Genomic DNA, 114,848 nt, shown 5'->3' with positions numbered 1-114,848 from the left:
ATCCGTCCAAAGATTTTTGGATATCTTGCTCGCTGATGGCTGAAAACGTAACCGACGTCCACCTTTGGTGGCAGAGGTAACTCAGGAGTTCATAGAACACCTTACCCCATACAATCTTGAGAAAAAGGATATTGGAAGGATCTTTTAAATATCTTCCAAGCACGATCTACATTTGTTTTGTTCATGAACATTGCATAACAGGCGTGATGGTAACCACATTGCGCTATACACCACCATATTTGTCAGAATGCAGGATCTCAAAACAGTTACTCTGCCCTCAGGAAATAAATGGTTTTTTTTTCCAACAAGCTGAATGAAAGCTTTTTGAAAGTGATACGGTGGCGATTTGTGTTCTGCAATGTTCAAGTATATACCGTAATTCAACTGAAGAAAAAGTAAAGATTTTAAAGGTTGTAGAAAATTGGAAGGTTACTGCCGTTGATGCAGCATCTTTTACACCACCTTATTTAACTAAACATGACTAAGCCTGGTGTTGGCGCAGTGGTTAGGGCAGCGGCTTAGGATCCAAAAGGTCCTGAGTTCAAGCCCCGTTAGGCCACTGAATTAATACACCAGGGGGTTGACTCAGCCTGTCATCCTTCCGAGGTCGGCGAAATGAGTACCAGCATACTGGGCCGGTGTATACCCCGGTTAAAATAGGTGTACCATATCCCTGCATCGTAAGAGGCGACCAGGGTTGCGTTAGGAAGGGCATCCGACGTAAAAAACGTGTGCCAAATCATTATGCGGATCATACGGATGATCCGCTGTGGCGACCCCTCACGGGAGCAGCCGAAAGAAGAAGAAGAAGAAGAATATTTAACTTAACATGACTGTACATTAGTTATTTGTGCCTGTTGTTTGCATCCCTTATGACATCCTTCAAAACACGAAGTTTGGAATAATTTTTTTAATTTTGTTTGACTGGCATACAGGCACACGGAGTAAAAATATTGCATCCATGTCCGAAGGAAGCAGTTTAGTTTGGCACCTTTTATATGAAATTGGCAAAGCCTCGAAACGAATGAAACCCTTAAGAATTACCCCTTAGAAAGTCAGGGAAGGTTAGGCAGGGGAGCATGCACCAGAGCAGCGTGTTGCTGCGTCCACTTTCCACCAGTACTCCAGGGGCCTTCACCTGGACACTCACCAATGCAGATGCCTGGCCCATCCCCATCTCCTTGAGATGCTGATCAACCGACTGCAAACATGAGGAACGTGGACAGCCCGTTGACCTCCTCCACTTTCGAGGCTCCCTTGCTGAGAGAATCTAGTGAGCAGGATCAGCATCTGGAAAACGAGCCACATGTCCATACAGCCACAACTGATGCTCACAGACTATACAGGAAACAAATCTCATCTGAGTCTCTTAGCAACTGCTCGTTGGACACAGTCTGAACAGCGATTGCCAAGGATTCTCCGAAGAGATCTGGTTAAGGAGTTAAGACTCCATCTCAGATCCCTAGTCAAAGTCCAAGTCTCACATCTGTAGAGCAAGACTGGAAGCACCAAGGACTTTCAGACTCAGACTTTCGCCCTCCTGCACAGGTACTGACAGCACCACATCCTATGATCCAGTGAATCCATGACTCCCCAGGCCCAACCCAGACGTCTATTGACCTCTGGGTCACAACATGCAGAGATATGAATATCACTGCCAAGGTAAGCGAATCTCTCCGTGACCTCAATATCCTCACCACAAACTGGTACAGACAGGATAGGAGCATCCAAGATATCATTGAAAGCTTAGATCTTAGTTTTGACCCAAGAGACCCGTAATCCAAGTGGCTCCGACTCCTCATTCCAGCACCTCAAATTCAGCACCAGCACCAGAATATCCAGTGTCTCTGCAAAGATGACTGAATCATCTGCCAAATCAAGGTCAGAGATCTTTAGAAATGTCCTTTGGAATGACCTTTTAGAACCCATTAGAATTACCCTTTACCATTACACTTTAGAACCCTTTATAATTAAATATGGTGGTTTAGAAAGGTTCTTCGTTTTTAATGGATGGATGGAAGGAAGGACCACAAAATCATGTGATCCACTCGGTGACTCGGCTGTCATAAATATCTAGTGCCCGTGAGAATAAGCTGCTCACTAAAAGGGGTTTGATAGTAGTGCCACAGTTGAAAGGGGAAAAAACCCACTGAAGATAGAACCGCGATGCGGCATATGGTACGAATCCGTGGGTGCAGAGACCTATGTTGCCAGGCAAGGAAGCATTGTCACACTTGGTTAAAGCCTTCCTCTCCGCTCATCCCTCAGGAGGGAGGTCCAAGAGCCCGATAGTTGTGTGGGGGCAAAATTATTGGTTTGAAACCAGATTAAAAATAAAAAACACCACACTGACAATACCGTACTGACATTGGTTGGACAAGTAAATAAAACAAAGTTCATGATGTAAAATTACTAACAAGTTGGCACCGATGAAAAGTACACGACAGAACTAAGAATAGGGGTGTTTGTGTTTGTTGAGTCAGTCACTTCTGTGAAATGACAAGAATGACCACACCGTGGTCAAACCCTGTGACAAAATCCGGTAACGGGCTGATTTGGAAACATGCATTCGAAGCACTCTTTAAGATGAACAGTGCCATTGGGAAACACACATATAATGTGCTATTTAAAGATTAACTCGCCACCTCTCATCCACGTCAGCCTCCGCCACGGCGACGTCAGAACGAGCTGATTCGCCACACGGCTACGGATTGTTTAACCCCAATATGGGGCCGTTCAAAAACTACTTAACACCATTTTTTTTTGTCTAACGCAACAAACCCAGGCAGACTGTATAATCAGAAGAGGGCAACAGGCATGATGTCTTTGGCCCACGAGAAAAACAAGATGGCAGCCATATTATTTTGTCTCGTGTCATGGTGTGTGGAGTCCAGAAACAAATGTGGGTGAGGTCCGACCAATGGCTGCACATTTCAAAAATCTATCCCCGACAAGAACCACAACAACAAAAGTAACAACAACCAGGTGGGGTTCTTAGTGGGGCAACTTAGCATAACAATTGTGCATTTTGTGAGGAAAGCACCAAATTTGGCACACGAGTAGCCTATCATATTATGAACAGATTTGGATATTGGGCCATCTCAAAATTTTTGATGGCAGTGGAAAATGGTTGCCACAGCCATCAGCGGCTGAAATTGAGATGGCCCAATATCCAAATCTGTTTATAATATGTTAGGCTACTCGTGTGCCAAATTTGGTGCTTTCCTCACAAAATGCATAATTGTTATGCTATATTTAGCTAAGTTGCCCCACTATCTTGTTTACCTGCGGTGTCGCAGGTAAAAAAAAAAAAAGGGTTCGGATTTATTATTGGACTGATAGAAACTGATTATCCCCAGCCAGGCCCTGGTACCCATCCCACATTAATAAAATCGCTCTCGTTCTTCCATCTCATATAAGGTGGTACAAATTGAGAGGATTGTCCGTATCACACGCCAGCAATTTTCCTGGGTCTAAACAATTTCTTAACATTCTCTTCACAAATTTCCAAATATGCAGTGAACTGCAAAAGTATTCACCCCCTCCCCCCCCCCACCAATAATTTACAAGGAATTAAGGCACAGGAGGAGGCCATTCGGTCGATCATGCCTGCGCTACACCAATACCAGGTTTAATCAATCCGTCGATACCCCTTCCCTTCATGTGCAGCCTTTTGGCTGCGACACTGGAACTCATTTCGCCCACCTCGGAAGGATGACAGGCTGAGTCAACCTCCTGGTGTTCATTCAGCAGCCAACAGAGCTTGAACTCAGGACCCGAGGACCTCAAGCCCCCACCCTCACCACTAAGTCAACACCAGGTTAAAATGCCACATTCAGATGAATTACTAATTGTAATTGTAATGTTTTTTTGTTCATAAAGGCCCAGTCACACCTTGACGTTTTAGCCAGGAATGGCAACGTATAAAAATGCACGTAAAACGTTGGCGTACGCTGAAGTTTTGAGGTTTTTTTTTTTAAGTTTTGGTCGTATTCATAACGTGTTGGTCGTATGCATAACGTATTAGTAACGGGCACAGAACGTTTCGTTGTGTTAAAGATAACTTATACCAACGAATGCTTAGTCTGTTGTCGGCGTTCACAACCTATGCCCAACGATAGTTTAACTTAGGCATAGCGCGCTGCACGTATCGCCGACGAACTCGTGGCGTTCTCTGTTAAAAAACCTGCCACACGCCGATTTAAATCATAACCGCCTGAAAATTGGAAGTGTCAACATTGCAGTCACACCTTGACGATTTAGCCAGCGTATGCCGACCAACAGTATGAAAAATGTGTCTAAAACGCTGGGAAACGTCGAATACGGTATGGGTAAGTTGTGTATACGTTAGGAGCACGATGAAAAACAATGAAGTACGCTGGCATATTCCGCAGTACGTCGTGAAATTTCAAGCATGCTGAAAATTTTTCGACGTACTCGACGTATAGCTCACAAGTTCCGCATACGCTGGCATAAGTTCTTGGCACGCTCCGCGATCGTTTACACCCGTCGGCCATACGTTACTTGTAAGTTACTCATAAGTCGAAACACGTCTAGGTAATGTTTAGCATTCCCAAAACTTAATTTTTAACCTACGAGTAGCGTGCTTTGAACCTATGAGTAGTGTGCTTTGAACCTATGTGTAACGTATCTCAAACGTACATTGGCGTATGTAGACGAATTTGATTGACGTCTTTCGGACGACCACAGAACTTACTGAACGTGTTTCTAACTCACATTTACTGTATAATGGCGTATTGGCAGCGTTTAGGGGAATTGGTATATACAAATGGGCTTCACAAGAAGAACCCGTCAGTGTTCCAGACTCCATGTTGAGTAGATGTCAATGTCAGTAGCAGTAGTAGTAGTAGTAGTTCGAGAGAATTTAGTGATGTCGATGTTGGTAGTAGTAGTATTAGTAGTAGCAGTAGTAGTAGCAGTAGTAGTTTGAGAGAATTTAGTGATGTCGATGTTATTAGTAGTAGTAGTAGTAGTAGTAGTAGTAGTTCGAGAGAATTTAGTGATGTCGATGTTAGTAGTAGTAGTAGTAGTAGTAGTAGTAGTAGTTGTAGTATCAGTAGTCGTAGTTCGAGAGAATTTACTGATGTCGATGTTGGTAGTAGTAGTAGTAGTAGTAGTACTTTCAAGTAACGTGTTGTAAAGTGTGAACAACGTTCGTGTAGCGTGCTTACAAAACGTTACTCATAGGTTAGAAATAAGTTTCGGGTACGCTAAACATTACCTCGACGTGTTTCGACTAATGAGTAACTTACAAGTAACATGTTTCAACGTGTGTCAACGATCACATAACGTGCCTACAACTTATGGCCAGCGTAGCGGAACGTGTGAGTCATACGCCGGCATACGTCGTAAAATTTCAAGCATGAAAAAATTCGAGGAAAACCCAAAAGTTCAACGTTTAAAGCCAGCGTACTACGACTTATGGCAGTGTTTTTCAGCGTGGTCTTAACATAAACAAAACAGACCCATAATGTATTCGACGTGTACCAGCGTTTTACACAAATTTTCCAAAAATCGGCAGAAGCTGGCTAAATCGTCAAGGTGTGACTGGGCCTCAACTGAAGAGATCAAACTAAACACTGTTAGAGTTGAAGGAAGTGACATGTCAGGAATACCTGCAGAAAACATGCACAAATCAAAATTCACTGGTTGCTAAATTTAAGTCATTGCTTGGTGGAAGAACCTTTTGCAGCAATGACTGCAATGAGTCTTTCTAAGTCGATCTCTACCAGTTTTGCACAGTGAGATGGTGAAATATTTTCCCATTCTTCATGTGAAAATTGCTCTAGTTCTTCCATGTTTGATGGGGATCTTGCAATCTTCAAGTCTGGCTCTAGATATTCAATTTGATTCAAGTCAGAACTTTGGGCCACTCAATAAGATTTATTTTCTTCTTATTCAGCCACTCCATTGTGGCTTTGTCTTTGTGCTTCGGATCATTGTCCTGCTGAAATGTGAATCTCCAACACAGGTTCAGATTCATGGCTGATTCAAACAGGTTTTCATCGAGGATTCTCCTGTACTTTACACCGTCCATTGTCCCTACTATCCTGACAAGCTTGCCAGTCCTTGCTGATGAAAAGCAGCCCCATAACAATCATGATGCTGTCCCCACCATGCTTAGTTGGATGGTGTTGACTGGGTGATGGGTGGTGTTAAGCTTGCACCAGGCATAACACTTTGAATTTTGACCATAAAGTTCAATTCTTGTTTCATCTGATCACAAAATTTTTCTCCGTAGTGTCATTCAGACGCTTTTTAATTTTCTCCATACGAGCTTTAATAAGCTTTGGTGGCATGAAAAAGTGAAATAACTTGGATGGAGGGGGGTGAATATTTTTGCAGGCCACTGCATATAAATTGAAAATTAGAATGCTTGGAATCGAGGATTGATAGAAAACCAAAATGTTACTATTGACATGAAACTCTTTCAAATTCCTGAAAAAGTACAAGCTTTGGTTCACTTTACCGGCTAACACTTGGGAATTCTTGCTCTGTCTAAATTTGTAATCGAACACTGTGCCCCAATACTTATGCTCACAAACTTGTTCTATACTATGGTCGTGAATATTTAATCAAAGGGTTATGGCCACCTGCTAAGCAGTGAAAATCCAAAAGAATTTCCTTTATTTTGTTGACATTAAAAACTAAAACCAGTAATGATGGTCACACCAGTCGACAAACATGGTTCAGTAAGAATCCACTAATTACTGTATCATTAGCATATTTTAGTATCATAAACGGGGCAAAGCTCCAGGGATCTGTGGCATCCATGCTGAACTTCTCAAGGCTGGTGGAAATGCTGCACTCGTGTCAGTGCATGCAGTTTTGTGCTCTGCCTGGAACACAGGCATCATCCCAACTGATTGGCAGAGGGGCCTTGTTGTCCCTCTCTGGAAAGGGAAGGGTGATCGCCAAAGGTGACGCTGCTCTCAGTGCCGGGCAAGGTCTTTGCTCGGATAATTCTTGATAGGGTTCGCCACCATCTGCTTGAGCACCAGCGTCCAGAGCAGTCAGGCTTTACACCAAAGAGATCAACGATTGACCGTATCCTTGCCCTTCGTGTCCTCACCGAACGCAGACGAGAGTTTCGGCAGGGGCTGCTTGCAGCCTATGTTGATCTCTGTAAAGCGTTCGATTCAGTGAATCGGGATGTCCTCTGGAGGATTCTTGGTCTTCGTGGGGTGCCACCAAAACTGATCGATCTGATGTCTGAACTCTACTCTGGTACTGAGAGTGCTGTGAAGTGTGGTGGTACCATCTCTGACTTATTTCCAGTTGTTACTGGAGTTCGTCAGGGGTGTGTACTGGCCCCCACACTTTTCAGCACTTGTATGGACTGGATTTTAGGGAGGATGTCGGAGAGATCTAGCTGCGGTGCATCGTTTGGGAATGTCAAGATCTCGGACCTTGACTTTGCAGATGATGCAGTCATCTTTGCGGAGACTTTAGACATCCTCTTGGGGGCCCTCGAGGTGCTGAATGAGGAGTCGGAGCCGCTGGGATTACGGGTTTCTTGGGTCAAAACTAAGATCCAGGCTTTCGGTGACATCTTGGATGCTGCTGTCCTGTCTGTGTCTGTTTGTGGTGAGGATGTTGAGGTCGTGGAGAGATTCACTTACCTTGGCAGTGATATTCATGTCTCTGCTGGCTGTGAGTCAGAGGTCAATAGACGTCTGGGTCGGGCCTGGGGAGTCATGGATTCACTGGATCATGGGGTGTGGCGCTGCCGGTACCTGTGCGGGAGGACGAAAGTCCGAGTCTTCAGGTCCTTGGTACTTCCATTCTTGTTATATGGATGCGAGACTTGGACTCTGACCAAGGATCTGAGACGGAGACTTAATTCCTTTGGTACCAGGTCTCTTCGGAGAATCCTTGGCTATCGCTGGTCGGATTTTGTGTCCAACGATTGGTTGCTGAGAGAGACTCGGATGAGATTTGTTACCTGCATAGTCCGTGAGCGTCAGTTGCGGCTGTATGGACATGTGGCTCGTTTTCCTGACGCTGATCCTGCTCACCAGATTCTCTCAGCGAGGGAGTCTCATGAGTGGAGGAGGCCAGTGGGCCGACCACATGCCTCGTGGTTACAGCAGGTTGACCATCATCTCAAGGAGATGGGGATGGGCCCGGCATCTGCCTGGGGGATGGCCAGATGGAGGCCCCTGGAGTACCTGCGGAAAGTGGACGCAGCGACGCGCTGTTCTGGCACATGCTCCCATACCTGACCTGACCTAGCATATTTGATAACACTACAATTGGCACTTGAACTGTAGCAGTCACTTGTATACAAAGAAAACAAAATGGGGCAATAATTGGTCAGAATTGGGGATGACAAAAGATGGTGGTGCACTGCTTGCTTGGAGTCCTGGAGGTAAGGGTGAAATAAGGAGGTAAGGAGGTAAGGAGGTAAGGTAAGGGTAAGGAGGTACCCTTACCTGGAGGTAAGGGTAAGGGTAAGCCACTGGAAGGTGGTTCCAGAGTCTGGAAAAGCAAGGAATAAAAGAGTTGAGGTGTGCAGTCAGCCTGGATTTTGGAATCTAACGAGGAGGGAGAACGGAAGAACGCGTACATTCTGGAGTGGCTGCTTAAAGCAAATTATTAATTTCTACTCAAGTTGGTGTTACTTATTTCCTTTTGTGGTGAAATTGGGCTCTAAATGGAACCATTTGGGAGTTCTAGAGAATTAGTGTCTCCTCAACCACACCAGCTGTCGTCCAAACTTGCAATTATTGGAGCTCCAGCTTCAGGGGGTTGCAAACTGTCACCGTGGGGTGCAAGACAAAACGTATTAGAGACTACAGCTTACTAAAGATGACTTTTAATGAGTTGAAGTCTTGGTGAAGGTCTTCATTTCTCTGAACTAAAGTTCAAAATGTTCATGAATAATACTGTTGCATTTATGGTCCCCACAGATGCTCAGCTGATGGTGGTTCTCAAATTTGTTCCTCATCGTTGTCCTGCATATATCGACTTTCCTGGAGCCACAGGAGAGGCTCCTGGACCACATGCCTTGGCAGTCACCTCAGGCCCTCGCTGGTCCTCGGTGATTCCACCACAAAGGCACAGCTCAGGCAAACCTCCACTTCGTGGCCTCCCATACCAGTCACACCTTTCACAGATGACCAGGAGCACTCCCCCCTCCACCTCCACCATAGTCTGGTGACTCCATGAGACCATGGCTATGAGGAATGACTCTGGAAGGGGAATGGCTCGAGATTCTGACATACCACCAACCTGAAGGCCAGATGTAAAAGTCGGATTGAACAGTTTTTTGTTTTTGTTTTGTATACATTGTTGAGGCTCATATATATATATATATATATATATATATATATATATATATATATATATATATATATATATATATATATATATATATATATATATATATATAAGAGCAATCACCCAACGCACAACAAGGGGGGCAGGAGACAAGATGGGTGGGAGAGGGAAGGACAAAACAGTGGGGAACAGAGACATTAGGAGATATGTGGAAGGGAGAGGGATGGGGCGGGGAATACGGGGTACACAAGACAGACACCACAGCGACTTTCAGGACCTTACACGACAGGGAACTTTTGGGAAGGAAAGCAGTGAATTTGAAGGAGATGGGTTTGGGGTGGATTAACAGGGGTAGAAAAGATCGTGGATTAGGATGGGGGAAAATAAGAGGTGGTGGTGAACAGCTGTTTTGAAGACCTGGAGGGATGAATGGGATTGAAGAGAGTGTGTGAGTTTATTCCAAATGTGGGAAAAAATAGGAATAAAAGAGTAATCCGTGATTTTGGTACTTTTACAAGAAGGGGGCTTGAGCGCCCTGCAGAAATATGGGGGAGGGAGGGGGAGCATATCGCAGTCAGAGCGGGGGAGGCGCGAGACTGGAGAGGAGATGGTAGAAGACAGAAAGACCACCGACAAGCCTGCAGTGAGAGAGTGAGAGGCCGAAGAACTCAGCCTCACTGCGGGAGATACCAATGATCCTAAATGCCTTGGTTTCCACGGCATGAAGCCGAGAAAGGTTAGAGGCAGGAGCACCAGCCCAAAGTGGAGAGCAGTACTCCATGAGGTTGCAGACGAAAACTTTGTTTGTGGTCAGGAGCTCAGGTGGGCTGAGGAAGGACTTTGCACAATGGAGGATTCCCGGTCGGTGACTGGCTTTGGAGGCGAGGTTTGAAATGTGGCTTTCCCAGGAAAGATCATGGCAGATAGTGAGACCCAGAAGCTTGAATGAAAGGACTTCTTCCAGAGGATTGTTGAGAAAGTAGAGTGGGGTGGGGGGTTCCAAATGGTCCTTGCAGAGAGACATCGTGAGAGTGTGAGATTTGTCCGGATTGAAAGACATGTTCCACGTGTTGGACCAGTTTGTGATTTTTATCCAGATCTGCAGTGAGCGAAGAAGCTGCTGCTTGCCAGTCTGAGGGAGGACCGATGGTACGGCAGAGGGTGGAGTCATCAGCAAAGAGATAAAGAGGATTTTCCAGAGAGTCAGAGAGATCATTGATGAAAACCAGAAAAAGAACAGTGCCCAGAACACTACCTTGAGGAACTCCAGCCTGGACAGGAAGGGGGGATGAAAGAACTCCATTTAGGGCCACACGTTGACTGCGACAGGAGAGGAAATCTGTGAGCCATGAGTGGAGATGGCCTTGGATACCAGAGGAAGAGAGTTTGGTGAGTAGGGTGGGGTACCAGACCGTGTCAAAATCACGTGATATGTCCAGGGATACGGCTCGGATTTCCTGTCTGGCATTGAGGACCTCCATCCATTGTTGGGAGAGCAGAAGCAGCATATCCAGGGTAGAGTGGGCGAGTGATCTCACCGTGAAGGACACATTCTACGCCACACTCGAGTCTGTGGTTGATCAGTGCCCCAGACGAGATACACTTCTAGTCTTGGGGGATTTCAATGCATCGACTGGAACTGATAGGGACGGTTATAAGGTGTGTGTTGGTCCCCATGGGTCAGGAACTATGAACCAGAATAGCACTAAGTTCCTTGACTTTGCAAGAAGTCATGGACTTAGGGTGGCTGGTTCATGGTTTCAGCGCCCGCAAGCTCATCGCTGGACTTGGTATTCCAATGCTGGTGGTGTGGAAAAGGAGATTGACCATGTCCTCATTGACGGTCGTTGGAGGATGATCCAGAACTGCAGGGTCTACCGGAGTGCTCAGTTCCTCAATACTGACCACAGGCTTGTTGTAGCAACTCTAAAGCTGCACATTAAATCCTGGAGAATGGTACCATCCCAGCCTAGGGTGGATGTTGCCAAGCTCAGGGATGAGAGAGTAGCTGAGGAGTTTGCGAACAGGCTGAGTGGACACTTGGGGGGTCTGGGTGCTTTGGGGGGTCCTGAAGAGTTGTGGAGCACCTTCAAGACCACCGTCCTTGATGTTGCCGGTGGATGCATTGGAGTTCACCGCAGGGCAAAGAAGAATTTTGTCTCTCAAGGGACACTGGATACCATTGGCCAGAGTCGAAGGGCCAGGCTGAATGGCAGAGCTGAGCTGTTCAGGGAGCTGAGGCGTAAAACTGTACGTGCACTGAGGGTGGACAAGGAGGCCTATGTGCGAGGAATCTGTGAGGGGGTAGAGCATCACCTGTAGACAGGTGATTCTCGTCCCGCTTACAGGGGAATTCGCGCATTACGTTCATCCAAGCCCATCCCTCGGAGCACTGCAGTTCGAGTAGAGAGTGGTAGGCTCTTGACAGAGGAGTCTGAAGTGAAGGCCCGCTGGGCCGGTTACTTTGAGCGGTTGTACCAGGCTGAACCCCAGCTGTCGAGTTGGACGTCAAGGGTGTTACAATCCCTGTTGCTGACCCTCGAATCAACTGTGGTCCACCTTCGCTTGTGGAAACACGGGCTGCGGTGAACCAGTTGAAACGGGGCAAAGCTCCAGGGATCTGTGGCATCCATGCCGAACTTCTCAAGGCTGGTGGAAATGCTGCACTCGTGTCGTTGCATGCAGTTTTGTGCTCTGCCTGGAACACAGGCATCATCCCAACTGATTGGAAGAGGGGCCTTGTTATCCCTCTCTGGAAAGGGAAGGGTGATCGCCAAGACTGCAACAACTACCGAGGGGTGACGCTGCTCTCAGTGCCGGGCAAGGTCTTTGCTCGGATAATTCTTGATAGGGTTCGCCACCATCTGCTTGAGCACCAGCGTCCAGAGCAGTCAGGCTTTACACCAAAGAGGTCAACGATTGACCGTATCCTTGCACTTCCTGTCCTCACCGAACGCAGACGAGAGTTTCGGCAGGGGCTGCTTGCAGCCTATGTTGATCTCTGTAAAGCGTTCGATTCAATGAATCGGGATGTCCTCTGGAGGATTCTTGGTCTTCGTGGGGTGCCACCGAAACTGATCGATCTGATGTCTGAACTCTACTCTGGTACTGAGAGTGCTGTGAAGTGTGGTGGTACCATCTCTGACTTATTTCCAGTTGTTACTGGAGTTCGTCAGGGATGTGTACTGGCCCCCACACTTTTCAGCACTTGTATGGACTGGATTTTTGGGAGGATGTCGGAGAGATCAAGTTGCGGTGCATCGTTTGGCAATGTCAAGATCTCGGACCTTGATTTTGCAGATGATGCAGTCATCTTTGCGGAGACTTTAGACATCCTCTTGGGGGCCCTCGAGGTGCTGAATGAGGAGTCGGAGCCGTTGGGATTACGGGTTTCTTGGGTCAAAACTAAGATCCAGGCTTTCGGTGACATCTTGGATGCTGCTGTCCTGTCTGTGTCTGTTTGTGGTGAGGATGTTGAGGTCGTGGATAGATTCACTTACCTTGGCAGTGATATTCATGTCTCCGCAGGTTGTGAGCCGGAGGTCAATAGACGTCTGGGTCGGGCCTGGGGAGTCATGGATTCACTGGATCATGGGGTGTGGCGCTGCCGGTACCTGTGCGGGAGGACGAAAGTCCGAGTCTTCAGGTCCTTGGTACTTCCAGTCTTGCTCTATGGGTGCGAGACTTGGACTTTGACCAAGGATCTGAGACGGAGACTTAATTCCTTTGGTACCAGGTCTCTTCGGAGAATCCTTGGCTATCGCTGGTCGGATTTTGTGTCCAACGAGCGGTTGCTGAGAGAGACTCGGATGAGATTTGTTACCTGCATAGTCCGTGAGCGTCAGCTGCGGCTGTATGGACATGTGGCTCGTTTTCCTGACGCTGATCCTGCTCACCAGATTATCTCAGCGAGGGAGTCTCATGAGTGGAGGAGGCCAGTGGGCCGACCACGTGCCTCATGGTTGCAGCAGGTTGACCATCATCTCAAGGAGATGGGGATGGGCCTGGCATCTGCCTGGGGGATGGCCAGACGGAGGCCCCTGGAGTACCGGCGGAAAGTGGACGCAGCGACGCGCTGTTCTGGCACATGCTCCCATACCTGACCTGACCTGAGTGACCTGGTCTGAAACCAAATTGATGATCGGAAATCAAACCATTGGATAAGAGGATGGATTTAATGTCTGAAGCGATGATGGATTCCATCACCTTGCTGATGAATGGGAGAAGGCTGATTGGTCTGTAGTTACAGGGATCTGTTTTTGCACCTTTTTTATGCAGAGCAGTGATGTTTGCTGATTTACAAGCAGATGGCAGATGACCTTGAGCAAATGAGAGGGTGAATAGAACAGAGAGAGGGTGAGCAAGAGCAGAGGAGCAGGTTTTTAGGACACGTGGGCTGATGCCATCTGGACCGGTTGCTGAATCTGAGTCGAGGTTTGACAGCAAGCTCTCTACTTTATTAGAAGAAAAGGACACAGAGTCCAGGGACAGCTGGGTGCGACTGGGTAAGGTGAGTTTCAGGAAGATTATTCCATAAACAGGAGAAAAGAGGAACAACAGAGTTGAGGTTGGCAGTAAGCCTGGATTTTGTGAGTTTAACCAGGAATTGCCATGCGTATATCCTGGACTTGTTCGGGAGGGTAATGGGGCTGATAGAGAAGACGGAGAGAAATGTGACGAGATGCAGTTAAGAAAGAGAAGCCACAACCCTGTCTGCGATGATAGCAACAGGCCTTATAGTTCTGCCTCATTCCAGGAGATTTCACAATGTTGAGACCTTAGATGTAACAGAATCCTGGAAAGATAGATGTGAATGTGATGCTGGGGTTCCAGCCCATAGGGGAAAGCAGTACTACATTGAGCTGCAGACAAAGGCCTTCTGGACTGAGTCACTGATTTTCCAAGGAGGGAGTTGGATCTATGGAGGACGTCCAATCTGCGGCTGGCTTTTGAGGCCAATTAGACTTTTATGAAGTTATTCCCAAGGAGGAATCTACCTCAGATGCTGTGGATATGATGCCAAATCCTTTAGTCGGGAGCAGATTGCAGTCCCTGCCACTCGGCCTGTTCGAACAAATGATTAGCAATCATCATCCTTGCCAGAGTAGAGGGTATTGCATTTGGGTCCATTTGTCTGTCTGTCTGTTTGTTTGTCCACACAGGACATGAGTGTTTTCTTCTGCAAGGAACAAAATGTTCACACCTCTGACGTCATAAGTCACAGTTGGCAGCCATATTGGATTTACCCAAAAACCTATTTAAAAAATCTTCTCCAGAACGGCTGGACAGATCAAGGGGAAACTTCACACAAATGTTCTGCAAGCCTTGGGGATACCAGGGTGTTCACAAATAATAATTGATAGGTCACATGGTCTGGCAGCCATATTGGATTGAGTGAAAATCTGTAAAAACATATTTTCTGTTGAACCGCTTCATCGATCGACATGGAATGTCAAAGTTATGATCTAGTAGTGATGGGGAATACATGTTTTAAATTTCAACTTGATCGAACACATGGTCTAGCAGCTAGAATTATTTAATATTTTTATCTGGGTTATTTTTTTTATATTATTTCGTAACTCATCACTCCCGTGTTGTATCAAAGCGGGGTTGCATTAAAGCGGGACGTCATGGTACCCGGTCATCACTGCCAGCAGTTGTAAAGTGGTAGTTCTTCTTATGTCTATTAATTATGTAACACACCAGTACACAAGTGCCACACCAAGCTCCACAAACACCACACAGAAGCAGTCCTGGCAAGGGTCTGCAATCTCTGATTGCTATTTTTCTTGTTCTACTTACTTGCTTTACAATCATTGCTCATGAAAATCAATTATTTATTATTACCTCCGCCACCGAAGGTGAAGGAGGTGATGTTTTCACCCCCTTTTTGTCTGTTTATCTGTTTGTCTGTGTACAGGATATCTCAAAAAGTTGTGGACGGATCAGGATGAAATTTTGTGGACAGGTTGGGCGTGTGACAAGGTCCAACTGATTAGATTTTGGCGAAGATCCGGATTCGGATCTGATAATTTTTTCAGTGATTCTTCACCATTGAGAGATAGGGCTAAACCGATATATAGCACGATATCTCAAAAACTTGTGGACGGATTCTGATGAAACTTGGTGGACAGGTTTGGTGTGTGGCCATGCCGAATTGATTCGATTTTGGTGAAGATCCAAATCCGACCACTAGAATTTCTAAAGTGATTCTTCACCATTGAGAGAGAGGGCTCAAAAACGATATATAGCATAATATTTCAAAAATGTACTGGGCCTGATATGTTCTCATGGATCAGGCATTGCATGTCGGGGGTATGCGCTCTACCGAGTGCCCTTGTAGTTTAACAATGTCAGCACGTCGATTGATGTCTAAATTATGGTTTCATCATCAATGAGAAAATTTACAGGTATCTTATTTTATACCAGGAGTGTTTTGCTTTACTCTCGACTTGTTGGGGGGGAATAATGATGGTCCGGCACAGTATTAAATGAAAATATCTGAAAATCAAAAGAATGGAAAATTAATTGATAATGGAAATTTATCACAACTGCATTTTAAGCTTGAATCCAAAAACAATGGAGCCGTGTCATTAAGAACTGACATTTTCAGAAACTTGACGGATGATACGAATAGCAAGTTTCAAAGTCGATTTGATTTACCGCAAATATCGAGCACACCCAAACCACTGATCTCCACACCTTGTCGCCTCGCACGGTGGGCGGAGTCATCACGAAGGGGCGGACACTTTCAGCGCGTCACGTCGCCTCGCACGGTGGGCGGAGTCATCACGAAGGGGCGGACACTTTCGGCGCGTCACGTCGCCTCGCACGGTGGGCGGAGTCATCACGAAGGGGGCGGACACTTTCGGCGCGTCACGTGATCACATGCCGACAGTGAGCCTGTTTGCTGTGACGTCGACGGTGAACGTCGCTGACAGGAGCGGGTCGATCGCCTTCACCTTCTCTCGGCGATTTTGAGCATCCCACTTGTTGCTCACCAGTCACCATGGCCTTTCAGCCGCTGTACGGGTATGTACAAACATGTACTCCGAGAACGTGAATTTTGTTATTTGGTTCCGGCTTCCGACAGAATGAAAAATGTAATGATTTGTTATGAAAATGTAATATACATAATACGTACGCATGGGACACGAAAGCGAGACAGACAGACAGACAGAGACGGAGAGAGATGAATGGAACGTGCTGTGGTGCGAGGTTGGCTTGGGCTGGGTTTGGGTGGTTAATGGGGTTTACATAACATGTCCCCAAATAACCCTTTTCCACGTCATTGTTATTCTCCCTCTGTCCTTCACCTATTTTTGTTTTTTAGTTGTTGGTTTATTTTTCTTTTCTGTTTCATCCCCGCCTTCCCCTCTTCAGCACCATGATGATTCCTTCTTCCCTTCCCTTTGATGTCACTCTCACTTCCACTCTGCTGTTGGTGTTTCCCCCTTTCCATCCTTGTTCCCTTCCATTCTACTTTAGCTGTTGCATGAGCCTCGATCATGTACAAACACAAACAACAACGACCGCACTCTGGTCACAACAACCTGCAACACAAAAATATATATTTTCGCCTCCTCTGTCCACTCAACTCCCTGATGGCCTCAACTTTCACTCTCTAATATGTCTGATTAACCTTGTGCCGTGTTCATCCCGTGTTCCCATGTGAATGAATAAGATCAGTTCGAGCCGTGTCTGTCCTGTGTTCCCATGTGAATGAATAAGATTAGTGAGAGCCGTATCTATCCCGTGTTCCCATGTGAATGAATAAGATTAGATAGAGCCGTGTCTGTCCTGTGTTCCCATGTGAATGAATAAGATCAGTTAGAGCCTGTCTATCCCGTGTTCCCATGTGAATGAATAAGAGAAGATAGAGCCGTGTCTGTCCTGTGTTCCCATGTGAATGAATAAGAGTAGATAGAGCCGTGTCTGTCCTGTGTTCCCATGTGAATGAATAAGATTAGTGAGAGCCGTATCTATCCCGTGTTCCCATGTGAATGAATAAGATCAGTTAGAGCCTGTCTATCCCGTGTTCCCATGTGAATGAATAAGAGAAGATAGAGCCGTGTCTGTCCTGTGTTCCCATGTGAATGAATAAGATTAGTGAGAGCCGTGTCTATCCCGTGTTCCCATGTGAATGAATAAGAGAAGATAGAGCCGTGTCTGTCCTGTGTTCCCATGTGAATGAATAAGAGTAGATAGAGCCGTGTCTAGCCCGTGTTCCCATGTGAATGAATAAGATCAGTTAGAGCCGTGTCTATCCCGTGTTCCCATGTGAATGAATAAGAGAAGATAGAGCCGTGTCTGTCCTGTGTTCCCATGTGAATGAATAAGAGTAGATAGAGCCGTGTCTGTCCTGTGTTCCCATGTGAATGAATAAGATTAGTGAGAGCCGTGTCTATCCCGTGTTCCCATGTGAATGAATAAGAGAAGATAGAGCCGTGTCTGTCCTGTGTTCCCATGTGAATGAATAAGAGTAGATAGAGCCGTGTCTATCCCGTGTTCCCATGTGAATGAATAAGATCAGTTAGAGCCATGTCTATCCCGTGTTCCCATGTGAATGAATAAGAGAAGATAGAGCCGTGTCTGTCCTGTGTTCCCATGTGAATGAATAAGAGTAGATAGAGCCGTGTCTGTCCTGTGTTCCCATGTGAATGAATAAGATTAGTGAGAGCCGTGTCTATCCCATGTTCCCATGTGAATGAATAAGATTAGATAGAGCCGTGTCTGTCCCGTGTTCCAATGTGAATTAATAAGATTAGTTTGAGCTGTGTCTGTCCCGTGTTCCAATGTGAATGAATAAGATTAGACAGAGCCGTGTCTATCCCGTGTTCCCATGTGAATGAATAAGATTAGATAGAGCCGTATCTGTCCTGTATTACCATTTGAATGAATAAGATGAGAGAGAGCCGTGTCTGTCCCGTGTTCCAATGTGAATGAATAAGATTAGATAGAGCCATGTCTATCCTGTGTTCCAATGTGAATGAATAAGATTAGACAGAGCCGTGTCTATCCCGTGTTCCCATGTGAATGAATAAGATTAGATAGAGCCGTATCTGTCCTGTATTACCATTTGAATGAATAAGATGAGAGAGAGCCGTGTCTGTCCCGTGTTCCAATGTGAATGAATAAGATTAGATAGAGCCATGTCTATCCCGTGTTCCCATGTGAATGAATAAGATAAGATAGAGCCGTATCTGTCCCGTATTCCCATTTGAATGAATAAGATGAGAGAGAGCCGTGTCTGTCCCGTATTCCCATTTGAATGAATAAAATTAGATAGAGCCATGTCTGTCATGTGTTCCCACGTGGATGAATAAGATGAGATAGAGCCGTGTCTGTCCCGTATTCCCATTTGAATGAATAAGATTAGATTGAGCCGTGTCTGTCCTGTGTTCCCATGTGGATGAATAAGATTAGATAGAGCCGTGTCTGTCCCGTGTTCCCATGTGAATAAATAAGATCAGTTCGAGCCGTGTCTGTCCTGTGTTCCCATGTGAATGAATAAGATTAGATAGAGCCGTATCTGTCCTGTATTACCATTTGAATGAATAAGATGAGAGAGAGCTGTGTCTGTCCCGTGTTCCAATGTGAATGAATAAGATTAGATAGAGCTATGTCTATCCCGTGTTCCCATGTGAATGAATAAGATTAGATAGAGCCGTATCTGTCCTGTATTACCATTTGAATGAATAAGATGAGAGAGAGCCGTGTCTGTCCCGTGTTCCAATGTGAATTAATAAGATTAGTTTGAGCTGTGTCTGTCCCGTGTTCCAATGTGAATGAATAAGATTAGACAGAGCCGTGTCTGTCCCGTATTCCCATTTGAATGAATAAGATGAGATAGAGCCGTGTCTCTCCTGTATTCCCATTTGAATGAATAAGATTACATTGAGCCGTGTCTGTCCTGTGTTCCCATGTGGATGAATAAGATTAGATAGAGCCATGTCTGTCCCGTGTTCCCATGTGAATTAATAAGATCAGTTCGAGCCGTGTCTGTCCTGTGTTCCCATGTGAATGAATAAGATGAGATAGAGCCGTGTCTATCCCGTGTTCCCATGTGAATGAATAAGATTAGTGAGAGCCATATCTATCCCGTGTTCCCATGTGAATGAATAAGATTAGTGAGAGCCATATCTATCCCGTGTTCCCATGTGAATGAATAAGATTAGATAGAGCCGTGTCTGTCCCATGTTCCCATGTGAATGAATAAGATCAGTTAGAGTCGTGTCTATCCCGTGTTCCCATGTGAATGAATAAGAGTAGATAGAGCCGTGTCTGTCCTGTGTTCCCATGTGAATGAATAAGAGTAGATAGAGCCATGTCTGTCCTGTGTTCCCATGTGAATGAATAAGATTAGTGAGAGCCGTATCTATCCCGTGTTCCCATGTGAATGAATAAGATTAGTTAGAGCCGTGTCTATCCCATGTTCCCATGTGAATGAATAAGATTAGATAGAGCCGTGTCTGTCCCATGTTCCATTGTGAATTAATAAGATTAGTTTGAGCTGTGTCTGTCCCGTGTTCCAATGTGAATGAATAAGATTAGATAGAGCCGTGTCTATCCCGTGTTCCCATGTGATGAGTAAGATTAGATAGAGCCGTATCTGTCCCGTATTCCCATTTGAATGAATAAGATGAGAGAGAGCCGTGTCTGTCCCGTATTCCCATTTGAATGAGTAAGATTAGATTGAGCCGTGTCTGTCCCGTGTTCCCATGTGAATTAAGAAGATCAGTTTGAGCCGTGTCTGTCCTGTGTTCCCATGTGAATGAATAAGATTAGTGAGAGCCGTATCTATCCCGTGTTCCCATGTGAATGAATAAGATTAGAGAGAGCCGTGTCTGTCCTGCGTTCCCATGTGAATGAATAAGATCAGTTGGAGCCGAGTCTATCCCGTGTTCCCATGTAAATGAATAAGAGTCGATAGAGCCGTGTCTGTCCTGTGTTCCCATGTGAATGAATAAGATTAGTGAGAGCCGTATCTATCCCGTGTTCCCATGTGAATGAATAAGATTAGTTAGAGCCGTGTCTATCCCATGTTCCCATGTGAATGAATAAAATTAGATAGAGCCGTATCTGTCCTGTATTACCATTTGAATGAATAAGATGAGAGAGAGCCGTGTCTGTCCCGTGTTCCAATGTGAATTAATAAGATTAGTTTGAGCTGTGCCTGTCCCGTGTTCCAATGTGAATGAATAAGATTAGATAGAGCTATGTCTATCCCGTGTTCCCATGTGAATGAATAAGATTAGATAGAGCCGTATCTGTCCTGTATTACCATTTGAATGAATAAGATTAGATTGAGCCGTGTCTGTCCTGTGTCCTGTGTTCCCATGTGGATGAATAAGATTAGATAGAGCCGTGTCTGTCCCGTGTTCCCATGTGAATGAATAAGATTAGATAGAGCCGTATCTGTCCCGTATTCCCATTTGAATGAATAAGATGAGAGAGAGCCGTGTCTCTCCTGTATTCCCATTTGAATGAATAAGATTAGATAGAGCCGTGTCTGTCATGTGTTCCCACGTGGATGAATAAGATGAGATAGAGCCGTGTCTGTCCCGTATTCCCATTTGAATGAATAAGATTACATTGAGCCGTGTCTGTCCTGTGTTCCCATGTGGATGAATAAGATGAGATAGAGCCGTGTCTGTCCCGTATTCCCATGTGAATGAATAAGATTAGATAGAGCCGTGTCTGTCCCGTGTTCCCATGTGAATGAATAAGATCAGTTAGAGCCGTGTCTATCCCGTGTTCCCATGTGAATGAATAAGAGTAGATGGAGCCGTGTCTGTCCTGTGTTCCCATGTGAATGAATAAGATTAGTGAGAGCCGTATCTATCCCGTGTTCCCATGTGAATGAATAAGATTAGTTAGAGCCATGTATGTCCCGTGTTCCCATGTGAATGAATAAGTTTAGTTAGAGCCGTGTCTGTCCCGTGTTCCAATGTGAATTAATAAGATTAGTTTGAGCTGTGTCTGTCCCGTGTTCCAATGTGAATGAATAAGATTAGATAGAGCCATGTCTATCCCGTGTTCCCATGTGAATGAATAAGATTAGATAGAGCCATCTCTATCCCGTGTTCCCATGTGAATGAATAAGATTAGATAGAGCCGTATCTGTCCCGTATTCCCATTTGAATGAATAAGATTAGATAGAGCCATGTCTGTCATGTGTTCCCACGTGGATGAATAAGATGAGATAGAGCCGTGTCTGTCCCGTATTCCCATGTGAATGAATAAGAGTAGATAGAGCCGTGTCTGTCCTGTGTTCCCATGTGAATGAATAAGATTAGATAGAGCCGTGTCTCTCCCGTGTTCCCATGTGAATGAATAAGTTTAGTTCGAGCCGTGTCTGTCCTGTGTTCCCATGTGAATGAGTAAGATTAGTGAGAGCCATATCTATCCCGTGTTCCCATGTGAATGAATAAGATTAGTGAGAGCCGTATCTATCCCGTGTTCCCATGTGAATGAATAAGATTAGATAGAGCCGTGTCTGTCCCATGTTCCTATGTGAATGAATAAGATCAGTTAGAGTCGTGTCTATCCCGTGTTCCCATGTGAATTAATAAGATTAGATAGAGCCGTATCTATCCCGTGTTCCCATGTGAATGAATAAGATTAGATAGAGCCGTGTCTGTCCCGTATTCCCATTTGAATGAATAAGATTAGATTGAGCCGTGTCTGTCCTGTGTTCCCATGTGGATGAATAAGATTAGATAGAGCCTTGTCTATCCCGTGTTCCCATGTGAATGAATAAGATTAGATAGGGCCGTGTCTATCCTGTGTTCTCATGTGAATGAATAAGATTAGATAGAGCCGTGTCTGTCCTGTGTTCCCACGTGGATGAATAAGATTAGATTGAGCCGTGTTCATCCCGTGTTCCCATGTGAATGAACAAGATTAGATAGAGCCGTATCTGTCCCGTATTCCCATTTGAATGAATAAGATGAGAGACAGCCGTGTCTGTCCCGTATTCCCATTTGAATGAATAAGATTAGATAGAGCCGTGTCTGTCATGTGTTCCCACGTGGATGAATAAGATGAGATAGAGCCGTGTCTGTCCCGTGTACCCATTTGAATGAATAAGATTAGATTGAGCCGTGTCTGTCCTGTGTTCCCATGTGGATGAATAAGATTAGATAGAGCCGTGTCTATCCCATGTTCTCATGTGAATGAATAAGATTCGATAGAGCCGTGTCTATCCCGTGTTCCCATGTGAATGAATAAGATTAGATAGAGCCATATCTGTCCCGTATTCCCATTTGAATGAATAAGATGAGAGCGAGCCGTGTCTATCCCGTGTTCCCATGTGAATTAATAAGATTAGATAGAGTCGTGTCTGTCCCGTGTCCCCATGTGAATGAATAAGATTATACAGAGCCGTGTCTGTCCCGTGTTCCCATTTGAATGAATAAGATTAGATAGAGCCGTGTCTGTCCCGTGTTCCCATTTGAATGAATAAGATTAGATAGAGCCGTGTCTGTCCCCTATTCCCATTTGAATGAATAAGATGAGATTGAGCCGTGCCTGTCCCGTGTTCCCATGTGAATGAATAAGATTAGATAGAGCCATGTCTGTCCCGTGTTCCCATTTGAGTGAATAAGATTAGATAGAGCCGTGTCTGTCCCGTGTTCCCATGTGAATGAATAAGATTAGATAGAGCCGTGTCTATCCCGTGTTCCCATGTGAATGAATAAGATTAGATAGAGCCGTGTCTGTCCCGTGTTCCCATGTGAATGAATAAGATCAGTTAGAGCCGTGTCTATCCCGTGTTCCCATGTGAATGAATAAGAGTAGATGGAGCCGTGTCTGTCCTGTGTTCCCATGTGAATGAATAAGATTAGTGAGAGCCGTATCTATCCCGTGTTCCCATGTGAATGAATAAGATTAGTTAGAGCCATGTATGTCCCGTGTTCCCATGTGAATGAATAAGTTTAGTTAGAGCCGTGTCTGTCCCGTGTTCCAATGTGAATTAATAAGATTAGTTTGAGCTGTGTCTGTCCCGTGTTCCAATGTGAATGAATAAGATTAGATAGAGCCATGTCTATCCCGTGTTCCCATGTGAATGAATAAGATTAGATAGAGCCATCTCTATCCCGTGTTCCCATGTGAATGAATAAGATTAGATAGAGCCGTATCTGTCCCGTATTCCCATTTGAATGAATAAGATTAGATAGAGCCATGTCTGTCATGTGTTCCCACGTGGATGAATAAGATGAGATAGAGCCGTGTCTGTCCCGTATTCCCATGTGAATGAATAAGAGTAGATAGAGCCGTGTCTGTCCTGTGTTCCCATGTGAATGAATAAGATTAGATAGAGCCGTGTCTCTCCCGTGTTCCCATGTGAATGAATAAGTTTAGTTCGAGCCGTGTCTGTCCTGTGTTCCCATGTGAATGAGTAAGATTAGTGAGAGCCATATCTATCCCGTGTTCCCATGTGAATGAATAAGATTAGTGAGAGCCGTATCTATCCCGTGTTCCCATGTGAATGAATAAGATTAGATAGAGCCGTGTCTGTCCCATGTTCCTATGTGAATGAATAAGATCAGTTAGAGTCGTGTCTATCCCGTGTTCCCATGTGAATTAATAAGATTAGATAGAGCCGTATCTATCCCGTGTTCCCATGTGAATGAATAAGATTAGATAGAGCCGTGTCTGTCCCGTATTCCCATTTGAATGAATAAGATTAGATTGAGCCGTGTCTGTCCTGTGTTCCCATGTGGATGAATAAGATTAGATAGAGCCTTGTCTATCCCGTGTTCCCATGTGAATGAATAAGATTAGATAGGGCCGTGTCTATCCTGTGTTCTCATGTGAATGAATAAGATTAGATAGAGCCGTGTCTGTCCTGTGTTCCCACGTGGATGAATAAGATTAGATTGAGCCGTGTTCATCCCGTGTTCCCATGTGAATGAACAAGATTAGATAGAGCCGTATCTGTCCCGTATTCCCATTTGAATGAATAAGATGAGAGACAGCCGTGTCTGTCCCGTATTCCCATTTGAATGAATAAGATTAGATAGAGCCGTGTCTGTCATGTGTTCCCACGTGGATGAATAAGATGAGATAGAGCCGTGTCTGTCCCGTGTACCCATTTGAATGAATAAGATTAGATTGAGCCGTGTCTGTCCTGTGTTCCCATGTGGATGAATAAGATTAGATAGAGCCGTGTCTATCCCATGTTCTCATGTGAATGAATAAGATTCGATAGAGCCGTGTCTATCCCGTGTTCCCATGTGAATGAATAAGATTAGATAGAGCCATATCTGTCCCGTATTCCCATTTGAATGAATAAGATGAGAGCGAGCCGTGTCTATCCCGTGTTCCCATGTGAATTAATAAGATTAGATAGAGTCGTGTCTGTCCCGTGTCCCCATGTGAATGAATAAGATTATACAGAGCCGTGTCTGTCCCGTGTTCCCATTTGAATGAATAAGATTAGATAGAGCCGTGTCTGTCCCGTGTTCCCATTTGAATGAATAAGATTAGATAGAGCCGTGTCTGTCCCCTATTCCCATTTGAATGAATAAGATGAGATTGAGCCGTGCCTGTCCCGTGTTCCCATGTGAATGAATAAGATTAGATAGAGCCATGTCTGTCCCGTGTTCCCATTTGAGTGAATAAGATTAGATAGAGCCGTGTCTGTCCCGTGTTCCCATGTGAATGAATAAGATTAGATAGAGCCGTGTCTATCCCGTGTTCCCATGTGAATGAATAAGATTAGATAGAGCCGTGTCTGTCCCGTGTTCCCATGTGAATGAATAAGATCAGTTAGAGCCGTGTCTATCCCGTGTTCCCATGTGAATGAATAAGAGTAGATGGAGCCGTGTCTGTCCTGTGTTCCCATGTGAATGAATAAGATTAGTGAGAGCCGTATCTATCCCGTGTTCCCATGTGAATGAATAAGATTAGTTAGAGCCATGTATGTCCCGTGTTCCCATGTGAATGAATAAGTTTAGTTAGAGCCGTGTCTGTCCCGTGTTCCAATGTGAATTAATAAGATTAGTTTGAGCTGTGTCTGTCCCGTGTTCCAATGTGAATGAATAAGATTAGATAGAGCCATGTCTATCCCGTGTTCCCATGTGAATGAATAAGATTAGATAGAGCCATCTCTATCCCGTGTTCCCATGTGAATGAATAAGATTAGATAGAGCCGTATCTGTCCCGTATTCCCATTTGAATGAATAAGATTAGATAGAGCCATGTCTGTCATGTGTTCCCACGTGGATGAATAAGATGAGATAGAGCCGTGTCTGTCCCGTATTCCCATGTGAATGAATAAGAGTAGATAGAGCCGTGTCTGTCCTGTGTTCCCATGTGAATGAATAAGATTAGATAGAGCCGTGTCTCTCCCGTGTTCCCATGTGAATGAATAAGTTTAGTTCGAGCCGTGTCTGTCCTGTGTTCCCATGTGAATGAGTAAGATTAGTGAGAGCCATATCTATCCCGTGTTCCCATGTGAATGAATAAGATTAGTGAGAGCCGTATCTATCCCGTGTTCCCATGTGAATGAATAAGATTAGATAGAGCCGTGTCTGTCCCATGTTCCTATGTGAATGAATAAGATCAGTTAGAGTCGTGTCTATCCCGTGTTCCCATGTGAATTAATAAGATTAGATAGAGCCGTATCTATCCCGTGTTCCCATGTGAATGAATAAGATTAGATAGAGCCGTGTCTGTCCCGTATTCCCATTTGAATGAATAAGATTAGATTGAGCCGTGTCTGTCCTGTGTTCCCATGTGGATGAATAAGATTAGATAGAGCCTTGTCTATCCCGTGTTCCCATGTGAATGAATAAGATTAGATAGGGCCGTGTCTATCCTGTGTTCTCATGTGAATGAATAAGATTAGATAGAGCCGTGTCTGTCCTGTGTTCCCACGTGGATGAATAAGATTAGATTGAGCCGTGTTCATCCCGTGTTCCCATGTGAATGAACAAGATTAGATAGAGCCGTATCTGTCCCGTATTCCCATTTGAATGAATAAGATGAGAGACAGCCGTGTCTGTCCCGTATTCCCATTTGAATGAATAAGATTAGATAGAGCCGTGTCTGTCATGTGTTCCCACGTGGATGAATAAGATGAGATAGAGCCGTGTCTGTCCCGTGTACCCATTTGAATGAATAAGATTAGATTGAGCCGTGTCTGTCCTGTGTTCCCATGTGGATGAATAAGATTAGATAGAGCCGTGTCTATCCCATGTTCTCATGTGAATGAATAAGATTCGATAGAGCCGTGTCTATCCCGTGTTCCCATGTGAATGAATAAGATTAGATAGAGCCATATCTGTCCCGTATTCCCATTTGAATGAATAAGATGAGAGCGAGCCGTGTCTATCCCGTGTTCCCATGTGAATTAATAAGATTAGATAGAGTCGTGTCTGTCCCGTGTCCCCATGTGAATGAATAAGATTATACAGAGCCGTGTCTGTCCCGTGTTCCCATTTGAATGAATAAGATTAGATAGAGCCGTGTCTGTCCCGTGTTCCCATTTGAATGAATAAGATTAGATAGAGCCGTGTCTGTCCCCTATTCCCATTTGAATGAATAAGATGAGATTGAGCCGTGCCTGTCCCGTGTTCCCATGTGAATGAATAAGATTAGATAGAGCCATGTCTGTCCCGTGTTCCCATTTGAGTGAATAAGATTAGATAGAGCCGTGTCTGTCCCGTGTTCCCATGTGAATGAATAAGATTAGATAGAGCCGTGTCTATCCCGTGTTCCCATGTGAATGAATAAGATTAGATAGAGCCGTGTCTGTCCCATGTTCCCATGTGAATGAATAAGATCAGTTAGAGTCGTGTCTATCCCGTGTTCCCATGTGAATGAATAAGAGTAGATAGAGCCGTGTCTGTCCTGTGTTCCCATGTGAATGAATAAGAGTAGATAGAGCCGTGTCTGTCCTGTGTTCCCATGTGAATGAATAAGATTAGTGAGAGCCGTATCTATCCCGTGTTCCCATGTGAATGAATAAGATTAGTTAGAGCCGTGTCTATCCCATGTTCCCATGTGAATGAATAAGATTAGATAGAGCCGTGTCTGTCCCGTGTTCCCATGTGAATGAATAAGTTTAGTTAGAGCCGTGTCTGTCCCGTGTTCCAATGTGAATTAATAAGATTAGTTTGAGCTGTGTCTGTTCCGTGTTCCAATGTGAATGAATAAGATTAGATAGAGCCATGTCTATCCCGTGTTCCCATGTGAATGAATAAGATTAGATAGAGCCGTATCTGTCCCTTATTCCCATTTGAATGAATAAGATGAGAGAGAGCCGTGTCTGTCCCGTATTCCCATTTGAATGAGTAAGATTAGATTGAGCTGTGTCTGTCCCGTGTTCCAATGTGAATGAATAAGATTAGATAGAGCTATGTCTATCCCGTGTTCCCATGTGAATGAATAAGATTAGATAGAGCCGTATCTGTCCTGTATTACCATTTGAATGAATAAGATTAGATAGAGCCGTGTCTGTCCTGTGTTCCCATGTGGATGAATAAGATTAGATCGAGCCGTGTCTGTCCCGTGTTCCCATGTGAATAAATAAGATAAGTTCGAGCCGTGTCTGTCCTGTGTTCCCATGTGAATGAATAAGATTAGTGAGAGCCGTATCTCTCCCGTGTTCCCATGTGAATGAATAAGATGAGATAGAGCCGTGTCTGTCCCGTGTTCCCATGTGAATGAATAAGATCAGTTAGAGCCGTGTCTATCCCATGTTCCCATGTGAATGAATAAGATTAGATAGAGCCATGTCTGTCCCATGTTCCCATGTGAATGAATAAGTTTAGTTAGAGCCGTGTCTGTCCCGTGTTCCAATGTGAAATAGCTGTGTCTGTCCCGTGTTCCCATGTGAATGAATAAGATTAGACAGAGCCATGTCTATCCCGTGTTCCCATGTGAATGAATAAGATTAGATAGAGCCGTATCTGTCCCGTATTCCCATTTGAATGAATAAGATGAGAGAGAGCCGTGTCTCTCCTGTATTCCCATTTGAATGAATAAGATTAGATAGAGCCGTGTCTGTCATGTGTTCCCACGTGGATGAATAAGATGAGATAGAGCCGTGTCTGTCCCGTATTCCCATTTGAATGAATAAGATTACATTGAGCCGTGTCTGTCCTGTGTTCCCATGTGGATGAATAAGATTAGATAGAGCCGTGTCTGTCCCGTGTTCCCATGTGAATTAATAAGATCAGTTCGAGCCGTGTCTGTCCTGTGTTCCCATGTGAATGAATAAGATGAGATAGAGCCGTGTCTATCCCGTGTTCCCATGTGAATGAATAAGATTAGTGAGAGCCATATCTATCCCGTGTTCCCATGTGAATGAATAAGATTAGTGAGAGCCATATCCATCCCGTGTTCCCATGTGAATGAATAAGAGTAGATAGAGCCGTGTCTGTCCTGTGTTCCCATGTGAATGAATAAGAGTAGATAGAGCCGTGTCTGTCCTGTGTTCCCATGTGAATGAATAAGATTAGTGAGAGCCGTATCTATCCCGTGTTCCCATGTGAATGAATAAGATTAGTTAGAGCCGTGTCTATCCCATGTTCCCATGTGAATGAATAAGATTAGATAGAGCCGTGTCTGTCCCGTGTTCCAATGTGAATTAATAAGATTAGTTTGAGCTGTGTCTGTCCCGTGTTCCAATGTGAATGAATAAGATTATATAGAGCCGTGTCTATCCCGTGTTCCCATGTGAATGAGTAAGATTAGACAGAGCCGTATCTGTCCCGTATTCCCATTTGAATGAATAAGATGAGAGAGAGCCGTGTCTGTCCCGTATTCCCATTTGAATGAGTAAGATTAGATTGAGCCGTGTCTGTCCCGTGTTCCCATGTGAATTAAGAAGATCAGTTCGAGCCGTGTCTGTCCTGTGTTCACATGTGAATGAATAAGATTAGTGAGAGCCGTATCTATCCCGTGTTCCCATGTGAATGAATAAGATTAGAGAGAGCCGTGTCTGTCCTGCGTTCCCATGTGAATGAATAAGATCAGTTAGAGCCGAGTCTATCCTGTGTTCCCATGTGGATGAATAAGATTAGATAGAGCCATGTCTGTCCCGTGTTCCCATGTGAATTAAGAAGATCAGTTCGAGCCGTGTCTGTCCTGTGTTCCCATGTGAATGAATAAGATTAGTGAGAGCCGTATCTATCCCGTGTTCCCATGTGAATGAATAAGATTAGAGAGAGCCGTGTCTGTCCTGCGTTCCCATGTGAATGAATAAGATCAGTTAGAGCCGAGTCTATCCCGTGTTCCCATGTAAATGAATAAGAGTCGATAGAGCCGTGTCTGTCCTGTGTTCCCATGTGAATGAATAAGATTAGTGAGAGCCGTATCTATCCCGTGTTCCCATGTGAATGAATAAGATTAGTTAGAGCCATGTCTATCCCATGTTCCCATGTGAATGAATAAGATTAGATAGAGCCGTATCTGTCCTGTATTACCATTTGAATGAATAAGATGAGAGAGAGCCGTGTCTGTCCCGTGTTCCAATGTGAATTAATAAGATTAGTTTGAGCTGTGTCTGTCCCGTGTTCCAATGTGAATGAATAAGTTTAGATAGAGCCGTATCTGTCCCGTATTCCCATTTGAATGAATAAGATGAGAGAGAGCCGTGTCTCTCCTGTATTCCCATTTGAATGAATAAGATTAGATAGAGCCGTGTCTGTCATGTGTTCCCACGTGGATGAATAAGATGAGATAGAGCCGTATCTGTCCTGTATTACCATTTGAATGAATAAGATGAGAGAGAGCCGTGTCTGTCCCGTGTTCCAATGTGAATTAATAAGATTAGTTTGAGCTGTGTCTGTCCCGTGTTCCAATGTGAATGAATAAGATTGGATAGAGCCGTATCTGTCCCGTATTCCCATTTGAATGAATAAGATGAGAGAGAGCCGTGTCTCTCCTGTATTCCCATTTGAATGAATAAGATTAGATAGAGCCGTGTCTGTCATGTGTTCCCACGTGGATGAATAAGATGAGATAGAGCCGTGTCTGTCCCGTATTCCCATTTGAATGAATAAGATTACATTGAGCCGTGTCTGTCCTGTGTTCCCATGTGGATGAATAAGATTAGATAGAGCCGTGTCTATCCCGTGTTCCCATGTGAATGAATAAGATTAGATAGAGCCGTGTCTGTCCCGTGTTCCCATGTGAATGAATAAGATTAGATAGAGCCATGTCTGTCCCGTGTTCCCATTTGAGTGAATAAGATTAGATAGAGCCGTGTCTGTCCCGTGTTCCCATGTGAATGAATAAGATTAGATAGAGCCGTGTCTATCCCGTGTTCCCATGTGAATGAATAAGATTAGATAGAGCCGTGTCTGTCCCATGTTCCCATGTGAATGAATAAGATCAGTTAGAGTCGTGTCTATCCCGTGTTCCCATGTGAATGAATAAGAGTAGATAGAGCCGTGTCTGTCCTGTGTTCCCATGTGAATGAATAAGAGTAGATAGAGCCGTGTCTGTCCTGTGTTCCCATGTGAATGAATAAGATTAGTGAGAGCCGTATCTATCCCGTGTTCCCATGTGAATGAATAAGATTAGTTAGAGCCGTGTCTATCCCATGTTCCCATGTGAATGAATAAGATTAGATAGAGCCGTGTCTGTCCCGTGTTCCCATGTGAATGAATAAGTTTAGTTAGAGCCGTGTCTGTCCCGTGTTCCAATGTGAATTAATAAGATTAGTTTGAGCTGTGTCTGTTCCGTGTTCCAATGTGAATGAATAAGATTAGATAGAGCCATGTCTATCCCGTGTTCCCATGTGAATGAATAAGATTAGATAGAGCCGTATCTGTCCCTTATTCCCATTTGAATGAATAAGATGAGAGAGAGCCGTGTCTGTCCCGTATTCCCATTTGAATGAGTAAGATTAGATTGAGCTGTGTCTGTCCCGTGTTCCAATGTGAATGAATAAGATTAGATAGAGCTATGTCTATCCCGTGTTCCCATGTGAATGAATAAGATTAGATAGAGCCGTATCTGTCCTGTATTACCATTTGAATGAATAAGATTAGATAGAGCCGTGTCTGTCCTGTGTTCCCATGTGGATGAATAAGATTAGATCGAGCCGTGTCTGTCCCGTGTTCCCATGTGAATAAATAAGATAAGTTCGAGCCGTGTCTGTCCTGTGTTCCCATGTGAATGAATAAGATTAGTGAGAGCCGTATCTCTCCCGTGTTCCCATGTGAATGAATAAGATGAGATAGAGCCGTGTCTGTCCCGTGTTCCCATGTGAATGAATAAGATCAGTTAGAGCCGTGTCTATCCCATGTTCCCATGTGAATGAATAAGATTAGATAGAGCCATGTCTGTCCCATGTTCCCATGTGAATGAATAAGTTTAGTTAGAGCCGTGTCTGTCCCGTGTTCCAATGTGAAATAGCTGTGTCTGTCCCGTGTTCCCATGTGAATGAATAAGATTAGACAGAGCCATGTCTATCCCGTGTTCCCATGTGAATGAATAAGATTAGATAGAGCCGTATCTGTCCCGTATTCCCATTTGAATGAATAAGATGAGAGAGAGCCGTGTCTGTCCCGTATTCCCATTTGAATGAGTAAGATTAGATAGAGCCGTGTCTGTCATGTGTTCCCACGTGGATGAATAAGATGAGATAGAGCCGTGTCTGTCCCGTATTCCCATTTGAATGAATAAGATTACATTGAGCCGTGTCTGTCCTGTGTTCCCATGTGGATGAATAAGATTAGATAGAGCCGTGTCTGTCCCGTGTTCCCATGTGAATTAATAAGATCAGTTCGAGCCGTGTCTGTCCTGTGTTCCCATGTGAATGAATAAGATGAGATAGAGCCGTGTCTATCCCGTGTTCCCATGTGAATGAATAAGATTAGTGAGAGCCATATCTATCCCGTGTTCCCATGTGAATGAATAAGATTAGTGAGAGCCATATCCATCCCGTGTTCCCATGTGAATGAATAAGATTAGATAGAGCCGTGTCTGTCCCATGTTCCCATGTGAATGAATAAGATCAGTTAGAGTCGTGTCTATCCCGTGTTCCCATGTGAATGAATAAGAGTAGATAGAGCCGTGTCTGTCCTGTGTTCCCATGTGAATGAATAAGAGTAGATAGAGCCGTGTCTGTCCTGTGTTCCCATGTGAATGAATAAGATTAGTGAGAGCCGTATCTATCCCGTGTTCCCATGTGAATGAATAAGATTAGTTAGAGCCGTGTCTATCCCATGTTCCCATGTGAATGAATAAGATTAGATAGAGCCGTGTCTGTCCCGTGTTCCAATGTGAATTAATAAGATTAGTTTGAGCTGTGTCTGTCCCGTGTTCCAATGTGAATGAATAAGATTAGATAGAGCCGTGTCTATCCCGTGTTCCCATGTGAATGAGTAAGATTAGACAGAGCCGTATCTGTCCCGTATTCCCATTTGAATGAATAAGATGAGAGAGAGCCGTGTCTGTCCCGTATTCCCATTTGAATGAGTAAGATTAGATTGAGCCGTGTCTGTCCCGTGTTCCCATGTGAATTAAGAAGATCAGTTCGAGCCGTGTCTGTCCTGTGTTCCCATGTGAATGAATAAGATTAGTGAGAGCCGTATCTATCCCGTGTTCCCATGTGAATGAATAAGATTAGAGAGAGCCGTGTCTGTCCTGCGTTCCCATGTGAATGAATAAGATCAGTTAGAGCCGAGTCTATCCTGTGTTCCCATGTGGATGAATAAGATTAGATAGAGCCATGTCTGTCCCGTGTTCCCATGTGAATTAAGAAGATCAGTTCGAGCCGTGTCTGTCCTGTGTTCCCATGTGAATGAATAAGATTAGTGAGAGCCGTATCTATCCCGTGTTCCCATGTGAATGAATAAGATTAGAGAGAGCCGTGTCTGTCCTGCGTTCCCATGTGAATGAATAAGAGCAGTTAGAGCCGAGTCTATCCCGTGTTCCCATGTAAATGAATAAGAGTCGATAGAGCCGTGTCTGTCCTGTGTTCCCATGTGAATGAATAAGATTAGTGAGAGCCGTATCTATCCCGTGTTCCCATGTGAATGAATAAGATTAGTTAGAGCCATGTCTATCCCATGTTCCCATGTGAATGAATAAGATTAGATAGAGCCGTATCTCTCCTGTATTACCATTTGAATGAATAAGATGAGAGAGAGCCGTGTCTGTCCCGTGTTCCAATGTGAATTAATAAGATTAGTTTGAGCTGTGTCTGTCCCGTGTTCCAATGTGAATGAATAAGATTAGATAGAGCCGTATCTGTCCCGTATTCCCATTTGAATGAATAAGATGAGAGAGAGCCGTGTCTCTCCTGTATTCCCATTTGAATGAATAAGATTAGATAGAGCCGTGTCTGTCATGTGTTCCCACGTGGATGAATAAGATGAGATAGAGCCGTGTCTGTCCCGTATTCCCATTTGAATGAATAAGATTACATTGAGCCGTGTCTGTCCTGTGTTCCCATGTGGATGAATAAGATGAGATAGAGCCGTGTCTGTCCCGTATTCCCATTTGAATGAATAAGATTACATTGAGCCGTGTCTGTCCTGTGTTCCCATGTGGATGAATAAGATTAGATAGAGCCGTGTCTATCCCGTGTTCCCATGTGAATGAATAAGATCAGTTAGAGCCGTGTCTATCCCGTGTTCCCATGTGAATGAATAAGAGTAGATGGAGCCGTGTCTGTCCTGTGTTCCCATGTGAATGAATAAGAGTAGATAGAGCCGTGTCTGTCCTGTGTTCCCATGTGAATGAATAAGATTAGTGAGAGCCGTATCTATCCCGTGTTCCCATGTGAATGAATAAGATTAGTTAGAGCCATGTGTATCCCATGTTCCCATGTGAATGAATAAGATTAGATAGAGCCGTGTATGTCCCGTGTTCCCATGTGAATGAATAAGTTTAGTTAGAGCCGTGTCTGTCCCGTGTTCCAATGTGAATTAATAAGATTAGTTTGAGCTGTGTCTGTCCCGTGTTCCAATGTGAATGAATAAGATTAGATAGAGCCATGTCTATCCCGTGTTCCCATGTGAATGAATAAGATTAGATAGAGCCGTATCTGTCCCGTATTCCCATTTGAATGAATAAGATTAGATAGAGCCGTGTCTGTCATGTGTTCCCACGTGGATGAATAAGATGAGATAGAGCCGTGTCTGTCCTGTGTTCCCATGTGAATGAGTAAGATTAGTGAGAGCCATATCTATCCCGTGTTCCCATGTGAATGAATAAGATTAGTGAGAGCCGTATCTATCCCGTGTTCCCATGTGAATGAATAAGATTAGATAGAGCCGTGTCTGTCCCATGTTCCCATGTGAATGAATAAGATCAGTTAGAGCCGTGTCTGTCCTGTGTTCCCATGTGAATGAATAAGAGTAGATAGAGCCGTGTCTGTCCTGTGTTCCCATGTGAATGAATAAGATTAGTGAGAGCCGTATCTATCCTGTGTTCCCATGTGAATGAATAAGATTAGTTAGAGCCGTGTCTATCCCATGTTCCCATGTGAATGAATAAGATTAGATAGAGCCGTGTCTGTCCCGTGTTCCCATGTGAATGAATAAGTTTAGTTAGAGCCATGTCTGTCCCGTGTTCCAATGTGAATTAATAAGATTAGTTTGAGCTGTGTCTGTCCCGTGTTCCAATGTGAATGAATAAGATTAGATAGAGCCGTGTCTATCCCGTGTTCCCATGTGAATGAGTTAGATTAGATAGAGCCGTGTCTGTCCCGTATTCCCATTTGAATGAGTAAGATTAGATTGAGCCGTGTCTGTCCTGTGTTCCCATGTGGATGAATAAGATTAGATAGAGCCATGTCTGTCCCGTGTTCCCATGTGAATTAAGAAGATCAGTTCGAGCCGTGTCTGTCCTGTGTTCCCCTGTGAATGAATAAGATAAGTGAGAGCCGTATCTATCCCGTGTTCCCATGTGAATGAATAAGATTAGAGAGAGCCGTGTCTGTCCCGCGTTCCCATGTGAATGAATAAGATCAGTTAGAGCCGAGTCTATCCCGTGTTCCCATGTAAATGAATAAGAGTCGATAGAGCCGTGTCTTTGCTGTGTTCCCATGTGAATGAATAAGAGTAGATAGAGCCGTGTCTGTCCTGTGTTCCCATGTGAATGAATAAGATTAGTTAGAGCCATGTCTATCCCATGTTCCCATGTGAATGAATAAAATTAGATAGAGCCGTGTCTGTCCCGTGTTCCCATGTGAATGAATAAGTTCAGTTAGATCCGTGTCTGTCCCGTGTTCCAATGTGAACTAATAAGATTAGTTTGAGCTGTGTCTGTCCGGTGTTCCAATGTGAATGAATAAGATTAGATAGAGCTATGTCTATCCCGTGTTCGCATGTGAATGAATAAGATTAGATAGAGCCGTATCTGTCCTGTATTACCATTTGAATGAATAAGATTAGATAGAGTCGTGTCTGTCCCGTGTTCCCATGTGAATGAATAAGATTAGTTTGAGCCGTGTCTGTCCAGTGTTCTCATGTGAATGAATAAGATTAGATAGAGCCGTGTCTCTCCCGTGTTCCCATGTGAATGAATAAGATTAGATAGGGCCATGTCTATCCCGTGTTCTCATGTGAATGAATAAGATTAGATAGAGCCGTGTCTGTCCTGTGTTCCCATGTGAATGAATAAGATTAGATAGAGCCGTATCTGTCCCGTTTTCCCATTTGAATGAATAAGATGAGAGAGAGCCGTGTCTGTCCCGTATTCCCATTTGAATGAATAAGATTAGATAGAGCCGTGTCTGTCATGTGTTCCCACGTGGATGAATAAGATTAGATAGAGCCGTGTCTGTCCCGTGTTCCCATTTGAATGAATAAGATTAGATAGAGCCGTGTCTGTCCTGTGTTCCCATGTGGATGAATAAGATGAGAGAGAGCCGTGTCTGTCCCGTATTCCCATTTGAATGAATAAGATTAGATAGAGCCGTGTCTGTCATGTGTTCCCACGTGGATGAATAAGATGAGATAGAGCCGTGTCTGTCCCCTATTCCCATTTGAATGAATAAGATTAGATTGAGCCGTGCCTGTCCCGTGTTCCCATGTGAATGAATAAGATTAGATAGAGCCATGTCTGTCCCGTGTTCCCATGTGAATGAATAAGATTAGATAGAGCCGTGTCTATCCCGTGTTCCCATGTGAATGAATAAGATTAGATAGAGCCGTGTCTGTCCCATGTTCCCATGTGAATGAATAAGATCAGTTAGAGTCGTGTCTATCCCGTGTTCCCATGTGAATGAATAAGAGTAGATAGAGCCGTGTCTGTCCTGTGTTCCCATGTGAATGAATAAGAGTAGATAGAGCTGTGTCTGTCCTGTGTTCCCATGTGAATGAATAAGATTAGTGAGAGCCGTATCTATCCCGTGTTCCTATGTGAATGAATAAGATTAGTTAGAGCCGTGTCTATCCCATGTTCCCATGTGAATGAATAAGATTAGATAGAGCCGTGTCTGTCCCGTGTTCCCATGTGAATGAATACGTTTAGTTAGAGCCGTGTCTGTCCCGTGTTCCAATGTGAATTAATAAGATTAGTTTGAGCTGTGTCTGTTCCGCGTTCCAATGTGAATGAATAAGATTAGATAGAGCCGTATCTGTCCTGTATTACCATTTGAATGAATAAGGTGAGAGAGAGCTGTGTCTGTCCCGTGTTCCAATGTGAATTAATAAGATTAGTTTGAGCTGTGTCTGTCCCGTGTTCCTATGTGAATGAATAAGATTAGATAGAGCCGTATCTGTCCCTTATTCCCATTTGAATGAATAAGATGAGAGAGAGCCGTGTCTGTCCCGTATTCCCATTTGAATGAGTAAGATTAGATTGAGCCGTGTCTGTCCTGTGTTCCCATGTGGATGAATAAGATTAGATAGAGCCATGTCTGTCCCGTGTTCCCATGTGAATTAATAAGATCAGTTCGAGCCGTGTCTGTCCTGTGTTCCCATGTGAATGAATAAGATTAGATAGAGCCGTGTCTGTCCCGCGTTCCCATGTGAATGAATAAGATCAGTTGGAGCCGTGTCTATCCCGTGTTCCCATGTGAATGAATAAGAGTAGATAGAGCCGTGTCTGTCCTGTGTTCCCATGTGAATGAATAGGATTAGTGAGAGCCGTGTCTATCCCGTGTTCCCATGTGAATGAATAAGAGTAGATAGAGCCGTGTCTGTCCTGTGTTCCCATGTGAATGAATAGGATTAGTGAGAGCCGTATCTATCCCGTGTTCCCATGTGAATGAATAAGAGTAGATAGAGCCGTATCTATCCCGTGTTCCCATGTGAATGAATAAGATTAGTTTGAGCCGTGTCTATCCCATGTTCCCTTGTGAATGAATAAAATTAGATAGAGCCGTGTCTGTCCCGTGTTCCCATGTGAATTAATAAGATTAGTTTGAGCCATGTCTGTCCAGTGTTCCCATGTGAATGAATAAGATTAGATAGAGCCGTGTCTCTCCCGTGTTCCCATGTGAATGAATAAGATTAGTTAGGGCCGTGTCTATCCCGTGCTCTCATGTGAATGAATAAGATTAGATAGAGCCGTGTCTGTCCTGTGTTCCCTCGTGGATGAATAAGATTAGATTGAGCCGTGTTCATCCCGTGTTCCCATGTGAATGAATAAGATTAGTTAGAGCCGTATCTGTCCCGTATTCCCATTGGAATGAATAAGATGAGAGAGAGCCGTGTCTGTCCCGTATTCCCATTTGAATGAATAAGATTAGATTGAGCCGTGTCTGTCCTGTGTTCCCATGTGGATGAATACGATTAGATAGAGCCGTGTCTATCCCGTGTTCTCATGTGAATGAATAAGATTCGATAGAGCCGTGTCTATCCCGTGTTCCCATGTGAATGAATAAGATTAGATAGAGCCATATCTGTCCCGTATTCCCATTTGAATGAATAAGATTAGATAGAGCCGTGTCTGTCATGTGTTCCCACATGGATGAATAAGATGAGATAGAGCCGTGTCTGTCCCGTATTCCCATTTGAATGAATAAGATTAGATTGAGCCGTGTCTGTCCTGTGTTCCCACATGGATGAATAAGATTAGATAGAGCCGTGTCTGTCCCGTGTTCCCATGTGAATGAATAAGATTAGATAGAGCCGTGTCTATCCTGTGTTCCAATGTGAATGAATAAGTTTAGTTAGAGCCGTGTCTCTCCCGTGTTCCCATGTGAATGAATAAGATTAGTTTGAGCCGTGTCTGTCTCGTGTTCCCATGTGAATGAATAAGATTAGTTAGAGCCGTGTCTATCCCGTGTTCCCATGTGAGTGAATAAGTTTAGTTAGAGCCGTGTCTGTCCCGTGTTTCAATGTGAATTAATAAGATTAGTTTGAGCCGTGTCTGTCCAATGTTCCCATGTGAATGAATAAGATTAGATAGAGCCGTGTCTCTCCCGTGTTCCCATGTGAATGAATAAGATTAGATAGAGCCGTGTCTGTCCTGTGTTCCCACGTGGATGAATAAGATTAGATTGACCCTTGTTCCTCCCGTGTTCCCATGTGAATGAATATGATTAGATAGAGCCGTGTTCATCCTGTGTTCCCATGTGAATGAAAAAGATTACATTGAGCTGTGTCCTTCCTGTTTTCCCATGTGAATGAATATGATGAGATAGAGCTGTCTCTGTCCCGTATTCCCATGTGAATGAACATGATTAGATAGAGCCGTGTTCATCCCGTGTTCCGATGTGAATGAATAAGATTAGATAGAGCCGTGTCTGTCCCGTGTTCTCTTGGGAATGAATAAGATTAGATAGAGCCGTGTTCATCCCGTGTTCCCATGTGAATGAATATGATTAGATAGAGCCGTGTTCATCCCGTGTTCCCATGTGAATGAATAAGATAAGATAGAGCCGTGACTGTCCTGTGTGCCCATGTGAATGAAAAAGATTACATTGAGCTGTGTCCTTCCTGTGTTCCCATGTGAATGAATATGATTAGATAGAGCCGTGTTCATCCCGTGTTCCCATGTGAATGAATAAGATTAGATAGAACCGTGTTCATCCCGTGTTCCCATGTGAATGAATAAGATTAGTTAGAGCCGTGTCTATCCCGTGTTCCCATATGCATGAATAAGATTAGATCGAGCTGTGTCTATTCCGTGTTCCCATGTGAATGAATAAGATCAGTTAGAGCCGTGTCTGTCCTGTGTTCCCATGTGAATGAATAACTTTAGATAGAGCCGTGTCTATCCCGTGTTCCGATGTGAATGAATAAGATTAGTTCGAGCCGTGTCTATCCCGTGTTCCCATGTGAATGAATAAGTTTAGACAGAGCCGTGTCTATCCCGTGTTCCGATGTGAATGAATAAGATTAGTTAGAGCTGTGTTTTGTCCTGTGTTCCCATGTGAATGAATAAGATTAGTTAGAGCCGTGTCTGTCCTGTGTTCCCATGTGAATGAATAAGATTAGGTAGAGCCGTGTCTGTCCTGTGTTCCCATGTGAATGAATAAGATTAGATAGAGATGTGTCTGTCCCGTGTTCCTATGTGAATGAATAAGATGAGTTTGAGCCATGTCTATCCCGTGTTCCCATGTGAATGACTAAGATTAGATAGAGCCTTGTCCATCCCATGTTCCCATGTGAAGGAATAAGATCAGATAGAGCCGTGTCAGTCCCGTCTTCCCATGTGAATGAATAATAGTAGATAAAGCCGTGTCTGTCCTGTGTTCCCACGTGGATGAATAAGATTAGATAGAGCCGTGTCTGTCCCGTGTTCCCATGTGAATGAATAAGATTAGTTAGAGCCGTGTCTGACCCATGTTCCCATGTGAATGAATAAGATTGGTTAGAGCCGTGTCTGTCCTGTGTTCCCATGTGAATGAATAAGATTAGTTCGGCCGTGTCTATCCCGTGTTCCCATGTGAATGAATAAGATTAGTTAGAGCCGTGTCTGTCCCATGTTCCTATGTGAATGAATAAGATTAGTTCGGCCGTGTCTATCCGGTGTTCCCATGTGAATGAATAAGTTAGTTAGAGCCGTGTTCTGTCCTGTGTTCCGTCCTGTGTTCCCATGTGAATGAATAAGATTAGTTAGAGCCGTGCCTATCCCGTGTTCCCATGTGAATGAATAAGATCAGTTAGAGCCGTATCTATCCCGTGTTCCCATGTGAATGAATAAGATTAGTTCGAGCCGTGTCTGTCCCGTGTTCCCATGTGAATGAATAAGATTAGATCGAGATGTGTCAGTCCCGTGTTCCCATGTGAATGAATAAGATTAGTTAGAGCCGTGTCTATCCCGTGTTACCATGTGAATGAATAAGATTTGATAGAGCCGTGTCTTTCCCATGTTCCAATGTGAATGAATAAGATTAGATAGAGCCGTGTCTGTCCCATGTTCCAATGTGAATGAATAAGATTAGATAGAGCCATGTCTATCCCGTGTTCCCATGTGAATGAATAAGATTAGATAGAGCCGTGTCTGTCCCGTATTTCCATTTGAATGAATAAGATTAGATAGAGCCGTGTCTGTCCCGTATTCCCATTTGAATGAATAAGATTAGATGGAGCCGTGTCTGTCCCATATTCCCATGTGAATAAATAAGATTAGATAGAGCCGTGTCTCTCCTGGGTTCCCATCTGAATGAATAAGAGTAGATAGGGCCGTGTCTGTCCCGTATTCCCATGTGAATGAATAAGATTAGTTTGAGCCGTGTCTGTCCCGTGTTCCAATGTGAATGAATAAGATTAGATAGAGCCATGTCTATCCCATGTTCCCATGTGAATGATTAAGATTAGATAGAGCCCTGTCTGTCCCGTATTCCCATTTGAATAAATAAGATTAGATAGAGCCGTGTCTGTCCCGTATTCCCATTTGAAAGAATAAGATTAGATAGAGCAATGTCTATCCCGTGTTCCCATGTGAATGAATAAGATTCGATAGAGCCGTGTCTGTCCCGTGTTCCCATCTGAATGAATAAGAGTAGATAGAGCTGTGTCTGTCCTGTGTTCCCACGTGGATGAATAAGATTAGATTGAGCCGTGTTTGTCCCGTATTCATATGTGAATGAATAAGATTAGATAGAGCCGTGTCTCTCCTGTGTTCCCACGTGAATGAATAAGATTCGATAGAGCAGTGTCTATCCCGTGTTCCCATGTGAATGAATAAGTTTAGTTCAAGCCGTGTCTGTCCCGTGTTCCCATGTGAATGAATAAGATTAGTAAGAGCCGTTTCTGTCCCGTGTTCCCATGTGAATGAATAAGATTAGTTCGAGCCGTGTCTGTCCCATGTTCCCATGTGAATGAATAAGATTAGTTAGAGCCGTGTCTATCCCGTGTTCCCATGTGAATGAATAAGATTAGATAGAGCCATGTCTGTCCCGTGTTCCCATGTGAATGAATAAGATTATTTTGAGCCGTGTCTGTCCCGTGTTCCAATGTGAATGAATAAGATTAGATAGAGCCGTGTCTATCCCATGTTCCCATGTGAATGAATAAGATTAGATGGAGCCATGTCTGTCCCGTGTTCCAATGTGAATGAATAAGATTAGATAGAGCCATGTCTATCCCATGTTCCCATGTGAATGAATAAGATTAGATAGAGCCTTGTCTGTCCCATATTCCCATTTGAATGAATGAGATTAGATAGAGCCGTGTCTGTCCCGTATTCCCATTTGAATGGATAAGATTAGATAGAGCCGTGTCTATCCCGTGTTCCCATGTGAATGAATAAGATTAGATAGAGCCGTGTCTGTCCCGTGTTCCCATGTGAATGAATAAGATTAGATAGAGCCATGTCTATCCCATGTTCCCATGTGAATGAATAAGATTAGATAGAGCCGTGTCTGTCCCGTATTCCCACTTGAATAAATAAGATTAGATAGAGCCGTGTCTGTCCCGTATTCCCATTTGAATGAATAAGATTAGATAGAGCCGTGTCTATCCCGTGTTCCCATGTGAATGAATAAATTTCGTTCGAGCCGTGTCTGTCCCGTGTTCCCATGTGAATGAATAAGATTAGATAGAGCCGTGTCTGTCCCGTGTTCCCATGGGAATATGATTGAATAGACAAGATTAATGGTTATTCTGAACAGGGGATTTATCTTTATATCTCCTACCTCAGGTGTATGTGTGTGTGTGTGTGTGTGTGTGTGTGTGTGTTTGCGCGCGTGCATGTGTTGTTGGTTGTAATCTCCATTTGCGGGTTTCAGAAAGTGGAAAGGAGTCCTCCCAGGTCTCAAATTATCCACCTCCATTTCGGTAAGGGGCGTGGGGGGATGGGCGTCACAATTAATGGACCAAGCTGTGAGGTTGTTTTGTTCTCAAAGTTTTGTTCCGAGGGCTCTTTTCACACTCCTCACTGAGCCTCGGACAGCTTCCAACTGCAGTTCGTTTGTATGAATATTCCCAGCGATGATTGTTAATACCTCTCTAAGGTTCTTTTTCCTCATTCCTGTTGCTTCGTCTATCTCTGGTACAATTCATCACCCAGTATGTACCAAAGTTTGTTCACGGCATTAAAAAATAAATAATAATGAAAAAAAAAAAAATATATATATATATATATATATATATATATATATATATATATATATATATATATATATATATTATATGCATCAGTCTTGGAGGGTGTACCGGGGGGGGGGGGGTTATCGCACCCCCCCCAAATTGGTATTTCCTTTCTTCTCCGAAACTACACACACAATTCTGATGGAACTTGACCACAACATTAATCACCTGTGATGTACCAAAGTTTGTTCATGCCATTAAAAATAATAAAAAATCAAGATCAAAAGAGGTCTGCAACAGAGCCCTCCCAGGCCTTAAAGTATGTCCCTCCGTGTGTGTGTGTGTGTGTGTGTGTGTGTGTGTGTGTGTGTGTGTGTGTGTGTGTGTGTGTGTGTGTGTGTGTGTGTGTGTGTGTGTGTACGCTTGCAAGGTGCTGTTGTTGGCTGCTATGTCCACACTTGAGTGGGTCTCAAGAGGTGGAACAGACACCTACCAGGCCTCAAAGTGACCACCTTCATTTTGATGAAAGATCATGATTCATGGCCTGAGTTGTGAAGTTTGTTGTTCTCAGAGTTTTGGTCCGAGGGCTCTTTTCAGGATCTTCACTGAGACTCGGACAGCCTCCACTGTAGTTCGTTTGTGGTATTGTTCCCAGGGATGGTTTGTAGGATCTTTGTAAGGTTCTTCTTTATCATTCCCGTTGCTCCAATTATTACCGACACAATTTTGTCACTCTTCATCTTCCAGGATCTTTTCACTTCATCTTTGAGGTCTTGATATTTGGTCATTTTCTTGATTTCTGCATTATTTAGTCCAAAATCACTGGGAACTGACACCTCAATTAGCAATGCCTTTTTTTTAAATACCTAAGTACTATATTTAATCAATGCTTTGTCTTCTGTGTTCATGCACGATGGGATCATCAGGTTGTATGTTAACATTACTTCCTTGTTCTCAATTATCGCGTTTGGTTCATGTTTGCAAGAGTTTTCTGGGACTAAGATATTGAAGTTTTTGCCAATGTGTCCGTGGATTACTCTATATGCAGTAGCTTGTTGTGCCTCTGTGTGTACAGTTGTTCTGACATGAGCTTTTTACATCCCGATAGGATGAGCCTGTTTCTACCTTGCAGAACCTATACTTGTCCGATTGACTCAGTCCCACCATTTTGTTCAAGCCATTTATGTAGTGTCCCTGGTCTTGGACATTAATAAGGATTCATTCTCCATCCCAGTTGAGCTGACTTCTCTTAGCCATTCCAAAGTCTTGTTTGTCTATGCCCAATCTGTCCAACTTTTTTTAAATTTAATTACATTAATTAAATTATTTATTTTTATATCTTCCTACTCTTTTGTTCTCCCAGTAGTCGGTGTATATCTGTTGATATTTTTCCTGTATATTTTTTTCTTCTTTTTTGCTATCTTTAGAGCTGTATTCATTGCTCTTTCGGTTGCATGCGTGACATCTTCCATTTGCGCCTGTCTTTGGAATTTTTTTGCGAGGTGGTTTAGGGATACCTTTTCAGGTTTTCTGTCTTCGTGTTTGCATACAAATTGGATTCTGTAGTCTGTTGAACTTTTGTAATAGTCATTCTGTGCACTTGGTTGAGTTCCATCAGGCCATTACATCCTTCTCGTCTTGGCAGGCACAATCTCGGAATGCACTGATTTTCGTCGAACATTTTGTGGATTGTTAGGAGTTTCCGTATTTTGATATGTCGTTTGATGATTTCCGTTTGTGGCCAGTTTACTATTCTGCAGCTGTATTGGAATACTGTAATTGCTGATTAGTTGATGGCTTTGATTTTGTTTTTCGGGGTGATGTATGTTTTCAGGATCAGCCTCGTTCTACACAAGTATTCTTTGCAAATGTTTTGCGCATTTGTTTGTGACCCTCTTCTACTCTGAGGTATTTGTATGATGTTTCATTTTCTACTTCCTGGATTTTTGTACATAGGTTGATTTTTCTTTTTATTATTATTTTTATTTTTTATTTTTATGTTGTCCGTTTTTGTTGGGCTCCCTTGTATGAATGTGCACTTGTCACACTTATCTAGACCAAATTTTATTTGAATGTCGTCGGAGTACCGTTTCAGTTGTTCTACCAATGTTTTGTCATTTTGTGCAGAGTTTTAGATCATCCATGTACAGTATCTACTGTCACCTTTCCGATCTCTTTGGAAGTTCTCTTATTGGACATTAGGGTGTATCCATGTCATTGCTCATTAATGAGGTTGCTCAGTGGGTCCAGGGCCAGGCAAAACAGGAGGGGTGAAAAGCTATCACCATGGAAGATCCAGTGACATATCTTCACTTCTGGTATTTCGATCTTTCCTTCCGAGTGTTGCAGTATCAATGTTATATTCCTTAACTCCATTGCTTTCTCACTCAGTTTGATTATTTGGCGGTTGATCATGTACACACACATGCATTTTATCATCCATGAATGTGGGACACTATCAAAAGATTTTTTGTCTATGCAGGCTGTGGACAATTTGGGTCTTCTTGTTTAACGGTTTTTGAGTTATGGTCATGTTTAATAGTTTGTGGTCTATTGTTCCATAGCATCCTCTTTTGCATCCCTTCTGTTCTGCAGCGAGACCTACTTTTTGCGTTAGGTGGTGGTGCATCATTTCTGTAATGATTCCCATCAGAAGTTTGTATGTTGTTGGTAGACAGGTTATTCGTCTATACTTGTGAGGTCGTTTGGTTTCTTGAGATTTTAAGATGAGGAAGGTGTTACCTTTTGTGAGCCATTCATCCATTACCTCCTCACCTTGGATAAGCTCATTGAATGCTCGAGCATAGTGATTGTGGAGAGTATCTGGTTGCTTTAGCCAGAAATTTGGAATTCCATCTGGGCCTGGGCTTTTAAAGTTTGGTATTTTTGCAAGTTTAAAAAAAAAAAATTTTCTTCATCAATTATCGCTGGGGACATTTCTTTTGGTTGTTGCTTTTTCTTTTCCAATTTTTGGATCCAATTTTCCTCCTTATTATGTTCTTTTGGGTCTTCATAGATTCCTTTCCAAAAGTTTTCAAGTCGGTCCTTTTCAGGGGGAATTATTATTACATCTTGCTCTTGTATCCTTAGTTCATGGTAGAATTTCTTTGGGTTGTTTTCAAACAACTATTTTTATTTTCAGCCTTTGTTAACTTCGTCATAGGTTGTTTTTTTTAAATCTTCCTTGCTATCATTTCTATTTTGAGTTTGAGTTTGTTTTCAGCAACCTTTGCCCCTTGGTCTTTGTCCTCAGCTTTATATATATTTTTTATTTTTTGGATCTCTTTAATCGCTTTGGGCTTCTGTTTCCAAGTATAAACTGCTGCATTTATCCCGTTTCCTTTCTCAGCTGTTCTCTCTGTTTCATCCATCTCCGTTTCCATGATGATGCCTGCTTTATTTTTCTTGCGGCGATGTTTGTCAGTCCCCTTTTCCTGAATGAGCAATGCTGCTGCAAAGCTCACGGTGTTGATTTCATTCAATCCGGCTGACCTTCGTATGATTTTCCTGAGTGTTGTGTTGGTTCTCCTCATCAGTAATTTTGGTGTGTGTGTACCCCTCTCTTCCGCAATTACACTGTCTGTTGTAATTAACTTTATGTTCATAAAAACCTGTACATGGTCATTCGATGTATGGGACTTCGCCATTAAGCCCGAGTGAATTGGTTTTAAAAATGCGTTAACAGGCCGATTGGGAAATGTGCATTTAAAGCACTCTTAAATGATGAAAGCACGATTGGGAAACACATTTAATGCGCTATTAAAAAATTAACTCGATACCTCTCATCCATGTCAGCCTCTGCCATGTTTATATCAGAACAGTTGCATCAGACTGAGCATTATCCGTCACACGGTCATGGATGTTTAACCCCAATATGAGGCTGTTCAAAAATTACATAACACTATTTTTTTAGGGAGGCACATACGGGCTTGAGTAAACCTTACTAATAATTTTTATTCGAAATATGATTAAATTTTTTGGGGTCCCTCATCATGGGTAACACTCCACCTAAACAAAGCTAAAGGAAATCTGTTGCAACAAAGCCAGACAGTGTATAATCAATCAGCAGAGGCCTCCAGGCCTAATGTGTTAGGCCCACTGAAAAACAAAGATGGCGGCTATGTCATTTCATTTGGGTGTCATGGTGGGTGGAGTGAAGCGACCAATGTGGGGGTGGTTCAGCAGCTGTCTGACCAATGAGTGCACATTTCAAAAATAGAACCCCAATGACAACAACAACAACCACAACAACAACGTCGAGCTCTTGTAGATCTGTGACATGTCACAGATAAAAAGTCTCGTATTTCTTGCATAACATGAGCACGTCAAGATGACGCCCCTCCCCTTAAATGGAATTGTAAATCATTAATCGGATGACAACGGCATCTGATAGAGATGTTTAAGATAATGAAGAGTACAGAGTGCAAAATAGATCATGACAGGACTAGGGGCCACAGCTTGAGAGTAAAAAAAGTGGAGAGTTAGGACGACGTTATGGCAGGGCTCTTAATTCACTCAGAGAATAGTTGGGAAAAGATTGGCAGATATGCAGTTTAACATAAAGAAATGTAAAGTGCTGGAGATGGGTTAAATAATGATGAAAATACAAAACAGCCATTATATGATGCGAGGGGCAGTCTTGAATGCCCTCCCTGCATGCTATGTTGATCTCCTTGGAAATGTGGTGACAGCAGAAATGGTGGATGCTTTTTAGCTGGAATTGAATCATGACCTAGAAGCAGTGGGGATAGGGGGTACATGAATATTGGTTAGATTTCCCAGGCCAAATGGTTGAAGTTCCTTGTGAGACTTGATGCTTTGTCCTCCTGTAGTGTTTTGTTTATAGGAATGTAGATTTACACCTGCTGTTTCTAGATTTTGATTGGTGCTTGCCAGATTTATTCTTTTACACGATTTACAAGGACATTAGTAGATAACAAATGCATATGATATAGTGGATGTGAACTGGGGTTCTTCGCATCAGGAACCCGAGTTAAAATTGTGGAAAGCTTTTTCATAAAGTTTCCTGGTTAGCTTCAGCATAATGTTAAACTTTTTTCTCTTTTTTTTTTAATGATTTTTGGGGTGTGTGTAGTTTAAATGTCATTAACTTTTGTCCTTTTAACCTTCCTCCAGATCAAATGGAGCTGTTGGATATGGTGCGACAGTTTGTAACGCCTCCCCAGGTAATGGTTGATTTCCGATCACATGTCTGTTACTTTACTGACAAGTTGTATTTGCACTTATTCATCTCAAACCTTTTGTCAGTTTGAGCCGATAACTGGTTTTATTTATCTATTTTGGATAGTGGTAGAGAAGTGCCATCTGATGAAATTGGAGTATTTCAATTTGACTCGTTTATTGTGAAATGAATAGTTACTGCAGAAAGGCCTTTTGAGAAAGCAGTCGGAAGAATTCGGGTGGTACTTAATCAGAATCTAATTCCAAGAAGGAACTTGAGGATACTTAAAATATTACATCAGTTTTTCAATTTTAAAATTATTATTACATGAAATTGAGGCTAATGATAGAGCACACATCAGGCCAAAAACGATATATATATCACTACGTTACAAAACGTTGTGGGCGGATTCGGTTGAAGCTTGGTCGACATGTTGGATGTCACAAGGATGAATTGATTATTTTTGGTGAAAGTCTGGATCCAGATCTGGCCCATCAGTGAGCTACATAACGTGAATTGTTCAGCCTGGGGAGGTTTGCACTCTTCCGAGTGTGTTGTTCTAGTTCCCTCTGCGATTAGCATACTTAATTGTTTGCCATTGTCCTTTCTGAACTCCCCCACATAATTTGAGGAACATAGTGTTCCATGGAATATGTTGTTCTATGTGTATGACCTCCCACATACGTTCTGGTAAAATGGTGACATTGGGGGGGGGGGGGGGAAGGGAGGGTGCAGTTGACTCCATCATGGAGGTTGGGGGGGGCTTTGTACATACTTGGATACAGCAGCAGTGGAGCAATAGAGAGTTGGTGTCATCAGCAGCGGTGAAGAGGTGTAAACTGAGGGCCATGGTCATGACTGAGTTGCTATAGTCGTCAGATTCCGTCTGCCTAGCAAAGGACTGAGAGGAGTTCGAGAGTTGGGTGGAGTAAGGGTGAGTTAGTGCAGGGACTGCATATTGACACAGGGTCGAGTCAGCACCTGGAGCATCCAGCACGAACATAAGAGTCTTTCCTGCATGACTACATTTTGCCTCCCGATGTCCCAGCAAAAGGTAAGACCAAAAACATACCTCTATCACTTCCATCCTCTCTATTCTTTCATTGCTTTGTATTCCCGAACTAGTCCGCCAGTGATAAGTTTAGTTTAAGGCTTTTGCGAGCAAACCATTACAGTCAACTCGATGCATGTGTACTCATCAGGTTTTTCTCTTCTCTCTTCATTCATTGTTTCTTGGTCTGTCCCCATCTTCATTAGAGACAGACGGTGGGGCCAGGGTCCAATAGCAATGGGCTCATTGCCCACCATGTGGGGTTTTTTTTGTATACCATGTCAAGGCTCGTGTAAGAGCTAGCACACAGAAAATACAACAAGGCCGGAGACAAGAGGGGTGGGAGAGAGAAGCATAAGCAGTGGGGAACAGACAATAGATCTGTGAAAGGGAGAGGGGTGTGGTGGTGTACATGGGGTAAACAAGGTAGTGTTGTGGGGCCAGGTCTCAGTGGCGAGCACGACCGCTAGATGGAGCAGTAGAGTCGGCTCCACCGAACACCTGGAATTTAGGTCGTACCTTTCAGATAAATCCGAAAGTACGGGTCCCTTACAGGATCATGAATCGTCAATAATTTAACCGCGTGGAGTAGGGTTAATTGCCAACTTAAATATACCTTAGTATCCATGCGGCAAAGCTACCGGGGAATTCACACCCTCAGCAGGCCTCGAGCGGAACGAGCCGTTACCGTACTCGAACCATGCGTAACCCGAGCGGATGGTTACCGAGGCCCATCGGTCCAAATGTACAACTACGGCAACAGCCTTCCTAATTCCCGTTCGCAGCGCTGCAAACCAATGGTAGAAAAGACAAGGACGAGCTGGGACATTCAACAGGAGGGGAATTTATTTACAATAATCAAGGAAACGAGGGGAGCACGTAAGGGCAGAGTTATAACTGAATAAAAGCAAGGCAAATAATGTACAACAAAAAGCACTTAACAATTCTACTTAGACAAGACAGGCCCACACAGACACGCACACCCAAAAAGAAAATGGACCTGCCGGGTCTTTATTTGGCTCTCCAGCCGAGGAGGATAGTTCGGCTGGGAGCCAGAGCGGCTGGCTACCTGTCCCTGAGCGCACGGCTGGTCGTCCACCCCTTCCTGGAGCTTCGGTTGCCAAAAGCACGGACCAGGGGAGCCACACCCAGAGGAGGTGAGACGAGGTGATCTCCACCGATGAAAGGGTTGACCGCTTGCTGAAACGCGCCAGACGAGACACCTCTGATGCGTGGGATGCAGTCCGCCGCAGACCCAGACAGACGCGCTTCGAGACACCCGGGACGCAAACTCTTTATGCTCATCCCGACAACCACACTCTTCCTCTCCAGGAGGGAGGGGCTTCTTCTCCTGGCCACTCGCCTCCTGATTGGTCAGACCCATCACACGATTCCCTGGCCCTCTTCCATTGGACAGGCCCACGGTAGGCAGGGCAACTCCCACCCTTCTGGGTGGAGTCCCGATCGGAGGCGTTTGTAGCTCCGCCTACCTCCTCACCTCCGGCCACATGGTCTTGAGTGGGGGACGGGGCGGGTGAGACACCCGCTCCTTGCCAATTAGCCAAAGAGGGACGCCATGCCCATGTTAGACTCCGCCCACACACACGCTCGCTCGCCGGCGAGCAAAGAGTGCGGACACTGCCGAAAGCAGAGAGTTGTTGTTGTGAAAGCGAAGATGGGCATTGTTGTCATTGTTGTAAGTGATGTAAAAGAAAACCCTGACTATCAAAATAACTTGGCAGCGCACGAACATTTAATTCCCATTCGACTCGGGATGGGACCCTAATTAGAAACATGTACTTACCGATATAACTGATCTATATGACCTGGCTGTTGTGTGCTCATGGCTTCCAGATTCGCAACAATAGTACTACAGGGGCCTTAAAAGTGACAGTTCTAATAACTTACTTTAAAAGTGTATTTGCTCTGGATTTACTTTTTACCATTTAAGTGTTTCGGGATAGGGCTTGGATTATGGTTTAATTGCTGTTTTTTTGTTTTTTTTAAAACTCTAACCCTAACCCTGACTCAAACATTTCATGGATGTTATAGCGACACCATCCAGCCTCCAGCATCACTAAATTCCTCTTAAAACCATATGCGCAGGCTGAAACCACTGCATGGCCAAATTGATTAATCCCAACTCTACCGCACTGTGGAATTGCTGTGTGTGCGGAACGTCTTCGCTCAGCGTCTTGGGAGTTCATCTCCAGCGGTCTTGTGTTACTCATTAGGGAGACCAAGTCCATCACAAATTGGTGCCTTTGGAGTGGGATTTTGGAACCCATTTAAATTTCAACAAAAACTGGTTGATAAAAGTGCAGTTTTGGACCAAGGTTTGAATCCTGCTGCAAATTAGTAGTCAGTGAGTGGTATTTTCAAATCCTCTTCAATATTTCAATTTGTTGGTCTCAGGAATAAGTTTAATTCAGATTCTAAATTGAGCATGATTCAGCACAAAATTTATTGAATAAATCTGCCATTTTTGGGGTTACCTGTGTTCATTTTAACATCACACTACCCAAAGCAGAATGGGCATTTTGTAGATGTCACAGCGGCATCAATGGAGATGGAGATAGAGGGGCCACTTGAGGGCAAAGTATAAGTACCCCCCCCCCCTGGTGACCTAGTCCTGAGCACCATTGCTGGAGTGATGTCCCAAGGTGGTGACCTCCTGGCCATACTAGAGGTTAAAATGAGCAGAGTGGAGGTCAAGCTTAGAGGTTAATGCAAGTGACCAGCAGCAGCAGCAGCTGAATGCTTGTATGGCCAACATTGAGGCCAATTATAATCAAATGGCATTTGACTCAAAGACCACTCTTAAGGTTGGTGTGTGCGGAATGGTGGAGGCTGGTGTGGCATCGGGGGAGAAGCGAGCATGGCCCAAGTAGTAAGTCGTAGAATAGAGACCCATGTGGTGGACATGTTAGACCTCATGGTGGTGAACAGGAGTGTAGAGGTTGAGACCCCATGGTGCAGACAGTCGAGGACCCAGTGAGTGATAGTACAGACATGTGGACAATTTAGTTGTAGATCCTCAAGGAGGCCAGCACAGGGGGAGCCTCACCCCAGGAGGATGGGAGGCTTTGGTTCTAAAAAGCAGCTGTGCTCAGACAGCAGCAGTAGTGAATGTTTGTGTTGTGATGGCACATGATGGTGAGTGTCATTCATTTTGTGATGTTGAAAGGGCCATGGAGGTAAAAGCCTTAATGGAGCTGGAATGCAACCACGAAGAGGCTAAGACAAGACTCTTTCTCCACTGCCAGTATGCCACTGCTTCCCTTCCATCTACCAGCTCATTGGCCAGCAGTACTCCCTCAGTCATAATCAAGAACCCAGAGGCAGATGTGTTTGTCATTGGTGTAGCTAAGGTTTATGAGATTGGGTCGTAAGTTCTTCTTCACACTGGTAGAGGAAACCACAGGCACACAATCAATTTGACTGCTGTACAAAATCATCTTGGGCACAGTGTGAGTGATGCCCTCATTGGCTTTTACTGCTTTACAGGATATGATTCTGTTTGTTCGTTTAATGGGATATCCAAGAAGAAAGCAGTGAAAATTATGCTCAAAAGTGAAAGCTTTCAAGGAGCTGCTCAGTTCCTTTACCCTGGATACCAGTTTTATTGATGTCGTGGAGAGATTTGTGTGTAAACTTTATGGGCAAGACTGCTCTAAAGTATATACAACCAGACAAAACCTGTTTCTGCAAGCTGCAAAGGCTGAGGCAAACATGCCTCCTCCAAGCGACTCTCTGCAGAAATATCGATTGAAGGCTTAACTACCAGGCTGCAATCGACATGATGTTTGGAGAAATTTCCTGCCGTTCCTATTCCTTTTCCAAAGGGTGGTGGAGCTCCTTGTGAGCCAACGGCCATCCATATCTAGTTCCCAACTGTGTGCAGACATCCTCCTGCAAGTTGGGTTACTTTTTTAGGAGGTTGGTGGCAGGATGTGCATTCCGGCTACCGTAAAACCCTTCACTCCGCAAAATGCAAAGAAAACTGAAAACCCACTCCGTGGGAGTACCTCCTTTCTATCTCCCATTCACAGGGCAGCAAACCGGATGACGGGATTGGGGCAAAGCCTTTGGGACCCGCACTCTTTGATGAAAGGAGGAAAAACATGGGGTAACCTTCCTGGGTCAGATTGCGGTGGTGTGTGTCAGGGTGGTGCTCAGGTGTCATCCACAAGACGCGGTCTCTTTGGGTTAACCTGAGGCGGTCCCTTTGGGTGGGTGCCTGGAATGTCCTATCCCGAAGAGAGGATGATCACCTGTCTCTGTTATCATCTGAGCTCAAGCGTTTGAACATCGGTATTGAAGCACTCTCTGAGGTTCGGAGACCGGATATTGGCAAGAACATGGCGGGTAGTTACACCTACTATTGGTTTGGTTTCTCTGATGGTTGCCATGCCCAAGGAGTTGCTGTAGATGTGTCCAATCTTCTTCTTCTTGCGTTGCCAGCTTAGCTGCCGGGATAACTATCATTTCTTGGAAGCGCGGCTGTGTCGCTGATGCAGTGCCCCTCTACCAGTACACACTGGCACTCATTTCGTCGACATCAGAAGGATGACAGGCTGAGTCAACCCCCTGTGTATTAATTCAGCAGTCAACTTGAACTCAGGACCCAAGGATTCCAAGCCGCCACCCTAACCACTAAGCCAACACCAGGCTATATGCTGCGTCCAATAAGCTGACTCCAATGATAATTGAGGTAACACCGCTCAAGGAGCGCATAATGAGACGAAGGATTCGTCACTCCTTGGCTGTCATTTCCCTGGTCTCTGTATATACTCTGACTGAGGTGAGTGATATCACCGTGAAGGACGCATTCTACGCCACGCTAGAGTCTGTGGTTGATCAGTGTCCCAGGCGAGATACACTTCGAGTCCTGTCTTCAATGTATACACTGGAAATAGGAATATTACGACACATGTGTTGGTCCCATCGGTCTGGAACTGTAAATCAGAATAGCACTAAGTTCCTTTATTTTGCAAGAAGTCATGGACTTAGGATGGCTGGTTTATGGTTTCAATGTGCACACGCTTATCACTGGACTTGGTATTCTAACACTGGTGGTGTGGCAAAGGAGATTGACCATGTGCTCTTTGATGGTTGCTGGAAGAAGATCCAGACTGCAGCGTCTACCGGAGTGCTCAGTTCCTCAATACCGACCACAGGTTTGTGGTAGCAACTCTGAAGTTTCAGCTTAAATCCAGGAGAAGGCAGCATCCAGAGTTGCAGGGCCAGGCTGTATGGCAGAGCTGAGCTCTTCAGGGAGTTGAGGCGTAAAACTATGTGTGCTGAGGGTGGACAAGGAGGCCTACAATATGTGCGAGGAATCGATGAGGGGATAGAGCATCACCTGTGGTCAATTGATTCTCGTCCTGCTTACAGGATAATTCACACATTGCGTTCCTCCAAGCCCGTACCTCGGTGTGCTGCAGTTAGAGAGGAGGATGGTGGGCTCTTGACAAAGGAGTCCGAAGTGAGACCTGCTGTAACTTTGAGAGGTTGTACCAGGCTGATCCACCAGCTGTTGCGTTTGTTGTCAGGGGTTATTACCTCTATGGCTGACCCTCCAATCAACTGTGATCCACCTTCGTTTGTGGAAACAGGCTGTGGTGAACCGGTTGAAATGGGGTAAAGCGACTGGGATCTGTGGCATCCATGCTGAACTTCTCAAGGCTGGTGGATATGCTGTACTCATGTTGTTGCATGCAGTTCCGTGCTCTGCATCGAACACAGGCATCATCTTAACTGACTGGAAGAGGGGCCTTGTTGTCCCTCTCTGGAAAGGGAAGGATGATCGTCAGGATAGGACTACCGAGGGACGATGTTGCTCTCAGTGCCGGGCAAGGTCTTTGCTCAGATATATCTTGAAAAGGTTCGCCACCATCTGCTTGAGCAGCAGCACCCAGAACAGTCAGGCTTTATACCAAAGAGGTCAACGATAGACCATATCCTTGCTCTTCGGGTCCTCACCAAATGCAGACGAGTTTCATCAGGGGCTGCTTGCAGCCTATGTTGATCTCTGCAAAGTATTTAATTTAGTGAATCAGGATGCCCTCTGGAGAATTATTGGTCTTCATGCAGTGTCACCAAAACTGATCAATCTTACGTGTGAACTATACTCTGGTTCTGAGATGTGGTGATACAATCTCCAACTTATCTCCAGTTGTTACTGGAGTTTCTCAGGGTTGTGTACTGGCCCCCACACTTTTCAGCACTTGTATGGACTGGATTCTGGGGAGGATGTTGGAGAGTTCAAGCTGCGGTGCATCATTTGGGAATGTCAAGATCTCTGACCTTGATTTCGCAGACGATGTAGTCATCTTTGCGGAGACTCTGGATATCCTTTTGGGGGCCCTTGAGGTGCTGAATGAGGAGTCGGTGCCATTGGGTTTATGGGTTTCCTTGGTCAAAACTCAGATCCAGGCTTTCAATGACATCTTGGATGCTGCTATCTTGTCTGTACCTGTTTGTGGTGAGGATGTAGAGGTCACAGAGAGATTCACTTACCTTGGCAGTGATATTCATATCTCTGCTGGCTGTGAGCCAGAGGTCAATCGACGTCTGGGTCAGGCCTGGGGAGTCATGGATTCACTGGATCATGGGGTGTGGTGCTGCCGTTACCTGTGCAGGAGGATGAAAGTCTGAGTCTTCAGGTCCTTGGTGCTTCCAGTCTTGCTTTGCGGATGTGAGACTTGGACTCTGACCAGGGATCTGAGATGGAGACAATTCCTTTGGTACCAGGTCTCTTCAGAGAATCCTTGGCTATCGCCAGTCGAAGTTTGTGTCCAATGAGCGGTTGCTGAGAGAGACTCAAATGAGATTTGTTACCGACATAGTCTGTGAGCATCGGCTGTGACTGTATGGACACGTGGCTTGTTTTCCTGACGCTGATCCTGCTCATCAGATTCTCTCAACGAGGGAGCCTCGTGAGTGGAGGAGGGCAATGAGCTGACCACGTGCCTCATGGTTGCAGCATGTTGATCGGCATCTCAAGGAGATGGGGATGGGCCAGGCATCTGCCTAGGGGATGGCCAGACGATGGTCCCTGGAGTACCATTGGAAAGTGGGCACAGCGACGCGCAACTCCGGTGCATGCTCCCATGTCTGACCTGACCTGACCTTGTCCATATAGTCATGGACGGAAAGTTTCTAAAGACATTGATTTGGATTTCATATTTGGAGATCTCCCACCTGCACCAAGCACTCTTCTAGCGCTTGCATACTATAGTTGCAAGAAGATGAGTTCTGAAGAGTGGCAATGCAAAGCGACAGGCCATTGCTCCTGCAGACATCACACCGTACCATAACGGTATGTACAGATCTGTGCAAGTGTGTCAAATGGCAAAAGGCTGACAACGGCGAGTGATGTGGATGACTCGGAAGAGGACTGATCATTCTGAGTCTCTCTCTCTCTCAATGATTTGATTTGTATATGTGTGTGTATTCAGAGGAAACATGACCTGTCAATCCTTGTACCTTACCCATGTGTGGGACAAATTTGACTGCAATAGAAAGGGAAAAGAGGAGAGGAGGAAGATGAGGATGATGATGATGATGATGATGATGATGACAAAAGAGAAAGAAGATGAAAAATGGATCAATGCAGGTGAATATCATTGTCTGGAAAATATGCTCATCATTTGCCGCTGTTTCTTCCAGTCAGGGATTAGCGTTTCTCCTTTTTCCATATTTATTCTGCACTAGCAGGGGTACCCGGCATTGCTCGGTGCTGTTCTAAACCTGTTGGCATTTTGAAGAAATCAAATATATATATATATATATATATATTTTTTTTATATATATATTTTTGGTGGGGGCCTAAAACACTTCCCTAACACCCACTAAGGAATGGGGTCAGGCATCATTTTGTATTACCTTTCACATAACTCCAAAAGCTTCGGTACTTTAGAGTTTAGAGAGATAAAAAAATAAAATCCCCCCAAAAATTCAACTTTTTTTTTGGCCTAAAACACTCCCTGATACTCACTGATGGATGTCTGAAAGTTTGACGATCTGTTTGGCCATCTCTGAGAAAAATGGCAACAGCTCGACAGACAAACATCTTTCTTAGAGTATTGATAAAGTTCAGCTCTCTTTATTCCTTTTCTTCTTGTGAGATTGTGTGATATTCCATCTCCACTTTTTCGGTTTCTTCTGTTTTCATGAAGTACCGGTGTATTAACCAGGTATCTTTTTGATGATGGACGTATGGTCAATTTAAAAAGTATTCAGTAAAATAAAGTCAGACAAGCCAACTCTCACAATTTTTGCTCTCATCTCTCACTCTCATGGCCACACAAGCTAATGTTACTAGTTTATCAGCCTTCCAGAAACAAATGGAGCGTTTTTGTTTATTTATTTATTTTGTATTTTTCGCGATCGAGTTTTTGAAATTGTAAACATTTTCCGTTGCGTTCCTTTTTCAATATTTTAACCGGTGTGATAAAAACACAAAAGGTAAAAGTATTCTTCCAAAAATGTGTACTTTCTGTGACCATGATTACCATGAAGTTGTCACTGTTCGATGGCTTAGCTTAGAAAAAGCTGTGTACTGTATATAATCTTGCAACTCTACAGTTCTTTGCAAAGCTATTTTAAATCTGAGCATGTATCAGAAGTATCATATGACCAAAGTACATTTGCCTTTTGAAGATCCTATGACCGAAGTACATTTGCTTCTCCTCGAGTCGGTGCTTCCTACTTTCACTCGCATCATCTTCCTTCTGCAGTGAAAGGATCTCAGTGTATACTTGATAGCTGATGCAATTTGAGTCTTTTTCAAAAAGCTGCTTCGTAAGTTTGTGATCGTTCATGTAGATTCAAGTATCTGTCAAAAGTCGTTAAATTGATGCTGATGATCTCACATAGCAATGCTGGAGAGCGAGAGAGAGAGCGAGAGCGAGAGCACGAGAGAACATACACAGCACACAGCGTCATCCAACAGAATAAGACACCAACCCATTCATACCAATTTAAAATATATATTTGTATAAAGACTCAAAGCTCGTGAAAGAGTTAGAACACTGAACGGATCAGCACGCAACAGGCCAAAAGTAACAGTAGAGATGGGGGTGGGATACTCACAGCAGAGTTCAATGCCCAAATAGAGGAAGACTTGGACAAACAATGTGTGCGAGTGGGGTGGGGGGGGGGGTCAGGAAAGGACACATGGGGTGGATTGGATGAGTACAGAAGGAAACTTTCAGGAAAGAAAAAAGTGGAAATTTGGAAGGAGTAGAGCTTTGGGGTGGGGAAGTGGATGGGTTAACAAGGGTGTAAAAGATAATGGCTTTGGTCTTCCTGCAAATGCTATCGTGTTATCCATTGTACAAGTTTAACTGACTAACAAGGTTTTGTGTGTTGTCTGGGAACCTCCAAAGGAACGGTTGGTTCCAACGAACAAAGAAGACAACGAAGCAGTGTTATGACATGCACAAGAAGTAGATCAATTATAATTAAAGAGGAATAGATGAAACTGCAACAGACAGTGAAAAAGGAAAATAAAAAGCTGGTCTTTATTTAAACCTCAAAAACACTAAAATCTTGTCAACTGAGAAGATCGACATGTTCAGATTGGGAGATGATCAGGTGGAAATTTTTTTTTATCTTCCTCGGTTCGAAGATTGAAGTTAGTGGATAATGTGGAGGAGAAATTAGTCGACAGTTATTATTGGGGAGAACAACAATGTCAGGATTGACAAAGATATGGAAAAACAAAGATATGACAAACCAAACTAAGAGGAAGCTGGTGAATGGTTTGGTATTTCCAGTTGCAACATGTGGGTGTGAGTCATGGACAGTGAAGAAGGAAGAAGATTGATGAAATGTGGTGTTGGAGATGAATGTTAAAAATTCCACGGACTGCAAGAAGAACAAACAAATCAGTGTTTGAAGAAATTAGATCACCATGTGCATTGGAAGTGCTGATACTTTGGACACATCATGCATGCTGTAAACGAAAGGGTTTGGTTTAGGGAAGAAGAGGAAGAGGCAGACCTTGTAAGCACTGGATAGATAGGGTAAAGGCTGCAACCAAGCTGTCTCTGTCAGAGCCCCGGGAAGCAGTGCAGGATAGAGATATTTAGAGAAATCTGATCATTAATGCCGCCAGACCTCGGACATAACTTGAGTGAACAAGTTAACTATCGTTGCACAATATCTTATTTCTATCAAATCAAACCCTAAATCATGACATCTGTTTTGTAGGTCTATATAAAACACCGTACTGTATTAAGTTGGGTTCTTTATTAAGTCTGATAAATTGGTAACAGTTAACTATTATAAATACTTAAGTCATCTTACAAAGACCCATTTTACCACATTTATTGCAAGGCATAAGGAAGGATAAAAATCAATTTCCGAAGCCTGTCATCTTTCCGAGGTCAGCAAAATGAGTGCCAGCTTGCTGGTATACTGTGTCGGAGTGGCAACCCATCCAGGATTGTGCCAAGGAGACTGCTTAAGCAGCACCAATGCTCTGCACAGAGTATGGTCCCGATGGATGGATGGATGCTTTGATACAAGGTTCATGAAAGCTTGATGGTAGGTGCACAGCCATCTCATAACATCTGCCCTCACATCATCATCACATTGAAATTTGATTTCAATCAGATGCTCTTTGAGTGGTTTGAAGAAATGGAAATCGCATGGTGACATCTATAACCGTGAAGAGGTGTGGTGGCTGCTCAAGACATCCCGTGGTGATCTGCTCGCACAATTTTCACCAGAAAGTTATGATAAATTTGAATATTCAAGACTGACAAATCCACGAGCCTCAACGTACCTTGCCGACTCCATATCCATGAAAGCTCGTCACTCGCCATCAGTAAAGTGCTGCCAACACATATCTAGTCACTATCACTGTGCAATCACATTGCAGTTGACATCGGACCTAAAATTCTCATCCTGAATGGAGGTGCCATGATACAGCCTACAAACGTCAGCATAACGGGACTAGATTAATTCTGGGGCGAGCCAGACTAGCTCCTATGAGGAGCGGCTGAAGGAGACGGGACATTTTACATCAAAAGGAGCCGATTTATGAAGGGGTGTGATGGAGATGTTTAAGATAATGAAGGCTATGGATAAAATAAATGCAGAAGTGTTTTTCAGCAGAATGGACAATGACAAGACCAGAGGCCACAGCCTTAGAGTAAAGAAGAGATGAGTTAGGATGGGAGGAAGGCATGGGTCTTAAACTGATCAGAGTGCATGGAATAGTCTCCCTGGAAAGGTAGTGGCAGCAGAAGGAATAGTTAGGTTAAAATTTAGGTTTGATAGGTATGTCGAAGCATTGGGGATAGAGGGGTACTTGGACATTAGCAGGCATGGTAGATTGCTTATGTGTGGATGGGTAGTGGTACACATGTAGTGTTGTGAATGTGATGTCTGTGAGAGGATCCCGTCAAAAGGTGAATGTGCTGTCTGTTTATTCATTCCTCACCCTAAAACCGTGTCCACCCCCATCCCATTCCAACCCCCCCCCCCAAAACAAACAAAAAGTTTACAAAAGTTATTTTATAGTTTTAAGTAATAATAATTATTATTATATGAAGAGTATTTGTTTTCATATTGTGCACGTATATAAAAAAAAAATCCTGGTGATGATAAGGTAACTCTGTGTGGATAAGTTTAAGCAACATTAACACCACCATGCTTTCCAAGATCGGGGTCAGTTCTTCGTCGATGATTGGGAGCTCTCCATGATGGATTCTTGGCCTATCCTTCCGCAGCAGAGTATCCTAGACAAAGGCCAAAAGCTTTTGGAAAACATCCTCCAGGTGGTCATCAGGTGAACGCTTGATTAAATCCAAGTCTTTGAAATGGGCCCCAGATATCTGAAATCCGAAATGGAGCCACATCGATTGCCAAATGGAGGCCAGAGATGTAGAGGCCTTTGCAATGAAGTTTCTGGAGATTATGGGGGCAATAAATGAGCGATTTGACTCTTTTAGTGCATTAGGTTCAAGTGCATCACCTTCTGTTATGCAGTGCGTTGCATGGCAGCAGGTACGTGCTTCTCGTCATCTGCAAGGACCGAAGGAGTGACTACTTCGTTTTCTTTTCCCATGTGAAGCCACCGATGACAAAATATGAAATGTTGGGCCGAGGGAAAGAATATACTGAAGATTTTGTCATCAGTTCTCGAAAGCCGAAATTGTTTTCTGCTTTGTTAGACTCCATTGTTTAGGAGCCCGATATTCCACCGTATTAGGAGACTGCAAAGTTCTCCATCAATTCAAAGATAAGGCAGAAATGATCCAATTCACCGATCGATGGACGCAGGTTTGAACAACACTGCCACCATGCCAGCAGGTAGAAGGATCAGCCGGGAACACCAACGTTGTTTGGTAGCACAACCCAAGTTTATTCATGGATCGGTGTATACATATGCCTGGTGTTGGCTTAATGGTTAGGGTGGTGGGCTTGGGATCCCATGATCTTGAGTTCAAATCCTACTCGGCTGTTGAAGTAATACCAGGTGGGGTTGACTCTGCCTGTCATTCTTCTGAGGTTGGCAAAATGAGTGCCAGCTTGCTGGTATCCTGTGTCAGAGGGGCTACCCGTCCAGGATTGTGCCCAATAGCCAAGGAAAGTGCGAAGACAGCACCAACGCTCCGCACAGAGTATTGTCCCAGTGGATGGATAGATGGATTTATCTCTGGCTGCAACCTGCAAGGTACCTCTTTGGTAGTCTTGTGTACAAACTAAAATAAAATATGTCATTCAAACACTCTGGGCCTGTCTTGATCGAGATGATTCTAAAGGAATGATGGTGCATCGAATCTTTGTGCAGTGGTCATTGCAACATCTGGCAACTGCAATGTGAAATGGTCATGGCTGTGCAAACAAAGCTTCCTGGATATTTCCAAGATGGCAGTAAATGTGTTCCATTTGCTCAGTCATAAGAATTGTGTAATTGGGTGTCTGATGAACGGCTACTCTTAAATGAGCTGAAATTTGGTGGAGAGTGCTCAAATTTTCATGCTAACAAGTCTTTTTCATGCAGAAACAAATGCAAGAGTACTGAGTGGTGCAAAAGGTTGGTAAACTTTTATGGATCATTAATGGATGATTGGCAAGTGCAGATGGAACCGAGTGTTGTTATGTGGAAACAACACCCAAGTTAAACATTTGAGTTCTGGCACTTGCTGCGTCAATATGTGTGAAATTGCAGCAGAACTAGGTGTTGATATGGAAGTGTGGAAACCATCCTTCATTCTCATGAAAACCATCGAAGATGTCAGGACCAGGAAGTGTTCCAAAAGATCTCTCAGTTGATCAGAAGGCTAATAAATACATGGTCAAATGTCCAGCCCAGTTACAGGCTGGTGAATGGAGCAGCTGGTGGGAAGAGTCTGGAAGACATGAATAACAACCTATAAAGTAATGGATATTCTTTATATCAATCTCATAATGAAAGTGTTAAACCTCATCATTTATCATTAAACTCACTCTAGGTGTGTGTGTGTGTGTGTGTGTGTGTGTGTGTGTGTGTGTGTGTGTGTGTGTGTGTGTGTGTGTGTGTGTGTGTGTGTGTGTGTGTGTGTGTTTTGGAATGAAATTAGATATAACAATAATTTGCTACGTGTGAAAGAACATTTCTCAAAGTTGTATTGTGGAGATTTGTCAAGATCATCATCCAAATCCAAATGGACTTATGGGAACTGCACTCAAACGATTCCTGAGCATATTCAACATCCTCACCACTTGTACTTGGCCTGCCTGTCCACTTCCTCTGCAGGATACGACTAGTCTCCATAAACCTTTTTTGGGCCATTCACGAATCGTTTTTCTCGATGGTGGCTGCCTTCCATAGGGTCATCCTGAAGCTTTGTTGAACCTGTGTAGATGATTTGGTTTCTATTAATAAGACAATATACTGCGCCTTTTCTTGTGGGGATGCCATTTGCATAAATGTGACGTCACGTGTCACAGCAGACAACTGGAAATGAAAAAAGGTCAATAAACCTCTGACCCATATTGGAATCTCCAGGATGTAACTGCTCTTCCAGTAACACCTCCAAGTTAAACTTCCAAAATCCACACCTCCACTCTTTTAATCCTCGTTTCTCCCGTTTATGGAACCACCTTCCAGAGGCTGTTCTGTCTTACTCTTCCCTCCAGGGTTTCAAGCATGCAGTGTACCACCATCACTTATCATCCCTAATTCTTTCCTTGATCTTTATTACCCCCATTAACTTTTCGTAACCCAACCATCTAACATGCTACTTTCAGTGCTTCCTCCCCTCCTCTCTTTTCTCTTATCCTGTCAGTTCATTCCCTTGATGCCCCACTGTGAGATAAAACCAAGATTGACTGCTGGTTGGATATTGATCGGTGAAAGAACCTTGGTTTTGTGATATTCCTTAACTACAAACTTTATTACCCTCAATGATCCTTCCTTGTCCAGTAGTACTGCAGCATAGCAAACCAATTGTTCGACTTTTCATAAAGCACCAAAATTGGTACATATGTTGACTAATGTATTCTGAACAATTCTGGATATGGAGCCACTCGAGATTTTGCCTTGGTCAGCTTTGGCGGCCATTTTCCAAAATGGTCGCCATTCTATTTTAACAACATGGGATATCTGTCATTGTCAATATATATATATATATATATATATATATATATATATATATATATATATATATATATATATATATATATATATATATATATATATTTATTGTTACGGATTCGCGCCCGCCGGCGTGCTGACGGCCACGTAACTCGAATCGCGGCACGTCGCCCACCGGACGGACAATCCAGTCGTGACCCTCTCGGACTAACGCCGGGAACCAGTCACGGGTGGACCTTTCGGTCTCACCGCGATCGAGCCAATCGGCCCCCGCGTGGGATAGGGTTGCTCGCCAAATTCGACCTACCTAAGTACCCACACGGAGGGTAGACCGGGCGATCGCACCTCGCCGCAGGTCGACTTCGGACACGGGCCACTTAAGCGACCCGTTCCGTACTATCGGGATAACCGAGCAGTGTTATCGTCGGCCTCGACGGTTCGATTAATTATCGGGCGTATTCAGCCCACTACCAACCCTTTACGTGAAGCAAGATGAGGATTCAATGAGAGAAATGACGAAGCGAAGCGGGAAAGCAGTTCAACATAAAGCACATTTATTCGCGATGAACGGAAAGCACACATATACAATTCCACCAAAAGCACATAGAAGGAAAAGAAACACAATGCAATTTTACACAAAAAGCAAATGTAAAAGCGAAGACACAATGCAGAGCTAATACCGACTACCGAGCACACGGCAACACTTATACAATTCTACTTCACAGACGGCGCCGACAACACATACCCAAAACCAAGAAAAAGAACACCCTCAAGGATGAGGCGGGCCTGAGGCCGAGACCGGGTCGGGCCTACCCGTCTGGTGATGAGACGCGGAGCGGCGATGGTGCCTCAACTCCGCGGGCCTCGCGGACAGTGTCTGGTAGGGGGTGGGAAAAGGGGCCCCCTTGGTCGCACTATCTCAGCGCGGGGGGGAAACAGGAGGGGGTTGCTGATGCTCGGGGAAAGGAGGATTTTTACTCTGTCTCGAGTCCCGCGACGAGCGTCTCCACCTCGACCAGGTCGCGCCGTCGGCCTCCCTGGTGTGCAGCTCCCGGCACGACGCGAGCACCCCCTCGTCTGCCTTCGCCGCCTCTCCACAGCTCCGTCCTCTTCGCTCCGACTCCAACGCACACAACGACGACGAAGACCAACCAACAACCAACCCTTTTCTGACGAACGCAGCCGCTTATATAAGCCCCCTGGCTTCGCCTTTGACCCCCTGCCTTCGACCTTTCACCTCGCTCCCCATTGGCCCGAGAAAAAGTGGGCGTGAATGCATTTTGATCCATGAATTTGCATATAGCAACCGCCCTCCAACGCCCTGGAGGCGGGGCCAAATCGCCCCTCGCTCACCGATTGGACGGAACAAAAGTGGGCGTGTGTCGTTTTTGATCCGTTTTTGGAGCGGAAAATCCGTGGTTTTGTACACGCTGTTCGGCGCGCGCCCTGCACGAGTCCAATACCGGTACCCACAAGCGGCGCAAGAACGGTGGCGATGCGACGGTTGCGAGGTGTGACGGGAAAGGTCGTGGCTGTTGTGGTGAAGCGGCGTTGTGGTGGGTGGTTGATGTTGTGACGACTGTTGAGACGCGGTTGGCGGTGGTAACAATGGCGGTTGGTCCAAAATAAAGATAGTAAAAGAAAAACGGCTATCCTGAAGAGTCGCAGCATGCATAAATGACATGTATTCCCACTAGACAACGGGTTTGGGCCTAACTACACATATACTTACGGAGATATCTCACCTAAGGGACCTGAATGGTGGTTTGCGAATTTGGTAACCACAACAATATATATATATATATATATATATATATATATATATATATATATATATATTTTAATTTTATTCCCAAAACGTCGGCGTCTTGGTGGTGATGGTAGCCCAGGCACTACCATGCGTGGATGAACTCTGGATTGCCTTTGGGATGAGCAAGAACTATCGCTACATCCCTGCCCATGAAATAGCCGCCCCCCTCGGTCCACAGAAGGCACGTGCCCTCCCTGTCTTCCACGCCATGACCGGATGTGACACGGTATCAGCATTCGTGGGGCATGGGAAGAAATCTGCCTGGGCCACATGGAACTCGTTTCCAGAACTGACAGATTCTCTTGTGACCCTGACCACCATGCCAGTCAACATCCAGGATGACACAATGCACTGCATTGAAAGGTTTGTGGTGCTCCTCTATGACCGCACCAGTCCATATACAGACATCAACGAGGCCAGAAAGAAACTCTTCGCCAAGAGGAACTCCTCCAGCGCATCCCACCTACCTACAATGCTTTGGAACAGCATGTGAAGAGATCAGTCTTCCCGGGTGGCTATGTCTGGGGGCAGGTCTTGGTCCCTCAACCCGTGCTTCCATCACCAACAAGCTGGGGCTGGCGGCAAACAGAGGATGGGTCCTACGAACCGCTCTGGACCACACTCCCTGAGGCTTCAAAAAGCTGCTTTGAGCTGGTGTCGTGCAGCTGCAAAAAAGGCTGTAGAAACCGCTGCAAATGCAAGAAGGCTAATCTGCAATGCACTGGACTGTGTGCTTGTGAAGGAGAATGCCAGTAGACAGATGCAGTAGACACAGACTGACATATCGGCCTAGCTTAGAATGTGCAAATGCAAAGTCACATTGCTTGTAAAAGTGTTGACTTCTTGATCCAGAGCCAGTACACTTGAGCTAAGAAACTCATATTGTACTAGACCGATGTATACGTGTACCATGTGTCCTGGTAGAATGGTAGTAGACAGTAAACCGTAGCCGCTTCAAAGTGAAGTGTGCAATAATTTGACTACATTTTATGAGTTTGTCATTATCACGATTATCAGTTCCCTTTTCAAAATAGAGTAAAGTATGTAATCTATAATGCAATTTTTGTTGATTCCAAACCCATTGAATTTGATGAATATCATTTGACTCTTGTTCTCCAGGCAATAATGGGTACAATAATGGGTACTTTTCAGCAAAAAGTTTCAGGAGAGCAGCAATTTACAAATCAAATAATGGCTTTTTTTACCGAAAATACTGGCTCATAATATTTGAATATGCCTTTTCATGGTCAATTTACTGAATTTTACACTTTCCTTATATCTACCACCAATACAATAAGAAAATAAGAGCATATAGCCAATTTCGCTAAAGTAGAATGGTGGCCATTTTGGAAAATGGTCACCGAAGCTGACCAAGGTACAATCTCGGGTGGCTCCATATCTAGAATTGTTCAGAATACATTATTCTACATGTCTACCAATTTTGGTGCTTTTATGCAAATTTGAACAATTGATCTGAAATATCAGACTATGCTGCAGGACTACAGTCCTCTGCTTGCAGGTTGCTCCCCTTTACTTATTGGTAGCTTCTTGTGTCCAGGCAACCCTCATACTCCCCCTGCTGCCCAAGTCACTTGATGCCCTCGATGGCCTTGCTTTTCCATGAGCATTGATGTTTTTGACAAATCACTGCACCAGGCCAGATGATTGTCAGGTCAGGCCAGATTAGATCTGTGACATGCTACAAGTACCACATAAACCTGCACTAACCCGGTTCATGGTTGGGTTGTTGGCAACCAAACTTTTGTTTGGTTCTGTTGGTTCTGTTGTCCCCACAGAACTTTTGTGTCTTTCTCCACAACCGCTTGTTATATTGAGACAACATTTTCACGATAGGTGTGACGACTCATGTAGAATGTTTAAATCATAATTATGACATCATATGTCACGTGGTGTGGCAGCTATGTTGGAAAATCGGAAAAACAGAAAAACTTTGGACCTCTGTATCTCTGAAACCGCACCAAGGAAAAATTGAAACTTGGAACACGGAAAGTATTCCACATGGGGAATAAGCGTGATTTTTTTTATGGCGTCATCGGTGTCTTCGTTATGATGTCATAATTGCATATGTAGAACGCTACATCTGATCAGTTTGAAAATTTTTGAGGGTCATCTCAGGATAAAATGGTCCACAGGGAAATATATTGATGACGTCATTGGTCACGTGATTTGGCAGCCATATTGTTTTGTTTTTTTGTAAACTTCATAAATTTTCTCTGAAGTGGCTGAACAGATAGTTCTGCAGAATGGTGCCACATAACAGACCAATTGTGTATTTTGGGTGAAAAGCACGAAAATTGGCACAAATGTAGCTTTTAATGCGCTGCACATTTCTAGATATGGGGCCATTCCAGTTTCTTTCCAAGATGGCCGCCAAATTCAAAATGGCTGCCACTGAGTAAAAAACTGCTTTCTGACTTGTTTATAATATTCAAATGTACTAATTTTATATTTTTCATGCTCTTTAACCGTGATATTGCATAGTTGGTTTCTATACTGATGTTTGCATATTTCATCAATGCAAAAATTTAAAAAAATGGTGCAGAAATCCAAAATGGCCACCATGCTTAAGTAGTTGAGGAGATCTACCTCTCTGAAAAGGAGGTAAAAAGGGTCGTTTTTGCTGAATAACATCCACGCTACTTGATATATTCTTTCCATGCTTTGAGTCGCATATTGCCTCATATATTTAAACCAAATTACATCGTTAAACCAAATTGTTGCTTATCTCATTTGCATAACACTGAACAACAAATTTCAAAATTTTTTTTTTACTGGAGATGTGTAAAGTGATTAAGACTAATTTGGGTACGCTGATTTCAAAAATCATAACCGTTTTGCTGTATCACGTCAGGATTTTCAGGAACAGAAATATTCCCATTGCCTAGAAGTCAGGATTTCAATGAAATTTACATATGTCTAACATGTCTATTTCGTACAATTGTTGTTAACTTGTGTTATATTTCTTTCTTTCAGATAAAGATGAGTAGGCGTTCCTGTACCAATCATCCTGACAACTTCTGTTATGTCTGTGGTCGGTATACCAAAAAAGATCAACAGCGAAGTATATCTACAGCAGTGAAAATGAAGGCCGCCTCCTTTCACTACTTCGGGTGTAAGGTGGGGGACCAAGAACAGAGCTGGGCACCACACATCTGCTGCACAAGCTGTCACACAACCTTGACTCAGTGGTTGGTGGGCAAGCGCGTGAGCATGCCATTTGCGGTGCCCATGATATGGCGTGAGCCGCAGAATCATCATGATGATTGTTATTTCTGCTGCACAAGCATCGCCGGCTTCAACAAGAAGAATAAAGGTCACATCAAGTACGCTGACTGCGTCTCTGCTCGTAAACCTGTGCCTCATGATGACGAGAACCCCGTTCCAACACCTCCAGCTGATCAGAACATAGCTGTAAGCAGTGGTGAAGAGGATGGTGATGATGAACCTTTTGAACCTGACACTCAAGAATCACACCTTCTGAACCAGGGAGAGTTAAATGATCTTGTAAGAGATCTCTCGCTGTCAAAGGCGAAGGCAGAGCTGCTTGGATCAAGGCTGCAGCAGAGGAATCTACTTGAACCTAACACCAAGATATCCTTGTTCAGAGCACGTCACAGAGACATGGCTGAGTTCTTTGAGATGGAAGACACGATGACATTCTGCAATGACATCAACGGTCTGTTGAAAGAACTTGGGTGTGATCACGATCCTGCAGACTGGCACCTCTTCATCGACTCGGGGAAGAACAGCTTGAAGGCTGTTTTGCTCCACAATGGCAACGAGAAACCATCAGTCCCACTGGCTCACGCGTTCGGCATGACAGAGACCTATGAGACTATGCGGCAGCTGCTTGATTCCATCAAGTACAATGACTTCAACTGGCACATCTGCGGAGACTTGAAAGTGGTGGCGCTGTTGTTAGGGCTGCAGTCAGGCTACACGAAATACATGTGCTTCCTTTGTCTCTGGGATAGCAGAGACGACAAGAATCACTGGACGAAGAAAGATTGGGAAGAGCGAAAAGAGCATGTACCTGGTCGACACAACGTGAAGCATGTCGCCCTTGTCGACCCAGCCAAGGTTTTCCTTCCACCACTCCACATAAAGCTCGGCTTGATGAAAAGTTTTGTACGGGCAATGGATCTGAATGGGCGTGGGTTTTTATACCTCAAGGAAAAGTTTGGCAACACCTTGTTGGAGGCCAAGATCAAGGCTGGTGTCTTTGTTGGACCGCAAATCCGACAGATTATGAAGGACGAAACTTTTCCGACAACTCTAAACCCCAAAGAGCTGGCAGCGTGGAGGAGCTTCAAAGCTGTGACGGATAACTTCTTGGGGAACGAGCGCGCGGACAACTTTGAAGAAATCGTGCAGCAGCTGCTGGAGTCCTTCAGGAAACTTGGCTCCAGGATGTCCCTGAAAATCCATTTCCTACACCAGCACCTGAACTTCTTCCCTGACAACTTGGGAGCAGTCTCGGACGAGCACGGCGAGCGATTCCACCAAGAGATTTCACTCATGGAGACGCGTTACCAAGGGCGGCACAACCCGAACATGATGGGCAATTTCTGCTGGTTCCTGCATCGTGAAACTGACACAGAGCAGCACAAACGCAAAGCCAAATGCCTAAATCATTTTTAATTACATTCTAGTGGAGTTTTTCTGTAATTTCTATAATTTTGAAGCATTCATGATGAAATAAATGAATAAATGAATTTTTGTAAATTTCATTGAAATCCTGACTTCTAGGCAATGGGAATATTTCTGTTCCTGAAAATCCTGACGTGATACAGCAAAACGGTTATGATTTTTGAAATCAGCGTACCCAAATTAGTCTAAATCACTTTACACATCTCCAGTAAAAAATTTTTGTTGTTCAGTGTAATAAAAGGGGAATACAAACTCTCCCTTCGTATAATAAAGCACATTAGTTATGCAGTTGGCAAAACGTTCTTATGACATGTAACTGTCATCTACGCAATGCTTCTTTAAGTTTTGGAATATTATCTTGTGTAAATACAAAGTAATTGGACAAAAATAACCGTTTTTACCTCCATTTCTAGAGAGGTGGATCTCCCCAACTGTTAAGTGGATAACTGTAAAAGTTAATGTACACTTAATGAAGTCAGGTTTTCTTCAAATTATCATTATTTTATTACTATCACATGTAGGCATGGGCTTTACTTTGATTTGTTTTTCAAGAGAAACGTCCATCAATATGGTGCACATTCATCTTGTTATAATAGATCTAAGTCATCACATAGCAACAAGATTCAGCAATGGTTTTTATCAGTGCATTGTTAGTTATATATAGAAACAGCAATCTACCTCTTGGCACAAAATGATGCTGAATATTGCTTAATCATGTTATTGACACTCACAGTCTCCGTGACACTTGCAATATGTTGTCCATGCCATCTCTGCCTTCACCCACTTGCACTGGTGCAGGCATCCTCTTTCCACTTTGCAGCTGCACTTAAGAAGTTCTTTGCAAGATTTGGATGCTTCAGGCAGGGTTGTCCACAGAGGTTCCCACAACTGTGAGACCCCTTTAAACCATCCCCAGTTCCATTGGATCTGCTTTGCGAGTGAAAACAATGGCTGGTCAAAAGCAATGACAGGAGTCTGACCAGGATTTAGAAATTCAACATTCTGCTTGATGATATTCATAGCGTGACGTATCATAGCAGGAGAATTTGATTTCTCTGCGAAGAGTGGAAGCAGCGAGCTGGTATCTGTTGGGTTTGCTGGATTGTTTTCTCTGTTGCTGGCATGAAATGCTGCCCAGGAGACCTCCATATCTTGCGCAGTGTTATCATGAGACTCAACTATGTCTTTCACATGACCGAGCCACCCATAAAGCAACAAGAAATCAGCATATAGGCACAAACAGTTTGACAGTTCAGTGTTCACATTCACAATAATCTACTAGTATTCGAAATATAAATAAATATAAGTGTTGGCAGATGCACAATAAGCGAGGTCAAACTACTAGAACATATTGAACCCACCTGGCATTGTCCTGCAGTGCTGCATACATTCTTTCAGATGAAGCAGGCGGGAGAACCGAAACTTCTGGTACTGTTGGTTCTTTTGTATGTAGGGAAGCGGGTGGTATGCTGGTGTATTCCTCTGGCAATTCTGATGTCTTCTCTTTAGACTCACTTTACCGGAGGATCTCTGTGTCTCTCTCTCTACTCCATGGACATCATTGTTCAGGTGCTGAAAGAGGGATATTCCTGTGCCATGATATGCCCCTTGAGCGGTCGTGGAAGTAGGATTGTGGTCTATGTTATCAACTGCACTTGTGGTGAATAGACCATGGCGTAAGTTTGCAGGACAAACGACATGTTCTGCTTCATATCTTGCACAAACTTCATTACCTAAATCCTTTTGAAATGGTAAGTACTCTGTCATATGATACGGAGAGCCCAAGGTCATACATTCTGTCAATTAACTCACACTTTCTTGTCCTGGCATGGATGAGGAGTCTGACGTAAATAGCCAGGGGAGTCTCACGATCCACACTGTGGTAGTGAGAGGTGGATCCTTCACGACGTCGAATTATGACATTTTGGCGTATAAGCTGCGAGACAGTTAGTATCGCCTGGGTATCAGTGCCATTGCTTGATTGCTGCACTATGTCTGATCCACCCATTATCATCCCAATGAGGGTCCTCAGAGACTTAGAAACTGATTGGTGCTGACACTCCTTGGAGAATTTCCCCATAAATACAGACTTTTCAAGCTTCAGAATGTCCTTACGAACGATTTCAGCTGCCTTTGCCAATACGATAGCCTCCTAGTCAGTCACTTTCAAATGCCCTCTTTAGTGCCAGTCCTATGCCATCCTGAAAAGCAAGAAGAATGTTCCTGCCTTGCTTGTGGGCTTGTAAGTCTGGTATGTTGGCTAATATTCGTTCTTTCAGTCTGGTCGAGTGTTCTCGAGTAGATGTGCTGCTCCTAGGTCATTTAGTCTTGAAGTGTACATCTGATTTAAATCTGCTAGTTTGAACACCGGTGCTACGTCATTCTCCATGCTTTCTGCACGACAATCTTCAATATACGAAAGCAGCTCCGCCAGGACAATGCTGTGCAGTTGTTTATCAGAAGAACTTTCTCCACTGTCAGAGCAATTCACTGACTGCTTTCTTGTAGAGTGTTTTTAAGCAATTGCTGTGGTACATTGTGTGGTATGCCAATACACCACACATTGCATCTTGGGACATCATATCTCCAGCGCTCAATTTGGCAACTAACATATGGTCCCGCACAATTTCTGCACATTGCCGAACATTTCTGTCTAGTTTTCTCCGTCGATGCCTTCTGGAGTTTATCTGATTTTTCACCACAAAAGAAGCAAGTGTCTTGCGTTGTTCTGGCTGCACCACCACTGCTGTAGCGAGTGACTTTCTCTTTTGGTGAGTCACTGTTGGTTTCACACTCATCTCTTTTCCTGTTTTCTCCCCATTGAAGTTTGGTATTGCTGTACTTATCCTTGCATTTTTTGTGCCATTTAGCTGCTTTCGACTTGAAGCAACTCCTGTTCCATTGTCTAACCTTGATAAGTTTATATTATCTGGAAGACTCTGAAGCTCTTTGAATCTTATCAAATTACCTGCAAGATTATCATAAAGTGTACCAATGTCAATATCAGTCTTCTTTGAATCAGCTGGGCATCGCAGTGGTTCTTTTGATGTCTCTTGACACAAAATGCATTTTGTCCAATCTATCGGCGATGATGATTCAGATGTTGAAGGAGTTTCTGGACGTTGTCTGGGGTCTAAAATCTTGAAGGATTTAGCCGTTGTTGGTATTTTGATTACTACACCACCACCACAGCTTCTACAACTAACAACAGCATGCACTGTGATATGGAGATACTGATCTGAAAGAAGAAAATGAAGGATGAATGAATGGATGAATGCGTGCAATATACACAGATTAACTGTAAGAACGTTAACTGTGATGCATGGTACAATTACCACATTACACGTTCATATGTTTGTCACCATTTTATCATGTGGCAGCCATTTTTTAATTTGGCGGCCATTTTCAATTTGAAAGCCATCTTGGTTAAGAAATGAAGAACATGTGAAACGTAAGGTAAAAGTTAGTGACATTTCACATTTCTGGTCAATTTTCCAACCAATCATAGGAAATATATTCATTTTATATGGCTGTTTCGGTAATTTCGCCCATGGCGGGAGCCATTTTTAAAATGACGGCCATCTTGGAAAAAATTCAGTTGGCCCCATATCTAATATTGTTCAGTAGGTAAAACACTACAACTGTGCAAAGTTTCATGCTGTTCACCAAAAGTGCACAATACTTCAACCATTCTGCAGCACTAAGATCAAGGCTGAACTGAACAGAATTTTTTTAAGTCATTCTTCACCATTGAGAGATAGGGCTAAAAATGATATATAGCACAATATCTCAAAAGGTTATGGATGGATTCACACAAAACATGGTGGACAGGTAGGGAATTGATTCAATTTTGGTGAAGATACAAATCCAGATCTTTACAAGAGAATTATTTAATTTTTTAACTCTATCGAGTGCAGCCTGTGGCTGCTGGTTGAATCATTGGTTGGGACGCGGCTATGCCGCTGATTCAGTGTCCCCCTTACCAGTGCACTGGTACTCATTTTGCCGACCTTTGAAGGATGACAGGCTGAGTCAACCTCCTGGTGTATAAATTCAGTGGCCAACCGCCAACAGGGCTTGAACCCAGGACCCTACGATTCCAAGCCACCACCCTAACCACTAAGCCAACACCAGGCTTAATTTTAAACTAATTCTTCATCATTGAGAGATGGAGCTAAAGATGGTATTGCATGATATCTCAAACAGTTGTGAACGGATTTGGATGAAACTCGGTGGATAGGTCGGGTGTGTCACACGGACAAATTGTTTCGATATTGGTGAAGATTCGGATCCGGATTTTAGAATTTTTTAAAATTTATTACGTGATTCTTTACCATTGAGAGATGGGGCCAAAAACGATAGAAACCATGATTTCTCAAAAAGTTATCGACGGATTCAGACGGAACAATGTGGATGAGTTGGTTAGGTGACAAAAACAGGCCAATTCGATTTTGGTTCAGGTATGGATCCTGATGTCGCCTATCAGTGGGATACAAAACGTAAACTGTTCAGCCTGGTGGAGGTATGTGCTGTACTAAGCACCGTTGTAGTTATTTTTGTTTTTATTCCAGATGCTGAGCTCTATCTTTATTCTGGCTCTTTCACAAGACAAAAATAAAACCTGTACCATATTGTATTTACAGAGCGTTGGTTCTGCCAAAGCAGTTTCTTGGCAAGGGTTATACTGGGTGGTTTGCCATTGCCTTCACAGCATTATTTTGTCCATGTTCTATATCCCCTTAAATGCTAAGTGTCAAGCAAGCTGAAGCAACACGTATTTGAAAAAAATAGTCTTTGGTATAATTCAGTTGGCGTTTGAACTCTCGACCTCCCAAACTCAAAGCGGACGCTCTAACTGTTACATCGTCGAGTCTGGTTTTAACAAGACAAGGAAAACATTTTGTCGATTGACATGTATCTGACAACTTCTGGGTCTTTATTTATTTTTGGTTTCACAAGAGGCTTTACCGAATTTAATCTTTACCCATAAGGTTTGTTTGAGTGGTGGTCAGGCGACATCTTGCAAACAAAGATGGCCCACTGCCAGACACTGTGAAGGAAGTGGAGTGGGGCTTGCCTTTTGGCTTGGCAACTGTATACGCACTGGAGCCATTTCACAATTGTGGCCTTTCTCGCTGGATGTTGTTTGTTTTCACGTGAAATATATATATATATATATATATATATATATATATATATATATATATATATATATATATATATATATATATATATATATATATATATATATATACGCGGTGATGGAAAATCTTGCATTTTATGGTAAGAGTCAGTCTTTTATGCTTGCTTTGAACCTCTGCAGGGCGATGAAATGGATTTTTGTGGTTTTGATTGACTCGGTAGTTAGATTTCTCCTTTTGGTTGGTTGTTCTTCCTTAGAATATAACATCGGGTTCGTCCCTTACCTTATCTATGTTGGCGTGTTTCAACATAGCCGTGTGGTTCCACCAGCTTGTTTTTCTTGCATGTGCAGTTGGTCTTTTGTATGCTAAATACGACTCTTGCCAAACTGTCACGCGCTTTGTTCGTTTTGATGAAACAATGGCTCCGCAGAAAGTTATCATGTTTTTATGGCAGTTTTATACTCACTTGTACAAGCTTTGACTTGAAGCTCGTTATGTGTGAAAAGGATCAGCCATGTGTGCGTCACGATAGACTTCTGTCCACAGTCAGAGAATTCCAAACATGCTGAAGTAGCACTTCCTCCAGGCTCTAACATTCCATCAACAATACATTTTCACGATCATTTGAGTTCCATTAGACTATTAGAGTCTTCAAAGCAAATGTGGAACAATGCACAGAACCTGAGAGCTATTGACCTGTCTATCTTGGTGATTGCATTTTACATATCAACATAGCTACATTGCGGTTGCTTGGTTTGTTGTGTATAATTGGTTGGAGTGGTTGGTTGGTTAGTAGTGTTTGGTTGGAGTAGTTGGTTGGTTAGTAGTGTATAGTTGGTTGGATTGGTTGGTTGGTAAGAGTAGTTGGTTGGTTGTTTAGTAGTGCATAGTTGGTTGGAGTGGTTGGTTGGTTAGTAGTATGTCATTGATTGGATGGTTGGTTGGTTAGTAGTGTGTAGTTGGTTGGAGTAATTGGCAACAGCTCATGCCTTCATGCGTGATAGACTGATCATGGCCATTCATATTTCTCAAGTAGTTTTTCTTTCATGGCAAATATTATTCCCACCTTCTATCGGGGTCAGCCGGGCAAGGTTTTTGCCCAAGTCTTCACAAACTGGCCGGCCCAGCCTGACATTAGACTAATTATGTCAGGGCAGGAATTTATAATTTGTTGAGGGTGCTGGGAGCAGCTCATCTACTCTCCACGAAGGACACCTTGGGATCTTTAACGTCCACCAACTCATGCTGGCAGATGTGAAACCATGTTTACAATCCATCCGAGGATGGCACCCACATTGATGAAACACTGGGACGACAGTTAATAGCTGGGCCAATATTCGAACTGAGGCTACAGACGAGTGTGAACACCTCGAGACTATCTGACCTTTGGATATCAGGGCTTGTTAGGTTCACAGCAAATTACTTGTAGTTATAGCACCTGTGGACTTAGCTTCAAAGTATATATATATATATATATATATATATATATATATATATATATATATATATATATATATATATATATATATATATATATATATATATATGTATACATACAGCGACATACCTATCTGCCAAGATGGTTCAGATGTAATGCAATTTCCTCTGAGCTGTCCAGTCCAGGTTTGATTCCCAACCCGACTAAAAAACTGTTGGATTGATATTTTGCAGACAGGATGTTGCATCCCAAAGGGTACCATCCCTCATATAGGCGTTAATCCAGGCATCCCATCTGCTAGCATTTGCTGGTGGGTGTTAAAAATCTAATGGGTGCCATAGTTCTCAAAGAATATGTGAATTATCGCAGGCATCTTGGCTAAATTCCGATTTCTCCCCCACCCCAACCAGCTCCAGTAATGTCAAGCCTAGCCAGCAAGTTTGTGAAAGACTTATGACAATCTGTGTCTAGCGACTGACCACACAAAGCGGAATTAATTGGAGCCATTAAAAAGGCAGTAGTAAACTGACAAACACCGACAATATATTTTGTTAAACACAGCAGCAGTGTAACACAGTAAACATGCCATTAGCAGAATGTGACTTGTATGTACGTTTCTGTCATCCATATCTGTTGTAGCAGGTCCTCCTGGAATGGATCCAGGCATGCATACCCTTCCCACTGCTCCACCCAATTTTCCTGGAAATGTGGTGGGCTATGAAGGAACAGTGATAGATTCAGGTACGTCATCAAAGTCTCTTCATTTTGATGTAATGGTGCTTTCTTTTAATTTTATTGTCCGCTGCCCCTCCGACGATGTCAGAGACGGGACTTTAAAATGAGCTCCGTTTGACCGACCGATCATCCGTCCATGTAATTTTGTGTACACAATATTTCAAAAAACGTTGAACATTTCGCTTTCATATTGCAGATATCTATTCCTCATGACATTATCTCAACCTGATGAGATGACGGCTGTGACAGGCTGAATTATGTTGCCATGGCAACCACCTCAGTAACTTAGCTTGTGTACGTGATATTTCAAAAATCCTTCAAGATTTACCTTTCATATGACAGATATCTATTGCTCATACTACCCAAAAGGCAGGGGGACCATCTAGATTCTAGAGTATCAGCTCCTTGTTCGGACTTATTTTCCTGAGTTAGACAGAGTGGGGACAATGTTCCCATCTCAAATGTAAAAATCTTGGAATTTTCACCAAATATGCAGTTGTCACGTGTCCCCATGCTTTTATAAACAAAGTCAGTTATTTGGTTTTTCATTTTTTTCTCTCCTCCATCACCCTCGACTTCCAGGCCACAACATTCCACCGCCTCCAGTTGCGCCACAGCCTTTTGAACCAAGCCCTCAAACACAGGAATGGAGGTATCTTATACAAACTCATTTAGTTTGGCAGTACGTACGAGGGTAATTATTATAAAATCATGCTATTATCTGTTATATGAGAAATTGACATGGGCAGTGCCTTGAAACTTGCGATTTCACTTGATATGCTTGGTTAGATGTTGACCTCAACTGGCAACAGGTTGTGCTTGATAGTATTACACAAGGATACACACAAGGAATTTAGATGCAGGAGAAGGCCAATCGCCCCATCTTGCCGATGCCACATCAACACCAGACCAATTTATTTAAAAAAGAAAAAGGCAAAATGATTTTTTTTTGTTTTTTTCTTTTTCATTCTGGGAGGGGCTGGGGGTTGGGGGAGGCAGTTCTTGGGTAAAGAACATACAACATCAACCACACATCAGACCCCAACCAACAATCTGTTCACATGCACACAATCTCCCATCAATGCTCAAGTTACCAAAAAGTCCTGCCAACATCCCAATACCACGCTATCTCTATCTCTGCTGAATAATTCATCTGCACTTATTATGTCTATACCTTTCATTTTCTTAAACATCTCGATAAGACCTCCTCGCAACCGCCTCCTTTCTAGTGAATAAAGCCCTGTCTCCTTCAACCGCTCCTCATAGCTAAGTCTAGCTAGGCCCAGAATCGATCTCGTAGCCCTGTGCTGAACCCTCTCTATGGTATCTATGTCCTTCCTAAGTTGTGATCCCCAAAACTGCACACAATATTCTATATGTGGCCCTCACTAAATTCCTATACAATGTTAATACCACCTCTTTTGATTTATAAATGATCCCCCTCCGAATACAACCTAAAACCCAATTTGCTCTACCTACAGCTGCCTGGCACTGTGCTGCCTGCTTACCTCCCATATCTACTACCACCCCCAGATCCTTCTCCTGTGTGACACGCTCCAAAATTACCCCTTGCATCATGTAATCTCTATTTTCATTGTTCTTTCCCGTTCCCAACACCTTACACTTGCCCAGGTTAAATTCCATTTTCCAATCTTTTGCCCAATCTTTGCAAACACCAATACTTTCCTGAATCTGACCACCTTTGCTATCGACCTTACCTCCAAAGCTTTGTGTCATCTGAAAATTTGGAAAGCCTACTCTTCACCCCACTATCCAAATCGTTGATGTAAATGATGAATAACAAGAGCGAGAAATGCTTTGCAACACTACGTATCCCCTACCGGTCCCAATTAATGTTTGTTAATTTGGGCGGTGTATAATGGTACGTTCGGTGCCGAAAATAATAAAAATAATAACCTGATGTACATGCATGAAGCAAAACATGTGTACGGCTCACGTAAAAAAATAATACATCGTCCTTATATACCTGGGATCATTCCAATTGCACTGGGCCATGGACCGAGCACCCATGCCGAAGGCCTGAGGCCTGCCGATCTGTGCTGCTTCATGTAATGGTGATGCATGATTTTATTGGAGTGGAATCAGGCCAACTGTCAAACCAATGGGTGGAAAGCAGTGGGGTGGAGTCAGGGCAGCTAAACACTGATTCATGTATAATATGTGATATTTTCTATCTCTAAAAAGGGCATGTTGATGAAAAGATAGATTAAACTCCCTGAAACTCAATCATTGGGGGGGGACAGATGAACGGATGGATGGACTCACAGATGGAGAGAAAACTTACAGTCCCCTCTGGTGAAACCAGTTGTGCAATAATTATGGTTCGAGTACTGATCCCTGAGGTACCCCACGACTTAACACCCTCCCAGCAAGACATCCTCCCACTCACAGCCACTCTTTGCTTCCTATCAATAAGCCAGTTTGCAATCCAATTAGCTACCTGCTCAACCACTCCACAAGCCCTCACTTTGGCGAACAACCTCCGATGTGGTACCTTATCAAATGCCTTCTTAAAGTCTAGATATACTATATACACTGCCATTCCCTCATCCACCCAATCAGGCACTGCTTCATAGAACTCTAAAAGATTTATAAGACAGGAACTACCTTTGGTCAACCCATGCTGACTACCTTTATTTAGTTTGTATTTATTTAAATGGTTCCTCATCTGGTCCCTAATTAATGTCTCCAACACCTTCCCCAAAACTGAAGTCAAACTTAACAGGTCTATAGTTTCCCAATTCTTCTCTGGATCCTTTCTTAAATAATGGTGTTACATTTGCTCCTCACCAATCCTCCGGTACCTGTCCTGACTGCAGTGAGCTATTTAAAATATCCGTTAACATCTCGCTTACAGGCTCAGCCACCTCCATCAATACTCTCTGGTGCATATTATCTGGACTCGGAGCCTTATCATTTCTTTGATTACCTCACTGTTCCTTTACTTCCTCCACTCCAACCTGGATCTTCTGTAAAAGCCCTTCCTCACCTTATTGCTAGATACTCTCACCTATTGGCAATTCTCCTGACTGTTCTTGTGTAAATGTTGAAGCAAAATACCTGTTTAATAAGCCTGCCATCTCACTTTCATCACTAACCACTCTCCCAGTGCTATTCATCAATGGACCCACACTGGTACTAACCTGTTCTTTTCCCCTGATATACTTAAAGAATGCCTCGTTGTTTTGCTTAATATTCTTAGCCATGTCCTTCTCATACACACTTTTGGCTTGCCGAGTTATCCTTACTTTAATTCCTGGACCAGTGTTTGTGTGTGTCTGTGGGGTTGTGTGCTTGTTTGTCACGCTACGCCTTCTCCAGTTCTGGGCGAATTACATCCAGACTTGTGACATGGAATCAGCATTACCCCAACTAATGTATAGGGATGTTTTAATCTTTGCCGGTGGTCTTGGGGGTGGGGGGGGATGCAACTTATTGATGCCAATGTGTATGGAGTAGCGCCACCTCCAGGATCCTCCAGTTACTCTCCTCCTCAAACCATGTCTCACTTACTGCAACTATATCGTACTCCTTGCTTTTTACTTTGGCTTCAAGCTCTTCCATCTTATTATTTGAACTCCTGACATTGGTCTAAAATATGTTTAACTTATCTCTTCCTGAAATTATATTTTCTTGCCTGGCCTTACTCATCACAATTACATCATCCGTTCCTTCCTTCATACCTTCCCCACCGTCCACCCACATCCAATGGGACCATACTCTGTGCAGAGCATTGGTGCTGCCTAAGCAGTCTCCTTGGCTATTCGGTGCAATCTTGGATGGGTTGCCACTCCGACACAGTATACCAGCATGCTAGCACTCATTTTGCCAACCTCGGAAAGATAACAGGCAGAGTCAACCCCCCAACCTCCATTGACCTAAAAAAAAGTCTGAATTCCTTCCTTAATTCCTGCTGCAAACCTTGCTGCCCCCTTTCTATTTAACATACGGCCATCATTCTGGAAACACTCCCTTTGTCCCCGAAATGATTTCCACGGCTTCCTAAATGTAAAACCTTCCTCCCTACACCATTCTTCCAGCCATTGGTTGACATCTATTGCTCTGCTCATAATTTCTATATTGTTTCCTAATCTTGGGAGGATCCCAGAAAACATGATCTCACAACCCTTTGCTTTCAGCCACTTACCCAATATCCTGTATCTATTTTTCAAAACCTCTGAGTAAACTTTCCCTTCATCAATTGTTTCTCGGTGTACCACAACCACCGTCTTCCTGGCGTGACCCGCTGCAATATTGTTTACCAAAATGAAGAATCTACATGTTTAATTTCCTCATCACCCACAAAAACTATCTCCCATACCTCATTTCTACCAACTTCTATTGCTGTGCTGTCCTATTGTTAGCTTCCTCACGGCTGTCTGCACTTGCTGCACCCTCTCTACTGCCTACACTCACTGCCTCTCCACTGCCTGTACTCTCTGCCTCTCCAATGCCTGCACTCACTGCCTCACCACTGTCTGCACTCACTGCCTCACCACTGTCTGCACTCACTGCCTCACCACTGTCTGCACTCACTTGCCTCACCACTGTCCTGCACTCACTGCCTCACCACTGTCTGCACTCACTGCCTCACCACTGTCTGCACTTGCTGCACCCTCTCCACTGCCTACACTCACTGCCTCACCACTGTCTGCACTCGCTACACCCTCACTTATGCCTGAATTTGTTGCCTTACTGCTGTCTGCTCCCGCTGCATCCCCACCACTTCCTGCATTCGCTACCCCCCCCCCCACCATTACCAATTTCCTCAGCAAACTCACTCCACAACCGCAACCAATTATTCTCCACAAATTTCTCACATTCTGCTAGTTGCTGCAAATGATCTATCCATTCCTTCCACCTAGTAATAACTATCCTCAAGTGGGCTATTTCCTCACACTTCTGACAACAGTTAGTACCCTCTAATTTCCCTCTTCTTGATGTGGCTCACATTGAGCATCTATCACATTTTATGTACTGCTCTTCGTTCCTCCTTCACTCTCTATTTATACCCTTTTCTCCATCATATTCCCAAGGTCCCAACTGACTTCAGTGCTGGACTTAAACCACCAGGCTTCACCCTTCCTCTTCCAATAAACTAATACAAATTCTCACTAAACTGCTTCAAACATAACTGCAACCTTTATAGATACAAAACCCACAACCTTGACACAACTATGGATAACAAAATATGTAAAACAACACACAAAAAACGCTTATCTTGATCTAGCAATACAGCTTACACAACCTCGTGTGAAAAACCAGAAATGATGTCTCCCCCCCCCCTCCCACCCCAAAAAAACAAATTCACAAAGTGCATTTTCATTGAGACATTTCTCATTCATTCTTGTTTGTTTGTTTGTGCCATGTATTCGGGATGGAAAGTAGTAACATGAGGAGAAAACATCCAGGTTAAAGTACTTACAGTTGTTATTTTGGATACTTTTATTTTTCATGTGGTCCATATACGACAATCCTATGATTTGAACAGCTGGTACATGATGCTAACCTTAATACAGGTCGGAAACAGGTTATGTACATCTCAGCCTATTTTGAGCACAAAAGTGGGTTTAGTGTACATCTGTTTTCCCGATTTTTATTCTCACAAAACACAATAATTGTGGGTGCAGTTGGGGCTGGGTGGGAGGGAGGAGGGTGACATTAGATGGCAGTGCACTGCTTCCTTTGTGGACTTTATCGCCGTCGATGTACGTCAACCAGTCACCACTACACTCTCTGGGCTCAGAATCAGTTTGTTCAGTCAATGCGATGAGTAGACACATTAAAATACCAGCACGAACCTGCTAGCGGATGCACGAGGCTTTCACAAAAAATGTATACTTGTCAAAAAACAAGTCGAAGAAATCATTCTATTTATTGTAGCTTCGACATTTGGTAAGATTAAGAAATGTAGTGAGAATTGGAATTTTATTTTATTATATTGTTTGAATAAGAGGGTCTCACTTGATTGAGTCTTTGGCTTGCAAGATGGCCTACATGCACACCTGCCTCTGAACCGTCTCACCTGGGTTAAAATCTTGACCCAGCTGTAAACTGACATCCTGGCGTTTCGCAGACAGGATGAGGCATTAATCGTTTCATGGGAAAGTGTGGCCTTATAGCCTCAAGCAAACTTCGATACCTTCCTTCACATTTGTGGATCGAAGCTTTATCTAGAGCAATCTGCTGTGATCATTTCCATCAGTAATCAATCAAACAGTGTTTCCGTGATCTCACTGATTGCATCTGTGTGCAGAATTCCGGCACTGAGTGAAGAAGAGGGAAAGGAGGCTCTTTTAGAGTACGTGTCTGGAAAATGCTGCTACAGCCAGAAACCTGTAACGGAACTTGAATTCAGTGACATCAAACAACTGAACACATACAGGGTAAGCTGCTCATTTTTACGTTTAATAACTGCGGCAGGTGCTCCGAAACCCTGCAGTTGACTTGCCAGAACCTTTTTTGGTCAGATTGTTAATCTTGCGACCCAGTAAAGACGTCAGAGGTCGCTTGTTCTATTGTGATAATTTTAACTTTTTCAAATATTTAAATGCCATAGTTCCACTCCACCTTCATCGTCTGCCTTCTGGGCTCCATTTGCTTAACTGTACCAGAACAATCAGTGTAGATTCTGTGTGGCAGCATTAAAACAGAACAAAGGAAATCCTTCTGGCAAGGACAATGTTGAGACTATATGACATACAAAGCTGGTGGATTTCTGCGTCTCCATATGAGTTTATTATTTGAAACTTTGATTAAAAAAGCTGATTTTTTTTTCCAATCATTACATGAAACGTTTCAGAATTTGCCGTCTGCTCTGCAATTGCAACTTTAAGCGCTGCTTTATTTGAAAGGTCAAATCCCCACGATTCAAGCAGTTTGATTGTGATTTAGAATGCAAGTTTTGTGTCTCATTCCGTGTTATTTCTCCACAAAAGGTTAGTGTCAGCTAGAAGCATAAAGGCTGCAAACTTCCATTAAAATTGACACCATAAAATGCATCAACAATTAGCTGCACACAGACAATGTTGGAGAGCAGAAGGAATAACTAGTCTTACTAGTGAATGCTGGTCATCGGCGATGACCAGACCTCCTTGTCCTACATTGCATGCTTAGAGTTTCCTGACCTGTTCTTCCTCCCAGAGCTTAAGAAAAATACAAAAAACCATCGCATCTGGAACATCAAGGTGGTCAAGGAACAGCTTGGTTCGGGCATATGCAGACACATCATCTTCCTCCATGCTATCCTTGGATGTGACATCTCACCTCTGCATGATCAGGAAAGGAGCTTCCCTCAATCAATTCAAGACAAGCAGTCACTTTCATGAGCAAGTCAAGGTGTTTGATGCACAGTCAGCTTCTACCAATGATGATGTAGCTGCAGGAGAGAAAGCCTTGGCGATCCTCTACAAGGGGAAACCCAGCAAAAAGCTAGGCTCTTTGTGGCACATGCGGTTTTACGGAACATCTCATTCAACCACCGAGCTTACCACCTACATCAGCAGCAGTAAAGTACCACAGCCTCCATGTGTACTTTCAGGTTCATAAGTGGAAGGGATCTGGGAATATATTCCTTCCAAAATAGTGAGGATGGTGGGAGAGTGATGAAGGACTTGTCACTCTCCAGACAGACTCAGCTCGTGCTCCTGAGGAGCTGCTGCCAGTCATCAGGTGCAACTGCCAGACTGACTGCAAAAGCTTGAGGTGCACATGCAAGAAGCATGACATTGAGTATACTTCTTCTTGTGGAAACTGCAGAGGATCTGGTTGTACAAACACAGCACAGCTGGCATTTGGTGAAGATGAAAATGAAGATGATGACCTTGTTGGCTTCTGAATGCATCTTGTACATTGACACAGGTTCCCATGGTGGGGAGATGCTGGCAATATGGCAAATACTCATCTTTTATGCAGATCTATCCTTCTCTTTCATAATATAACATGTACATTGTACATGTTCACTGTTAAGTTCTCTGCAGACTTTGTTGTATTCTGAACTGTTTTACCATTACTAGTCCCACCAGTTGATATTGTTCAATATCTGTATTTTCATTTTTGAATTAGTTTGTGCAATGGCAATATGCAGTAATTGCAAATGGTCTTCAGTGTTTTATTTAATCACAGGCAAATACAACCCGTCGCTTCGCTGATGGGAACATTAAGGGGTGGGGAGGGAAAGAAGAGAAGGGGGAGAGGCTGTGGGGGAGAGAGAGAGGGGGGAGAGTGTGGAGGTAGAGGGGGAAAGAGAGGGGAGAGTGAGGAGGGGGGGGAGGGAAGGCAGTGGGAGGTGAGAGGAAGGGAAGGCAGACGTGCGGTGGAGCATTAATTACTATTCATACTGTCTCATAAAAATGATTCTGCATATAATACAGTGGAGATGGAAACAAGATCATGTCTGAAATCCATTTTGTACCAGTCATACTGTAAATACCACCCAGAGACAAACTCCCTCTGAAGATAAACATCGCCCAGGCACATCCAGAGAGAGAAGAGAGAGAAATGTGTGGGAGGGTGCTGCTCTATTAGGCGGGGGCAGAGAGAGAAGAGAGAGAGAGAGAGAGAGAGAGAGAGAGAGAGAGAGAGAGAGAGAGAGAGAGAGAGAGAGAGAGAGAGAGAGAGAGAGAGAGAGAGAGAGAGAGAGAGAGAGAGAGAGAGAGAGAGAGAGAGAGAGAGAGAGAGAGAGAGAGAGAGAGAGAGAGAGAGAGAGAGAGAGAGAGAGAGATAGATATGCATTTTGTGAGTTGGGGGAGCAAGGAGGGGACAGAGTGAGAGAAAAGAATGGGGGAGAGGAGGAAAAAAAACAGGCAGGTGAGGGGTGGAGGTGGGGTTAGCAAAGAGAATATGTGATGCTTAATGACCAAACACAAAAAAAGAAATGTCAGAACAGCTGTACACACAACGACACAACTGAGTGGGTGGGGGGAGGGGAGTTACCAGAAACAAAAGGCTATGCTTTATGAAACACACACACACACACACACACACACACACACACACACACACACACACACACACACACACACACACACACACACACACACACAGTGATTGGCCGATGTCGGCAATTCTTCAGGAATCGGCAGAAGTCAGTGCGATTACAGACGACAGTACGTACTACAACCCAAGAACCTTGAGTACCTTTCACCCTTGTTTTGGGGGAATTTCAAAAAACAAATTATATAAACAACGTTGCATGATAGACGTTTCAGGGAGATGTGCATAAACATTAATCTTTATAAACAGCTGCCAATCGTCATGTGACGAGTGGAAAAAAAATTGGGCTCTGTAATTTAGGAAACAAGTTAATATGGCAAACTGCTCGGAAATCAGGTGTCATCAAATATATTGTGCTTTTAAACTCATAAAAAGAAATGTATAACCTTTGTAATTCACCTACCTCTGTCTTATAGCAACTGCTGACTGTACATCCAGATTGGGACACGAACTACACTGTCGACTGCAGGGTGCTCGGCAAGTGGCTTAACCACTCCAGCAAGCACTCCCATTAAATGGTTGATAAGGAATAGCTGGCCAGGCTGTGGCTGCACACCATATAGAATCCCTTTAACTTTAAAGCAGTCTTCACCGTGCCTGCAGCAGTTAAATAAATGAAATGAATTCATTCAAATAATAACTTTATCCACAAAAGAGTTGCTGTTTAACTGAGGACAACCCTGGAGACATCGCAAAGTTTAATCGCCCGTGAAATAAACATTGCAGAAAATCCGCCACGTTGCCTGCTCGTCTCTGCACGCGTCATGTGGTACATCGGTTTGCAGTCCATGCAAACGTCATAACATTATTTTAAAACGTCTATTTTTCACCACATTAGCTTTGATTCCCTGTAGAGCACCTTGAAAAATCTCTGAAAATATAGACAGATCTGGCAGATGCTGTGGATAGGCAGTCCCTCTGAGTGACAGGGCACAATGTCAAGCAGTGAATGCAATAAATCATATAGCTCAATGAAGCTGGTTAATTTTGGCACATTCCTAAATTTTTTGTTCACTAAATATAATTCTCCAAACAGTAGGAAAAGATAAGTTTAATGCTTTGGAAATTTCACATTTTCCTGTGTATGTATGGAGAAGGATGGAACATTGCCCTGCTTGCTTAAAGTAAATAGGTGTATCAACTTAGTTATAAGACTCGTTTCTTTAAATTATCAGATTTCATTCCAGATTTTGAAACTTATTTAGTCGGGATGATATCTGATCCTCAAAGCCAAAATCATATTTGATGACATTCTTTAATTAGTCCTTGAGAGTAGATCGTGGAAAATTGCATCATATAATGCATGAAATCACTCCAAGCTCCTAATTTGAAAGTTGGAGCACTTACAAAAGTGATGGTATACAGCAATTTGTAGCTATGATGAACAGTCATTTGATAATTTTGGTGAGGAAAGTGGGGGCAAAAAAGCTTTTATTGTAAAGAAATCGTTGCGGCCTGTTCCAGGTCAAGGTATGGTTGAGCAGGCCAAAACACATGGCAGCTTCAGACCCCAGCAAAGTAACCCAGTATACACCTGAAGACCCCATAGAGAGCGGTGACCGAGGATCGCCTGATGAAGGATATAATGAAATAAGGCCATTAATTATCTTCAAAAGGGATGTTTTAATTATCCCAAACACCCAATTTTTACTCTTGCACTTCCTTGGAGTTTTCTTAGTATGCATGCAATGGTTCAGGCTGCTATGTTTTATAGTTTTGGAATTATGGAGGACACACACACACACACACACACACACACACACACACACACACACACACACACACACACACACACACACACACACACACACACACACACACACACACACACACACACACACACACACACACACACACACACTGACATTTATTATTATAGATTTATCACATAATTATGCAAGCATCATTTCTAACTCTAACTTGTTGACTTTTGTTATTGTATGTCAAGAACTGAATAGTATGTACTCAAATTGTATCTCAGTATTGCTTTTTATTTCATTATTTTAGTGTTAAATTTTTATCTATTTGCTGGGACAGCTTCTTTGTCCTTCAAACTCTAATAATTGCCAACAGTTTCAATAAAATCAGCATCTGACAATCCACCAAAACCTTCAGAAAGGCTTTAATATGTTTAAAGAAGGCTGAAATGCAGAAAAACAACATTTTTGGGTGAGGTCATATTCCAGTGATTTTTTTTCACAGGTTTTCTCTTCTTGGATCCCTTAAGACTTTCATATATGACTCGCTGAAGTACCCGGCATTGTCCGGGGAAATTCAATGATATATGTATTGAAATATTTCCTGCATGCCGATCACAAAACTTATCACTCAATCACTCCCAGGAAAAACCCAGGCAGTGTATAAGCAACGTACTCACTCAAGGCCTGAACATGGAGGTGTTACAATAAACCTGTGTAAAGCAATCTTTTTCACAACAGGCACATGTGTAACCAATATATTAATTAAATTTTTATTGTTGACAACAAATCACTACAACCTCAACATACAATCTTCACAATGCATATTACTCGATCGCTCCTGGGAAAAAAAATGCAGAGAGTCTATTAGCACAAGACCTGCGATCGACGCCTGAAGGCCAATTATCTGGTTTCATCTGGGGTCAATTTTTATCCAACCATAGCCTTCGACTTTCCTCTGGATGAAAGAGAAGGCCATGAAAAGTTTGGTTGCACTGGTTCCTGCAGGGTCCAAATGCATAAACGAACAAACAATTAAACAAACAAACAAACTTTGTTGAAATTTGGTCAAGGTTGATCAAAGATTTTTCATAAAAATGCCTGTACTATAAGGTGTACTGACTTTGAAAGATTACTTTAATACATGTAACACAATTTGGTCCCAAATGTGGGATAGTCCAGTTTACTTCTCAGGGACTCAAGCCCACAGTTAAGTCCAATAAATGAAAAAGGTATCAAAGATTTGAAGCTTACACCACTGACTAAACTTGCTTTTAATGAAATGGGATTCTGTGCCACAGGTCTTGTGACAATGAGGTTGCACTGCATTTAATGAAGGAACTGGAGATGTGTTGCAGGAATGACCTACCATTTTAAAATAGCAGCCATTCCCATATGGTGCTGTTCGGATAACCAAACTTGAGTGTCCTTCTCACCTCATTCAGGCTTATCATCCTGTTGGCCTATCATGGCTTGTGTATATATTTTTTATAGAGTGTGGGAAGTGCAACAGACAGCACCAGCCTTCAGATGATGTCTTGAAATAATCTGTCCACAACTTTTTGAAATATGCTATATGTTGTTTTTGGCCTCATCTCTCAATGGCTGTTGTTGTTTCATATGCATCTTTTAGCTGCTGGTTGCATCATTTCTGGAAGCGTGGCTGTGCCGCTGATGCAGTGCCCCTGTTTCCAGTAAGCTGGTACTCATTTTGCCGACCTCAGAAGGATGACAGACCGAGTCGATCCACCTGGTGTTATATCAATGGCACGACAGGGGCTTGAACTCAAGACCCTAAGATCTTAATCCAGCTACCTTAACCATTAAGCCAACACCCAGGCTATCTCTCAATGGTGAAGAATCCCTTAAAAAAATTGAAGTTCTCGAATCCAGATCTTCATCTGGAATCAATTCATCCTTATAACACACCCAATATGTCCACCAAGTTTCATTTGAATCCATTCATGACTTTTTGAGATATCCTGCTCACAGACAGACAAACACAAACAGACAGGTGAAAACATAACCTTTGCCCACCTTCGGTGGCGGAGGTAACAAGGTGATCTCATGTTTGAGGTAGATGAATCACCTGTGCAAATAAAGTTTATCAATACAAACTTTTGGTTACGAACTTGTACCCTAATCATTGTTGTTGGTGGGTGTTTTTTTTTGTCTCGTAATTTTGTATTTTTTTATTTTATCCAGTATCATCTGGAAACGTTTACAGAGCAGCGCTCGACGGCTTGGGAGAGTGAGCCCTTTGATGGTATGATGTATTCTTCAGATTAATCACTTGACACAGCATTTGTTTTTATAGCTTGATATGGGGCATGTATGGACACAGACAGACACACGTGTGGACACACTATATATTGTTTTTGGACCAGGGGGGAAATTTGATGGCAAAAGCACGGACACACATGTGGACACACGCACGGACACAGACATGGATGCAGACGCACACACGTAGATGCATGCATCCACATAAAGAGACACGCATGCATGGACACAGAAGCATGCACGGACACAGGCACACACATGCACGGTCATATGGATATACAAGCATGCACAGAGACAGACAGACAGACGCATTGACACAGATGGACGCACATAGACGTGCGCATCCACACAAATAGAGACATGCATGCATGGACACAGACGCACGCACACACGCACAGACACACACATGCAAGCAGATACACATACATATGTACATACATACATACATACATGCATACACACATTGGGGCAACTGTTTATTACATACACAAATTCGACAAAATGTTTTATTGTTCCCTCTTACAGACTGGACCAACCCTTCCTCCCATCCCCTCCTACAAAAACACACAGTGGAACATTATCTCCACAATTAAACAACATGTACACTGCCAGATTGCATTCTCTGTTGTTAAAGCTTCAAAATACATTAACTTATGAACTGAAAACATGTGGAGCTCTGTTAAGTCATTTCAACCTCTCTCTGTTGGATCAGCTGGACAAAAAGGATTTGTATAATTTTATTATATTGTTGCGGTTTTCGCGCCCGCCGGCGTGCGAACGGCCACGTAACTCGAATCGCGGCACGTCGCCCACCGGACGGACAATCCAGTCGTGACCCTCTCGGACTAACGCCGGGAACCAGTCACGGGTGGACCTTTCGGTCTCACCGCGATCGAGCCAATCAGCCCCCGCGTGGGATAGGGTTGCTCGCCAAATTCGAACTACCTAAGTACCCACGCGGAGGGTAGACCGGGCGATCGCACCTCGCCGCAGGTCGACTTCGGACACGGGCCACTTAAGCGACCCGTTCCGTACTATCAGAATAACCGAGCGGTGTTATCGTCGACCTCGACGGTTCGATTAATTATCGGGCGTACTCAGCCCACTACCAACCCTTTACGTGAAGCAAGATGAGGGTTCAATGGGGGAAAAGACGAAGCGAAGCGGGAGAACAGTTCAACAATAAAGCACATTTATTCGCGACGAACGGAAAGCACACAAATACAATTCCACCAAATGCACACAAAAAAAGAAAACAATTCCATTTACACAAAAAGCAAACATAAAAGTGAAAACACAGTGCAGAGCTAATACCGACTACCGAGCACACGGCAACACTTATACAATTCTACTTCACAGACGGCGCCGACAACACATACCCAAAACCAAGGAAAAGAAATACCCTCAAGAATGAGGTAGGCCTGGGGCCGAGACCGGGTCGGGCCTACCCGTCTGGTGATGAGACGCGGAGCGGCGATGGCCCGCAACCCGCGGGCCTCGTGGACAGTGCCTGGCAGGGGGTGGGAACGGGGCCCCCTTGGTCGCACTATCTCAGCGCGGGGGGGAAACAGGAGGGGGTTGCTGATGCTCGGGGTATAGAGGATCTTTATTATATGCGACGAGCGTCTCCACCTCGGCCAGGTCGCGCTGTCGGCCTCCCTCGGGTGCAGCTTCCTGCACGACGCGAGCACCCCCTCGTCTGGTGTCGCCGCCTTTCCACAGCTCCGTCCCCTCCGTTCCGACTCCAACGCACACGACGAGCAGCTCCACCGCCCGCGAAGTCTTGACCCTTTGCTTCCGACTCTCCTCTTCTTGACTCTCCGACCTCGTTCTGCTCCTTCTCTCGTTCCCTCTTGCGACTCTCTTGCAACTCCCTCTGACTGACGAACACCGTCCTTTTATCCCCCCGTAACTTCGCCTTTGACCCCCTCCCTTTGACCTTTCACCTCGCTCCCCATTGGCCCGAGAAAAAGTGGGCGTGAAGGCTTTTTGATCCACAAATTTGCATATATCGATCGCCCTGGGGGCGGGGCCAATTCGCCACTCGCTCACCGATTGGACGGCAAAAAGTGGGCGTGTGTCGTTTTTGATCCGTTTTTGAAGCAGAAAATCCGTGATTTTGTACACGCTGTTCAACGTGCGCCCTACACGAGTCCAGCATCGGTGCCCATGAGTGGCGCGAGATGACGGTGATGCGATGGTGGCGAGTTGTGACGGTAAAGGTCGTGGCGGTTGTGGTGAAGCGGTGGTTGTGGTCGGTGGTTGATGTTGTGGTTGTGATCATGGCGGTTGGTCCAAAATAAAGATAGTAAAAGAAAAACGGCTATCCTGAAGAGTCGCAGCTCGTATAAATGACATGTATTCCCACTAGACAACGGGTTTGGGCCTAACTACACATGCACTTACCGAGATACCTCACCTAAGGGACCTGAATGGTGGTTTGCGAATCTGGTAACCACAACAATATTATTATTCTGTTGAAGAGCAGTGGATATTGATTTAATATTTATTCAATAAAGAAATGCCTTTTTATGTTCATATGTTTGGGAGTGTAATATACGTACTTGTCTTCAAGTGGCCTGGCCATTGTTGGCAACGTTTACACAAGGAAGTAGATGAACAAGCAGCAGGATGCCAATTCCTTAGGTGATGGAAAAAGCCTTTAAAACCACGTGATTCAAGAATCTCAATAAAATAAAAGAAATGAAAAGAAAACTCACATGTACGCACTGGGTTGGTTAGAACAACTTTTTTTTTCACCTACTTTTCCCTTTATAAAAGTATCTTCACCGAACTGGAGTTTTATTGCAACAACAAAATTAAAAACTAGAAGGGCACTTGGGAGAGCGCATACCTCCGCCAAGTTTATTAGTTTACAGTTTGTATCTCACTGATGGGCCGGATCTGGAATTGGACCTGAACCAAAATCTGATCAGCTTGTTATTGTCACCTAACCTACTCATCCACCAAGTTTCGTCCATCCACAACTTTTTGAGATATTGTGTTAAATATCAGTTTCAGCCCCATCACTCAATTATGAAGAATCAGTTCAAAAAAATTTGGATCCGGACCTGGATATTCACCAAAAATTAATAAATTCCTTCTTGTCACACACCCAACCTGTTCACCAAGTTTTGTCTGAATCTGTCCACAACTTGTTGAGATATCCTGCACACAAACAGAAACACAAACAACCAGACAGGGGTGAAAACATAACCACTTTCCACTTTCGGTGGGCCCAGGAAACTAGAAAGCATCTGAAAATGCAAAGCCCATCCCCTTTAATCGGACTTCTTCTGGATGCTAAATGGTAGCTTTGACCTTTTGAGCAAATTATAAATTTGTCCACCATATTCTCATCATAAAGTTTTGTTAAAAATTTGATGACAAAAGCTCAAATGGTAAAAATGTTATGGCCCGGACACACACACACACACACACACACACACACACACACACACACACACACACACACACACACACACACACACACACACACACACACACACGGTGAAACATAACCTTTATCCACCTTCAGTGGCGGAGGTAATAACGCATTTCTTGATATAATGCACATGCTGAGAATCAAGATTGTGGCAAGGGAGGCAACGAGACAATCTGGTGAAAGACTTTCAATGTTTTTGGTGCCTTTAAGGAGTACTTTGAGGGCAATAATTTTATTGTTCAATGAATGAGGCTCCGGCGAATGATGTCCCGCATTAGCTCTGCACACATCTGGCAGGATTCTACACATAAGGGTGCATTCAAAGCTGGTGTGTTCCGCACTGAGTGGTGTGTTTCTCATGCTTTATTGAAAATAAATTTTGTATATTTTGTAGTGTACAGATGACTTTTGGTGTAAGCTATTGAAGAGGAAGTGTGTGTGTGTGTGTGTGTGTGTGTATGTGTGTGTGTGTGTGTGTGTGTGTGTGTGTGTGTGTGTGTGTGTGTGTGTGTGTGTGTGTGTGTGTGTGTGTGTGTGTGTGCATTCCTCTAATGATTTGTGACGATGTCTTTACATTTTACTATTTTAGGCATGCCAGAAAATATAATCGGCCCAGCACCCTTACCATGGAGCATTGCTGTGGACATTCCAGTCATGTTTGCGGAAAATGAAAAAAAAATTCCAGTTCCAAACACAAGCTCCGTGAAGGTACATAGCAAAAGTACCATCCAGGCTTTATTTATTTTTTGAATCTAGTGGAATCTCCAAGGCTGATCAACACGATGGTCCTGACAGCCCAATCCCAAAAACCGGTTAATTGTGTTAACCTCCACCTGTTTATGTTTTTTCGCCTCCCAAGCCTTGCCACAACTGCCTTGGAATGTGTCGACGTCCATGCTCAAAATGCAATGCAATGGGACGGGTAAGAAGGCCTTTGATGGATGCTTCGCATGATGCAATTGTCTGATGCGGTTACTATTGTAAGGTTTCATAAAAAGTGTGCACGGTGCATACAAAAGTCACTTCTAACTTGTGTTTGATTGAAGCCATTGAAATAATGCACACAATAGACCAAAGGACTAAATAAACTAAAATAATAACATGTGAAGTTGCACCATTGTTGTTTGGAGAATTAAATTTTATGTACTTGCATATTTATTGAATTTAAACAAAATAACATGGTTGAACATTGTCAAGGAATCAATGGACATGTAGTATGTTTTTTTGAGACTCAGGCTGCTTCCCAACCCCTCGTGCTACTTCCCATGTACTTCCTACTTCCCATGGACATGTAGTATGATTTTTGATGATAAATGATACCTTGAATGGAAGGGATCAGGGAATATGCTTTATATATTTGAGTATTAGCCCAAGTTTTAATGGAGATGTGAGGTTAGATTATGAGCATTATTTTGATCCACTTAAAGTGAGGATTGACTTTCTGAAATACTCTGTAGAAAATGTTGTCTATTTTATACACAACCTTAATTTTATTGTGTGACTTGTATAGTAAAAGCTCTTTGGAATGTAGAATTAAGAACTTGTCTGTTCGTGAAGACGAGTGTCGATTTGCGTCAGCGGACAGGGTACACAAATGGATGAAATCAACAGGACAAAAAAAATATCGAGGTACGCTAATCACTTTGGGAACCAAGTAAAAGCTGACTTTTCGGACATCAGCCTCTTTTGCTCCGATGAAGGATTAATGCCAGAAACGTCAGCTTCTCTTTGCTTCCTACAGTGGCTAGCATACCTCAATCAATGTGCTGTTGATTTAATCCAATTGTTCTTTGGAATGCAATTAACCTTTACTCACTACTTTACAAAAGTACGTTTAAAGTTTATGCCCGTCTGTGGAACTGTCTTCTGGAGATGGTTCAATCGCACCTTTTCCTCCAGGACTTCAAGGAGGTGGTGAACCACCATCTCATCCCCCATCCTTGCACCTGATCTTTCCTACCCCCCCCCCCCCCCATTAACCCTATCTAACTCAACCCACTTGCAGGCTACTGCTTCTCTATCTCTCCTTTTTACTGTTTGAAATTAAATATCGTAAAATTTTTATGCTGTAAGTTTATTTGCCTTTTCAAGTATGGTGTTGGTAGTGCAGTACCTTGTGTTTGTCAAACAGGTTGAATGCTCGTGGTGTCATGGGAATGGCCAGCAATTCGATGAAGCATGCAGCCACTGCAGTGGACAGGGCCAGAAAAGGTAAATAAAATTCCAGACCTGTTGCTTTTGCCAGACATATCGTTGGTGAGATTTTCGACTTGCAATCAGTTTAATGCTAATTCCACTTTTTAATGCTAATTATATTGCAATGCAATCTTTAACAATGACTACTCTCTAGCTTGGGGTGTCAATATGGTATGGGGCATCTGAAGTCTTGCTGGCGCTGCAGAACTCCATCCGTGCATGGAGGCAATGAATTTGTTGGTAATCCACACAAATAGATGAGCACCTTTTCTGTAGTTTCTAAGGCTCATGGAAGAGATGTTGGACACAAATCACACACTCACCTGCAGACAGAGACAGCAGACATGCTGGGCTTGGCGTCAGACAAACACTGCTTGGCGGAAGTAATTTCCGAGAACACACTCTGTGTCGGCTGGATCATTTAGATGTGGATATCATCTCTCCGCAGTCAGCTGAACACTTTTAGGGAGAGATATTCCTCCCCATGGGACGCCAACCTATGGGGTTTCACCAAGCTGTCTATAATAATAATTGTCAGTATGTGTGTCAGTCAGACAGTCAGTCAGTGTGTGTGTGTGTGTGTGTGTGTGTGTGTGTGTGTGTGTGTGTCCTCCATAATCCAAAACCATGAAACTGAGCAGCCTAAACCTTTGCATGCACATTGAGGGAACTCCAAAGGGGTGCAAAGGTGAAAATTGGGTGTTGGGTTCATTAAAATACACATTTTGAAGATAACTAATGGCCATATTTAATTATTTCCTTTATCAGATACATCCTCGGCCACCTCACTCTTCCTCGAGATGCATCCTCGGTTACCTCGCTGGGGTCTTAATTCGCCATTTTTTTTTTTTGGCCTGCTCAACCATTCCCTAATTTTGAATAGGCCTCAACAGTTTATAAACAATAAAGTTTTTTTTTTCCACTTTCCTCACGCATATTATCAAATGCCTGATTGCATCATAGCTACTAATCGCTGAATACATTGCAATGCTTATAAACACCCGGAGACGTCAGCTTCCATGGCTTTATTGCATTTCTGCACATGTGATAACCCTGAGAATCTCTTCAACTAAGCTGAATTACAAAATTTAAGCTCCATAATTGAACTCGGCAACAGTTCCGAATGTTTAAAAAAAAGTGTTCATTTGTCTAATTCGGACATAGTTTGACATTTCTGGCGTCTCCAGGAGGAGTGTGTTTAATATGACGCATCGGTGATTACTAACCGCTTGCGAAGCCAGCTGTTCCTCAACAATTTTGTTGGATAAATACAAAAAAAAATTAAACGTTTCGTTGTCATGGTAGGATAGCCGAGAGGTACACACACTTCACTCTAAGCTGTCTAACCTGGGTTTGAATCCTCACCCCTCATGCTGCCTTCTCCTCCCTCACCTTCCCTCATGCTGCCTTCCCTTCCCCTCCCCTTGTGCTGCCTTCCCACCCCTCATGCTGCCTCCCAACCCCTCATACTACTTCCCAATATGTATATATATATATATATATATATATATATATATATATATATATATATATATATATATATATATATATATATATCTTCTTATTCTTTTTCTTATATATACATATATGTAGCATTATAAGTTTACTAGAAACGGACTAAGAACCCGAGAAAACGAAATAACTGAAAAAATATGTCCAGATATTATTCACCACATGGAGTCCGTCTCCAAATAGTTTCCGCTATCACCTCCAGCATGTGTTAAAGCAAACAAATTTTTTATCTCCAATTTGTTTTCCTATTGCCTTTATGGGTTTCTCTTCTATAAAATATATCAGAAAATGAAAATGGTTTTTTATTTTAATTTGTGGAATTGACTCAAACACGTTGAGTTTGGCATTTCTTCTTCATTTTGGGTCGTCTCAGCTTGAACGTGCATTATTAAATGCAAACGAATGTTTATCTCCAGTTTGTTATCCTTGCTGTCTTTATTTGTTTCTAATTTACAAAAGATGGAGTAAACAAAAATTGTTTTTCCTTTTTATTTTGCCAAATAGATCCAGATTGAAGTTAATTTCCAGGCAAACATGGTGGCCTGCAGGGGGATGTGTGTCATCACTGATGACGTATTCGACACAATTTCCAAACTCGATGGGTATAGTTTATTCTTCATTTTGGTTGTTTATGTTATGTATGTGTGTTGTATTTAGAATTAACTTTTCGTTTTAAACACAACATTTTTGTACAGAAGTAATTCCAAGTAGCAATTCTGGTCAAGCACTCGCGACGTGGTGCAAGCACTCAATTTGAAACTGTGAAGGCACAGCTCGCTTGGCAAGCGCTAGTTACCTGCTGAGTAAATGAACACACCTGGACATCTCGTGTCTCAACAGCAAACAGTACATGCATCCATCCATGGGAACCATACTTTGTGCAGAGCATTGGTGCTGCCTAAGCAGCCTCCTTGGCTATTGGTTTCAATCCTGGACAGGTCGCCACTCCAACACAGGATACCAGCATGCTGGCACTCATTTTGCCGACCTCGGAAGGATGACAGGTAGAGTCAACCCCACCTGCTATTAATTCAATAGCGGAGTGGGATTTGAACTCAGGATCCTAGGACCCCAAGCCCACCACCGGAACCATTAAGCCAACACCAGGCATATATGTGACAACCTGGTTGCAATGCTACCGAACAGAGGACAAGTTCAGCATTTTCCACCAGCAGCAATGTTCTGCCAGACCCAATGTGGAAATTACTGTGAAGCATCAATTTTGGTGATTGTTATTTTCTGTAATGCCACTTTAAATAAATTTGAATAAAAGAAGATGCTGCACAATGAAATAATGGCGATGCTAAATCCTAAATTATTTATTATAACACATGGTACTACATAAAAAACAAAATTTTTCTCTTCGGGTCTTAAAATACAAATTTTTGTCTGAAAATGGTAGATAGAGATGATATTGACCTGACCTTTTCAAAGGAGATTCTTAATTGTGAGATTAAGTGGGTGTGAGTGTTATGTCTTTGTTTATCATGGTAAAATGTGTATATTTAATTTATTCTTCATTTTAGGGGAACTCAAATGGTTAGTGTCATGTTCAAACCAGATGTGATCTGGCGATGACATCATGGCTGACACATTTTTGCAGAGCTCTGGAACCTCAAAATTTGGCACTGCACCACTGTCTACAGGGTATGGGATTCAGGGTGGCTGGAAGACCCCAATCATCTCCATGTAAATGTGTATCGTATAGTGCCACCCGGTGGTACGCAATATCACAAATCATCTTCTTATCTATATTGCCAAGTTCACAATTCTGGCACCCAGACTTGAAATGTTGTTTATTCAAAGGCACTGCAGTAGTCATTGTTGCGTAGTTTTGCCTTATTGCATCATATAATTGTCTGTTTTGCCTGTTATTACATCCTTGTGGAGGATCTCCAAGTCTTACTCACGTTGTTGTTCTTGTGGACTTTTTTGTTTCACAGCCTACAGTTTTCATCGAAACTTCCTGAAACTTAGCATATATATGTAAAAATACCCTGTGCAGACAGTAACCGTCTCCGATTTTGAAAATTCCTCCTAGAAAAAAAAGTGATGACGTCAAAATATCTCTGCTAATGGAAATCGCCTAAAAAATTATCTCCGAAACTTGGCAAGCTTTTTGAATTCTGTTTGCGGGAATCGAACAAGGCATTAGCAGAGATTAGTTACTGTGCATATGATGCATCACTATGACGTCATATCAATTTTATGACGTCATTCCTATTTTTTGACATTTTTTGTTTTTTGTTTCACAGCCTACAGTTTTCATCGAAACTTCCTGAAACTTGGCATATATATGTAAAAATACCCTGCGCAGACAGTAACCATCTCTGATTTTGGAAATTCCTCCTAGAAAAAAAGTTATTACGTCAAAATATCTCCAATGGAAATCGCCTCAAAAATTAAGCTGTTTTAAAAATTAAAATGGGCAAGCTGTTTGAATTTTGTTAGCGGTAATCAAGCCGGGCATTAGCACAGATAATTTATCGCAAACCTGATACATCACAATGACGTCATATTCGTTTTTATGACGTCATCATTAAGAGGACGAGGATCTTAGCTCATTTGAGCTTGTTTTATATTAAATATTGTATATATTGTGCTAATCATTGCATTATTATTATTATTATTATTATTATTATTATTATTATTATTATTGTATTATGAGCCTGGTGTTGGCTTGGGATCCTCGGGTCCTGAGTTCGAGCCCTGTTGACCACTGAATTAACACCAGGGGGTTGACTCAGCCTGTCATCCTTCTAAGGTCAGTGAAATGAGTACCAGTGTACTGGTCCCAGTGTATATCCCGGTTAGAATAGGTGTACCATATCCCTGTGTGTCGTAAGAGGCGACCAGGGTTAGCATCAGGAAGGGCGTCCGGTCATAAAAAACAAACATTGCCTCAAGAAAGGAACCATGATTGCATGGAGCCCGCAAAAAGCTAACCCCTGCTCAGCAGGGGAAAGTGGCTGTAAAAAGGTTTTTTTTATTTTATTATCATTTATTATTATTGTATTGCCTGCTAAATTATATGTGAGTAATTAATTGGAATTATACATAGTACCTGGTCCCTATTTTTAAACTCTAAATTATTTCCTCACAAGGTGCGGGTACGTCGGCTAGTATTCTATATGACACAGCAAGTGGGAGATATTTGTTGTTTTGCATGTGGCCCACGTGTATTGCTATTTCATATACCATGTTACGTTGAACGTTTATTTTCTGTACATCGGCCATGGTTTGTTTTGTGTTATTTAATGTCAGTGTTACATGCATCTTGTGTTTCATCTTATTGTTTGATCGCTATGAATATTTATTTTGTATGTGTTGTTGTGGGTTTGCAGGCAGGGTCACGAGTGGCCTATTTCGGACATATTTCCTGACCTTTAACCCTGAAGCCGATGAGCCGCAGATAACTCCGTGGCACAACAGATTGCTAAGCAACAATGGGCACCATCTGGGATGATTAACTTATGTGGGGTCCTCATGTTTAATTCCCACATGACCTCCCCAAGTTCATCCCCAGATCGGGAACAATGCTCTTGGTGCTCCACTCCTATTTAAGGCCTGGTCACACCTTGACGTTTTAGCCAACGTATGCCGATTTTTGAATTTTTTTTCTAAAACGCTGGCACACGTTGAATACGTTATGGGTAAGTTTTGATAACATTGAGAGCATGCTGAAAAACACTGCCATACGTCGTTGTACGTTGGCTTTAAACGTTGTACTTTTCGGTTATCCTCAAATTTTTTCATGCTTGAAATTTCACGACGTATGCCGGCGTATGACTCACACGTTCCGCTACGCTGGCCACAAGTTGTATGCACGGTCTGCCATCGTTGACAGACGTCAACACATGCTACTTGTAAGTTAATCATAAGTTGAGACACGCCGAGGTAATGTTTAGCGTACCCAAAACTTATTTCTAACCTATGATTAACGTGTTGTTGGCACGTTACGCGATCGTTGCCACACATCGACAGACGTTACTTTTAAGTTACTCATAGGCTGAAAGACGTCGGTATAATGGATCGTCCTTGCGTCAGCGTCCACGGCCACGGCCAGGACACTTATTTGCAGCATTCTTCAAACTTTTCTTCGGCATGACGAGGATGTTCACACTTCGATGTCCAGCTTGGCGATGATTCCAATTGTCCATCGGCAGCGTCTATTTAAAATAGTCGAGTTTGAGCGTTTTAACACGTTCAGAAGAAACGCCTCATATTTCAAAACCTCAGCGTCAAAAAACAAAGGCGAGTGACAGCAATTTAAATCGTTCATTGTAAACAATGAAAATAGCTGAGTGGTACCGTCTAAAAGTCGTTGAGTGTAAAAAAATCCAATTGTTGAGCGCAAGCGTCTACTTTCAATAGTGAGGTTTGAGCGATTTAGCACGTTCAATAGAAACGATTAAAATTTCCGAGTGCCAGCGTCAAAAAACAAAGGCGAGTGACAGCAATTTAAATCGTTCATTGTAAACAATGAAAATAGCTGAGTGGTGCCGTTTAAAAGTCGTTGAGTGTTAAAAAAATCCAATTGTTGAGCGCAAGCGTTTACTTTCAATAGTGGAGATGCAGCCATTTAAATCGTTGAGTGGCAGCCTATGAACCTACCCGTGGACACGCGGACGCAAGGACGATCCATCATAACCCACACCCTCCCCCTCACACCCACCTACTACTGCCAACATGAACAAACTACTACTAATACTAATACTAATACTAATACTGATACTGTTACTGCTGACATGGACATCGACTCAAAAAGGACTCGAAAACACTGTTGGGTTCCCCTTTTATGAACACCATTTTTATATACCAATTCCCAAAACCGCTGGGAACACGTCTTTATATGGCAGTTGTAACCTAGAAACACGTTAATTTTTTTTTTTTTTGTCGACCGGAAGACGTCATTGGAATACGTCTACATACGTCGATGTGTGTTGGGACTACGTAAAGAATTGGTTCAAAGCACGTCAAACATAAGTTAGAAATAAGTTTCGCGTAAAAAAGACATTACCGCGACGTGTTTCGACTTATGAGTAGCTTATAAGTAGCCTTTGTGGACGTGTGTAAGCGTCCACATATCGTGTGTAAAACTTATCCCCATCGCATGCGGAACGTGCGTCATACGCCGAGTACATCGTAAAATTTTGAACATGTTTAAAATTTCTTGACGTACTCTACTTACTACGACGTATGATAGCGTACTTTAGCGTTCTACTCACGCATACCAAACTTACTCATACCGTATTTGACGTGCCCCCAACGTTTTAGACACATTTTTCGTAGGTCGGCATACGCTGGCAAGATCGCCAAGGTGTGACCGCGATGTTGTCACTTCCATTTCTACGGCAGTTATGATTCGAATCGTTGTGCGTCAGCCTTTTAATAGGCTACGTCACGACATCGTCGGCGATGCGTGCAATGCGCTATGCCGAAGTTAGACTATCGTTGGGCATAGGTTGTGTAGGCCGACAACAGGTTCAGCATTCGTTGGTATAAGTTATCTATAACACAACGAAACGTTCTGTGTCCATTACTAATATGTTATGCATACGACCAACTCGTTATGAATACGTCCGAATGTTAAAAAAAAACATCAAAAGTTCAACGTCAGCCAGCGTTTTACATACATTTTAATACGTTGCCATCGCTGGCTAAAACGTCAAGGTGTGACCGGGCCTTTAGATCAAGTATGGCCAAGCGGAACCATGAGTGGGACGTCGGCTAGTCTATAACTGTAGTGAATCAGAGGGTCAAAACTCCTATCTGCTGTTTACATACTCTGTGTAACCAATGGAGAAGGGTACACTCTGGCAGGTTGGAAAGGAAAGGTCTTGTTAAATAAATGGCACGTATTTAAGGGAATGTAGTGTCATAAAAGAAAGCCTTACCCTTATGCATGTAAGCCTCTTGTACAATCACTTTATCATGGAAGCTACAGACGCAGGCACCTCATTCATTCTGGGAAATCAGATAAGTAAGGGTGATAGACAGATAGATAAAGAAGGTTTTTGCAACCCCTTGCTCACCCAATGCAAGCCTGCGGGCTTACATGGTTCCAACGTGAAGAGGAGTGGAGGGAGGAAAGAAGAGAGGGTGGTGATTGGTTCTGGAAAGCATGCTGAATTGGGGAGAATAGATTAGAAGGGATATAAGAAAAGAAGGGATTTAGAGGAGTTACAATTGCAATTCACACCTGCTACACAAGCACAACACATCCCCCTGTCCACTGATACGAGGGGAAAGGTCATCTATCGAAAGAAAATACTCCTGAAATACTGTACTAAACTCCATGGTTCATTTACATGTTGGATGCAACTCCCAGGGGTCTTCAAAAACCGCAACAGTATCATGGCATTCCCACCACAAGCTTTGTGCTTTTCGGGATGACGCCATTCATTCAATGCAGACAATTGTAAATTTTATTTCATATTATTTTGTGGAAATGTTCCAGTTGGTGGACCTGGGTGAGTTTCCATGGCTGAATCCTGATAAACCACTGTTAAAGTGGTCTTGTCGATCCACCGGTTTAGATGCACCGGGCAGGGTCGAGTGCTTGTTTTCCTCTCTACCTTACTCCTTTGGAACATTTGAGTCAGTCGAGCTATGTGCTGGCTTTTTGCTCACACCAGGCCCCAAAATGGCTGAGAGGTTTTGCGGTGTGGGAACCATTTCGTGCAGGATGCTAATCGCCCCAAAACCCAATCTGTCCATTAAGGGGATAATTAAAAACCAATGCAGCTCGTGATCAAGGCAACTCTAAATACTCCACAGAGACCAAGTTAATTGCAAAGTGTATTCAAGTAAAAGGGAGAGATAACAAAAGCAATGGTAAAAAAGCTATTAATGATTACACACCCTGGGTATCGTGCAGATGGAAGAGGCTTAAACTAAGCCTTGTTGGGCCTACAATCACACCATAGAAAGAAAGGACCAGGAGGATGATGAGACAGATATCCCCTATTTGGGCCCAGTCTAGTGTAGCAAGTCCCAAGGGAAAAACCCACCTGGCACCACAGGGTTCAAGGGCCATTCTCTTGCTGAGGCACGACGAGCGAGCAGGCACAGCAGGGGGGTTGAAAGAGGGGCCGCTGGTGGTTTTAGCACTACATCAGGTCGGTAGCGGGTGGGTTCGTCGAGGCCCGGGTTGGGGGACACGTCTGCTTTGTGCACCGCTGATGTGGGAAAAGGACACAGCAGCCCCCAGATCTCCTGTCACACCTTCCTGTATCGCCTCGGCCCACTCCCCACCCCGTGATCTCGCTTGGCTATACGTGTGTGCTGCCTTTTTGTTAAGCAAGCGCAAATCATAGGCGGGCCCTCCCCTTGGCCTCGTCGCTTCCCACCAAAACTCATGCTTGTGGCCTTATTTTCCCAAAAGGCACACACATATAAGACAGATTACAAAGGGATAAATATGAAAAGGTTCAAGGGAAAAGCGGTTTTAGATACCAACATTTAGGGTAGCGAGACAGTTTTCTGCACACAACGATGCATTTCCTAATATGTGCATCTTACCTTACGCTTGCACGAAATCTGCATTACAGAGATAACTATCTTTACACTTTCCAATACAATCTTAACCCCTACAACTCAAGAAGCCATTTCCGCAACAATATTGTTTTGTGGAAAGTAAATGTTATTTTTTGATTGATCGATTGATTGATTGACGCGTCGATGCAATTTGAAGCCTTCTGATCCGGGAACCAATTCATCTTTCCTTTGGGTGATGGTTTTTCATTACTCAGTCAGAGCTCTTTGAATTGTAACTGAGAATGAAATAAGTAACGCTTCATACAGCTAGTGGATTATTTTGCATAGCCAGAAAGAGAATGGAATAAGTCTCACTTTGCAGAGCCAGCGGGAAAATGGTGGTAAATTGAGGCTTCATCCAGTGCATGGTGGTCCCCAAAGTAACATCTTAAGTGGGAAGACAAAGCGATGAATGATAGGTGACAACGACTCTGATTAGAGTGACATCGAAGTACAAGGTGTTATCATGTCAGTCTTTTGATGTTGCACAGGTTTGTGACATCAGAAGACATCATTGTACTTCAACGTAAAAACAAGGACATCGGTTGATCAAAGCAAACAAAGCATATGGTTTTTAAACATAGGAAGGTGCTCAGATGAAAACACCAAGCAGGCCACCTCTCATCTATTTCCCCACTTGTGGACGCAATGAGCAGTTGGCTAAATCCTTTTAGAGCCACTTCGATTGCCGTTATTGCTGCACACACATTTTTCATACGTAATAAATAGATTGGCTCTTCTTTTTTTTTCATTTTGCAAAATTATAACTTTTACTAATCTACGTCTTGTTTTCAGGTGTGAAACGTGCAATGGAAACGGTCAGTGTCCCTGCAAAGAATGCAAAGCCAAGGGCCAGTTGAAGTACTTCATCATGCTCACTGTTACATGGTTCGTGAGCTTCGTTTGTTAACCATTATTTATTTGAATCTACATTTGCTATGATTCAGGGGTTACTGTCTGATTTTTTCTTCTTTTTTCTCAATTTTGATTGAAACTTACAGGAAAAACATCACTCTAGATTTTGTGGAGGAAACCAGAAGTGGATTTTCTACAGAGCTTTTAAAACATGCAGATGGCCAGGAAATCTTTCATGATGAACAGCCAATGGTGAGTGGGTGAATGAATGAAGTTTGGAGAAATTGATGTTATGAGAATGAGCGATTTATGTGAATTAGCTGATGCTGATGCATGGATGAGTGATGTGCATGAAAACAGGTTTGCATCACATTGGCTTGCTTCCCTTCCTTTCTTTTTGATTTCCTTATGTATTCTCATGAGATTCACTCTGACGTGAATGTTTGAGATGATAACATTATCAAACTTAAAGTGAAAACGCAGTTTTGTTCGGTGTGTTGTGGAACTGTGAGAGTAAAGTGTGAAGGGATAAGCGAGTAGTGATTCGACTGAATGAGATAGGACTTTATAAATCAGTGAATGTGATGGAGATGTTTAGGGTAATGAATGGTATGGACAAACTATAAGCTGGGCAGGTTGTCTTCTTAACCAAGATAGACAGTGACAGAACAGGAGGGCACAGTTGCTGAGTGTAAAACGAGGAGGTAAGCACAGAATCATGGTAGCGGTATTTCGCACAGTTTCTGTTTATTAATTTCCTTCTTTGATCTTCCCTTGATTGAATTTTTTTTTCCTGTCCTTAAGTTTTAATCGCTTTAATAAATTTACCACCTTCAAACAAGGAAATCCTTCGCAGTGCTGTAATCTTCATCCTGATGAAGCAGCACTTATATGGAAGGAAGAAACCCAGACACAGGAGGAGGCCACTCGGCCCATCAATTCCGTGTCATCTCCACATTCTCGACTACCCGAGGGCACAACCCCAGTACTCGACAACCCTGTAACAGAAAGAAGTAAGGTAGGAGGATTTCATTTCACACAGGGTTATTAACGCATGGAATGATCTTCCAGGGAAGGTGGTGGCAGCAGGAGCAGTGGATAGTTTTAAATTGGCTCTGGATAAATACCTAGAGGAAACTGGCACAGAGGAGTACAGGTATTTTGGCATGGATGGAAAAGAGCGGGTTCTGTCCCAGGGTTGTTGGGAATGTGGAGATGACACAGGCTTGATAGACCGATTGGCCTTCTCCTGTGTCTAAAGGCAGTGGATTTAAGAAGCAATTAAACATAAGGACAAAATAAGTCAATCAAGGGAAGGTCAAAGAAGAAGGAAACTAATGAAAACAAACAATGTGTAGAAATGTTGTGAATAAGCAGTGAGAAAGGGGCCAAAGGTGAGAAAATGAGATTTTGGGCACCTCACGTGTTTTTTTATTTCTATCTGATCGAATGGCTCGTGGAGGAGTTTGTATAGATGACATGCTGACAAGTGCATTAGGAAGCCGACGGATAAATTAACACTGTATATGGGATTTTAAAGTAATGATCTCAATATTATGAGATTCAAAAATGGCCCTCCTGGTTTAATGGCTTTCATAAGTTTTCTTTTGATTGCTGATTTAACCTCTTGTTTTATTATCTTCACATCACCCACCTTGGCCTTGTAGGTACAGCCTTTGGACAGATTCCCCAATGAATCAATACGCAATCAATCACAGGCAGCCTTGAGTGATCATCTGACACGTATTCAAACTTCCCGTATTGTCCGACAGGTAGGGAATTTTATAAATCGGGCTTTTGAATACTCCAAATAGTGAGTAGAGTCTTTCTTAATGCTGAGGGGAATAACTGTATGGCCTTATAGAGACTTGTTGACTCAGAAAAGGTTTGGTGATTGATTTATGCCTTCTCGGTTGTGATGGAATGGATTATTTCCCCAATGTTTGTTGCCATCTCTGGGATAAACACACCTGGAAAAACTTTTATTGTTATTGAATTGTAACTCAAAAATTCCAGTTATGAGGGTCAAGGCTTTGGACACCTCTCAGATGTCAAAACTGTTTGTAGTTTCATATTTTTTTATTTTTAAAAAGGTTCCTAGTTTACCTTAACCATCATTTATAGGGAGATGAAAAATGTGTTCCATTTGTTTGCAGAAGCATATTGTGGACTTGATCCCACTTACCAAGTTCATCTATGAGTTGAAGGGAAAAACCCACGAGTTCTATGTATATGGTACCGAGAGGAAGGTCTACGCACCTGACTACCCAGGAAACTGCAAATGCTGCGTCATCTTGTGAAGCCTGATTGAGGAGAGAGATGGAGTTGGTCAGGGGAGTCTAACACTAGTTAGACCAATTTCATTGTGATTCATTTTGGGGTTTAAGGAAGCGTGTTTATTTTTCGTTTTGAGTGTGAATGGTGCAAAACAAAGCTAATTAGTTCACTTTCGCACCTTCACATTTCTGCACATTAAAGCAAGTCTGAACACATACCTGTGACGTGTTGTCACGACACAGCATCACAGGTAGGCGGTGATTAGCCATGGTTGGGGTTCAACTAACACTTCATGAATAATAATGACAAACTGTTCAAAGATGGTGATGGTATTTGTTCAACTTGGAAGTTAGTCTTAATAAATAAAATATGGGTTTGGTTTATTGATTATAATTACCGACGGTGCACCCGAAAAAACAGTGACATGGTAATGCCATCAAATTCTACTTCAGTAGGTTTTTCAATATCGTCTTTCCATCTGATCTTTGATCTACCTCTGCTTCTTCCAGTGTCCGGATTGCCAGTTTGTAATTCTCGTTGTCCACTGGTTGTTCGTCCTTGCCGTGTGTCCAGCCCGGTTCCATTTCAGTTTTTTTATCGTCTCCAATATGTCATTGAATTTAGTTTACTGTCTCACATATTTGTTTCTCTTCCTGTCCCTTTTGTTTATGCCAAGATGCCATCTTTCCAAGGCTCTTTGTGTGTTGATCAATTTTTGCTCTGTCTCCTTTATAAGAGATCATGTTTCATTGCCATATTGTAAACTTTCCTTTTTTTTGTAAACTCAAGGGCGATTTTCTTTTCATGACACTTTTTTTTTTACTTTTCCATATGCTGCCAATCCTGCTTTGGAACATCTCTTTACTTATTCAAAGTTGTCTGTATCCGTTTGTATATGAGTTGTCCTATCTAGGTGTAATTGCTGGTTTCTTAACTTTTATATGAATTATCATTTTTGATCTCTTCCTTTTGTGAATTGTAGTTTAACAATAATGTTGTCTTTGTTATATTCATTTTTAGTCAAATATTTTCACTTTATAAATTGAGCTTTGCCATTGTGATCTTCAGGTCTTCATCATTGTTTGAAATTGAAATAATAACTAGAGTTCATAGGACACCTTACCCCACGCAGTCGTGAGAAACAAAAGGACATGAGAAGGGTCTTTTCAACTCTTGTTTTACATTTCCGTGCACGATCTTTATTAGCTTTGTTTGTGAACTTTGAATAACAGGCATGATGGCAACCATATGGAACAGATGGGTCAAACGGAACAGTCCAGAGCTGAACCTTCTGCCAACTCTCCTTGGACAACCTGATGATTTTGGAATGATGTTTGAGAAAGAGATGCAAGAATTAAACAGATCTTTTGAACAAAGTTAGCTCTGTTTTTGCATTGCTAAGTGCCGCCATGTTCTGTGAATGTCGCTGTTACTCCACCGTCAGAGTGCGTGGAAAATTTCATTGGTTGAGATGGCGCACAGTTTTTCCCAAGTACTGCTGAACCAAAGGTTTCTGGAATTGCAAACAAGGCAATTTGTGTTCTAGTGTTCAAACTTATAAGTGAATTGAATAAAATAGAAGTTTTAAAATCTGTAGAAAATAACAAAACAAACCATTTAATCAGGAGTTTACCACCGCTGATATAAGCTGGGCAGGTTGTTAGGATTAGGGTTAGGAGTTAGAATAAATTTTGACTACTAAAAAGAAAATTTATAAAGGCTCTTTTATACCACCTTATCTGACAGGTTAAATTTGTTTTTGTTGCCTGTTGTTTGTGTCCTTTATGCCATCCCTAAAAACAGTACGTTTCCTGTTTGGAATGATTTTCAATTTTCTTTGACTGCCAGACAGCCAGACTGAAGCAATTGCTTTACCGTGAGTGTACATGTGTGCTCGGAATGAGACACCGTACAATTTGACAAAGTCATTGCCAAAGTATTCAAACTGCAAGTTTAGATTCTGATTCGTGTTCTAAAATGTTTTATACAAGATATAACATTCAATTGGAATCAAGTAGTTCCTCCATCATATAAATAGACTGATAGACAGACACAGTGAACCAATGGCTTCACCCTGCTTTGTGCTACGCACATGGGGTAATAGAATGAATAACAACTAAACAGCCAAAACAATCTGTATAATGATTATTCGCTTGACAGGCTCTGTAGCTGCAAATTCCTGCATGATTACTACATCCCACATAATTTCCCGAATAATCTGCACAATTTGTATCAAAACCATTTTATATTGACCTTTTCATATTGATGGTAACGACGAGTTACTTCACTTTAAACAAACTTGCAGATTACAAACTCTGCCCATGTAAAGTGGATTCGATGATGTTGCATCACATTGGGCAGTCGATTTGATGCATGTTTTTTGATTGTGACACAACCTAACCATACAACACATGAATGTGCATTTTAATTGTGTTATAATATGGCAAGTGGAGAGAGAGAGAGAGAGAGCTGGAATAAAGGAACATTTCAACTGAGTCAAGGAATTGAATAACAATATGTAACGGATGACCCATGAGATGGCCATTTGATATTCCATCACAATTGTAAATGTGTCATTTTTTGGGGGGTCACCATATGTGTAAGTGTGGGAATCGAAATGTTCATTTACTTATTTACATATACTCTTATGATTAATATTCAATGTTTATCTTTATACATGAAGTATGCGCAAAAGAGGTGTGCATGGTGGTGGGGGTCTCTGTGTTTGCAGTGATGATTTTGTCTTGTGGATGAGTTGTTTTTTGAATTTTTAATTTAACCACTTGACTCAACGTTTTTGTTTCAAAAGAAAAAAAAAAGGACAAACTGTTGAGATGTTCATGATTGATCCTGAAATGATCTATGATGATCATGTTGCTTCATGTTTTGAGGGTGTATGACAAAGTAATTCCTCATGCATGAAATTTTGAAATATTCGTCTGTGTCATATTTTCTTTTTGAGGGTTATTACCTCCACCACCATAGGTGAAGGAGGTTGTGTTTTCACCCCTTTCTGTCTGAAAATTTTGTGGACAGGTTTGGTGTGTGACAAGGACGAACTGATTAGATTTTGGTGAAGATCCGGATCCGGATCCGACTACTATAATTTTTAAAGTGATTCTTCATCATTGAGAGATCGGGTCAAAAACGATATATACCACGATATCTCAAAAAGTTGCAGACGGATTCGGATGAAACTTGGTGGACACGTGTATATGGCAAGGACGAATTGATTCGATTTTGGTGAAGATCCGAATCCGGATGTGGATACGAGAATTATTTAATTAATAAAGTGATTCTTCACCATTGAGAGAAAGGGCCAAAAACGATATATAGCACGATATCTCAAAAATGTATTGGGCCTGATATGTTCTCGTGGATTAGGCATTGCGTGGCGGAGATATGCGCTCTACTGATTGCACTTCTCGTCTTAGGTTTTTCTTCTTGGTTTTCCTAAAGAGAGTTTTCATTACAGTGGACAAGCAAGCCAATGCATGGAACCAGTGAAGATTTAAGTATCACATTTTGAATTTGTTTGAACCTCGTCATCAAGATGCGTGGCGTTGTTTCCCCGCCTAAGGAGAGGGTATTGCATCTGGGTCCGTTTGTCTGTCTGTCTCTTTGTTTATCCACACAGAACTTTCATGTTTTTCTCCACAACCTCTTGTAGGATTGAAGCAAAATTTTCATCACAGGTGCGACTACTCGTATAGAATGTTTTGATCATAAATATGTCGTCATAGATCATGTGGTGTGGCAGCTATGTTGGAAAAACTTTGGACTTCTGTTTCTCTGAAACTGCACCAAGGAAAAAATTGAAACTTGGCACATGGCAAGTACTCATAGGGAATAAGTGTGATTTTTTTTTTCGATGACATCATAGGTGCGTTCGTTATGACGTCATAGTTGCATATGTAGAATGCTACCTATCTCATTCGTATGAACATTTTTGAGGGTCATCTAGGGATACAATGGTCCACAGAAAAAAAAATTGATGACATCACCGGTCACATGATTCAGCAGCCATCGTGATTAAAAAAAAAAACCCCTTCAAAAATCTTCTCTGAAGTGGCTGAGCAGATAGAGGCAAAACTTTACATGTATGACCATCTATTCATGTGGAACAATAGTTTCCCTCATATGTTGTCATAGGTGACATGGTTTGGCAGCCATATTGGATTTACCCTGAAACCTAAAAAAATCTTCTTCTCCAGAACGGCTGGACAGATTGAGGGGAAACTTCAGACAAATGTTCCCCAAGCCATGGGTCTACAAGCTTGTTAAGAAATAATTGATAGGTCACATGGTTTGGCAGCCATATTGGTTTTAAGAAAATATTAAATAATGTTTTCTCTGGAACCACTTACCTAATCAAAGTGAAACGTTGCAACTATCATCTAACCCCATGCCTGCATATACGGTAAAATATTATGATGTCACAAGTTACATGGTTTGGTGGCCATCTTGGAAAGAAAAATGTACCTTGTCTGATCAACACGAAACTTAACAAATATGATCCACGACCCCAATAGAGCGAGAATTTAAATTTATGATGCAATCAGTCACGTGGCTCGGCAGCCATATTGGATTGAAAAATTAAAAATTATTCTCTGAAACGGCTGAACAGATTGACGCAAAACTTTACAGGTATGACCGCCTATCCATGATGAACAAAAGGTTCTCACCTCCATTTGATGTAGGTCACATGGTTTGGCAGCCATATTGGATTGAATGAAAAATATTAAAGAATGTTTACTCTGGAACCGCTGCATCAATCAATGTGAATCTTCACAGTTATGATGCAGCAGCCATGTGGAATGAAGATTTTAAATTGCAACTCGATCAGCCACACACTTTGGCAGCCATATTGGATTGAAGGAAAAATACTAAATAATATTTACTCTGGAACAGGTCAGGTCAGGTATGGGAACATGCGCCAGAGCAGTGCGTCACTGCGTCCACTTTCCACCAGTACTCCAGGGGCCTCCGTCTGGCCACCCCCCAAGCAGATGCCTGGCCCATCCCCATCTCCTTGAGATGCTGATGAGATCTGAATCCGCTGCATCATTAAATGTGAAACTTCAAAATTGTAATCTAGCCGACATGGGGAATATATGTTTTAAATTTCAACCCAATCAACCATCAGGTCTGGCAGCCAGAATTATTTAATTATTTGAATCTGAGAACTTTTTGAACTTTTTTTTTTGCATAAGGCTCACTTGGCTGCACCTGCATACATTTGAGGGCACAGCAGTAGCAATTCGATTGATACCGATGATGGCCCCATGAAAAATGGTCAACTGTGTAAATAATAAATAGATGCAACATGGCCTGTTTCTCAGTGCATAACTTGTGAATCCCACGTCGTAGAGAAACGTGTGGGGCCTCTTTAGATTCAGTGGAATCCTGCTGATGGTGTCCACATTTATTACTTTGTGTTCAGGTTATTTAAACACCAATTCACTTGATACCGACAACGTCCTCAGGAAAAAGGGCTATCTGCATACGTAATAAATACATTGAACACTTCGTGTTACTCGGTTCGTAGCTCATCGGTCCCGTGTTGTATCAAAGTTGGATGTCTTCGTACCTGGTGATCACTGCCAGCAGCTATAAAGTGGCAGTTCTAGTTTTTTTTTTTGTTAAATAAGGCTTACTTGGCTGTGCGTGGGTGGGTTTGAGGGTAGAGGAGTAGCAGCTGAAATGTGAATCCGATCCAGGTTTCTCCTAATGATTTCATCTTTGCTTGTTTGGGTTCTCGTGTAGGCATATTTGCAATTTCGTGTATTTTTTTGTTAAAAGAAAAAACTCACTTGATTTTGTAAGAAGGTATCATAAGCTTTAAAAAAATTAGGGTGGCATTTTTTCTGAACATTCTAAGGGTATGAAATCCAAGATGGCGTCCAAAATGGCCACCGAACACTAATAATGCGATATCTTCACGAATACATGTGATACAATTACAAATGAAGTGTCTAAATATATGTTTTCTGAGACCAGGAATCTAATGGAAACATCAAATTTATGTTATATGTATGATCTACATGCCAAATTCCAAAATGACCACCGCGCACCCGCAATGTCAGCTATACCTTCTCCCTTTGCATGCATTACCAAGCCAACAGGATTTTGTAATTTCAAACCAAGTATCTACCTATTTAAAGACATCTATTTTTCACAAAGAATACATTATTAACAAACCAACAAACAGATCTAAATAAAATTAAATACTTGAATTACTGTTCAATACAGTGTTCAATCTCTTAAATCGTTTAAACAGGGAGATGCAAAAAGTCATACTGATTAAAAGCCTGGCTTTCATTTAGTAGTTTTAACAATGGATATCAAGTGAATTATTATTTTGTGAATGTCATAGAAAGTAACACCTCAATCTTCACAGTCTTCATTTCTTCATGTTTTGTTTCATAAGTGACCTGCCGATCAGACTTGTATGCACATACGAAATGTTGTGCCAGCACAGATGCACTTTGGTTCATAGATTCGGCCCTGCTGATTGTTTTAACCTGATGTAAACCTTGGATAGCATGCTTACAGAAGAGTTGAAACAAAGCAGGTGGTTCATAATTATCAAGTGTTCTTTCGAATTTCCACGGGGTTGCGCTTGCAATGTCTCTTCTCAGTATTTTAGCTGCTTTCAGAGGGACTTTCACATCTTCTCTTAGGTCTTTTATATC

General features: G+C 43.0%; 1 protein-coding gene across 6 annotated transcripts; it reads left to right on the top strand.

Moving 5' to 3' along the window:
• Positions 1-16,169: 16,169 nt before the first annotated feature.
• SSUH2 (ssu-2 homolog) lies at positions 16,170-110,648 on the top strand. Of its 6 annotated transcripts, none has more exons than XM_085852393.1 (14): positions 16,191-16,335; positions 44,542-44,615; positions 47,844-47,893; positions 77,245-77,343; positions 77,920-77,989; positions 83,615-83,744; positions 90,255-90,315; positions 94,364-94,482; positions 94,634-94,696; positions 95,906-95,985; positions 105,817-105,909; positions 106,023-106,128; positions 107,544-107,648; positions 108,033-110,648. In XM_085852393.1, the coding sequence occupies exons 4-14, from the start codon at positions 77,256-77,258 to the stop codon at positions 108,174-108,176; spliced, it is 1,059 nt and encodes a 352-aa protein (XP_085708519.1). In that variant the 5' UTR covers positions 16,191-16,335; positions 44,542-44,615; positions 47,844-47,893; positions 77,245-77,255; the 3' UTR covers positions 108,177-110,648. The 6 variants fall into 6 exon arrangements, with proteins under 6 accessions (XP_085708513.1, XP_085708514.1, XP_085708519.1 ...); XM_085852392.1 differs by having other exon boundaries at positions 16,192-16,335; positions 77,242-77,343; XM_085852387.1 differs by lacking the exon at positions 44,542-44,615 and having other exon boundaries at positions 16,170-16,335; positions 77,242-77,343.
• The last annotated feature ends 4,200 nt before the right edge of the window (positions 110,649-114,848 follow it).

This window comes from Eptatretus burgeri, chromosome 13, assembly GCF_056783735.1.
Source record: "Eptatretus burgeri isolate ZD-2024b chromosome 13, Ebu_testis_v1, whole genome shotgun sequence".
NCBI lineage: Eukaryota > Metazoa > Chordata > Myxini > Myxiniformes > Myxinidae > Eptatretus > Eptatretus burgeri.
The sequence above is the reverse complement of the archived record's forward strand: the minus strand, read 5'-3'. Positions and strand labels throughout refer to the sequence as shown.

Bases quoted from the DNA above. Each gene is read 5' to 3' on its own strand.
- SSUH2 (XM_085852387.1), top strand. From the start codon at position 16,313: ATGGCCTTTCAGCCGCTGTACGG. The intron at 90,316-94,363 runs GTATGATGTATT...TTACTATTTTAG, and splicing joins GGAGAGTGAGCCCTTTGATG to GCATGCCAGAAAATATAATC. The intron at 94,697-95,905 runs GTAAGAAGGCCT...TTTGTCAAACAG, and splicing joins AATGCAATGCAATGGGACGG to GTTGAATGCTCGTGGTGTCA.